Genomic DNA, 121896 nt, shown 5'->3' with positions numbered 1-121896 from the left:
ACCTGCCTCGTAACACTTACCTCCGTCCAACAGGAGATCAATACACGTCTGAATGCTACATCATTAAGCCTCCGTGAGATATTGATCAGGACGATGCTGACTTTGGCCTCAAGAGTGCTGAGTGGCACTCTACAGCCACAAGGTGTCTCACCACTGCTCCTGTGGTCATTCAGCATCTCTCTGAATGGACACTGGGCTTCTCCATCAGCTGGAAAATAAGAATCAGAAAAGTTTAACTATTTATTGTAATCACATAAGCAGGACAGACATTGCCGGAGCTTTCTATGTGGCCCTGCATGTACAAGTGTTGTTGCTCTAAATGGAGAGGTCAAACCGCCCTGTGGCACCAACCCTGAATAGCACAAAGCAGGTTGTATCGTTTAATCAAAAGCTGGCCTGACCTCAACACTAACACATATTTTTCTAAGCTGCCTGTGCGGGGAAGTTACAACAATGAGCTGTACACAGGCCCAAAGTTCCTGCAAATCCTACTGTAGAACAGGCAGTATAAACAGACGTTTCCTCCAGCTTTAAGTGTGCCAGCGCCGTAAACCTCAGTGGTCAGCTGTAGGCAGCCAGAAATCAGAAAGTGAATGTCAACTCATTAAATATTCCTGTTGATTCAAAGCATGCCAGGGGAACAACAAGTGCTTTATGATCTGTAGATATCACAAACAGACCAAAAGTTTATTTTTTAAATTGTTGATTTATTTTTGTCCATTTGAAACACTTACTCATGTACAGGACAAGTAAGGAGATTTAAGGTACCATTTTGACAGGGGGCACCAAAGAGAAAGAACATCACTGTAGCTTTAACACCCCCCTCAGGACCAGTTCCTGCTGAAGCCCTCAGTGGACATACAGTACTGTGCAGAACTTTTAAGCATGTTTGGGGCAAAAATTAAGGCTGCAATAAGGCGTAGATGTGGCGAGTAGGCTGCCTTATGGCACCATCCGGTGGGAAGGGGGATTAACACAACCTGGCTGTGCTCTGGATGTTTTTGTATGTTAACAGGAGCACAGGAAAAATTATCTGTTGAAAAAATAACAGTGTCCACACCTTTAGGGTGGAGTAAGTGGTGAGTAAGCATGGCCACCGTGGCCCATAGTAGGGTTGCCATGAGCCAAGCTTGACTCTAATCCCCCTCTCCATTCCTTAGGGCCCTAAATTCCTAAAACATATGTACATGACTGTATTTTACTTAACTACATTTACCTGTGATTACAAGTACACTTTGGTTGTTTTAATGGGATCCCAACACACTTATTTCATCATCTTAGTACAGCAATGTTGGTTTTATCATGATGAGTTAATTTCTCAAGATCTAGAGAAAACTCATTTTACTGAAAAAATACACTATCCTGAGGTAGAGTATTATTCAAGTAAAGATTCTGAGGAAATGTGTTAAATTTACTGGTTATTCCTGGAAAACTGTGCAAATTAATGATGCATGTCCTCTTGGGGCTTCCACAGACTAAATCTAAAAATGGCTCTTTATTCTTATCAAGTGTGTCTTTCTTCTTTTAACTATTTTGTGAAATCACAAACTTTCCCTTTGTGAAGTATTTCTTTGTGAACATGCAGGACTCAGCAGATGTGCTCTTGGCTTTAAATGCACATTCTGGTTCCGCATTTAGTTTTTGCAAATCACCCCACTGCTTGATGCAACATATGCTTAATCTTATGGCCCTACCCAAACCACAGCCATCCAATCACAAACGCCAATCCCTGAGTTTCATCAGCTCTCCGTGTTTTCCAGCCTGCCTGTGTCTCGTCCCACTCGCACTCTCTGTCAGAGCGCGGCGTTGACAGCCACTGGCCACTGAGCAGCCCACTCTGTCGGGGTTTGTGTGTCCATGCAAGACTGCTGAAGAAGAAGCTCTGACTCTCCTTTTCTTTTATTTACAAAAGAAACTAAACAGAAAAGCCTGTGCACCGCGACTAAAGCACAACAAGTGAACCCAACAGCTTCTCAAGTCATTTTCTAGACTCATCACTGTCTCTCAGCTCCCTGCACAATGTCTGGAGAGGACGCACCTGCCCAGCAGCAAAACGCCGTGGACCAGAAGCAGGAAACCAAACCCGCTGAGGAGCCCAAAGCTGAGCCGCCCAAGGCGGACTCTGCTCCTGCTGCAGCCGCCGAGGCAGCAGCCACCCCCGCGGCGACCACCGAGAAGGTCCCTGAGGAGGAGACGTTCACGTACCGCGCCCTGGTGCTCACCGGCCACGGCGGCTATGACAAAGTCAAGCTGCAGGTGAAGAAAGGGAAGCCCGCGGTGAAGGCTGGTGAGGTCCTGGTTCGGGTCAAGGCATGCGGGCTAAACTTCGCCGATCTGATGGCTCGACAGGGGCTGTACGACCGGATGCCATCCCCGCCGGTCACCCCGGGGATGGAGTGCTCCGGGCTGGTGGAGGCTGTGGGGGAAGAAGTGACGGACAGAAAAGTAAGCACACATGGCTCTCTGACACTTTTCACTTCATTTGAGTGTGTGTTTCATTGTTTAAGTCTTGAATTATTGTCTGGTTCGATTTTGGTGCTGAAGTGCTACATCTGGATATGGGCGTGTCAGGCTGTGCTCGCTGCTCGGGGAGTGCTAGAGCTGATGTATCAGCCAGTTAAATGACTTCATTAATTCAATACCGACTGGTTATTTTGATATGTCAATAAAATTTCAGCAGGCTAAAAAATAATCAGATAAAATATTGAAACATTTTAGCTGTCATGGAGGATGGTCCATTCATTCACTCATGCATAAAGAAGCAGCACTTGTTGTCTCCAAGTGAAGAGAAATAAGCCTTTTATTCTGTGTTAATGTGTTTTATGTTTGAGAAAGGAGCACGTTGGTATGTTAGAGACGAGCTGAATAGAATCAGCATTAGCAGCAGGCGTCACCCCTCTTGTCTCCCATGCTGTCAAACATTTCTGTCTGTGCCAGCCACTTTAGGATCAAAAAATAGTCCCTAAGATGAAGAGGCGGCCACTGCCCATTCTTGAGTGCTCTAAATGTAAGGACTTAAGTGACACTTGCAAGATCTTCTGGATGCTTTCCACTCTTGCAGCATCTACGCCGCTCTGCGCTTTGATGTGTGCCAACCGAGGCGCGAGGGGCTGCGTCAAGTTAGCTAAAATAAGACCGGAAGAGAGAGTTTTCCGCCTTCGACGTTAAAGCAGTGACTAGAGTTGGAAAATACACATGGGAAACCAAAAGGAAAATATTGTTGTGGTGATACATTTTTTTTATTTTGTTTCCAAGTTATTTGATTTTTTAAAAACCGAGTAGGATTTCACCCTTTCTAGAAGTTAAATTTTTACCCTGTTTCCTGATTGCAAAGGAACTGAAATGACAATGAGTTAGGTGCTTTTCAAAATAAAGGGTTTTATTTTGAAAGGAAAGGCTTGTTTCACCGCTTCCAATGTGGTTAACTTAACACCGGTAGCTGAAACCGAAGTCACCGACGCCTTTTGTTACCGGGAGCGACGGTGGCGCACAGATTCACCGAGCGGAAAGGGCGAGGCAGCATCTGACAGCATGATGTGCGAAACGGATCATCACGCGCCCTCTTTGTCAACACGCACTGCCTCTGTTGTATTAAGAAGACATGCAGCCATCAATATGTCACCATGAAAGTTTACACAATCAAAAAGCCATTTAAAGAGCTGTCTTTTATGTCCAACCACAGTGTTTGAAGTAGTGAGAAGAATTATTGTCACTTTTCTTTCTTCCTATTGCATGATGAGTCACAGTCTATACGTCTGCCTCCTGGATGCGTGGCATCAGCATGTTAACGCCTTTTGAGAGGCAGTTAAACAACAAAGGCAAAATGTTACACATCAGCCAGCAATGATTCACACTGTTGTAACAGCACCGCATTTTCTCACACCAGCCCTGTTAATATGTGTGCTTAACACCACGCTGATCAGAATCTGTGGGATGCAGAAGCCGAGTCAGTACATCTGGCTGGGAGTGGCACATATGTCTGTGAGGCATGAATCCATATGGATGGGGGATAAAATGCAGAGTAATGAGACTATGATTGGTGACAGGTCAGCCAATCAGAGGAGCCTGTGTTGACTTTACAGCTTTTTTTCCACATTGTCAGTAATGTAGATTGGATTTAAAGGTCAGGCACACATCTTATCATCAAGGCTGCACTCCCACATCCCCTCTCGGTCCTTAGCTTATAGAATTAAGAGCCAATCTTGCTAATGGATGGAGATGTCTGAAATGTTTTGGCAGCAGAGAAGGGAATGTGCTGACCCTGATGGCACTGAATTTTTTGGCACTGCAGCTCTGTCTGCACCTAAAACCCACAATCACACAGATACACAACATGTGCATGCAACCACACAGTAACGGGTGTGCCTTTGAGTTTATTCCCCAAATGTTGCACCCTAAGCTACAAACACAATCATGACATGTTATTAAATAATGCAACAAAAACATGAGTGCCTAAGTGATGTTTGATTGATTTTTATCTCACGGCTTTGGGTTCTCTTGGTTAAATGATTTTGCCATCCTTTTCTCATTTATCCTCTTGAATTGCATCCAGTTGCTGCTGCAATACCAGCATGCCTTGTGGGGGCAATAGATTTGAATGCTACAGTGTCCTCACCCCAGATGACCTCAGAGGGAATGCAGGGGAGAAGAGTTTCAGTGAGTAAGCAAAGGCAAAGCAAAGGAAGATGGGAAATATTACACCCAAGCTCCCTTGTTACCAAACGTCAGCACTTTTTTAATATCCAAAGTTTCTTTTTTATTTTATTGTCATCCTCTGTGATTTTTGGTCCTATTTGACCCATATGTTCTCAATTACCTCCCTCTGGCCCACATTGTCAGTCTGGTATTTCCTCCATCCCTCTTTCTCATTTACTATCTATCCTTCCTCCTCGTGAATAATCTCTTAAATCTTCATTCTGCTATCAGTTGATGCCTCTATCCTGCTGCCCTCACCACCACAGTAAGCCAAAAGCAGAAATAAGACCCCTGTTGGTTGCAAAAGTCTTAAAGATTTAAGTGGAGCTGCTTTAGAAGCAAAAAAGAGAACAATAAAAGTGATATTTTGTGGGCATGATGGTCTAATTTGCATAATCAGGTGCAGGCAAGTGGAAAAGGTTGCATGTAACATGCATGAGAGCAGGGCGTGGCCTTGATTCGACCATATAAACCATGTTAAATCTCAATAACACCTCTGCTCTCTCTGGGAGATATTATGTTTCCTTTTGATCATATTCACAGGAGTCATGCAGCTTATGTGGGCGTTAACCTTCATCAGGAACACTGTATCAGAAATTTTCTTTGCCCTTTGGTTCTTTTTTTGCTGAGATCATGAAATGCCAAAGCCACAAAGGAGCTGACTTGGAGGCCAGCATAGTCTAAAATTGAATCACCATCTGATTAAGTCCATTCATATACAGCTAACTGGAAGTGTCTTTGTTCATCAGGGTCCCCCTCCCTCCTCCTGTACCACACTCCTGACCCCGACTGTGACTACATTTCAGCAGCAGCATGAAAGCAGCGAGAGGAAACGCAAGATGTGCGCGTTTGTGTGTCAAACAGCAAAGATGTTGTAACAGAACTGTCACAAGGCTCGCTTTGCTTGCTCGCTCGGCCTTGAATGTGTTATTCTGTGACTGTCAGTAGCTCACATGCTTTAACGTGGGCGCAGAAGAATAGCTGCAGATGCATTTGAATACATGTGAGTCATATTTGTGTGTGTTTCCTGTAGCCTGAACTCCCCCGTCTATCGATTTGTGCCACTCTGTAGTCCCAATTACAGCAGCGAGGGCGATGAGTTTGAAGAGTCAAAAAAAGGGGGGAATCAGGGAGTGCGAGCAACAAAAGGGAGAAAAAGTGGTGGAAAAGTAAACGTTTGAAAATAAACCAAATGACCGGGCCTCAGACTGAAAGATGCGGCTATGAAAAGAGAAAGAGAGAGAGAGAGGGAGATCTCTCTAATTGGAGTGGATAGACAGCGAGGCGCATGGCTCCCTCCAGACCATTAGAGAGGTCCGGGTGGAGCGGGTTTGTTCCCAGGAGGAGAGAGAGCTTGTCTTATGCTCAGCCATGGGGAAGAATCTGGCAGGGTCTCTGATGAGTGAAGAGAGGCCAGGGGAGAAGATGGGCCCCATTGTCCTGTCTCGCTGATGATCAGGAAGAAGAAGAGGAGATGCAGGACACTCCTCAGAAAAGAGAAAGAAAGAGGACAGCAAGTCTGAGTGAGGAAACAGGGGAGGAAAGGCCTAGACAGGATGAGACTGGAAGAAGGGGGAAGGAAGATGTTCGGAGGAAAAAGAGCCAGGAAGTGAAAGAGAAGGAAGGGAAGAGAAAAAGTGAGAAGAATGGAAACCTGGCGGGAGGGGAGAGCTGCATCGATAGGGGAGGAAGAAAACAGGAAGAGAGTTATAATGCTGTCGTTGACTCTGTTTCCTGTGTCCCTTGAGCCAGCTCTTCTGATTGGTTCGTGAGGGTTAAGTTTAGATTGAGGCTGCTGTTTTTGATTGAGACAGTTGTGAATCGAAGGATCCTGCTTTGATAAGGTACACAGAGAACATGAAGATAGAGAATGTGGTGAGCAGCACGTAGAACGACGCCTGTGGCTTCTTGCAGAGCCTCCATCCTTAAAAGAGTCAACACAGTTCCTTCACTCACTCGACTGTGTGTCCCTATTTTCTCACATTCTTAAATAGTCAATCCTTCCAGGTTTGGTGGCTGCATGTTTGTTGTAAGCAAACAAAAAACCACAATCATACTACGCCTGCTGCACATCTCGCATCATTCCGCTAGCGCCAAAGAAGCCGTTGAGCTGCAGATGGCAGGAAGCACCAGGATCTCACTGTTAAACCTCCTGGGGTACAAAGCTGCCTGTTGATCCTGTTAAAGCTAAAGAAATCAGATGTAGTTAAGTCTTAAAAGTTGAACTCTTACTCTACTTTTTAATGCTAGTATTGTGAATAGTATTGACCCGTAGACATGCCACTGTCTTCAGAAACAGAGTTTAACCTTTATGGTTTATTTTTACTCTAGCCATTGTCTATATAAAGGGTGATTGCAAAACATTGCTCATCACTTTCCACTTCCCCTCTTTAGTGACATAAGGTCTGTCTTTTCCAGACATAACCTAATAGGTCTGTCATTTAAAGCTCCCAGAGAAATTTGTGGTTTGTGTTGATTTTGGTGCCCCCTGTGGACAAATGGTGCATTCCAGCTGAGCAGTCCAGTTTGATTCAGTATAGTTTGGCATGTAATAATCCAAACAGATGAGGATTTTTTTGTTACCTTGGCGTGTTTCGACTGCTAACTTCCTGCGGTCTTCTTCAGAAGAATCACATGATGTTGCTGGGATTCGCCGTATCAGCTAATTGTATGAAGGTATACGGTCTCGAATGACAAGATGACCATGCCCCATGCTCCCAGTTCCCTGTCCTATGGGCCTGTTTCTGAATCTTGATGGCTTTCCTGATATAGCAGTTGTACTTTTTGCTCTCCAGGCGATTAAGCTTGGCATTTTACCAGTCCTAAATGTGATTTTCCCTTTGCAGTGGTCTGATGTGGCTGATTTTAAGTTCTCCTGTTCAGCTTTTTCTTTGATGGATCATGTGCACTTTCCAGATGTTTCCCCTTTCACTTTCTTTGTGATGTTCCTTCTTTCTTGTGCCGAAACATCTTCCTATTTGTCCTAAGTTTTGTCACAAGATGAGCAGGGTATCTCATTAATGGCATCACATTTATTGTCTTCAGAGTATACCGGTGACTGTTGTAGTTTTGTAAACACAACAACCCAAATTGCATTAGATTGCAGTCCCTAGAAAATGTATTCATCCCCTTTGATGTTTACTCTGTTGTTGATTTTATAAATCAGTCATGGTCAATATAATTTGGCTTTTCATGACACAACAATTTACAAAAAACTCTTTAATGTCAAAGTGAAATCAGATTTCTACAAATTGATATAAGTTAAATAAAAATATGTAAGGTAAAATAAGTGACAGCATAAATATTTACCCTCTTCAAGTCAGTGTTTAGTAGATGCACCTTTGGCTGTAATCACAGCACTGAGTCTGTGTGGATAGGTCTCACTCAGACTTGCAGATCTGGACACTGCAATTTGACTCCATTCTTTGCAAAACTGCTCAAGCTATGTCAGGTTGCACATGGATACGATGTGGACAGCCGTTTTCAAAATCAGCCAAAAATTTTCTATTGGATTGAGGTATTGACTTTGACTCAGATACTCCAGAAGATTCAATCTATATCTTTAACCCATTTCTTTATAGCTTTTGCTGTATGCTTTGGTTCAGTGTCTTGCTGAAAAATAAATCTTCACCCCAGCTGTAGTTCTCTTGCAGACAGGATAAGATTTTCATCCAGGATTTTCATATATTTTGCAGCATTTATTGTACCCCCTACTTTTACAAGCCCTCCAGGGCTGGCTGCTGAGAAGCATCCCAACAGCATGATGCTGTCACCACCATGCTTCCCAGTGGGGTTGGTGTGTTTGTGGTGATCTCCCATCTCAGCAGCTGAACTCTTGTAACTCCTTCAAAGTAGTCATAGGTGTCTTGGTGGCCTCTCTTTCTAGTCTCCTTCTTGCACGGTCACTCATTTTGTGAGGACGGCCTGATCTAGGCAGATTAACACATGTGCCATATTCTTTCCATTTCTTAATGATGGATTTAACTGAACTCCAGGGGATTTTCAGTGCCTTGGGAATTTTTTCTATCCATCCCCTGACTCATACTTTTCAGTAACCTTTTTTCTTAGTCGCTTTAAGTGTTCTTTTGTCTTCATGGTGTAATGGTAGCCATAAATACTGATTAACCAGTAACTGGACCTTCCAGACACAGCTGTCTTTGTGCTACAATCACTTGAGACATATTCACTGCACTCAGGTGATCCCTATTTTACCAGTTCTGAAACTTCTAGCACCATTGGCTGAACCTTTGTTTAATTATGTATTTATGCAGTCACTTATTTCAAATGACACATTTTTATTTAATAGACATTACTTTGTAGAAATCTGTTTTCACTTTGACATTAAGGAGCTTTTAGTATTTTTTTGTCAGCAAAACAAAATTATTGGTTATTGACAATGACAGATTTATAAAGTCAATAAAGTCGTAAAACATCCAATATTTTTTATAGGCACTGTATGGGGCGACTAAACCTGAATGAGGTTAGCTGATACCCTATGTCACAGCAACATCACAGGACTCTTCTAAAGAAGAATGCAGGAAATTAGCAGTCAAAACATGAGTGTATGAAAAAAACTACTTAGGTGTGAAAATTACTGCACAGAAAGGAAATGTTTTTTACAGCAAACCCTGATCTTGATTGAGTTTCCACAGCCAATGTCATTGCAGTAGCACTTGTAGTGAATCTGACGCTTTCTGTTATGACAAAATGAGTAAGAAACACTGTTCAGCTCTATACAAAGTATAATATGTTTAGTGTTCGCTATTATTTTAACTGTCACACTGGAAGTTTTGGAGTGTTTCGACCAATCAACAGACTACAGTTAATATAGCTCCACTCTCTCAGATGGGATATGTACCCTTGGTACCCCAGCAGAAGGGTCCTAAAAATGGGAAGCTACAGATCCGTCATTTTTGTATCTTTGGTGGAATCACAGCTTAAGTGGTACCTCTTATCTCTTTGTTGACTTTGTCCTCCACATGAGCTAAAATCTTACCCTCGTTTATAACTGTCAAATATATGACTTACTGAGAATCTTTGGCCTAGAAAATGTGCACAGGGCTTTATGGCATCATGCCTGACACCTACCCTGCGGCAGCCATTGCAATCATTTATTGTGACTATATATAAATAATCAATCCCCATGCCGATGGTCTCGTTTGCTTTTATAGGTCATATAGAGACATCTGTTTTAGTTTCAGTCTGTTTCATTAGCAGCTAAAACTTCCTCGCAAGAGCTTTAAGCTCCAATGCATTAACTCTATCAATCAATATTACATTATTATTACACATCATAAGAATTGATTAGATACTAGTGCATATTTAGCAATTGTTGGTAATTATTTGAATAGATATATTTTAAAAACAAATGGTAGAAATAGAAACTGTTAATTTTGATCAGAATTCACAATTTAAACTAGCATTACTAAACAAAACAAAAAAAGCTTCGATTTGATCATACATTTGCCCTTACTAATACATTTTGTTATGTTGCAGCTTCATGAGACCCTTTGCAACAACACTTGAAATTTAGCTCAGATTCCTCCCATTTCTACTGATCATATCTGAGATGTTTCCACACCTTGATTTGAGTTCACCCGTGGTAAATTAAATTGACTGGACATGATTTGGAAAGCCTCACACCTCTCTTTAGAAGGCCCAACAACTGACAACGCATACAAAATCCAAGCCATGAAATCAAAAGAACTGCCTGCAGATCTCAGAGACAGAATTGTTGCAAGCCACAGAAGTTTGATCCAACCAGGACTCCTCCCAGAGCTGGTTGCCCAGCCAACCTGAGTAGTATCTCCTTAGTAGGAGAAGTGATCAAGATGACTGAGCTCCAGAGATCCTGTGTGGAGATGGTACAAAGTTCCAGGAGGACAACCCTCACTGCAGCCCTCCACCTATCTAGGCTCAACGGCAGAGCTGCTAGACGTAAGCCTCTCCTCAGTGCAAAACACATGAAAGCCCACATGAAGTTAGCAAAATAAAGCACCTTATGGCCTCTTAGACTGTAAGGAACCAAGATTTAACTGTTTGGCCTCAATTATAAACATTATGCTGTGAGGAAACCAGGCATCGCACAGCATCTGCCCAATACCATCCCAACAGTGAAGCATGGTGGTGGCAGCATCATGCTGTGGGGGTGTTTTTCAGCAGCAGGGACTGGGGGACTGGACAGGGTTGAAGGAAAGATGAATGGAGCAAAGTACAGAGATATCCTCAATGAAAATCTCAGCCTGGGCTGAAGGTTCACCTTCCAACATGACCATGACTCTAAGCAAATGGCCAAGACAACACAGGAGTCGCTTAGGGACAACTCTGTGAATGTCCTAGAGGGGCTCAGCCAGATCCCTGGCATGAACCCTATTGAATGTGTGGATAGACCTAAAAATGGCCATCCACCGACAGCCCCCCTCCAACCTGACTGAGCTTGAGAGGATTTGCAAAGATGAATGGCAGAAAATCCCCAAATCCAGGTGTGCAATGCTTGTTGCTTCATATTAAAGACTCACGTCTGTAATTGTTGCCAAAGGCGCTTCAACCAAGTACTGAGTCAAGGGTCTGAATACTTATGTCAGTGTGATATATCAGTTTTTCTTTTTAATACATTTTCAAAAAAGTTCTGTTATAAATAAAAGTCAAAAAAGGTCCTAATCTCAACATATTTTGCTGCTGAGTAGCATCACGATGTCTCCTTGCATGAAGTCCAGTGTTAGTGGTGGAGTTGACTGATTTCTTCTGCTAAGGCTGATGAAATGATGGCACTGATGGAAATGCAAAAACAAGATGGTGATGGGGATACAGAGGAGCTTACATACAATGAACTAGAAGCAGATAGGGGTGGGAAAGTTTTATCAAAAAGACTGTGGGAATATTATTTTCCAATAAAGGCAGTGAGACAGATTACTTTAGAATACATAAAAATATAATCCATCTATCTCACTATTTTAGTGAGGAAAAAGATTTAATATATCCCAACGCATGTACCCGTGCATACCAAAAATACCAGGATGTCTAACTTTATCATGCTGTATTTTTGCAGTGCACAAGTTACAACAGCCTTTTTGGGTAATATGGCCTACAATCCTTTGCAGACAGAACTATAGATCACCTTTAAGGCATGGAGAGGACGCTGCCAGATGAGCTATGGACTGAGAATGACACATGATGAGAGTTTAAGTGCAACATTATGACAAAGTCTAAGGTGTTTACATGCAAAGTACATACTATTTAAGGCTATGTGTAAAAGAAAAATTGTCTAATTTCTAAGTCAGAGTGAGTGTTTTCTAATCATAAATAGTATGGAAGGATGGATGCTGGAACACATCCAGTCACAGCAGGAAATGAGCAGCAGGATGACTGACTGAGTGCAGAATTGTATGAGAAATAAACAAGACTCGAATGCAAAATATACTTCTCTAGTGTATGCTTTTGCTAGGGCTCCATTAGTTTATGCAGTTAACCTTTTAATAGATGTCAAGTCTCTTTGTTATTCCACTCGCTTGCTCAGACACTTGGATGCAGCTTGTTGTTCAGAAGTTGCTGATTAACGAGTGACTGGGCCTGGAAAGGATTCATATTTCACTGGGTTATGACACTAATGTCATAGAATATCACTGTACCAGGGCAGCATTCAAGTTAAACTATTCAAACATGTCTTAGGATAGCAAATGCCTTGTAAAATGTTGAAACCTTTACCAGTAGGACAGTCTCTCTGTAACAGTATGTTCCAGTTTGAATCCAGTCCTTCACTGGTATCAGGAAGTCCTGATTTTCTGGATCAGCATAATCCTAATTCTACTTAGAAGTTTTGAACAACAAAAACTGGAGGTTTTGTGCCGACCAAGGTCGGATTAACTGATATTGTTTGTGTTTCTTTCTTCTCTGGAGCAAGCTTGTTTTGAGATTTGATTCAGTTCAATTATTTCAGTTTTACCAAACCTGAAGAAGAGATGCATGGCTAAAATCAACTGTGTTACACAGTAAAATAGATCCACTGTCCTCATTTGAGGTCATCTTTTTTTTAAACTGCTCATTGATGAGTTACAATGTTTAGTTATTTTACTTACAAGGTTCTACTAATCCGAAATAAGTAGGTGGTAACAAAAATGCATAACAAATTAAAGCTCAGGTCTCAGAAGGATAAGTAGCAGTCCTTGACGTAACGTCCTGTCCATCACAGTTGTTCCAGACGAGCCCCCATATGTCACAAACAGGCTCAAGTAAGTTACAAAGAAAGAAGTCACACATGAAACAAGTTTTAAAGAAAGTTAACTGATCAAAAATTAAAGTTTAGAAATCATTATTATGTAAGTGGATTGCAAACAAAACCAAATCAGCAGGTGGAGGCCTGGGAGGGAGAGAGGAGAGAGATGTTAGAGTGGAAGCCACTGACAAACAGTTTACTGATCACTTTACTGATGTCCTTCCTGACTCTGCCTATTGGCTGCTGAAGCAGGACGCTAAACCATCCGAATACATGCAGGTAGAGAAAGCATGAGTTATTCAAATGACCACTAATCAAGTTGCCACAAAGGCATGGTTGCCCCTCTGTTGGGATCGCTGCTTTAGGTTGTGTTAAATTACAGTTACTGGAAATATGTACAGACAATCAGGCATTATCTTTCCTCTCACCCTGTACCTCCTCCCGTCATCTCTTCCAGGTGGGTGATAAGGTGATGGTGCTGAACCGCTTCGGCCTGTGGCAGGAAGTGGCCGTGGTACCTGCCAGCCACACCTTCCTAATCCCAGAGGGCATGAGCTTCGAGGAGGCGGCCGCGCTCCCCGTGAACTACATCACCGCCTACATGATGCTGTTTGACTTCGGCAACCTGCGGCCCAATCAGAGCGTCCTGATCCATGCTGCTGCAGGTAAGACACCAGATACAGAGACATGAATGAAGCTTACATGCACATACAGGAGAGCAAAATATTCCCCATTTTATTTTATGACAGTCTTTTTTCATGAATTGATGGAACAAGAACATTTAAACTGTTGAATTCATTATGAATTAATATGTAAATAATTCATGTACAAGCTAAAACACGCATTATTTAACCTAATTTGCTGTAGTTTCTATGAAAAATATCAGCAACTCAAGAGTGAAATTAGGATTTCTGTTGTAATCCTGCAGCAGAAAACCACATTTAATCAGTTTTGTTTCATTCCAGCGCTAATCCATGCTAAAAGCTTAAATGTTCAAGCCTTTTGTGAAGCTCAACGCTTTAAAATTTGTCGCAGAGGCTTGACACAAAAAGATTCAAAGCTTGTTTTTTGGCAAAGAGGCAAATGCCCTTGAATGTTTACAGTAGAAGAATTCCTCCTGCCCTGCGCCTCCTGTTTATGCATTTTATTTTCTGTATGAATTATGACTCCTGAAAGTTCCTCAGTTCATTAGTATGAGACACAGCTCAGGCTTTCTCACCAGCACTTCCACTACAGCACCTGCCACCTGCACTGCAGGGTCAGAGATCAGTGTGAGTGGGAGCGAGAAAGCTATGGATGCAGGGAGTTAAAGCACCTGTTTTGGGGTGTGATGTATTCTGTTTTCTGTTTTCTCTATCAGGGCAGCTGGAGGGAACCGGGAGTGCATTAGCCAAAAGAAATAGCTCCCTTTCGCCGTTTCTCCCTTGCTATCTGTCGGCATGTAGCTTTCACTTCTCTCGTTCCCACTCTTTCGGCGCCAAGGGAGTCAGAATGCAATCCCTCACATCCAGGACAATGTGCGGGAGGAAGTGAAGTAAGAGCATAATGGAACCTGAGCCTGTTTTCTCTCTGGGAGACAAAAAAATGACACAGAGCTCTAGGGAAACAGCTCATCCAGGTGGATGTTTCCCTTAGCCCTGAAACAATGCAGCAGACCATTCGTAAGATTAGCATTAAACTATGCAGCTTCCCTGGAGATAAAAGGCAGCTAACACTGTCATAGTTGTGGGATCATTGGTCTGCAGAGGAATCCAAACTGTTTGTGTTCATCATATCATCCAGCTGATGTCACACATGTTGTTTTCAGCGGGCTATAAGAGGAATCAAAGTGTGGAAGCGTGGTGGAAGAGACACATTTCCTTGCTGGTTTGGTCGAGGTGGCGTCTCTGGTTTCTGGTGGTGGGCTGCCAGTGTTGGCTCGCCGGCTGTCCGGACATCAGGATTGTAAAAGCACATTACTGAGGCTCTGACAAAAACATTTGCTCAACAGTCTGCTTCACTGCACTCACTCAGCCATTCACTGCATGTGTAAATCATTACCAGTCGCTGCTCCGCTGAGATTCCTAAAGCTTTTTATGTTAGCATTAGCATATTAGCATATTTGTATGTTGTGGAAAAGGTGTTACCAGTGTGAGAGATGTGCACGTGCTTTGAAAGGCTGGGAAGCTGTTTGTGTTCCTGATGTTTTCTCATTAGAAGGATCAAATGTGTTGACTGTTAACTGAGATTATGATCCTGTACTCCAAGTATATTAAGATGGACAGAGCAACAGCTGCTTTGGACTAAAGCCAAATATTTAGTGTCCCCAGGCTGACTGGCCGTAGAAGCCTAAAGAGCCTAAGCCCTGTCTCCTTAGTGTTAACAGATGGGCAAGAACCAACATGATTTAATTTTGCCAAATCCTGATTCTGTTCAGCGAACTTTTCTCATGTGGATATACAGCGCTGTGCAGAACTTTAAGGCATGCTTTGGAGAAAAATTGAGGCTGAAACAAGGCCTGTAATGGCAAGTAAACTCACCTGAGGGCACCATCGAGTGAAAAGGAGGATTGACACAACCCTAGCTGTGCTCTGGATGTCCTTGCATTTTACCAGTGGCATGGGGAATGTTTCTGTTGAATAAAACAACAAAGTCCACACTGCTGGGGTGGAGTAAGGGGTGGATGTGGTGAGTAATCACAGCCTAGTGTACCCTCTGGGCTGGTAGTAGGGTTGTCATGAGCCCTTGGTCCCTGTGGATGTTCCAAGGGCCCAAAACCCACCACTAGTCTCAGGGACTATCACCAGGGGTGAAAAGGCCTGGACAAAATGGACTGCTGGAGGTATTTATCTTGAATTCAGACTTTACCCCATACAAGTACACCTATGCCAGTATTTTCATTAACATTAAGTCTGAGTACTGTTATAGTGATAGTAATAATAGAAATAATAATAATAACAATTTATTTATAAAGCATTTTAAAGGGCTGTATATAGATTTAAAAGAATAGAAGTAAAAAATAATAATACAAGAGTTGAATGTCACCCATGAGCAGTTTGCTATTAAACTGATATTACAGTAGCATTAGTGTGATGATGAGGGTCAATGCAAAACTGTAACTTATCTTATCTTATTCAGCATATTTTAATATTTTATCTACATTATTTCATTAAATTTACTGAACTCATCAGTAATTTTCTTACTATAACCATTTTATATGACATTTAGGCCTTTTTTTTAATATGAAAAATATAATTATAATAGCAGAGATTATTTTAAAGTAATCGCTTGCTTATTATGCACTTCTACTTAGTAGGGATGATGTGCCCACCATACTCACCTCTGACCACAAAGTACTCAGTCAGAAAAGGGAAACCACACCATTAGATACATCTCTGCCACTTACTGCTGAGCTATGTGATAGTTTGGGGAGGAAATTTTTGATAGCTCTACATATGAAGGGCGGCGAAGGATTGGTGTCTCCATTAATGGCATTCGACCTGTTTTGAGGGGCCGGTTTGAGCAAAAAATACCAGGGCTGAATTTTCTTCTCTGTCCAGCCCTGTACACTGGATAACTTACATTTTCTGATGAAAAACAGTATCCTGTTCCCTGGTCATACATACCACTCTTTGTAAATCTTTAGAAACTTCAGTAAAAACTGTTTTTCTTAGTATGACACCTACCGGATCAGCAATGGTTACAAGCAGTAAAACAACCACATAGAAGTTATCAGTCTTGTTGTTAATAGTCACAAATGTTAATGCAAGTTGTAAAGAGACATCCATGTCAATTTCATGGTGTTTCAGTGCCAAGTAAAAATTCCACACTGGAGCTTTAAGACATCAAAATTCAATATGTTTGTCTGGTAAAAATGATGTTTCCTCCTTTTTCTATCATTATTTTTTTTTCTTCAGTATCATTTTAAGATCATCTTGGTTTTTACAGTGATGGTAAAAAAGGAAAGCAAAAAGACAGCATTTTCAGGGATTTTTTTTTCCAATTTCTCACATCTTATTTTTGGCTTACTGCCCAGATAAGTGCATTTATAAAACCTGAAGATTGCATATAAAGGTTGTGTTTTATCTGTTTTCCTCCCATTAATATAGTAGACTTTAAGAAGTAAAATACACAAGAAAAAGTCTAACATAGATATATTTATGTTTTCAATTGAGTTTATTATCTGAATAACCCCTGACCCCTTTAGTTTAAGTTAATCTAAAGTTTTTTCCATCCTCAGTCATGCAGATGAAAGGTCTGACAGTAGGAAGTATTCATATCATTGCATAGTAGCTGTTTTTTGGCTGCACTACATGACATACGAATGTGTGAAACCACCATGCATAATGTAGCAAAAATTCCTTCTTTAAATTTTCCAAGACTCTAGTCAAAATCTATTCTAAGTAACACATCTGATTACAGAGCTTTCATTGTGTTCAGATTGTGAAATGGTAATTAAAATAGGCTGTTACTGTTTCACCCCACCCACAGCCCCAGTGAACATTAATGAAACCACACCCAGCATTACTGTGTGGACACACTGTCTGTTTCAGAAGTCTGTGATTGCACATGAAGCCGTACATCCCTCGAAAAAGTAGAGATGTTATGTGTTAGACATGCCTACACACCTTCTGCATTCCTGCTGGATCAGTTTATGTTGTGTGTGAAGATAAAATAGTAAGCTTTTCATCTCAGGAGTGGGAGTCAGTGGTACAGACGACAGACAGTCGCAGGGTCATGATTTAAGGCCTTTTTAGATCAAATGTTTTGTAGCCGCAGAAGACTCTGTGTTCAAGAAGACGTGGTGCATATTATTAATCTTTTCATCAAAGCATCTCTTCAGGAAATGCTTCAGGGACTTCATCATCACCGGTTGACCTGTTTATTCTACTCTAAAATATAATCAACCAACTTAATCATATTTGGAAAAACACCGTCTTCCTTTCAATTACTGTTGGGTGACTTTTACCCCAAAGCCTCTGAAATATCTACTTAACAGATCGTTCATCCTAATAATTGAATGTTATTCATCTAAAAGCCTCAACAGGTGGTGAGATTTCTAAGAATTCCACAGTGGTTCTTCGCCCTGTGATTCTGTGACTAATGTAAAACATAGCTCTCTTTTCTCTTTAGTCAAACAAATGCTGTGAACAATTAAATCAAAATTATTCTGAATAAAAAACATTTTCTACATTTTTAAACTCTTGATTTAACCTTTACTTTGTGATTTAACCTTTACGTTGTGTCTTTGCCAGCTTCCCTGATCAGCCAATCAGGTAGACAAATATGTACGTATGTGCTGGTGTATGTGAAACAGTGAAAATACTGATAGTTCTTTGGTTGGAGCACAATCATGTACCTCATAACCCCACTTCTAAACAGTGAACTGTCTCTTCAAGAGCCACGTCAGATATTTCTAAGAGTAGACCAACATCCCACCTAGGCTGAATGGCGGTAAATAAGTGGTAGTAACATAATCTGCTGTTATGCTGCATTTGTGCTTAGAAACATTTTAAACCATACTTTGCAATATTTTATTCATTCTCAAGTGACGGCAAAGTGCAAAAGGAGAGCTCTTTGGTTCCAGGTGCAACTATAGAGGAGTAAAGTGGTAAAATGTTGGACCAGTGCTGAGTTCCTCTTCACACCTTTACTAATGAATTAACAGTGTTTTAAAAGTTATGATCCAGCTTATTTAACATGGCTGAAATACAAACATAAGTGATGTGATGTGAGCTTGTAACAGCTCTGGTCACAACATGGGCTGATTTTCTTGAGAAGGGGCTGGCTGCAGACCGCAGCGCTCAGACTTTATTCATCATCAAAGTCTGGTTGTTAACATAAAAGTTAAATGTCAAAAAGCTGCCTTGCGAAACCTACTTATAAAATTTTGAATTAAAGTAGATAGTGTTGCTAAAGTAGTTACAGCTAAGCAACAAAAGCAGCTACATAAGCTACAAGATAATATCTATGTAGCTATGCTAGCTTTAGCTATGCTTCCTAAAAGTCAAACTGCTAAAGAACTTATGTGATCATGTTAACTACATCGCTAGCGTTTCTATGTTAGCTTTAGCTAAAGCTAACATGGCTAAAAAGTTACCCTGTTGGAGTAGCTACCACAGGTCTATTTATAATTTAATACTAGATTAGACCTCTTACCTTATATTTATTTATTTATTTATGAAATGTTTGCAGTGTGGTTATTTCATGAATGAAACTGCCAGACTTTGTTAATGAATAAAGTGGAATTTAAGGCGCTTGTGTTCTGACAGAGTCGACATCTGTGACAGTGACCGTCAGAGATGTACATTCTGCAGCCACGCTGTCTTGGGTTTTTTTTTACTTACTTTTGGTATCCTACCTTTACCTTAACCCTTACCCTAACCTTAACTCAGAATTTTAGGACAACTTTATTTTGAAATTTTTGAGGTGTAGTTGTCTACTAGAGGGGGGGGCTGAGAGCTGCAGTCGGCAGCCAGACTATCTTGCATTTGTCCAGTTTGATACAGAGTCTGAAGAGACGATCATATTCACCTGTAACATTGTTTACCTTATAATGTTACAATTAGGGATGCACAGTAATATCAATATGATATCAGTATCAATAGCATCAATACATCTTAGCTTATACAGTTAATGATCTGTATCATATATTGAGACTACTTGGTTTTTATGTTTGCAACTTTTTGTGACAGCAACGAGACAAGATTTATTCCAGAGATGGTCGACAGCAGCGAGACAAAATACACTACAGTAAAGTTTTACTGCAGTACAAAGCCAATGACAACAGGGGTTTGATTCCCGTGACATCCCCCAGTGATGATAATCTGACCACTGAGTGGTGTTTGAAGTCACATTTGAGTATCAGCGCGGCTCGTCTGGAAGCATGTCAAAGGTGATGCAAAAATAGAACCAGGTACAGGTAAAATTTAATGATAGGGGTTGAGTCGAGTCAGTACCACAGGGTGGAAAAGCAGGATTAGTACATAGAGTATAAACATGATACTAAACTAAAAGTGCTATTGATTAGTATTTGTTCTATATCATTTTTGTATCAGCGTCCAATTTTGGTATTTTTGTTTTTAACTAAAATCTTTAACTGCGAAGATGAAAGATAAGTTGAAAACTTTCTAGCACTGGTTGATCATAATCAGGTTGTTGCTCTTAATTAATGCTGAAAAATGACACCTGTATAAGACAAAACCACATGTTGAACTCTGTTCAAAGGGACTATGCTGGAGCATGATGGGTAGATTCATTCGTTTGTCATCATTTCCTCTAAAGTACAGTAAAGCAGAAGGCCTGACTGGTACTTAGCTTAAAACAAGGCCAGTGTGCATCTGTGTGGAGAAGCGAACAGTCCTCAGCTGCCTCTCTCATGGCTCCGCTCCTGTCTTCTCATTCCAAACAATAGCTTGTTGTATTTCCTCCCATCGTGCCTCCCTTCCCCGCCATGCCGCACATCTGCATCCTCCGTTTTCCTCCGTCCTGCTCGTTCTCCTCGTCCTCCTCCCCTCCTGGCCCTCGCTGACCTCCACTCCATCTGCGTGAGCCCCCCCACGTCCCTCCTTCACCACTCCTCATCATTGGGTAACGTACGCTAGTTTCTCCTTGTTTTCCCCGAGGACTTGGGGCGTGGGGGGAGAGTTTGGTGACATTTGGATGTATCTCGTGGGTCTTCCTCTGTGTCCTGGCCAACATCCTTTCCTCTGACCTCTCCCTGAACTGGTCCAAATGTTTATGAACCCGAGCCAGACCCCCACCACCACCACACCCACTCCACACATTCCTGCATACATATGGGGCTCCTCTGCGTCCAGTGATGACGTCCATTTTGGTTTTATTTATGAGTGCTCCTGTGACTGCAGGCCAACATCAAGTGTCATCCATTGTGTTGCAGATGTGGAATTTATAATATGGATTAGGTGGAGCTATGGGAGCCCTTTGTGATCAATTCATCTCATGTGAGTGCTTCAGATGTGTCAGGATTGTACAGCATTTCCACCAACGTTCAACAAAGCAGCAACCAATTTATTTAGGCATGCAGACATGGTCAAGACAATGTGCTACGGTCCAAACAGAATCAGAATGAGGAGGACAGGTGATGGAAGTGACCCTAAATGTGCCATCATTGTTGGTGGTCTGGCTGGCTTTTATTATACCAATTTCTGACCCTACCCTTCAGATGTCACAGTAGAAATTGAGACTCATCTGCCCAGGCAATGCTTTTCCGATCTGCTATCAACTTCTGTGAATCATAACCTCTGTTTCTTGCTCTTAGCTGACAGGAATGGTGCTCGTTTTGGTCTGCTGCTCTTTTAACCCATTTGCCTCAAGCATTCAGAGATGCTCTCCTGCACACCTTGGCTATAAGGACTGGTTATTTGAGGTATTGTTGCCTATCTGCTCTATCTGCTATCAGCTCAAACCAGCCGGGTCATTCCTGTCTGACTTCTGCCATCAACAAGGTACACTCAATGACTTCAGACATAGTACCCTTGCACAAGACTATATCACCCCTGCAAGATATTTCAACGGTCAACTGTAAGTGATATTTTTGAAAGCTGAAGCTGTTTCTCAGGGTTTGGCTTGGACCCCTTGTCTCCAGTGACGGGCCTTCTTAATGCTTCAGCATACCAAGATGTTTTGGACAGTGCTATGCTTCCAACTTTGTGGCAACAGTTTGGGAAAGGCCCTTTTCTATTCTAGCTTGACTGTGCCCCAGTGCAGAAAGCAAGGATTATAAAGACATGGTTTGATGAGTTCGGTGTAAAAGAACTTGACCTGGCCTGCACAGAGCCATGACCTCAAACCCATCGAGCACCTTTGAAATGAACTGGAATGAAGAGCCAGGCCTTCTCGTCCAACATCAGTGCCCGACCTCATAGAAGCTCTACAGAATGAATAGGCACAAATTCCCAGAAAAACACACCAAAATTTTGTGGTAAGCCTGTAAAGCCAGAGTGGAGGCTGTTATAGCTGCAAAAAGGGGGACCATCTCTATATTAAAATACATATCCCTGTTGGTGTAATGGTCAGGTGGCTGAGTAATTTTGTCCATATATAGTGTATTTTGGCCCAGAGAACTACTGCTCACTGTTAAGTTTCCTTTTTTCAGACTACTCTCTGTAAACCTTGGAGAAGGTTGTGGTGAAAAATCCAGCAGATTATCAGTTTGTTAAAACTCAACCAGTCTGTCTGGCACGAACAACCATGGCACGTTCAAAGCCACTGAAATCATCATCAAGGCTCTGGTAAAAACAAGATGCTTCTTTTTTTTTGCAATCAGAAAGAAATTGCAGCAAAAATAATTCCCCATTGAATCAGAGGGTTATTGGGGTTTTTTTATCCACTCCATGTGTATGCTGTTACAAACTGATCTCATTAGAACAAACCTGTTTGAATAAATGTTGAATTAGTTTATCAGGTTTTTACAAATGGGAGATCAGTTGACTGCAATTATATTTCATTAATGTGCTTATTCATCACTTCTATTCGCTAAAAACACCCATAAAATACTCTAAAGCTTCTCTGTGGAAAAACACTACCATCGTGGTAGAAATAAAAGAACTTAGTGTTATATGAGAAGAGAAATACAAGTGGGAAGATGTGACTCTTTGGGAGGAGATTGGGAATCTGATCTGGGTCTGATCCAAACTCTGTTAAATTTTCAGAAACATAAACATGTTCTGTGAATATCGAAGCAGAGCTATGTTAAGCCTGGTTGAGACATATTTAGGTTATATGTTAATCTTTTTTATCTGCTGATTTGATCATTGGCATAAAAATCAAACAGTTTCAGCAATTTAGAGGTTAATTCCTCCAAGGAAATTACCATTTACAAAGGAAGCACAGATGGCTACCAAAAGGACAAAATTTCATTGCAATTAAGTTTTTTTCCCTTCCTGCTAAACATATAGTGCTAACATAAACCTCAGACATGATGTTACCTTGTGCTTCATTCATTTGGTTTCGTAAGAGCGCTATGTGACATAATCTTGTGCCATTTTTTTCACTTGGGTTGCCTTTTGGATGTTTTTCATTACATTGAGTGGCTTGGCTCTACTTAAGGTACAACCGAGCTACTGTTTGAGGACGTGTCTTGAATAGCTGCGCTTCAGCAAGCATTTTTTTGTTGAGCCATCGTTGTTTCTTCAGTTAATTCTTCTTCTTCTATTGGTAATCTGGCAGGTATTTCTAAGTTTAAATACGTCTGCGAGGTCCCCCCAAATGATGATGAACCGCTGTGACATCACTACAGCGCGTTTGGAGGAGGGGCAGGTGCGCTTGGGCCCTGCTCCATGCAGAGCAGGACCATTCTGGGCACAGCTTGGTTTGGATTGGTGCAACTGAAAGTCACAGCGGAAAAGCCCCAATGGTTTGCAAAGTATGACACCAAACTCTCCACCTGATTTTTAAATTAAACTCACCACTAACATTACCAGCAAAGCAATTTAAGCTAATATACAGGACTCATAGTAGATCTGTTGTAGTCACTTCTCATGTCCAGTGCAACGTACAGTGAGTAAAGCCCTTGAAGAGAAGGCCCCCATCTGTAGGCCACTTACAGAATGTCATTTCCCACTTTGCCATCCCTGTTTCTCGCTCTACATATTCCTGTCCTCCTCATAAGTACATAAGAAGCCCAAAAGTGATCTCAAAAAGTTAGACATTCTATATTCTCTTATGTATGTAGCTGCAAATATTTTGCACTGATTGGTTTTTTAATTATCTTTTAAATCAGTGACTCCCACCCCGGGGTTTTGCAAACCGTAGGGGGATGCCCAAGATCCCTAGGGGGGTCATGAGACCCTGTCTGCTCTGACGTTGTCAAAATTAGATGTGCATATCCATATCCATACAGGGCTGACCTCCTCTAGGACAGCAGCCACCACACATGGGCCACGCCAACATGCCCATTACGGTTGTTGAAACCAGCAACATTTCCTATCTTTTATTGCTTTGAATATGTTATTGCGTGTAAATAACAGTGCTAAAGATGGGAAGCACTTTAGCTTTAACTGCTATATGTGTATAACTCGTATGAGGAAGGTTCTTTTCAGGCTTGTACCTTCTCTCCATTAAAATCCCTTTAGATGTATAATACTGGTGCTTATCACAGGTGTAACAGGTAGCAGGATCTCTCGGTCTTGTTCAGTTATTAGCTCATCCTGGTATAGATTTTCAGTCGATTGCAGAAGGGCAATCATTCATTTTTATTAGCTGGATTATTGCAAGAAATTTGTGAGCAACTATACTGTGAGGAACTATGGATTTTTATGCACTTTATTTCTCTCAGGACTCCCGCTGAGATTATTGTTCTCATCCATTTTTCATAAGCTAACAAAGCAAGCCTTAGCTCAAGTGTACTTACATCTCTCACTTTTATAGATCCATTGTCCCTGGGAGCTATGGTGAAATGCTTTCCTGTCTTCTCCTCCTCCCCAGTCTGTCTTCTCAGGAGGTCTTACCCTACTTTAGTGAATGCTAATTCAGTCTGACCACCGAGCGCGAGTCTGGGCTTCGCGGTTGAACCGTCTCTGTGTTCCCCGGGCCTGGCATCGCCAGCGGCAGATCAGCTGCACTGATAGGAGAGGGAAACCAGGGCAACCTCCAGCCTCACCCACCAATCACATCGCTCTCATTGCTGCAGTCGTTGACAAGTGACCCCAGCCACCCCACCCTTAACCACCACAAACAGTCACAGGTGTATGTGAAACACCTGTTTGTGTGCATGTGTTAACCTTCAGAAATGCAGGGAAGTCAGTTTTGCAAATGCATATGGGCTTAAAATGAAAGTTTTGTGCAAAACTGTTGATGCATTTTTCTCTGTGTTGTGTTTGCAGAGTGAGAATTCTTCTCAGGAAATCACAGGGACCACCTTCACACAACAACAGAGGATGTTTTTTTTTTTCCATTCACTCACCCAGTAACTAAAAATGGGCTTCCTCTGCGCTGCATGCGAGAAATTTTCTATCAGAAAGAGCACATTAAAGTGCTCTCCAAGCCCACAGTGCGCACACACACACACACACACACACACACACACACAGAGTCATCCCAGAAAAACACCAGGGTTACATAATCCAGAGTAATACCTCAGGAGTACACGTTCACAAACTGGAAACCACAGCTCCTATCAGTTTTACAGGAGTCAGATCAGAACCCAGCTGCAATAAAATGTTCATTATTTGGTTGGATTTCAGTTTGTTGGTGTTGTAACGAAACCACTGGAAGTCAGGGTGAAAAAGAGATGCCTTGGTCCGCATTTGTGTTTCATTCTTTGTCAGCCACTGTGACCGCAAGCTAATGATAGGTTAGGAAAGTCCTTGAGGAAATGTGGAAATAAATTCAGAGGAAATCGCATGAGAAAACAGCACAGAACTCAGAGACATGGGATGAGTCTCTGTGGGGTCGACAGTGGAAATAAACTTAGCACAACAAGAAAGAAAATTTGTGTTTGGTAGATTATTTCTTTGTTGTAAAGATGCTTCTTGGCAATAAATCTTATACCATTGGAAAGCCTGCTTATTTCACTTTTAAATGGTGCCACATTTGTAAGGAACATGCAGCTGTGGGATGAGCAGCAGAGCTGAGTATGTGGGTTGCACCTATGAAAATTTTGACAAATCTTTTCTGCCAATGCCAAACAGCTTATTTTGCCATTGACTCTTGTTTGGTGTTTGGTGGATTGGATGATTGAAGTTTGAAGAAACAAGTCATATTGGCATGTTAACAATTTATTTATTTAACGAACAGGAGCCTTGGTAGCGTGTGGAAGAACCATACACGTGGATGTGTTGGTCACTCTGGCATGAACCGCACACAACCAAGCTGATCCCACAAGTGTTCAATGGGGTTGAGGTCAGGACTGCTTGCAGGCCATTCCATCCTCTCCAATCCCAAATTCTGGAGGTAGTCTCTGATAAACCCCGCTCTTTGGGGGCGAGCGTTGTCATCATGGAGGATAGAGTTCGGTCCCAGACTGTGGAGATATGGGATTGCAACTGGTTGTAGAATCTCATCTCAATATCTCTGCATTAATTTTGCCTCCAATGATGACAAGCCTTGTTTTTTCAGTGAGGGAGATGCCGCCCCACACCATCACACTGCCTTCACCAAAAGATGTTACTCTATCTGTGCAGCAATAAGCATAGCATTCTCCACGTCTCCTACACATTTGGGCCATATCATCCTAAAACCTTGACTGCAAATCTATAGAAGACAGCCTATGGTACCTAAGTGCTGACAGGTGAGGAAACAGTCTTCTTGGGGTGTCATCTTCTTAGGACACCCACTTCACAGCCTGTCTCTGACATCCCCCGTTATATTGAACTTGGCCTTCAGTTTGGAGATGGTGTTAGGGCTCACTCCAAACAATGCTGCAACTTGGTTTTGCGGAACACCAGCTTGAAGTTGCCCTATCACACAGGTCCTATCCAGATCAGTCAAACATGGCATGCCAATTCTTGGAGCAGACACCAACTGACCACTGTAGCAGGGCCCGTGCCAATCAAGCACCTGATTGGCAGTACCTGGGGGTACCAGAAGCTCAAAACAAGAGTCAATAGCAACAGCAAAATAAGCTGTTTGACATTGGCAGAGAAGATTTGTCAAAATTTTCATGGGTGCAACCCACATACTCAGCTCTGCTGCTCATCCCACAAATGCATGTTCCTTACAAATGTGGCACCCTTGAAAAGAGAAATAAACAGTCTTTCCTCAGCTCTGCAAGGTCTCATTTCGAAAACTTAACATTTTCAGGCCCCTTAAACGTTGTTGTCTTGCAAATGAACAGCCAAAGCACCACAAAAGACGACATTTTTCTTATATCATTGTAAAGTAAATGTTGCCTCAGAGATTTACCATGCAGGATAAGACAGCCGTGTTGTCCGTCACACTGTTGTCTTTTAAATGTTGTTTTATGTTCCGCTGTCCTCGCTGACCCCTGCTGTTCAACTCTGGGTGTGGAGCAGTAACAGGGGCCTTAGTGTCAGTCTGGAATCCGCTGTGTTTTGGGGAAAAATTCCTCTTCGCTCCTCGCAGTCAGTGTCGTTGAAGCCAAGTCCAATTTGTGCCAAAATCGAGTAAAGAAGGATTCAAGGGAAGACAAAACCCCTCTGTGTATCGTGTTGCTGAAGGGAGAAAAACAAGATAGAAAGGTGCATGATTCCTGGTGCTTTCTAATTCCTGAGTGTCAACAATTTAGAGGAATTTTGCTAGATATGAGATTGTTATCTGCAGATAGAGTTTGCTCAAGCTGTTTTCTTGATGGTTTTGCACCCACCAGGAGAGATGATGAATCAGGCCCATAGAGGTAGATATAGATGGAGAAAACTTACATCAGGAAACCAAGGAAACAAAGTAGTGGGTCAAACAGAGGTTAATATTTTAATCTGTGTGCGTATTTGTGAAGATTAGCTGATACCAGCGGCTATTCAGGACTGTACAAGGTTGCAGCCAGCTTCTCATTGCTTTGTGATCTGTGTATGGATGTATAGATGTGTGTGTTTGGGTATAAGTCTGTAAGAAGTTGTTGGCACAGCTTGGCAGTCTTGTGATATGAGATCAGGAGTTTGTTCTTGAGGGAATTTAGAAACAGGTACCTTTTACTGCACTGGGAAACCTTTTTTTTTTCTGAGATTACATTTTTGCACATGATTAAATTTACAGATTGTACAGATATCCAGCGATCATTAAAAGATAAAATAATTATTTGTTGCAGAAGTTTTTGTATACTTCCTGACTTTATATATCAGACAAATCAGGGGGAATCTCTTTGTTTATGACTGAGTCTAGTTACATATTAATAAGGAGCGTCTGGCTGTAAGTGTGCCGGGTTAATGGATGCTCTTGGATATATTTTCACATCTGTATGTGAGGGTTGCAGCACCATTAAGTAAAAGCAGCTTTTAACCTTGGCTCAGACAATACATATTCATCACTTACTCATGTTTTAGCTTCCATTCTGCCTCACTTAAACAAGCATTCATGCATTTGGATAAAAGTCCATGTCTGAAAGGCAAAAACATGCACTTCCACCCCTCAAATTGCCCTTAAAAATAAAAAGAGCCACTTTCTCATTAAGAGGAAGCACCAACCCAGGCTTTCAAACATAAACCAACGACAGCATGAGACTGTCCTTCTGTTTGAATCTCTTTATGCCCAAAGGAAGAGCAGTCAATGAAACAAAATGGCTCCCTTTGCTCAGTCATTGCCGGCAATTTGGCCCAGGTTTCCTTGGCAACGCAAACTTGGTTTCTCAGTGAGGACGAGAAGAGATGGAGCTGTTATGATGCAGCAGCAACAATGCTCACATCCAGCAGCAACACGCAGCCTTGATTTTGTTTTTATCTCATTAGTCCTGTCCTCAGTGTCAGCAGGCAGGATGGAAGTCAGGCAGGGTGCTTCATCATCTTAGCTGGTTTCAAAAAAATCTGATGTTATGGGAAGTGGAAGGGTAATACTCAAGTTGTTTCCTTACATTTTTTTACAAGGCTCTCAGATTATTTCAATGGGAAGCAAAAAGCCCTGAAATCATCCTTTTGTATAATTAAACTGACTGATTTTGGTCTGATATTAAAACTGAGAATCATTTGGCATTAACTGTGTTACTACATTAACTTTTCCTTCTGTCAGTACCAGTGCTGGTGATGCTTCTGCCTTTAACTGCAAGACGTTACAGAGGAAATTGCCATTCGACGGTTCAGTGGCTCAGAAAAAAACAAATCCAACAATTAAGATAAAACCACAAAAGGTTACCCTGTGTCATTGAGTACAGTGTTTTTACTGTACCAAAGATAAAAGAGATGATACTTCTGATATCATGTGAGACAGCGATGAAGAAACTTACTAAAATAACTGTACCATTCATCCTGCTACTTTAGATGTGCAAAAATGACTTTAAGAGGTGCAAAGCTATCCAAAAAAATCAAAGGAAAAATGAATGAGTTTAAAATGTCACCTTTATCTTTAGCTTGATTACAGCATAAATCAAGGATGAATTCTTCTGTGAAGCTACAAACAGAGAAGCTTTTAAGGCGTCTAAAATGTAGGCAGTTTGGAGATTTTATGTGTCATTTTTTTCTCTCTCTATTTCTTTTAGGATATATGTCTGGGCTTTTAAGACTTTTAGAGTGGGGTCTGGCTACGGGCCATAGATACGTCTGCTGCAAGACCCCTTGGTAAGGTTTGGGTAAGGGTTAAGATGAGGGTAGGATACCAAAAGTTAGAATTTAAAAACCCGACCTGCAAAACCTGATTACAAAATGTTAAATAAAGCTGAGTAAACACTAATTTCAGGAAAAAAACTTGCACTTCATTAAAAAATTCTAGCATGTAGCTCGGTTAGCTGTGTAAGCTACGCTAATAACAGGGCTATGTAGCAAAGGTAACTAAAGCTAAAGCTCACAAAGCTAATGATACCTATACTTTTTAAGCTGCAAAGCTAATGTAGCTACATAGCTACCTTATGTGAGCTTTAGCTTTGCAGCTAAAGCTCATGTTGCTAAAGCTAACTTAGGTACATTGGCTTACATAATAACATTAACTGCGTAGCTAGTGTAGCTATGTTAGCTTTAGCAAAAGCTAACAAAGTTAAAGCGAGCCACAGTTCACGTATCTACTTCAGAATGGGTCTATACATAATTTATTATGTATAGATGTTATTTATGAAATGTTACTCAGTCTGCAATGTTAGCAATGTAGCTATTTCATGAATGCAACTGTCAGACATTGTTTATGAATAAAGTTGAGTTTTAAAAACAAATCTTGAGCTGGAGATACATTGTACTGGCAAATTAAGGCACCTCCATTCTGATAGAGACGACATCTTACAGCAACAGTCTGCAAGGGGGGGGGTCTGAGATCCACAGTCTGCAGCCAGACTTTTTCTGATTTTACAGTAGGTAGAGTTGGAAACTGGAGAGAGAGAGTGAACACCTGTACCCCTGTACTTGAGGTGTGCAGACATAGCCACATACCATCAGTGCCCTGTACTTTTATCTTTAAAAGGATATTATCATCGTGTTTTGTTTTTTTTCAGCTTCAGGTGGTCACTAAAGAAACTGCAGGGTATGCCTTCAATTTTCAGCACCAGAGGTTGTTGCTTCATTTTGATGTGATAGAACCAGAAATGTTGTAGATAAAAAAATCTAACATTAAGAGATATGACTCTGCTTTCTTCAAGCTTAATCAAAGTGCCTTTCTCATTCCTTACTACCTGATAGTGTTTGGGATTGTATGCATAGGGTTTATCATACATTTTATTCAAATATGTCCAAGCACAGCAGCTGTAGCATTGCAGTAAATGCAGGTGTTTCTTTGTTCTCTTGTATCAGATAAGATGTGCTCTGTACTCGGTCAGACTCAGATGACCTTTATGGAAACCTTTCAGTTCAAGTCCTTAAGTCCGCCTGCATTTCAGAGTAGCCCCTGCTTATCAGTAACCTATTACTTCTTGTTCCGGCTGTCTGCGCAAATATTGGCTGAGGCATTTGCCACAACTATGTGCACAATTTGAAATACAGTGAACACAAACAGAGATATGGGAAACATCCACTGAAGCACATGGTCTCACAGCACTCTGACCATGTAGCCAATTTTGTTCTCTGCTGGCGCAGTCAGAAGGAGCTGTGTTATTGTCATTTAAGATAGAATGTCTCCTTTCCCAACAAAACAGATCCCTCGGCTACATTTTTGTGTCCTGTGGAATTTTAGAAAGGTTGTCTAGAATACGGGAACCAAAAAATGTAGATGTGCTACGATAGCTACTTTCTCTAAAATTGGATTTTTGTGTCTGTTGATCCGTGTGTGGGTATCTGTTCTCCTAAGGCCAATCAGGATAATGTGATTGTATTTAATTCGCTCTGTACATACCCTAGAGCCAAACATTGACTGCCTGTTATTGACTGCCTTGTTTTGGACAACAAATAATGGAAATCACATTTACCTGCCATGGAAAATTGCGTGTAATGGGAATTTTTGGAGGCCTTCAATGCCTGTTCTGTTCAGCTGAATTTCACAATCAGCTAAGCTTGACTCCCTCAGCAGAAGAAAACATAAAAGTGTCTGTATAGTAACTCATGCTGTCTTTCTCCAGGTGGAGTTGGCATCGCTGCCACTCAGCTGTGCAAGACGGTGAAGGACGTGACTGTGTTTGGCACAGCATCAGCCAGCAAGCATGAGACCATCAGCCAGGGCGGGGTTACGCATCCCATTGACTACCGCACCAAGGACTACGTGGAGGAAGTCCGTAAGATCAGCCCCAAAGGTGAGAAATTCAGTCATCTCCACTAGAACAAAAGCGATGAAACAGGAGTCAGCTGTGTGATGGAATTGATATTTGTAATGTAGATATACAGAGATATGCATTTATAACTGATCAGTTTTAAAAACTTCAGGCTGATCTGTTTTCTATCACTGATATCACTTGAATTTACTGACACAATAAACAGGACAAGAGACAAGGTGGGGTCGAAAAGGCAAGTCATTTGATACAGTCCAAGTTTGGTTGACAAAGGCAGAAATAAATAAACGGCAGGAGTAAGCAACGGCAGTGTCAAAAAAAAAAAACAAGATCAAAATCATACACTGAATCCAGGCTTGCCCACAGAATTGGCTTCCTCTTGACAAACCCAGAGAATGATCCTTCCCCGGTGGTGATTTATTGATGATATCAATGCATGTGTGTTAGATCAGTAGTATTGGTGCTAGCCTCATGGCTAACGGTTACCTCATTTTGAAGCAGAAAGTGTGTCCAGGGTTCTGATGTTTATGATTACCACTTTTTAACTGCCTTTCATCACTGTTTTTGAACATTTTTGCCACTTTTTAATTGCTTTTCACAATTGTCCATTCATTTTTGCATTTTTGTGACCCATTTTGCCACTACGTAACCCCTTTTTACAACTTTATCACTTTTTAACCCCTTTTTACTACTTTATCTGGCTATTTTTTGTTTTTTTGCCACTTTTGACCCATATTTTCATTTTTTGCCATTTTTTGCCAGTTTAATAATTTTTTTGTAACACTGTTAAACTGCTTTTCACATATTTTCACTCATTTTTGCATTTTTGTAATCCATTCTTGCCTCTTTTGAGCTTTTTTCACCACATTCTTTTAACAGAAGAGCAATTTTTTCATTTCTGTAAGCAATCTTTGCCCCTTCTTAACCCATTTTTACTTCTTTATCACTTTTTAACCCCTTTTCACTATTTTATCTGCCTATTTTTAACTATTCTTGCCACTTTTGAACCATCTTTTCCTGTTTTTAGCCTGTTTAACACATTTTTGCTGCTGTTCACAATTTCCGGCCCATTTTTGCATTTTTATGACCCATTATTGCCTCTTTTGACCTCTTGTCACAACTTATTTTCACTATTTTTACCACTTTAACCCTTTTTTGTATTATTTCATTATTTTTCCCTCAAAGATGTCTTAGTTCCTGCTACTTTATATTTCGGCATCCTGATGTTTGTGTACATCAGGGCTCAGCTATGAAGTCTGATAATACATTCCTAATGGTTTACTTCAGTGTTTCCGTCTGCATTGTCAACATTAAAAATAAAAAGATAATTCTGTTTAAGGAAAGAGGTTTCCATTTTTAAAAAAGGCTAGATTTGTACTATAGAAGGGTTTTGATAAGAGGGTTTTTTTTAAATTCAGGTTAGATTTAAGATATGGTTATCACATCTTAACGTAGACCATGATTTTGCTGATCTCCATGGCCCCCCATTTGGCTGGGCCCTTATGGGTGTCCTTGTACAGGGTTATAAAAATTTGAAGGAATTGTAAATTAATATTCAAGATTTAGTGTGCAGTTATTGTTTTTCTCCTCTTAGCCCACATAGGATTTTCAAATTAAAGGAAAAATTATAGCCATGAGGTGGTTCATTGTAACCTTATTGAATATCAAAAGTGTTATTTACTCTAAGCTTTGAGTAAATCTTGTGATTTTTTATTTTCTGCAGCCTTGTGATGGAAATGTAACCGTTTCAGACATTAGAAAGACTTTCAACACAATGGAAACCCAGCAGGAGGACTTAGTGTGACATCAGAGGAAAAATGGCCACCTTGTAAATATGCTGAACACAGTCTGACAGTAGCTCTTGTTAATTAGTTTTGTACAATGAGCAGTGAGATTATAAATTTTCATGCTCTTTTTTTCTTATGACACAATTGTCAGCAGAGTTGGCTGCCATGTTTGCTAGACTGACAGCATGTGTGGAGACATTTTTCCCATCAGGCAGTGACTGATTGCTTTTCCTGATCCTCCTTCTTCTGTGTTTCCAGCAGGATGAGCAGTGTTTTTATGCTTTACATCTATAGTCCCTCTCCATCCTCTTTGTGACATGGAGCGAAACAGACAGACGTTTCAGAGACAGATAGGACAAGCCGGAGCTGACACTTTGGACAGAATGTATCTAATTAGAAGGCCAGATCAATGTGAAGCCCTGCTTGCTACCTTTCCCCTCCGTCTTGGGCTTTCTGTTAATTCATCTGTGCTGCGATCATGGCAGGGTCCTGCTGTGAGCCTCTTGCAATCAATAGAGGCAGGGTCTAACGGAGCAAGTACAGGGAGCCCAATTTGAGGAGTCCCCTCTGGCACAAAGGAACATCATTAAGTCTGAGGCTGCATGGCCAGACATTAATAAGCGGTAGAGAAAGCTTCATAGTGAGGTCGCCATGCGCTGCAATCTGTCCCAGTTTGGTTTGTTATTCTCTCCACCCAGGAAAGAATGACAGACAGACATTTTATCCCTCCTGTTTTATCAGTGACAGGAATGAGAAAACAATAAACTGAACGGAACTAACCCCACACTCCTCCTCTCCATTCTTGGCATGCGTACAGGTTCTTCTGAGTGTAAACATGGCACATCTTGGCTGCACTTACTACTCCTAGTGAACTCTGGCTTGCAGAGGGGGCTGCTGAGGAGACTTGGCAGGCTTCTCTATCTTAATCCAGACCTGTAATCTGTGTCCCCCTCTTCTTTCTCCTGTCTCAGGCATGGACATAATCCTGGACCCTCTTGGAGGATCGGACACCCATAAGGCCTACAACCTGCTCAAGCCTATGGGAAAACTCATCACCTACGGTAAGCCTCTCTCTACAACAGCTGGAAAAGAGAAATTTAATCCAAAAAGATTTTGAGAAAATGCTAAATCTGGAATAACATTTGACAATTTCACTGATCACAGCAGTTTTCCACATGAAATTTCCAGATTCAGAACCACTTTTATGAGCTGAAGCCAAATAAAAATGAAGCCTCAACCTCCACAATGAAAAAATTGGCTCCTAGGCTGTATGAATCTCTCCAACTAAGCTTTGCATGACTGTTCAATTTTAAACCAGAGCCTCTTATGTAATTTCTAAAAGCCAAACTTGGTTTATCAAGCTTGCTGGCAGCACTGCACGGCACAATAGGACACTCAAAGGTCACCTTATGGTTTGATTTTTTAAAAATATATGTTTCCTTCCCTTTTAGATGTAGAATGACATTTATATTTATTATTAATTTGATATTTCCTCTCTGTACATATATCTATTTTTGGATTTTTTTTTTTTTTTTTAGAAAACATAGCTGTATCTTCAGTCATTTTAACAGAGCATGATATCGAGTTCCCATCATGCCGCTGGATAAAGCGTCTTCCTGGTAGGCCGTGTGACCTCTCAGCAGAGGTTCATGTCCTCAGTATGCTGCATGTCATCCGTGGGAAGGCCTTTTACACTCGCTCTGCTGCGATGCCAATCTGGTACCAGCATGCATGGGACAGTGGGCGGGGTCGGCATCCATGGAGAACAGGGCCTCGCCTTTGCATGCAGCACAAAAACTCCCCTACCCAGCATGGTGCCCCCGACCCTCGCCCATTTACCCTCTTCTCTCTCTCTCTACTGCCCCCATCAAGCCAACCTCGCCCCGCCCTTCCAGTCCCTGTGTGCTGCCTGCTCCTCTTCCAGTTTATCAGAAGTATGCACAGTAGAACAATGGGTGTTTTATCCACATGAAAACCTGGAATGTGTCTGAATGTAGCAAGCTGGGTCCCTCTTTTCTCTCACAGCGTGCTTTGTGTCCCCTGGTTCCCCCGAGAGAGACACAGAGAGAGCGGGAGGATGTGTGAGCACAGAGAGATGGGATTGAGAGAGGATGTAGTGACAGTGGGAGCTGAAGTGAGAAAGAGGTGTACAGGGTGAACCATGTGGGCGAGAGTGTAGTTGTACATGGAAAGCAAGGGTAAAAGAAAAAATGACACAAGGCACCTGAAGGGATTGATTTGACATGTTGCTACAAGATAAACCATGCATTTTTTTTCAATTGATGTTTTTTCCCCATCTCCTCCTCTCTCAGGTGCAGCTAACATGCTCGCAGGCCAGAAGAAGAACCTCCTGGCTGTGGCCAAGAACTGGTACCATCAGTTCTCCATCCACACACTCAGTTTGATCCAGGGCAACAAGTCAGTGTGCGGCTTCCACCTGGGCTACTTGGATGGAGAGATGGAGCTCATCAGCCAGGCCATGAACACCATCCTGGATCTGTACAAGGAGGGCAAAGTCAAGCCCCGCATTGACTCAACCTGGCACCTGGAGCAGGTTTGTGTCTCACTGAGGCTCTAAACCATGATTAGCAGTTGTCTGTTATGTAGCTTGTGCCTGGTTAGTGACTGGGTTGTAAGAAGAAGTCCGTTGTCAAGTTTTAAAGGATAGTGCAAAGGTGGAAACCGTCCTCTTCTGTACATCAGGTAGATGCTTCAAGGAAGTCCATAGAAAATAGACAATGGACGCCACAAATGGCCCACTTGTGCAATGATCATTTGCTTGAGAAGTTAAAATGGAACCAGTTTACCAAGTTTTTCATAGGTTTTGCTTCTAGATCAAAAATTTTAATAAGTCATATCTGCAGCCCTGGTATTGCCCAAGGGTTAGACACTTTACAAAGAAAAGTAGTCTAGACAGGTCTAGACTGCACTCTTCATTTATTATTTCTAAAGACCCAATATTAATCCACCATGAGCACAGAACTTAGAAACATTTTAGCAAAGAGGAGGAATCCCTCTTAGCCTTGCAGAAACCTGCCCACGGGGGATTGCGGACAGGTCAGGGGCACATATTTTTGTCAGAAAACCCTGAAAAAGGGATTTTTGCATAATATGTCCCCTTTAAACTTTCATCTATTGTTGTCTCCATTGCTGTGTTGACTGTCAGAACTTCTCCACCTCCGCACTGGCTCTACCACACATGTGCATTCTGCAACTTGCTCCCATGTAGGACTCATTTTGTAGGAAAAGGACTGTCAATAAATCAAACCAATACTGTGGATGTATTGCAGTGAGGATGTGTCCATGTACACATGATTTACTGTGAGATCAGTATATCTCCAGCACATTAGCTGCTTACTAGCTTGTTAGCAGGTCAAGATCTAGGTAAAAGGTCCAGTAATAACGAAATGAAACTAGCTGAAGGGTGGAGATGTTTCTACACCTTGATTGGAGTCCACCTTTGGTAAATTTAATTCATTTGACATGATTTTGAAAGGCACCCACCTCTCTCCTAGGGCCTCACAGCCAACAATACACATCAGAACAAAAACCAAGCCATGAGGTCAAAGGAACTGCCTGTAGAGCTCAGAGACAGGACTTTTGCAAGGCACAGGTCTGGGGAGGCTACAAAAAAAAATCTGCTGCACTGAAGTTTCCCAAGAGCACAGTAGCCACCATAATTCTCAAATGGAAGAAGTGTGGCACAATAAGGACTCTTCCAAGAGCTGGTTGCTCAGCCAAACTCAGCAACTGGGAGGAAATGCCATGGTAAAAGAGGTGACCAAGAACCAGATGGTCACTCTGACTGAGCTCCAGAGATCCTGTGTGGAGATGGGACAAAGTTCCAAAGGGATAACCATCACTGCAACCCTCCACTGATCTGGGCTTTATGGCAGCGTGGCTAGATGGTTCAAGGTTCACTTTATTATCCCTGTAAAGGGCAATTTGTTTCGCAGCCAGCAGTCAAGACATACATCCAGATCAATCATAAAAGCAGCATAAATGGCACAATAAATAGAAGCACAAGAGGCAGTGTGCAATACAACAATAACACATAATAAGAAATAACACAGGCTTCAGCTAACCATTTAGAAAGCTGATGGCAGCAGGGACAAAAGAGTTTTTAAGCCTATTTGTCCTGCATGCCGGCAGGCTGAATCTGCCACCGGATGGTAGCAGCTTAAACTCAGAAAATAAGGATGGCTGTGATGAGCCTGGGCCTTTTTGAGGATCCTAACTTTGAACAATTGAGTTTGGTCAGTAAGGGTCGAACCTGAAATTTTAGGATGTACACCAGTCAACAAAATCAGACACAACAGGACTGGGGTCAGGATCATCAGTGCTGGGAAGGGACACAATAACGGGATCGTCCGCAAACTTAATGATCTGACAGTTGTCATAGTGGCTCTAACACTCATTAGTGTACAAAACAAATTAAAGAGGTAAGAGAACATACCCTTGAGATGATCCAGTGGAGGACAAAAGAGTATCTGACAAGATGCCATCCACTCTCACAAGCTGAAATCTACAAGTTAAAAAATCAGTCAGCCAACATATCACACCTGAGTTTAAGTAGTGAATGCTCTCCAATCTGGCTGCTAAGATATGAGGCTGTATACAGTTTAAAGCTGAGGAAAAGTCGCAAAAACAAATTGAGCGAATGTTTTTACACCCTCAAGATGTGTCAGGACTAGGTTTAACAAGGTCCCAATGGCATCTTCGACACCCCTACCTGATTTATATATGCAAATTGAAAGGAGTCCAGATTTGCCTCCACAGTTTTAAGAATTTCATCTTTTACAATTTTTTCAAAAGACTTCATCACAAGAGAAGTGAGGGCTACTGGTCAGAAGTCACTGGGTGGCTTCGGTGCATTATTTTTGGGCACTGGAACAATTATTGAGTCTTTCCCAATAACAGGGGCCTTGTGGAGGTGAAGTGACCTTTCAAAGATGAAACAAAAGACACCTGCTCTTTTGCAAAATTTTTAAAAATACGGCCTCCGATGCTGTTGGGGTCAGAACATTTCCTTTCTTTGAAAGGGTCCTGAGTATCAAAACGATAAAAAAAAAAAAAAGATTCAATTTATTGGAGAGCATCAAATCAGGCTTTCCATAATGGGAGACTGTGCATCTCTTGGACTGTGAACCCATCATAGATTTGACACCTTCCCATGCCAGATATGATTTACCAGAAATAAACATCCCTTCTACTTTATCCTTATATTGATGCTTTGCGAGCTTAAGTTCAGTTTTAACTTGTTTCTGTAGCTCTCTGTACTGAGTGATATCACTCTGCTTGAAACTAATATTACGCTGAATAATTGTGTTCTTCACGGATTTGGAGACCCAAGCCTTATTATTTGGATAGAAATTGATTTGCGGGTTATAACCAGATCTTTACAGAAGGTGATCTAAGATAACAGTATCAGTTAATTCATCAAGATCAGTGGAAACATTTTTAAATAAGTCCCAATCAGTGCAAAAGAAACAATCCTGGAGGATCTGGGTCGATTCCTCCGACCAGACCAGAACCAATCTTCGTTCAGCCTTGTTCCTCTTCAGGACAGGTTTGTAAGACGGAACCAAATAAACAACGCTGTGGTCGGATATGCTGAGAAGGGCTCTCCAAAAGGCTTTATAAGTGTCTTTAATGGAACCGTAATACAGGTCCAGAGTTTTTGTGAGATGCGTTGGACAAGTCACATACTGGTAAAAATTACTCAAAGACCTCCCAGGTTTACTATGGTTAAAATCCCCCATGACAAGGTTTGGTGCATCCAGTGCAAACCCTTGTAGCCGCTGCACGGTATTGACTATAGCCTGGATGGCTATGTCAACATTAGCCTTCAGCTGGATATAAACAACAGTCACAAACAGTTGAAGGAATTCCCTGGGCAAGTAACAGGACCGAAGGGATACAGACATGAGTTCGATATCCAGAGTGCAAAGTTTTTCCCTGACAACCACTGTTTTATACCAGTTTGATTAATGTAAAGACATAAGCTTCCACCAAGTGATTTACTGGTCACTGGAGTCCCTGTCCAGGCGTAGGGGCCCCCCGAAGCCGTCGATTTCCAGATCGGAGTCGAGGTCCTGTTCTTTGAGCCAGGTTTCCATCAGGGTAATGAGACATGCGCTTGTACTTATACTCCCGATGGAAGCCTTTCCTCAGTACAAAACACATGAAAGCCCACTTGGAGACTACAGAAATGAACCTGAAGAACTCAGATTGAAATAAGTTAGATTTTCTGGGCTCAGGAAACTAATATTGAACTGTTTGGCTTCAGTTAAGTTAGGAGGAAACAAGGCACCACTCATCGCCTGCCCAATACATCCATCCCAGCAGTGAAGCATGGTGGTGGCAGCATCATGCTGTGGAGGTGTTTCTCAGCAGCAGGGACTGGGAGACTAGTCAGGATTGAGGGAAAACCGAGTGAAGCAAAGTACAGCGATATCCAGGAGTTTGCAAAAAAAAAAACTCCATCTTAAAGCCAAATGGGATTTTTATGTGTTTTACACTGAAGAGAGGCTTCTGTGTAGCCACTCTGCCATAAAGTCCAGATCGGTGGAGGACTGTTGTGACTTAATTGTGCATGTTAATAGACTGAGTGGTCTATTGGCTTTTCAAATTTAACTCAAATGATCAGAAAGTCAAAGGGCCTGCCATAACAGATGCCACTAACTTACACCATGTAAGAGAATAAAAGAGGATACTTCAGTGCTTTTGGCTATAAAACACAAGGAGTTGCGTGTTTTGATGTACCTATTCAATTTTGTTGCTGCTGTGTTTCACCAACTTTTTAAACACTCTGGTGTTTGTAATTTGAAGCTTAATTTTCTCATCCTTTTTGTAAAAGAACGGGAGGGCTTAATCCTACTAGCCCATCTGTACCCTGCTGCAGCCAATCAGAATGAAGTATTAACCCAGACAATGGTATATCTGGCAATCTGTTATATCAATGCAATTACTTTAAAAGGCATATTTGATGATTAACTCCAGCCAAAAACAGACTTTTTATCATCTGTATATTATTCCTTTACCCCCTCTGTTGAATAGTATCTAAGTATAACGGCATTATAATTTTAAGAAATATTCTTTATATTCCACCTCTTTGTATTGTTGTTGTTTTCTCTTGTAACTTCAGCATAAACCAGGTCACATATGTAGATTTTTGATGTTGTGTAACCAAAAGCATCTCTGTGCTCCTCGGTCTGGATGTGTCCAGATGATTCATCATGACATTTGTACATTTACACCTGAATTACACTCATCTGTACGCCATGTGCTTACATCCCTGGTCACCCAGTAGTCATGTCACAGACAGGTAGGAGTGTTCTTGTATGATATTTGTAGTGAGATCTGCAGGAGCTGGGTGTGGCTCGCTCTTCATCAGGCGAAGTTTGTCCACAAGACGCTCTGTGTCTCCTCCGGCATCAGTCACTCAGCCAGACAGAGTCAGCTTGTTGCTGACAAAATGAACACTGAAAACAGATCTGAATAGAGAGAGTGTGAGAAACACAGAGAGGGAAAGCGGGAGTCAGAGCCTGACATCTTCTGTTGTCAAAGTCAGAGCTGGTCATTTTTTTTTTTTTTTTTTTTTTTTGGCCTGAGAGAAACACCCGCTGTCTCTCTCCTCCATGTGACGCTCTTTCTCTCCCTCTCCATCTGTCTGCTCTTTTTATCCCTCTCTTTTTCTCTCCATCTTTAGGTTGCTGAGTCCCTCTCTGGCTCTCTCCATCTTGCATGTATTCTCTCCTTCTCCCTCTGCACAGTGTATCTTTTTTGCTTTTTCTCTCTTGTTGCTATGGTGACATCCTTTAGTCGGAGTGTGTGTCTGTCTCAGGGAGGGGCCCTGACGTATAAAAAAAAGAGAGACGGATGGAAGAAAGAGGTAGATCTCAGGGTGTGTTATCTTTGAACACAGAGGAAAATCTTTTTTTTTTTAGTAATTAGCTGGATTAATGTTGGATTATGGGAGTTAAAATGCCACACCCAGACTCCATCCATCACAGCTCTTCCTCCATTATTGCTCCTCTCTCTGCTCCCATAATCAATAAACATGCTCGGTGATATTGATATATGGAAATTAGCATTATCCTTCCATCCTGTGGTTATCCTGTGCATCATTATCTATATCTGCGCTAATGCCCCAGAGGATCATGGTCTTGTCTGTGACCACAAATAGCACACACTCCAGTCTGTGCTGCCGGGAGGAGGGGGGCAGAGGTTGACGGGTGGAGATGGTAGAGTGGTCACTCTCCCTCTCCGACTTTCATTCAAGATGATTCTTTCACTGAGGTGTTTTCCACCAGTTGCTCTCTCTTTACCCTCCACCTCCCGCCTCCACTTCAAACTCCCACAACCCCCCCCTCCCGCGTGTCGGAGTCGTCAGGGCCACGTTTCAGCCAGGCTTCACGTTGCTAGGAGATGGCCCTGTTGCCGTGGCATTGGTCGTTAGGTGGTCTGCCTGCTTCTCACGCAGAGAGAAGGGGAGGAGGGGGAGCCGATGGAGGCTGGAGCAGACAGTGGACAGAGAGCAGTGGTCAAGAGTGGGTGGGGCTGGTCTGGCTGGGAGTCCCTTCTCTTAGTTATGATGATGATTGAGGTTGATGGGAACAAATTGGAACAGAAATCACTGCAAAATGAAGACTTTCTTTTGTCCATCTCCATGAAACATTTGGCTGATGCTACAATCCTTTGAAGTCATTTTTCCCTTTTTAATCCACACTCAGTCCCATCATGACAAAGTAAAAACAGAATTTTAGAAATGTTGCAAATTTATAAAATATAAAAAGTATGCAGACCCTTTACTCATTTTCTCATTGAAGCACCTTCAGCAGCAATTACAGCCTCCAGGCTTTTTGAATATGGCACAAAAAGATTTGCACACCTGCATTTGGGAATTTTTCTGCCATTCTTCTTTGCAAATCCCCTCAAGCTCAGCCAGGGAGGATGGGGGGTCAATGCACAGCCATTTTCAGGTCTTTTTGAAGATTTTTGATAGGGTTCAAGTCAGGGCCATTCTAGGACAATCACAGTTGTCCATAAGCCACTACTGTGTTGACTTTGCCCAGTCTGAGGTCCTGATCACTGCAAAACAGGTTTTAATTGAGGTTGTCTTGTTACTTTGCTCCATTCAGCTTTCCCTCAACTGGTTCCCTGTCCCTGCTGCTGAAAAACACCCCCACAGCATGATGCTGCCACCAGCATGGTTCACTGTTAGGATGGTACTGAGCAGGTGATAAGTGGGGCCATGACTTTTAGAATTGAGGCCAAACAGTTCAATCTTGGCTTCATCAGCCTAAAGACTTTTGTTTTTTTTCAGTCTGAGGTTCGTTCGGGTGCTTTTTTGCAAACTCAAAGCAGTTTTTCATGTGTTTTCCTCTCATTGAGGAGGCTTCCTCTTCCTCTGAACTCCTTTCCTCAATTTTCAGACACCAGATACTTGTGAAAAATATGGTTCTAATGACCCAAACGATTAAGATTTCAGTAATTTGTGAAAATTTTACCAAACTACAGCATCACAAGATTCTCTGTGTTCCCCATTTAAGTGTAAATGAAGTCTTTACAGCTTTCATTAAACTGAATCTCTGTGTAACTTACTGTTTACAGTTAAACTGTGACTAACAGAACCAGATGAATGCATGCTAATGAACCAGAACTGACTGTGTTTATCATGCAGGATTGCTCTATACCCTTGTGTTGCTAAGTGGATGGTAAAAATGTGTGCAAACGAAAAGGAAATCTTGTCTGGAAGTTGTTTATCTCTTACCACAACTAGATGTAGTGAGTCAATGATCGCCGATGGCTTAAGAAGTTTCAGTGATGACAAACTGAGACCCAAATTTCCAAAAAGAGTTAACCACTCTGATTTATTGAATGAAAAATGGTGCACTTTGGGCTTAAGACACAGAAAACAGCATCAGTGCATCAGCATCACAAGACAACAGTACAAACATTGTCTTTTAAGCAGTCAACACTTTTCTTTCATAAGCATTGTTTCATTTAAAAATGCTGACAAAATACTTAAGTTAAATAAAATAAATAAAATAAAATAAGTTTTGTCCCCTTTCTGTCCCCAAATTGCTCAAAACATATTTCATACGTTCAGTGTCCTTTTTCATGTGGGTTTTCCATATGAAACTGGCTGCATAAAAACAATTTCTATCTCTTTTCTTCTCTCTTTTATTAAATTTTTTTTTTTTCTTTAATGCACAAGATAATAAAAAGACATTGGACAAGACCATAACATAATAAATACATAAATAAAAAATACACATTGACACAGACAAAAAATAAAACAAATCAAAACAACGTAGACAATAGTGAGGAGGGGGGGTGGGGGTATGTTCACAGTCTAGAAACCCAGGACTCCACACTAGGGCTGCACAATAAATTGTAACTGAGTCATAATTGCAGCCCTTCATGATCTCTTTTCTTCTTAAATGATAAATAGAATTAGGCTTTTATAGCACTTTTCTAGTCATCTGACTACTCAAAGCTTCCCAACAACCTTCTGAATACAGGATAACTAACTTTACCTACTGAGCCACAGTCACCCCAAGCAGCAATGGTGCATTTTTGCCACCAACTGTATTAGAGTGTTGATAAACTGCATGTGTACAGTACTGTAGGAAACATTTCCTTAAAAATAAAAGTTCAGCACATTTTTTTTTAATTTCCCAGGCACAGATCCACGACCCACGTAAAACAGTTCCACAACCCTCTTTTGGGTTAAGACACGCCAGTCGACAACCAAAGGGTAAAGCACAGTTTTTTCCCAGTTCGGTGTCTCTGACTGACAGTGCAAGTCTGTGTCCACTGGGTCTGTTTCTGAGGCAGAGTACGACGTAGCTCAGCACAGAGCAGGTGGATCATAAGATCACATGGTCAAACAGGAATGGAAAACAAATACAATGCTTCAATTCGCCTGTCCAAGGTTGATTTTTGTTCATTTGCTTCCTGTTTGACATAATGTTGAATAAACAATCAGCAGTCTATACCAGGTGTTTTATTTTGAAAGCCATGTGCGTGCCTTCTTGTTTGGGTCGATCTGCTCCATGTTGGTTGACACATGCCGGAAGCGGCTCCTTGAAAAATGTAGATTCACCTGTATCTTCTGGCACACATCAGAGATGTGCGCCAGAAGATACGAAAATGTGCCAGAACATTTTCAATTAAGTAGATGCCATTTCCTGTATTCTAGTGCATTTTAACACCATATTAGCACCAGATTATCCAAACTGGTTCTGTGAGATATAGTTTTGGCTCAATATAGATCAAAAAAGGGCCTAACATAAAAGTCATTGCAACAGTAATGTTTCATAATATTTCTTGGTCCTAATGGTTTCCTGGAGTTTAGAGTTTTTTCTTCACCGAAGAGGGCAGTTTAGTGTGTTTTGCCAATGAGGAGGGTACTTGAACATGCCTTTTTGCCACCCAAGTGAGCAGTTTATCATTTTTTAACCAGCCAAGGGGGCAGTTAAGTGTGTTTTGCTACCCAGGAGGGCACTTTGGCATGAGTTTTGCCTCCAAAGAGGGCACTTTAGCAAGCATTTTTGCTCCCGAGAGGGCACTTTAGCGTGTGTTTTGGCTCCAAAGATGGCACTTTATTACATGTTTTGCCTTCCAAGTGGGCCCATTAACACGCATTTTGGCTCCCAAGAGGGCACTTTAGTGCGTGTTTTTCAGCAATTCGGCCTGGGGTCTGTCTGCCCCTGCCATCCCCTGTGCACACCACTGCATCTTTTTGCGTAGAACACAGAGTTTGGTGTTCCCTTCCAACATTTGCATTGAAAAGTCATCAGGAAAGGATCTCTCTGAGCTGGTATAAAGAGTAAAACTGAACACTCATATTGCACATATGGGTGTGCAAGTTCGGCCTAAGGGCAGATCTGAAAAAACTGAAAAGCTCTCCATCAGTAATGAGCTTTGATGGCCATGTATAATTGATCAGTTTATCTGCAGGGGACTCATACTGGTGAGAAAGGAGTGATTACAACAAAAATAATCAATTTAAAGGTGATTTTCTGTTACATCACAGACATAACTTCATTTTTTAAAACTCTGACATAATAATTAACTGAGGGCATGATTCACAAGAATAGCTCATAACAACCAGAGCATTTGACTGTGTTCAAAGTGCATACATTTTGATAAATAAAGAGTTTTATGACATGCTTTTCCTTTCATTTATCATCCCTGTCATTTTTTTGTGCATGCTGTCGCTCCAACACATTCATTTCCCCTCAAAGATTATTAAAGTCTCATCCAGACAAATGTAGTTTCTCATATACTGAATATTACTGTGATATTTCCAGAGTCTGTGAAATTTGTGCCCAGTCTGTGATATCAAAATAGAAGATTAAAGTCACAGAAGGAGAGAGGTCTTCAATAAATATGGATGCAGTGCCTATAAAAAGTATTCATCCTTTTGGATGTTTTACCCTTTTATTGATTTTATAAATCAAACATGGTCAATATAATTTGGATTTTTTCAAATACAAATATGTGGGGTAAAATAATGACTGCATAAATACCCACCCCCTTTAAAGTGACTGGCCTAATTCAACAGAGGTCCAGCCAATGGGTGCTAGTAGTCTCATAGCTAGTGAAACAGGGCTCACCTGAATAAGGTGACTGTGTCTCAAGTGATTGTAGTATAAAGACATCTGTGTCTGGAAGGTACGGTCACTGGTTAATCAGTATTCCTGGCTACCATTACACCATGAAGACAAAGAATGCTCCAAGCAACTCAGAGAAAAGGTTATTGAAAAGTATAAGTCAGGGGGTGGATACCATCTGTCTAGATCAGGCCGTCCTCACAAACTGAGTGATTGTGCAAGAAGGAGACTAGTGAGAGAGATCAGCAAGATGCCTGTGACTACTCTGGAGTTACAAGCTTCAGTAGCTGAGCAACTGTTCCCTGAGTTATTCACCAGTCAGAACTTTATGGGAGAGTCGCAAAGAGAAAGCCACTGTTGAAGAAAACTCAGATTACTAGGGTTTTCAAAAAAGAATGTAGGAGACTCCATGGTCAAGTGGAAGAAAGTTCTTTGGTCCATGAGACAAGACACTATGTTTGGTGGACACTGCACATCACCACAAATACACCATCTCCATTGTGAAGCACCGCAGTGGTAGCATCATGCTGTGGGGGCGCTTCTCGGCAGCTAGCCCTGGCCCAGACCTCAATCCGGGAGAGACTTTGTGGCTGGACTTGAAAAAAGTTGTTCATGCCCGATCCCTTAGCAGTCAGACAGAGCTTCAGTAGTTTTGCAAAGAAGAATTGAGTAAAGTTGCAGTGTCCAGATGTGCAAGCCTGATTGAGATATATCCACACAGACTCAGTGCTGTAATTGCAGCCAAAGGTGCATCTACTAAATACTGACTTGAAGGGGGTAAATATTTATGCAGTAACTTATTTTACATTACATATTTGATTTGAATAGTCTTTGTCCTTGTATCATACATCTTGACTTCTGTAACTCCTTTTTCTTTATTTTCCCCTTTAAGGTGGGAGACGCCATGAGAAAGATGCAGGAGAGGAACAACATCGGCAAAGTTATCCTCACCACAGAGCCCATGCCGGAGGAGGAGAAGAAGGAGGAGCCTAAGAAGGAAGACAAGAAAGAGGACAAGAAGAAGGAGGACAAGAAGAAGGAGGACAAGAAGAAGGACGATGCCAAGAAGGAGGAGAAGAAGGATGACAAGAAGAAGGAGGAGCCCAAGAAGGAGGAAAAGAAGGAGGAAGAGAAGAAAGAAGAGGCCAAGAAGGAGGAGAAGTGAGGGAGAAGGGAGGGGAGAAAGTCGAGCAGACCAGCAGGGAGTTTGTTCTTTTGGAGGAGGGGGTGTGGTGTCGGGGAGGGTGGGGGAGGCATGGGGTGGGAGTGGGAGGGGGTAGGTAAGGATGGGAGTTAGAAAGCTAGATTACAATCTTATCAAACCACTGTCGATTTTTCATCTCTCCACCTCCCCCCTTAGCCTTACCCTCATGAGTCCTCTATGGCAGTAATTACTCCGGCCAAGCTTCGCCCACTCCTCACCGCCATTCTCCGTCCTATTTATCGCCTTTATCCAAAATAGAAATAATTGTTATTACTTGCAACTGCTTCAGCTCATCCTCCTGAAAATTGATCACCTATAGGGACTGGTGGGAGCCCCAGAGGATTGTGGGTACAGGCCAGGCCTCGGATGAATTACTGTTTCTTTGACAACCCTGCTCCCACTCCGGCCCCACCATCACCCCTCGACTCCCACTGTGCTAAATTGTTCTGCTCTGACTTCCACCTGCCACCTCCTCTTTTTTCCCCCCTTTCCTCCCCCCCACTGTGCTGAGTCCACCTCCCACTCCCACCCACACCGCCCACCCCCGGGCCGGACCCACAGACAGGCACAAAGAGCGGCGGCTAAAATGGAGAACCACACCCACCCACACGCTGCTCTCTTAGTGTCCAACACTCGGTTATGTCACTTAAAGGATGAGTCAGAGATGCCTGTGATTGGCTGGTGCCTCCTGCCTCTCCTCCCTTGAGATATTTACATCATGTTTTAAATCATGACGTTAGCTCAAATAAAGTCTCAATGCTACATGGCTAACTTTGTTAGCTTTGGGAAACAGCCTCATAATGTGTTCCCATCAGATTTCCCTGCAGTTTTGCCCTTGCCTGAATATGAATCTCCCTCATAATGAGCCTTTCTGTGCAGCGCTGAATAGGGAGGCAGAAATCATTGCTCAGCTTCCTTCTCCTTAGTTACAGATTTTTCTAGCTGACCAACTGTTGGCAAGAAGTGTGCGGTGCCAATTAAGAGAGAATTTGTTTCTGTTCAAACAAGCCACACACATACAAACATAGCCACACTGAATTTGATGAAAGGGGCACTGTCATGCAGGGACAGTGAAGCATCTGAAACGAGCAAGTTGAGAAGGTGAATGCCGCTCTTTTCTTCGTCTTCATCTTCTTCCTCCTGGAGGCATTTGTGGCATTCTACTCCTTTCACAGCGACCCCAGGGCCTGTCGATCTCCCTGACCTGAGAGATTCAATTCAAGCTGGCGTCCGTACTTTGCCTCCCCTCCTCTCCTCTACCGAGTTCACCCTTCTCTTTCCATTTCCCTCTCTATGGTAGGCATAGCAACAGGCGTCAGGCTCGTCAGAGGAGGTACTGTGGCCTGCTTCTCTGACTCCCTCTCCCTGCATCTCCCTTTCCTGCCTCCCTATGCCTGCATTTGTCGAGGAGTTGCAGAATTCATAAAGGGTTTCTGCTGAAGGAAGGTAGTGATGTGTTGTTCATGAACGAGTCAGATTTTTTAAAGTGAAGAACAGGATCCAGACCTGTTTTAAGGCTGTTTTTTGAGGGAACAGGGGTGATCTTTTTTCCACCATACTTCAAGGCTTGATGGTTCAACGTCAGTGTCTCAAACCAGGGGTGTCTTACGAGCCACCAAATGAGCAGGCCTATGTAATTTTCAGTAACTAAAAAAAGCGTAAGATTAAAGCACAAATATCAATCAAATGTCAAATCATTGTTAGATTTAGCTGATCTAAGCCAAACTGGTACCAAATGAAGAGCCATTTGGGATCCAAAAGAGCCGGATCTTCATTTTGAGCTGAGCCAAATGATCCGGATCACCCAAAAGAGCCACAATTCCCATCACTAGAGGAAGCAGTTAGTCTGTTTTAAGAAAAAGTCCAGTCTAGTAATGCCAGTATGTGCTTGTTGAACAGAGCACAGCTCCCCCTAATGTCCAGTATGAGTGGTGTAATATCCTTTCAATACAGCCCCCAGTTTTTCATCACAAATCGAGGATATTAACTTTAAACCTTACATCAAATCTGATATTTATCTATCAACCCACCCACCTACTTGCTTGCCCACCTACCTGTCTGTGAGCCCGGCCGCATTGTTCAGACTCAGATGGGGACTAGTGACTTTGTAAAAAACAAAAAAAAAATTGAAGAAAAAAAACAGAAAAAAGTTGTTGTGTTAGCATGAGTGGCCTCCCTCATGTGCTGTGTGGTGTGCCATTGTGTGTGAAGATGTGTGCGTCCTCAGGTCGTCTGTCAGGTTTTAAAAAGCACCCACCCTGACCCGACCCCTCCTCACAGTGCCCCGCTACAGTATTATGTAGCTCCAACCCCACCCCCCTCGCCCCCCGTCCCATCTCTCCTCCTGTCTGATAAAGAGGCCTACGTTACGAGGACAGTTGGTATTAGTATTTTGCACTCTGCTCGCTGATCTTAATGCACTTACGAGCATGGCAGTCGCACTCCAGTCCCACGCAGGCTTTGATTCTGCTCCAGGTTTGCAGCCCTGTTTCCCATCATGCACTCCCAAGTGTATCTGCTGAAGCCTCACTGAAAGCACAGGTGGCACACACATAAAAACACACGTACTCACATCCCTGCTCGGCCAACTTCTCCTGGGTGGCAGCTAAAATCAAAGCATTCATCCATCCTTTACGGCTGGAGATAAAACATGGAGTGGAAAAGGGGCTGGAGTGCGAGTGCCACGCTGGTGTGGGGAGTGACTGTGTCCTGTCAGCCTCTGGTTAGTGTTCTGTTCTAATCTGCTGGGCTCCCTTTGTGAACCTGTGGACGGTGCTTCTGTTTCCGAGTGCCATGTGAGAAACAAACGCTTCAGTAAAGAAAAAAAAAGATGTTTTACTTAATATGTTATTTTAATTTTACCTTTATATTTCCTTTTGTTTGTTTTTTATCCAAGGGTTTAAAGTTCAAAGCTCATGCTCTTTATGTGGGGACCTGCCAGCCTGCACTCCTTTAAATGTGATTTTCTGTTGGTCCAAACCATGTGTGCCAAAATTGTTTGTATATTCCTCTGTCAATGCTTTGAATATTAACAGTGCATAAAAAATATGATGACAGTTCTGTTTTTGGATGCATTTCCATCAACCTGAAAGAAAAATTAAAACAAAAAAATGTTGTCAATGGGTGCTGATGGACATTTTGTTGCAGTTTACAAACAAGTTGTAGTTGTGGATTGGTTGCAGTCTTGCTAAACCATAGGCCTGCACTGTGCCTCTCTCTCTCTTTGCACGCAGCTAACCTCAACCCGAGGCACCTCGCTCCTTATATCAACCCTTTTCACTGTGTTTACCAGCTCTCACATCATATCAACAGCAACAGGTTGAATCCTCAAAAGTGTTTACAATCATAGTATTAGTATCACAGGAAAAATGAACAAGACTGTGATGCAAAAATCCTCCAAAAGACACAGATTTGCCAAATTCCTCCAATTATAAAGTCCATGCTATTCCTCTCTATGGGTTTCCCTTTTCAGTTCCAGCTATCACAAGTGAGGAAGCAGATGTTTTCACACAGCTGTGCAGGGATGCCAATACTGTAACGCAGCTACACAAAACCCAAGCTTATTGGCCAATCAAAGCTCACACCAGATCTGCCCCTGATGCAACGTTTCTGGTTTACAGCTGATCTCGGTTCACTCCAGGATTATTCGAGACGTTCCTCTTTTCCCGTGCTGCATTCACAGAGCCTCTTGGCCGCTGCAACAGTTACAGTCCAGCAGCAGCCGGCCTCTTATGTCACCTTCTTCTCTCTCCATACACATTCATTCAAATCAAACATTGCTTTGACATCTGGAATTTTAGATTGCATGCATGTGGAAAACAGATTATGTATTTTCTCTTTCTCACTACATTTCCCTTGGAGCTATAAGATGCCTTTAAGATGAACTCAATCAGTTTGCTGGATGGCTTTAAGCACTACTATCATGGTAAAGCTGCAGCAAAAGTCATCTGTAAGTGGTTTCGAAGTCATTCCAGACACTTATGCAAGAGTACTTAGCAACTCAAAGAGATGCACAGGAGAAAACAGTGTGTAAGTAACAACAAAAAAGCTGAATCTTTGCCGTTTTTGATTTAAACTCATGGTTGTAGGCTTGAAGAAAGCTCTAAGACAATGAGCGTCTCCGATAGCTCCTCTTCTGTCTTGTCTTGTCTTGTACAGCTGATGTTCCTCACAGGCACCCACCGTTTAGCTTTGAGGTGAATTTTGTTTTATATGGTTTCTCAGGTCATTCCAAACAGCAGTTTTCTTCATGTAAGACACGCCATTCTGTTTCACTGCACAAGCTGTCACACCAACTTTCCTGCGCACCTTCCATGTTTTAATGCAAGCTTTAGTATTCTGAGTCCATGGATAATGTCCAAATTCAGAGCCACTGTGTTCACTCATCCACACTGAGAACCCAAACAACCACATCGTCTTGCAGCTATGGTTTTTATTTTCAAAGCAGCAACATCACAGAGATGCTACGAGAGTACAACCTGGCTGGGCTTGTCATGTAAAGTAGTCAGATGCATGTTTAGTCAACCTGAAGTTAGAGCATATGTTTCTGTACAGCTTGCCGTCTCTTTCCACGATAGTCAAGTAGTCATGTAGTGGTGTGGTGTGAGGGAGGGAAACACCCTTCCAGTCGTGTAAAGTTGCCAACTGAAGCCAATCCACTGCCCCCCTCTGTGCCACCTGTCCTCACTTTCAGCATCGGCACGGTCATGATACACCTTAACCTATCTCTGGGAATGCTTCAGACGCTCATCCATCCCTCCACACACCTCCTGCTAGAGTTCAGTCACCACTGGTAATTTTCTACACGGCATACCCAACAGGTTGATTTCCAAGCTAGTTCTCCTTCTTTGTGTTTTTATTTTCCTGGTTGCAAACACTCTTGTCTCAACTTTGTTTTTTAAACCCTTTGAATTGATGCTGCTTCTGTGCTTGACTCTGGGTTTACTGCGTGGTGCCATGTTGTCCACATGGCCTCTAGAGCTTGTAATGCTTCAGTGTGTAATGTTACCATATGCCTTACATGTTTTCCAGGACTAATAAAAAAAGCATAACAAAAAGTTTGGAGATGCGATTTGATTTATTTATATACCTAGTCTGAAAAAATGGAGATGTAAAAGCTTTTAAAACTAATTTATTTCACTTCCCAACACTTTCCCAACACTTTACAAAAACTTCCTGTTTCCCTTGATCTAGGTCATCCTTAACACCTCAGAGAAGAGTATGTTTATCTATACAGAATAACGAACAGTATACAGAATATTACTAGACAAATTTACACAACAAAGAATCAAAAATAGCTGTATTTTAAGTAAAAAAAACTTTTATAAAACAATATATACAACATTAGACTTCAATATTCAAGTTGTTCCATTATAACCTGGTAATTCTTACCATACAGATACTGATCAAAAGGTTGCAACTCCAAAAACAATTAACATACAGTATATAAAACAACTTAAAAACTCCGTCTCGGGTTGATTCTACTCTGAAGACTTCACAGATGTCTCTTCAATCCCTTTGGAGGTCAACACCGCAGACAAACGAGTCAAGTAAGAGGAATCTGGGTAACCGCTGCTGAGACAGACAAAAAAACACACATGGTTTATGTTGCCTTTTAATCCTGCATGTCTTAGGGTGGTTTCACATTAGGGTCTGGATTCAAGCAGACTTGACCTCTAAGTCAGTTTTATTTGATTAATGTAAACACAACCAACTGTGCCAAAATCACTACAACAATGCCAACATTTCTCTCATGTTTGACCATGACAGATCAGCGTTTGTGTAACAGATCACATATTGTGGCAAATTACAAATTTCTTCTTTAAATTAGCAGTTAGGTGTGCTAAATGCCAGTCATACATTGATATGTCACAAAAGATAAACATCTGACAATAACAATGGTTCATGCAAAAAATTATTTGCCATTAGCCAATATTTGTTATAAGGGTCAGTACCGATGCTGCTGGATCTGTGCATCCCTAGTACAGGCAGTTCTAACAATGCAGTCTGGCTGCAGACCATTCATCTCTGACAGCCACTTTCACAGACTGTTTCATCCGAGACCATAAATCTGAGAATGAAAGTAAATGCCAAAATGTTCTAAATACAAACAAATTACCCTAACCTAAAACCTAACCCTAACCTAAATTGGTTAGGGTTAGGTTTAAGGTAACCTTTAGGATACCAAAGTTAAAGGTAAAAAACTGACCTGCTAAACCAGATTACAAAATTTTTAGAAAAGCCAAGTAAACAAAAGAAATCTCATCCTCCATCCTTCATTGTCTGTGTAAGCTATGTAGTTACAATAGCAAGCTAATGTAGCTAAAGCTGAGCTCATTAAGCATATCTACATAGCTAATTTAGCTTTAGCTATGTTTGCTTAAGCTAACGCTGCTAAAGCTATGTTATATAAATATAAGGAGTTCAGTAGCTAATTTAACTATGAACTAAAGCTAACTCACAAGCAGCTATATAAACTATGCAGATGTTATCTACATAGCTATGTTAGCTTAAGTTACGTCTTCTAAAGCTCACACTGCTTAAGCTAAACTTAGCTATAATGTCTCACGTAATAACATTTGTTACATACATACTGATTTTCTTTTTTTTTTATCCAAAACTGCCAATACATTGTACTAGCAAATTATGGCACCTCCTCTCTGAGATATGCAAGGCTCAGATAAATGGTCTGTCAGTGGCTGTCAGAAAAGAATGGTCTGCAGCCAGTCCCCTTTAAATTTTAGCCATTTTTGTCATGTTTGCACAGCAAGCAAGCAATTACCTGGTTGCTTCTTCTTGATTCCCCTCTGCTGATTTGCAAACCAACTATGTGCATACCACTACCTATTGTATCAGAATGTGTAAATATACAGGAGTATTTCAGCATGGAACTATGTTACTGATGTGAATAATACTAAAGCAGCTGCAATGGTCCTTTGATGTAACACTCAGTGGAGAAATATTGTTTTAATGCCTTGCTGTTTTGAAAGTTCCAAGTTCTTAAATCAATTAAATACTATGGGCTAAAAATGTATCGCTTTCAAATTTTATACTGTTAATCAACAGAATGAAATGAACATCGAAAATCAAGAGGGTAATCTAATTTTAATCAAAATGGTAGCTAACATTAGCTGGTGTCAAATGGTAAGCTAACTGGTTATGAAATGGGCTGTTTTGTTTTGAATAACGGTTCAATATACCCAGTGCTTTAAATGGAAAAAAAATAAGTGCCGGTACTCTCTTCTAACACAATCCCAGAACTAATTTTGGTGATATGGAGCAAAAAACATATCTTAGTAGTAACTTAGCTGAATGGCAATACATGTTTTATATTTGAATTAATTTAATCTACAAAGAAATAACAAAAACAGTCACCTCTAAGTCAAATCCACAAGGATCAAATGTCCCGGTGTCACTTTTATGAACAGCAAGCTGATCATTGTCAACATGAACATGAAAAATTAATAAAAATAAACTACGTTTGTGGGTAAGACACAATTAAACAATAAAGCTCCTTAAATAAAATAAGAAAAATGAAATGCTATTTCCCCACTAGACACAACATTGAAATAGATGATTTTGTGGTCAGTAAGCCTATTAGTGTAAGTGATTCATAGTCCTAGCATTCCTGACTCTCTCTTCATGATTCCCTACACCCTCCACTGTCCTATCCTCTCCAAATAAAGGCAACAAGCCCTTAAATAGATCTTTAAAAAACATGAAATAACAATATGAAAAACAAAACCAAAATATACTGTACATAAAAAGTAAAAAGGCTCTTTGATAAAATAGAAATATCAAATGCAGTGAGTTTAATCGTTGTTCTTTGTAACCAAATGTAGAGATTAATCAGCCCCTATCCTCACTGACACCCTAAGTCTCTGCTCCGTCTGTGAGCTGACTTTGCCAATGAGTCAGCTGTTCTTTAAGTAAAACTACAGCCCTTAATCCTTTCACCAACAGTCTGTTCGGTCATTTTGAATACTGTTATTGAATATTATTAGCGTTGATATCTCGTTCAGCGGCAGTACGAACAGGTGTCAGCGGAGCACCAAGCTCCTTGGTAGAGGAGGCGCTGCGCTTGTGCGCTGTGTCACTGTCCAGGAGAGGTGAACAATTTAATCTCTGGTTTCCTTTCAACAATGGCAGGTGAGTTCACCTGAATTCGCGTACAGATAAAAATGTCACGGTACACAGCGGGACGAGCGCCGTGTGCAACATAATGCATGTATTTACATACTGTCATGAATCATCCATTAAAGCTGTCAGCTGTGGAGAGGACAGGAGAGCCTACCGGCAAACTGATGAGAAGTGACCGTTTGCTGGAAGAAGTCCCGGTATGCCAAAGGGCAAAATTTAGAAGTGCCGGCACTGCGTACCGCTGCATACCGTCCCATTTAAAGCACTGAATATACCTCTCAATTTCCACCGTCCATTGTCTTTTCAGTAGGTGATAAATCTGTTAGAAGTATCATAGGCTAATCAAGTTTTATATGGGGGGCGGGGTAACTATAAACAACCTTGAACTCAGCAGCATGATGTCACAACAGATTAGCCTTCCACCCTCAGAAGAAAATGTCAGCTGTGCAAATTCCCCTACTCACCTTAATCTGCCTCCATGTACGGAGGTCTTGTGTGGGATGCAGTCCCAGATGACCTTGGCACCCGTAGCTTTCTCTGCTACTGTGAAGGTGAGTCCTTTCCTGAAGGCTTTCTGGAGTCTTGGCAGCAGCTTCCTTGTCTCCTCGCAGTCAGGAAAGAAAGCTTCGAATACCCCTCCTTTAAAGGGTTTTCCTGGAGAAGGGTGTCTCTCCTGATAGGAAAGCAAAGCGCACAACCAAAAAGAATGTGTAAGCTAGCCCATTACCTCTCATAAAAGTAAAATCAAGTAAAAGAATTTTAAAATCATAAAGAACTGCACCCTCTTATATTTATTTGTAGCATTTCTAAGTGGTTTAAGTCAGGATAAGTGATGGCTTATACTGAACAGATAATATTTCAGGGTTTTTTTTCTTCTTCCAACAAAAAAAGCTAAACCAGCACTATTACGTGACAAGCCTCAATCAGATAAATCTAGAATAAGCCTCTTACCCCTTGGATACCATCAGGAATGATGTAAATGATCTTGATCGCTGTGTCTCTCTTATGACCTGGGAGGCTGAGGTGTATTTTGGATGTTTCCATTTTGCCCTGAGAACCCAACGGTGTCTGCTCTGCTTTATGGCAAACCTTACACTGTGAATGTACTGCATCCAGGCACTCTGAGCAGAAGGTAGCTCCACATTTGGTTTTTTTCATCAGCTTGTCGCTTCTCCCACACAGACAGATGCATTCTGGTCCTCCTGTGGCCAACCTGGATTCCTCTGGGGTGTCGTGGAACTCAAATTGGCTCTGTTGTGTACTGTCCTTTTGGGTGTTTTTTTCTCTGTTATCCTTTACAGTGCTGGTTGTTGACCCTTCACCATTTAAATGACTCGCACTCCTCTCATTTCCTGTTTTAACCTCCATCTCTGTTGTAGTTACAACCTTCAATTTTTCCTTGATGACAGGATCTTTTTTCACTGATACTTGGGTGATCGACCCATTTGTGAGCTCCGTCTCTTGGAGATAACTTCTATGGTTTGCTGTCCTTTCTTGACGACTATCTGTCACATCAGCTGGGCTTGTTTGGCTCTCTAACATTGCTTGAGGACTACTGTAACTCTGCAGTCCAGCTCCAAGGCCCTCATTTGTTTGTAAAAATGTAGATGGATACCAGCTGGAGGCAGAGGTGCTACTTGAGTCATCTGGACTTGGGGCCAAAACTCCAGAGAACACCTCTAGCAGTGAAGCCTTCACTTCAGAACATAACTTTTTGGGACCGCAGAGAAATAAACTGCTACTTAAAATGTGGAAGGTTACCTTCTTGAACTGGCTACGAGCCTCAGCACAGCAAGCCAATAGGTTCTCATCAGAGTTGTCAGTAATGCCCAGCTCTGACAGTTTCAGCTCCTGCAGGGAAAAGTCCACACCAACTGAATCAAGCAGCTTCTGTAAACCCTGCTGACATGACGTCACTTTAGCCCAGCTTGCCCCTCTTAAGATGACGGTCACATCGGTACCACCCCTTGAGCTGGTCTCTTTCGCCTGGACATCAGAGGTGAGGTCGTCCACTCGTGTGCTGTAGACTTCTTTTATGTGCTGCCACATTATGGAGGAAAGTGTAATCTCTGCAGTGTAGACTTCTTGTTTGAGACTACCTGGTTGGTTGCTAAAGCTAGATGACCTGCCTCTGGTCTTACCAGGGTCCTCTTGACTCTTCTGTCCCACAATCTGAGCCTTCTGCTGAGGCGTTCCAGAGAAACTACTTGCCCGCCTTAGACTGGATCCAGACCCTGCAGGTGGACGTGAAGAACTTCCTCCGCTTAGTGGCGTTGTAATACTCTTGGGTTGAGTATCGGTTGAATGTGAGTTTGGGGGTGTTTTGTTCCTAGCAGGACTCAAAGCATTTCCATTATTGAACAAGATGTCCCCTCCTGTGTTTTGGGCTTGTGCTCTAGGGACTCCTTCACCTGGAACATCTGAGAAAACATTACGCCCTAAAACTGGCCCGACATGTGCTTGTTTATTTGGCGACGAGAGACCTCGTAAGCTAAAGTCAGTTGGTCGACTGCTTAAGGCACCTATTCCTGAATCCTTAAATCGAGCTGCTAGTTTATACTTCCTGGCTCCTTCATCTTTTCTATCATCTTCTTCTGATCTCAGCAGATAGCTCAACCGATCATCCACTGGATCTACACCAGAGGACGAAATGGCAGGAAGCATATGTGTACCAGCATGAGTCGAAGTACCTGGTGAATCATAAGGAGAATGTCGAAGAAGGCTGGATAAGTCTTCTTTTTCTTCTCCATGGTCTAGGAGAAGAAACTGCTTGGCCTCAGACACATCACTACTGCTCCCAATAATGTAAATGTTTTGCGCATCTTCATTGAGAAGAAGCTTTGGAAGTCTGACACTTAAATTTTCCACTGCCCTCTGCAGACCTCCTCTTGGGGACAGGATGTTTTTAGGGAGCTGGGCTCTACGTATTTTGGTCTCATTCTCTTGGTAAAGCCAACTTATTGCCTTTTTTGCCAGCTTCATGCGCTCCTGACCTCGACCGTCTTCGTCCCCTCCTGTCTCAAGCTGCAGAAACAGAGTAGTCAAGCCCTGGTTGGTCACATCCACCACTTCCACACTGTAGTTTCTGAGGATCTTCTGGTATTCCTTTTGGCAATGTTTCTTCAGATACTGGAACATGTCTGCATCAACTATGAGAGAGAAGTCCTCTGGTGTGGTGGGATGCTCACCCTCGGGATCTGCCCAGCTGTAGCCACCAAGTGTCGGATGTCCATAAGAGGCTGGGTTGTACTCATTAGGAGGTCTGACTCTGCGATCTTTCTCTTTCTGTATTCGTTGTTTATTAGGTTTCTTGCCGTGATCTTCTAAGTCCTGAATGTTTGGCTTATGCGTTGTCTGAGGAGTGAAGGAGCTGCTTGTTGCAGGTTGATCAGAATGATTTGTTTCCACTGGCTGAAAGCCTCCAGGTGGGCCAAGCAGCTGCACCAAAGCAGCTTGGACTTTGGAGTAAGCCCCCCGCAATGTGTACAACTCCTTAGTGGCATGGCAGCTTATCTTGACATCAGGATGGCTCTTCTGAATGCTTGTCAGTGCAATCAATCCCCCAGGAAGCTGACTGTAATTGACAGTTGCTGATAAACTTAGGATGACCTGTGATGCCAAAAGGAGAAAAAATTGATTTAGGTCTAAATTCATCATTTGTTGACATATTTCCCAGCATTTTAGATAAACATACCTTGTCTGGATCAGGACATTCCCAATGCTCAGTTACAGTCACTTTGTGCCTCTTCCCGTCCACTTCCAAAATGTGTCGGCTGTGTTGAATCACTCTCTGTGCCACTGTGTAAGAAGGATCACCAGAGGGAAATCAATCTTAGTCTGTGAGGAATCCTGACTAAGCTCTTTCACTGCTGGCTACTCCATTGACTTGCATGCCAGCAATCCCTCTGAATGTAAATCAGTAGTGACAACCAACAGAGTGCAAAATGTTACTACTACTTTGCAAAATTAAAGCAGAAAGTTGAAGAAGCATCTGCAGCAATGTGGAGATTATTATCTTAAAGTCATTTCTAGAACAACTATCCAAAAATATTTTCACACCAGCCTGTCTCTGTATTAGAGTCATTAAGTATTCATCAAAATCCCCTTCCCTAATTTCATATGCAGAGGCATGCACACGGCGACTCTACTGACCTCCACTGTCCTCAAAGGTGATAAGGGCACACTCGGATGTTGCCTTGACGATGCTGACAGACTCTACTTCCCCGCCTCCGTTTCTTCTTCTCAGGAAGTGGATTAAAAGCTTGTCTTTCAGCCTGTCATCCTCAATGTCTGTCGGCAGACCACTCACCCTCACAGTCCGGGCCCGCTCTGCCATCTGCTGGGAGAAACACAAACACTGCTGTGAGGAAAACTCACAATACACAGTTCAGCACACACAGTACAGCACATGTCCAGATCTGTGAGTGTGAAAAGCAATGTAATGATAACAAACCGATAAACCACAGCACCTCTCTAGGAAGCATTTAATATTGAAGTTTCAGGCCACAATTCAAAGACCCCACCCTTGGAAATAGGACAGGGGACGTAGTTGATGATTTAACACCACCTATTGGGGGTTACTAAGCAATTACATCAACATCACTAAAAAATGTGACTTTCAGATACCTTAACAACTACAGTTTGCACAGCAAAAACTGGCAGAAAAAGTGGGAAAAAAAAGTCACAAAATAGGCATTAGATGGAGTGAAAAGCAGTTAAAATAAGAAACAAAAATGTGTTATAAGTGGCAAGAATTGGTAACAGAGTCAAAATGGGTTACAAGTTTGAAAAAAGTTGTAAAAATGGGCAGAAACAGTAATCAAATTTCACACGCTTTTCAGTCCTAAAATGAGGTAACTGCTAGCATAGACACTAGTAGCAAAGCTAATGATCCAACACACATGTACTGATATCTTAAATAAATTACAACTGGGGAGGGCCCATTCATGGGGTTCGATTACCCAAGCCCTCAGTAGGGAGGGGCCCTTGGGAAGCCTGCAATGAAAAGTGTGTTCTTATTTATTTTTTCTTAGTAATTGGTGTCATTATTGAACCAAAAGCAACTAAATGAATTGGCTAACAGAATGAAATTTCTATAAAATAATAAAATTAAATACTCGGGGGACCCTGCACCACCCTAAAAATGTCCAAATGGTATAGTCCAGCATTGCATAATAATACAAGTAAATTTGATTTAAAAATTACACAAAAGAAACAACCAAATTAAAGAAATATATGTCATATTTATCTTTTAACTGTTCAAAGGACATGAAAGTATCATTAATATAACGGTGATCAAGATATCAAGATATTCAATACCTATACCATGTCAGAAATTGAAGATTTTTATTGGTATGTTTATTTTCCCATAAGGGGATTTTAGTAGAAATGTTATTTTTCACCCCTATTATTTTAGGAATTTAATGTCATGTTCGTACTTGATTGAGAGTTGTTTTCAGTTTTGACTGTCTTTTTTGTTCTTCATAAATCAAATCCCTTCCGACCTTTTCATCAATGTCATACATTTTAATTTCAGTCGATCCATTTTATAATCCAATGAACAAAATACATTTTTCACCATGTGTATGAAATGTTTAAAGAAAATGTCTGCTTTTATGTCAAAATTCCCTTGTGCAAAAGGAAAGAGGGAAAGAGTGGGAAAAACTGAAATCAGTAACACAAACTTGTGACGTATTATGAAGTTGACGCCCCCTTGTTCCTTTTCCTCATTAGTTTGCCCCTCTGACGTTGGCAGCTATTTACCAAACACATTAACGACCCCAAATTCTGCATGTCTTTGTAAACTACATGTCCTACGCAAACACATTACATGGCAACTATGTTATTTCGCTTAATCGTCTTGTATGGCCAGCCCTGCAGGCATCTACAATGTATAAAACAGCAAAAACTGACTTTGTGGCGTTACAGGATGTCAATAAACTATTCGTAGAAGTGAGAGAGACAGCCACATTGCAGAGATCAGTGACAAGGAAGTAGAGAAAAAAATCAGACCCATCTTAACTAACAATCTGCATCACGTATAATCGACCTACGTCCTCTTTGTGTGAGACGCTGCAACCAGCGGTCACAATAAAGCTTTAAAATGATAGGAGTCGTAATAAACACTGACCTTACTAATCCTTTGGTGGGTTTGACGCGATCATACAGAGTCCGTCACACTCCCCAAGCCGAGGAGGAAAAGTGAAACTATGAATTACAGTGTGATTCGTCGTATCTACGCGAGAGGGCGGCCTCGTGCCGTGCCTTTGCAAATAAAAAGCATAACCCACAGTAACCTTCCAGTCAGACCAGTAGTGAACAGAGTGCTGTTCGCGCGCGTTTGTTGAATGTTGTTGCCCCAGCTGCTGGAGCCAGGTTTTCTGCTATCTTTTCTATTAGGCTATTGAATGCATAAACACTAACCCTTGAATGACTCCGCCATCATCCCTAACGCTGAAGGCCAAACGAAGCAAAAATATCGATAAATTCTCAAAACTGTCTACAAAGTGTCCACAACGACTTTTTTCCCCAGCCTTATTTATCTCTGAAAGCAAGAAAACACAAACCATTAACTAACCCCCCCCCCCATCTATGTGGAAGGCCCAAAGTAGATGACTGCAACTAAGTAGTGTTTTTGGGTACTTGTGCTTTGTTTAGTACATTTTGAAATCAGTACTTCTACTGAAGTAAGAATACTTTTACTTGAGTACAATACTCTTGTGCTACTGACTGCAGTAGCACATAGAGAGAATGATTTCACATCACATCCAGAAACAGCAAGTTTTAAGAGTTGATTTTTAACTCCCTCAGTATAATTTTTAACTAAATTGTCTTGATCGTTGGAGTTATTTGACAGCGTTGATCTGCCACTGTTATTTTAAATCTGTAAATAGTTATTTTACTTAAGCCCTACTCACTGCTATTTCAAATCTGGGGGAATGTGTGAGTAATTTTTCCTCACATGCCCTTGGGCAGAGTGTTTAGAAGAGTTTTACATGTGTTTAGTTGTGTTTGGATGTTAGCTGTTGTACAGTGATCCCTGTTGGATTTCTCTTCATGTTTCTGGTGGATCGTTGTTTTTGATGTGAGACACATTTGCACTATGAGTAAAGTTATCCACTGAGTAAGAGTTTCCGCCTGTGACTTTGGGTGGTCCAAAATGACACATAGTGGTATTCTTCATCAGTATGCTTTGCCTTGCAATAAGGTTCAGGGGTAATTTAATCTCTGTTATTGTAAAATATTTAAGAATTTAAACCTGTACTGTGTATATATAGTATGGACGAAGACCATTTTTAAAGAGTTAAATTTAAATATGAGTTTGATTAATACAATTATGATTGCTGTGTATTTGACTTTATTATAGAGGTGTGACTTTACCTGAACAATCTGGTTGGAGATCTATATTTTTGTGATATTCAGCCAGAGTAACTGTACTTTTACTTAAGTAGGCTACAGTAGTCGTGTACTTTTCCACCTTTGCTGTATACAGACTGCTAAATAGCTGAAGTTTGTCCATCAGTCGGGACAAGCTGACTTACCTTAGGTTGAAATATTCTCTTTGTTTTTGAGGAAACTAACTCAGGGATTTCTTTGCAACTGCCGTTGTTATCCATAATTTGGCTAATGCAACATTGCAGGAATTTCGGACTAGTAATGGATGAGACTTTAAAACTCCTAACCCCTTTTGTTAAATGTCTAATGTAAAGGCATTAATTAAAGGAAGATATGAAAGTACAGTCGAGCTTACTTCACCTTTAAGCGAAAAATCAACGCGTCTGTTGTCTGTACTCCAGTCAGCTCTTTAATCAATGCGTGGCAGTACCTACCATCCTTGCCTCAACCAACCACTCACTTCCAAGCCGTAGAAGAAGAGATATGTCCTTGGCCCAATCAGAAGCTACGTCGCAACGTGCGCCGCGCATGCGCCGTAGAGCAGATATTTCATGTGTTGTACGTCGTGCTCGGTGGAGGTCACAGACGTCTGCGTAATATTGAGGTGAGTGGAACATGTAGTGAGTTTTTTGCCACTTAAAGTATCTTATCGTGCAGCCAAATGTGCGCATAGCTGCTGTTAAACTGAAGTGGAGGTGTATTTGTATGTATTAATGACGGTGTGTTAAAGCGTTGAGTGGGGCGAGCACGAGCAGACACTTTAGATGGTACAGCTAGAAATAACATGCGAGCAGACACCCGGCGTGTCATTCTCACTCTACCCATACATGCTTAATTCCTTTATTACACGTGGCTTCAATAATTTACGTGTAGTATTGTACATGTGGAATTTCATATCGGCGGTTTTGTTGACTTAGCTTGCCAGCTGTTTCAGTTCACATTTAGTTAGCTTCAAAGCTAATGCTAACCAGTGAGCTATGCTAGCTTCACTCCCTCAGCCTTGGCATCTCTCAGAGCCCAAGGCCAACGCCAATTATTACGGAGTGGAAGGGATTTAGACGTCCTTAGCGCCACCAGTAACACTAAAATGGTTTACTTTTATCGGACTAATGCTGATTATGTGAGCTGATTGCGTCATCCTTTCTCCTGTCTTTAGATTGCTGTCATGGCCAAGCTGTTTGAGTCTATTGGGAAATTGGGACTGGCCCTTGCCATTGGCGGAGGTGTAGTTAACTCTGCGCTTTTCAATGGTGGGTAATCTACTGGATACAAAACATTATATGGCTCAAGTATTGTGATGGTAATGTTTAATCTTGACCACCTAAATTGAACCTCACTGTTTAAGTGATGGTGTCTGCTTGTTTTACATAGGAGCAGCTATTCCTGTGACAATACAAAACAAACAAAAATCCCGTACAAACATACACCATCATACAGAAATCTGGATAACACAATACAATCACAAAACTACATACAAATGACAAAACCCTGACCAAAACACAAAGCATACACATTTACACATGTTCATGGATGTGCAGTATAGTCCAGAGCTAGAGGTTAATCTGAACATGCACATTAGTATATACAACAGCAAATATGAACAGTGTGTAAAAGCTTCATCATTCAGCGTGCAAATATCTGTTGAATGTGCTCCCAATACGGTTGTTATTGTAAACTGACTGTAAATAATCAAAGCAAAAATATAAAAATTATTTTAGTTAACTGAAACTAAATTAAAACCTAAGCTTTACATTAAAAGGAAAACTAAAACTCAATGCTGTGCTAAATAAATTAAATACAGTTAGAGACAAAATCTACTCAGCAGGTAAAATCACCTTATTTAATTGAAGATGATTATACAATGATAAATTTAAGTCTTGATTTGTATATATACATCAAACTGAATAAATGAAATGAAAAGTGAAGATATCTTTTGGATCTAACAAACTAAAAGTATTTTTGTTGAATAAAAACTAATCTAAACTAACAGACCAGCAGTAAAACAGTTTTAAAACTAAACTGAAATTCAAAACAAAAGGTAAAAACTAAATAAAATCTAAAACTATTTTAGCCTAAGTTCCCAACAATGGTGCTGGTGATCATAGAATAAGTAGTTGTTATTTTTTTGTTTGTTTGTTTGTTTTTTATTTTGTTTTTTCCGTTTTTTTTTTTGTTTTGTTTTGTTTTGTTTTTTGTTTTTTCATTTTGAAAGTTGTTATATTTTTATGTTTTATTTTAATGCAAATAGTATATCACTGTTTGATGTAAAAACTGATGTCAATGATTCTGTGCCTTCCTGAGTTTATAAATGAAAATACCTACTTATTCACTGGTTGTTTTTAAAGCAAAAGTGTTGCATCATCAACAGACATAATGGCAAATCTTGATTGTCATTTATGAAATCCGTGTGAAGTGCTTGAAAACTTAATTCTTTAAAGAACTCAGTTAGACGAAGGAAATGGGCAGAAAAAAATAGCCATCACAAGGGGAAATGTCACCAATAAAGACAAACTTTCATCACATTTGTTTAACATTCAGACATATATTTTATATGTTTAATTTCTGAAGGCCAATTACAAAACAGAAATCTTCAGGTTACAATGTTTGCCAATTTTGGATGAAATGTTTTGTCAAATGCTTTTTTGATTGATTTTCTAGCTGCTGGTCTATGGTGTGTCTTAGATTTTTTTGATGTTGTGTACATTTCAACATTTTAAATGACTTCACTTTTGAGGGAAAAATGGGAGGCTTATAGGAGCAGTGTTTGCAAGCTGTTATACCTTACAGACCTCTGACACTCTTAACTCTCTTCTTGCTGCAGTTGATGCAGGGCACCGGGCTGTGATATTCGACCGGTTTAGAGGAGTGCAAGATGCTGTTGTTGGGGAAGGGACTCATTTTCTTATTCCCTGGGTTCAGAAACCTATCATCTTCGATTGCCGTTCCCGTCCACGCAACGTGCCTGTCATCACAGGCAGTAAAGGTAGTTACGTTTAAAATTGCCCTATTCTTCTCTTACTGTTTTTTCACATGTAAAATCTTTGTGTCTCCTAGAGGCCAGGCAGTTGAACTGGCTCTCTGAGGGCGCTATTAATATACTGGAAGTGCCATGTTTCTTTTATGAGATGAGAATAAATAGGAGTGGTTGACGTCTAAATATAAGTGTTTATGTTTTTACACATTTCTCAATAAACTGCTCACATAATTTGAAATGTTGAAGGAAATTTTTGATTTACTAACGTGACGTAAGTGCGTTAAGATTTGTTTTTTATCATTGTTTTGCAGATCTGCAGAATGTAAACATCACATTGCGAATCCTCTTCCGGCCGATGACTGGCCAACTACCACGCATCTTCACCAGTATTGGCGAGGACTATGATGAAAGGGTGCTGCCATCCATCACCACAGAGGTCTTAAAGGCTGTAGTGGTGAGTATCAGTCAGCAGGAGTTGAGGCACATTAGTGCCTATAAGCTGATGATTTTACTCATGAGCCCCTGTGTCTCACTTTTTCACAGGCACGTTTTGATGCTGGTGAGCTCATCACCCAGAGAGAGCTTGTGTCCAGGCAGGTTAGCGAGGATCTTACAGAAAGAGCCTCTACCTTTGGTCTTATCTTGGATGACGTTTCACTGGTATGACCCCTGCTATCAAATTTTGTTGCAATGATTATGTTGCCCCTTTAGAAAGATAACCCATTGTAACAAATGTATTTGTGTTCTTGCAGACACACTTGACTTTTGGCAAAGAGTTCACAGAAGCTGTTGAGATGAAGCAGGTGGCTCAGCAGGAGGCTGAGAGGGCCCGTTTCATTGTAGAAAAGGTATTTTAACATGTCATCATATTATAGCCTTACCCGCTCCATTTAAAATGTGTGGACTATATGAGTAAAGAATTGTGAAAATAGTCAGCCTAATAATCTCATTTTATGCTTTTAGGCAGAGCAACAGAAGCAGGCAGCCATCATCTCAGCAGAGGGTGATTCCCAGGCTGCTTTGCTCATTGCCAACTCCCTGATGGAAGCTGGTGATGGTCTGGTAGAGCTGCGTAAGCTTGAGGCAGCCGAGGACATCGCTTTCCAGCTCTCACGCTCCCGTAATGTCACTTACCTGCCTTCAGGACAGGGCACGTTGCTACAGTTGCCGCAGTGATAAGGTTTGACCTCATGTCCAGCCCACTCTCGCTGTCACCAGCCTTCGCAGGCTCAGAAAGGGTTGGTTGGATGGTTTAATAAAGGACTCCCAACTTATCACACATTCTTTACACTCTTTCTCTAACCATCATTGGACTGGGCTCTGCTGACAGCGGCATTGGTGGGAGACAAAGTGAGAGGTCTATATGGAAGCATATGTGAAGTCCACCATGTGTGAGAAAGTGGAGGGTAATATATATAAATATATAGTTCTTTGTATGAAATGAATTGACAATGCAGTAAATTCTCTTGAGATATGTCTTTGCTTCATTGTTTCAGAATCACAGCACTGCATGTGATAAAATCTGAGAGATTTTTCATCAAATGAGAATCATTAAGATAAGATGTTTGTCAGCAATGTCGATAACACTCATCACTGTTATGTATGGGTGGTAAAGTTTTGACCAAAATGTGTATCTATGTATATCGGCCCTTGATGATGACTCCTTTGGATTCACTGAGATGACTAATTCATTTGACTTAAATTCTCTGAGTGTTCACATTGAAAAGAAGGATTCAATTTCTGGATTATCTGCTCTCTAGCTAATTATTCTTTCTTTGTATGTTACAACCCCAAATCAATAGGAATGTGCCTGTCCGTAGAGGATGTTCCTTCATTCTTTACAGTTGTTGCTGTGTCTTTAGTCTGTTTGGAGCAAAGTGTATGTATCAGAAAAGGCCTGGCTCAATAATAAAATTGTCTTTCTAACTTCCAGTGGTCCTTTTTTTAGGCTTCAGAAGTGATTGGGCATAATTTTCTCTTGAGTGTTATTACAGTCACCACCTGGGGGTGCAGCACTACTGCATTCCCTTTTTGGATTTTCGATGAAAGGCAGTCAATGACATGGCTCATTGTTGCTACATTTTAGTAGCCTGAATATGTGGCTACATGCATGTGTTAAATGGACTTTGATTGCTTTTAATTTTCTGCTAAAGTTTCCAGTTAATAAAACTAGCAACATGAAATCATTAAAATTGTTTTGATAAGAGGGTATATTTTGTTTAAGGATTACTCTTTTTTTTCCCCACAATTTTGTTTATTAAATTTTGTACACAAAGAGGTAATAGGTTCACAGTAGGATTACTCTATGTACTTTATAAAGATACACCTTAATAACCCTTATCCTTTGTTGTTAAATAGATCCGATGTACACTTTGGAAGATGTTTTTTATTTGGATCCTAATTAGTCACTACCACAGTAGCAACTACTCTTTCTAAGGTCCACACAGGCAAACACTAAAAATTAATGTCAGTTACAATGATAAAAGTACGAACAGGATAAACATACAGTTGTTAAAATCATAATTTAAACATGAATAATGATGACAATACAATCACAGCTGCAAAGGCACCAACATGATCAAGATAAACCAACTGGCAATCAAAATGGTAATCTCTCGTTAGCTCATTAGATGTAAGAATATAGTCTGAATGTTGTTTCCCTTTACAACCATTAGTGCAGTAACTTCCCAAATGACAGTTGTTCACCAAATTTTAATGAGACTTGTGTCCATTTCCCCCCAAAAATACGGAAGCGGATTAGGGCCCTTTTGATGGAGAAAATAATTTTGGGCAAATCGAGATTAAAGTTGAAACACAATTTCGAGATTAAAGTCAAATTAACGAGAAAAAAAGTCGAAATTTTGAGAATAAAGTTGAAACACAATTTCGAGATTAAAGTTGAAATGACAAGAAAAAAGTCGAAACTTGTCTTTACTAACAGCGGATCATGGACGCTGTGTGTTTATGTATCAATGAGAGAATCTCTTTATTGTGAAATCCAGTAATACGGTATAATTTCACGTATTCATTGAGGCATTTTGTAGAGACAGTCATTCTCTGTTATTGTCTTAAATACTCATACATCAACAGGAGACAACAGCTCTCGTCTTCCTCTCCGTCTGATCACCTGTTGTCTATCCCACCACAACAAACACTTGATCAGTGTTTGTTGTGGTGGGATAGGCAACATCAATATAAATAAATCTACTGACATATCTGAAAGGAAGCATGGAGGCGCTGCATGAAAGCAGCAATAAAAACATGTTTTTTTTTTTATTTCTAAATTCCATACACAAATGTAATGTACATCGTGGACATGGCGTTTTGCAGGTAACATTTTCTGTATCAGACAATAACAAGAGTTTCCAATACAACACGTGACAAAGTGTTCCATTTTGCCTCTTTTTAAATTTTGTAATCAGCAGCAGCCTCTGATCATCAAAAGGGCTGATCAGTCTCCCTTCGCTCTCCCATTACGTAACGAGGTTGAGTCTGTCACCTGTGCGTCTCTGCAGGTGATCAGACGGAGAACATGAGGAAGAGAGACACGAGCGGTGCTGTGCTCCTGTTGATGTATATTTAAGACAATAACGGAGAATCGTGCTTGTCTCTACAGTATGCCTTATACCTCGATAGATATGTTTAATTATACTTTATTATTGGATTTAAAAATAAAGAGATTCTCTCACTGATACATAAACGCACAGCGTATATGAAGCGCTGTTAGTAAAAACGAGTTTCGACCTTTTTTTCTCGTCATTTCGACTTTAATCTTGAAATCGTGTTTCAACTTTATTCTCAAAATTTCGAGTTTTTTCCTCGTCATTTCGACTTTCATCTAGACTTGTCCAAAATTATTTTCTACTTCGAAAATGGCCCTAATCCGCTTCCGTACCCACCAAAAGATCGTCATAACAAAATAGGAATATTTAATTTAAACATGATACTTTCATTTATGATCCGTGACACAGTCATGGTTGTTTCTTTAAAGATATAATGGTCCTCGGTGTGTTCTCATTATTATTTCATCAATCAAGGATTTCAGCTCAGCGCGTGCGCGCGCCGTTCCTGTCTGGTTTGGAAGGGAGACATAAAAAAAAAAAAAATCCAGACCCAGACACGCTGCCGCGCGCTTGCCCAGACGGCGGCCTGAATGCCTGGGATGAGCGCGGGACGGCAGTGGTACGCGCGAGAGCTTGGCCGGGCCACGTAGCGGGGCTGAAGACACCGGTGAGCATGTTTCTCCTCAGTCTTTATCGCACATCAACATTGAATCTTCCACATTTTGCACAAAAGCATCGCTGTTGTTGTCATTGCTAAATGCACATCCGCGATTATAAAGGCAGAGCGAGCGAGAGAAGTGCGCGTGCAACCCTGAATCTGTGCAACTCTGATTGCACAAACGCAAGAGGGAGGTCGCTCTCGACGGAGGTAAGCAAGCAAACCGACTACAGTATGTCGCTGTATGGTTTTAATTTATACAATTACGTGAATGACAAGCATCATGGCTGCTGAGGAAAGCCCGAGCAGGTCACCGGCTGCCGGTAGACGGGGCTACCGTGAGAATTGTCCGTGAGCTCAGCTAGCACTGACTTTGTGACAGTGTCGAGTTGAGTGGGTTTGTCTGCACGGCAGTCACAGTTCTGATAACAAAAACCGGGCTTTACAACATGCGCTAGGAGAAAGATGTACCGATAGCCGTGCGTAACATCGACTTGTCTTATAGCTCCACGAGGGTCAAAAAACTGTCACACTTCCCACTTCAAAGTGCAGCATCGAAATTAAGTGTAACATTAATGCTACACATCTGACGTTGATGCTATCTGTAAGCTAACTAGCCCTAATCTGGGCGGTTTTCTGTTTTTTAAAAAAAGTGAAAGTGCTTTATCTTTTGTTAGCCAATGCATGTCAACAAAGGCGAACCGGACTGGTATATTTTGTGCAATGTAACATGATTTTCTATGTTTTCCCACTAGTTTTAGGAACCTTAACCGCTCTTAAATATGTAATGGCTGCACTGTGAGCTAATGTAGCTAAGCTAGCTTGTCATGTGTGTGCAGGTTATTACCTATGGAGTGTGAGGCTAGCTTGCTAAGTAGCCTAAGTTGGCTAGGCCTGCTGTGTTACTGCTGTTTGGTTTACAATGTTGCCTTTTTGGTTTAACCCCTTCTTCGCTTCACACACGGTGCAGCCCTTACTCATTATGTGTTTAAAATGCTGGCCATATGGAAAGTCGTTATCCATAAAATAACGACTGTTTCAGGTGATATAAGCCAAAACATTTTAAAAATATTGATGTCGCACTTAGCCACGTTTGCAAGAAATAGTTAGCTTGTTGTACCTGACACTTATGATCATATTTCATTTATATGTCAGTATTTACCTTGTGCAAATTAAACGCAAAACTACGCTGAAATGTCCTAAACCTATTTGGGATACAGGTCCAGTGCACGTAGTTGAGCTATGGTGATATTCCAAAGTCAAAAAGCTGCAACCACACTGCAGGTAAAAGTGAACCAAATCTTGTTTTTGTGGGCCACCTTCATATTTGAATCCAAATCAGATACATGCTGGTTCTTCTTTAGTTCATCCTTAGTCTGCCTGGACATGTTTGCCATCAGAGGATCATCACATTTGACAAACTCAGAGTAAGCTATCACATTAGAAAATATAAAGAATTCTGAAAATATGCTAGACAAAAATCATCACAGGTGCTGAAAAAATTGCCGAGTTAAATTCAGTCTGAATGCACAAACAAGGGTTATTGTATCATCTTTAGTGCACAGTAAATCTGAAATTAATACTCATTTCATAAATTAATTATCATAACAATTATATATCATCCCTTCGAAACCATATAGGAGGGCCCAGTTTGGCCTATTTTTAAATCATCTTTCTTCATAGCATTCTGTGTGTGATGCCTCTGTGATTGTTCTCTTCCTCATGTGGGTCAGCTCAGGACCATTGCCCAGTTCACACCAGAGTCTGATAATGCCATAATTAAAAGTCATATGGACGGACAGTAAAAAGAAGCTGAATTTAGCACTAAAGTATTGCTGTGTGAATGCAGCCAAAGTCTGATGCCAATAAAGAATCTTGGTATGAGAGAACTAGAGGCTGAGATACTTGTCTACCATTTCTATGATACCTTGACAGATTTATAGCTGACCAAAACCACCAGGTACTGCTCTATGACCTGATTATGAGCTTTAAGGCCAAATACCTACAGAGGCATGGAGCACCCCCGCAGCGCACCACACAGTGAGCTGTTTAAGGTCTTATGAGTTTGGACAGAGTGAGGAATGTGAACCCTCACACGGTCCTCCATGAGCTGCAAAGGGGAAAAGCTCATTAAAGTTTGGACTTGAGAGGCAGAATGGATTTGAGGAGCACTGCTGCACAATAAGAGGTAAACATGACACATTCTGACCACTTTTGAGGGGCTCATCTCCTTTGCTCTTGTAATTCTTGCTGCTTTAATTGTGTGCTGCATTTGTGGTAAAGCTCCCATCCTGTCACTCAAATCTTAAGCCAAGATGCATCTATGTGGTATACGTCTGGCTTTGCAGCTAACCCTATATTCATAGAACTCTACTTCCTCATCATGCCTCTTCAGCTTAATTGAGGAAGCCTATAAATTGGGTATTGAAGTACTTTGATTTCTTGGCAAGTTCTGCAAAGCATTAGTAATGCTTTGGATTACTTAAATGGGCTGACAGAGAGGGTCATTTTTTCAAAGTTCATCTTTGAAAGCTATCTAAGCCCAATACCAGTCAGAAATGATCATGATTTCTGTAGGTTTGACCACCAGATCTGACAAGGTTAGGGTGTAGACTAATTAGCAGCGATACTGAGAAGACTGCGCTTTAGTTTTTTTCCCACATCAAAAGACTGTCGTTTCACTCTGAGTGAAACTCTGAAATGACTCATCATTGAAAATGATAAGCGGGTGGAAGGATTTTACTCAATATGGGTTACATAACCACAGTGTGTGTTTATTTGTTCAAGTGCAGTTTTTGACAGTGTCAGCAGTAGATGTAGAACTTTTGATTAGTTTTACAATGAGACAAGCAAACACAGTACATCCTTAATATTAGGAGTTTTCAAACTTAAATGTTTGGTAAATTAAGCACCCACTGCATGCTTAGTCAGGTTCAGGCAGAAGCAATTTATATTCCTCTGTCATTCAGACACGGGATAATCTATTAGGCTTTGTGTTTAAGACAGCCATGTGAGTTTGGTTGCTCTGTCAGTGCAGAGCTCACCTTTCCCTGGTCTTAATGCTCTCAGAGCTTCTGTCCAGTTCTCAGAAAGGATCAGTCTGCATTCACTGGAAGACAGGTGTGTCTTTGCACGCAGATTGTCCAATTCTGCATAAATTGTTACTTCTGATTTGCAAAATCAGTGCTTGTGTGCAGCTTTTAGTAACTGCTTTAGTATGCATATTAAGCTGTCCTGCAAGACGCAGGTATAGAAAGGAGAATTAGTTCAGTGGTCACAGAAAGCAACTTTATCAGGATCATTAGAAGAGAGCTTAAGACTGAAAAATTAATATCAAAGATTTTTAAAAAGGGGGCTTTTTGGTAGTTGTGGTTGCAGTTTCCAAATCTCATGGAGAGTTTGATCCCTCCTTTACACTGTCTCGCTGCTTTATCCGATGCTCTTAGAAACCCTTCATGTTACACATCTGTAAATTAAAAACAAGAACAAAGTACTTTTCCCGGGTCTGGTGGGATGTTGTTAAAATTTGTAAGTCCCTCTTGGCCTATTTATACTTGCTCTGTTGATGCTGGTGAAGTGGTTTGTGTCAAAACTGAGATAGCATAAGAAATTAGCAAAGGTTAAGATGATAGGATGTTTGTCACCTCCAAGAAAAGAAATGTGTTGTTTGTTTCTTGCTTAGGGAGGTTTTCTAGTTAACAAACCGCCCTGTTGCCTTCTCATTATGAGGAGAAGGGTGTGAGGTTGTTTGAGGTCGACTGAGTGTCAACCATGTACAAGTCGGCATTGAAAGTTAAAAACATACATAAAAATGGGTCCCGAAGAAAGATTTTTGTTGTTGTTTTTTTTCTTTAATTTGCATAAACATGATGATATTACTGCAGCTTCCAAACTGCACAGGCTGCCATGTAAGGTTGAAATACAGTTTCCTGTGGTTAGATTGCAATACACGCTCCTGAGCTGTGGTTACACTATGCTCTCCAACAGTCAATGAGAGGTGTGAGTGCAAGATAGTGTGTGCTGTTTAGAAAATAGACAATCTTTTGTTCAGTCAGTTTTCTGTGTAGGATTCTGCAAAGTTCCTAAATCATTGAAATTAATTTATCAAGCTTGACTAGAATAGATTTGACATGCTCATAATACTTCCACATAAAGCTTGGTTGAAGTATGCTCTTTTAAAAAATCTGTCATGTTTTGACACCCTAGAAAGCAAACTATGCTTGCTATATCTCTTATAGTGAGGTGTTTCAGTTGTGGCCAGGACATATTTACAATACTTGCTTGTAATCCACAAACATTCATTTGTGAGCACTGTGGTTTTGACTCCTACACACTGCACTGAAACAGTTGTGGGCAAATGTGCTGCTCAGTGTTGAAAGCACGACAATATGGCTTTAGTTTCGGTTCAAGGTCTCTCGAGACGACGGAAGAGCACCTCCTTTTATCTCATCTTCATATTTCTTCTCTCATAGGTGATGCACTGTAAATGGCTCTCCAACCAACATACAGAAGTCCTCCTGGCATTCGTCTCACCTCTGCCATTCAGCTCGTCTTTACCTGCTCTGCAATTTGAAGACTCCGGCGCTCTGCAGGGGAGCAGTTTTAAGAGAAAGTGAATCTGTCAGTCGCCTGCATCTCACTTAATAACTCGAGACATTTATCTTCAAATGTTCAGCATCAAAGACACTTGAGCTTTGGATTTTGCTGTCTGATATTTGAGCATATGGAACAAAACTTGGAGCAGATTGTATGTCTTTCCAACTGCATTTCCTACCCTGGACAACATGGATGCTCTTTTTGAATCAGGTTGACTCTTGGTTACCTCATCCCCTCCTTCCTGCCTCTTCATTCGAAGGAGGGCGGGGGATTGTTGTGGCATCCCCTGCCCCTCCTGATAGAGTAGGTTAGTCTGCTATAAAGTCTTTTCCTTGGTCTTGTGTTTCATGAAATCCTGCAAGAGCCTTAAGGAAGAGGTTTCCATCCCCAGCCTCGGCGGGATGTCACAGGAGGACGCACGCAGGGTTCCGGTGTCCCAGCCCTACTTTCACCCTCCTAACCCAGATCTGGACCTAACAAGCAAGCTTTACAAGAGGGAGGTTGGTGGGAAGCCTTATTCTGTGTTAGTGGACAATAAAATGGCAGCAAAGCCATCCGTGGGAGATCAGAACATTGGTCAGCTGCCTTCTCCACATGTGACTCCACAGCAACATCAGCAGTATTTCAGAGAAGGAGGAGCAGGGCAGGAGGTCCCCTTGGGGACACAATTGTCCCAGGCTGGAAACGACGGCACTTCTGATGACTCGGATGATGACGAAGATGAGGAGGAAGAGGAGGGGGAGGATGAGGACAAGGACGGGGAGGAGGAGGGCTTCAAACGGGAGCAGATCATCGTCGAGGTAAACCTGAACAACCAGACGCTTCATGTTTCCAAGGGCGACAACAAAACAGAAACAGCAGCAGACGACTCTGACAGAGGCGGCAGCGACGATGAGGATGATGAGGATGAGGAAGAGGAGGAGGAAGAAGAGGAGGAGGAAGAAGAAGACAGCCCTGATGAAGAAGAGGAAGAAGATGACGAGGAAGATGAGATGGAGAGTCGAAGAACGAGGTCAAAACGAGTCTGTCGGGGAGCTAGCAGCACAGCAGCGCCAAGCCAGCCACGGAGGAAAAGCCTCAGAACTTCTCTGAGCGCAGCCTCTGGAGGAATGACCACCAGAGGGCGGAGGAAGCGCATGGAGCCTCCAAAGAGCAAGCGTAGGTCAGCCAGATCAGCCCCATCGTCTGCTGGCATCACGGCAACCGGAGGACGAGCAGAGGTGGAGGAGAAGGAGCTGCTGGCGTGTGAGAAGTGTCCCCGAGTGTTTAACACACGCTGGTACCTGGAGAAGCACATGAACGTCACACACAGACGGATGCAGATCTGCGACAAGTGTGGCAAGAAGTTTGTCCTGGAGAGTGAGCTGGCCTTACACCAGCAGACCGACTGTGAGAAGAACATCCAGGTAAAGAGAACTTCTATTCCTCCAACATATTTCTGTAGAGATCAGTGCTGCACAATTTGTTAATGATGTCCAACTGTGATTATGTTACATAATACTACAATTTGGGATTGTAATTATTATTGTAATTACCATATAATATATAGATGATACAATCAGTCTGCTTGCTTGGTTTGAAGGAAAATGCAGAGGATGATGACAGTTTTTAGTATTTAGTGGCAGAATAAAATTACAAGTCCTGGAGTTTTAAGTTCTGCTACTACTGCTTTAAAATAACTTAATTTTGAAAAAAAAAATTCCCTTCTTTGAAAATAAACGCACTTCTACAAAGTGTAAATGCTGTGGCAATACTGGAAACTCAAAACCTTTCCAGTACTTTGTTATACAAAGATTATTGCAGCCTTTCATATGTTATGTATTTGCACAGCCTGACATCGTGATTGCATTTCCAGTTAGTCTAACTGTGCAGCACTGGGACTATTTTAATTAATACTTATTTTATTAGTAGTGAAGTGCACCTCCACATACTGTGTTTATGAAATTGGTAGCTAAGCTGTCTGAAAGAAATCATTTTCTTATACCCTATAAGTACAGTCAATATCTTAATTTCAACTGTTTTTCTAATGAGATAATAGTGCAAATAAGTTTTTGTGCAGAACAGTTTGAACAGTGGGATCTCTTTGAGTGACTTTAGCCAAAATATTGATTTATAACTAATAGGTTTTTTCCACCAAGCGGTCCAGCTCAGTTCGTTGCGGAACGGCATGCATTTTTTTGTGTTTCCATAGAGCAAAATTTGGAAAGGGTCCCAAAAAACCGACCCGTACCGTCCCACTTTTCGGCACCCTTCCGTAGGGGTGCCAATCTTACCTATCTGTACCAAAAAGGCGGAGCTACACACACAACAATAGGGGCTGCACTGACGTCACGTCAGCGTGCAACTCAGCTGCTCGCCTCAGGGCTGCAAACACGGAAGTCTGCGCTGTGAGAAGTGGGCGAAAACGGGAGAAAAATGGACTAATATCTAGCTAAATGGGAAATATTTGGACTGGACGGAGATCCAAACTGTTTCCTAGTCTATGGATATTGGTATCTGGCCACAAATCAAGTTTCCTGACGTTTATCTGGACCTGATTTTAAGAACACAAAGCAGACCCCAAAGGCTCACATCAGCCTGATCCATCTGTGATGGATGAGAAACTAAATTAATGCTGAAGTTTTAGAACAGTTGATTCTCATCTATTACTAGTTATGAATCTACTTCTTATGTTAGGTAACCTGTGAAAACATCGCTCTGTGGTTGCTGAACGTGTTTGTAAAACTTCAGGCAGCAGACTATTTTAAAACGAGATCAGGGCATCCCGGATTTCTGTCCTAATCTAGCTTGATTTTAACACCAGCTGAACTTTTACTTTATTTTTAATGTGGCGAATTCTCACAGTACAGCTCTAAACTTTCATATTTTGTCATATAAACTGTTCTAGAGTAGATATATTTGCATATTAATGTAGCGTTACGACTCAAACCGTCTCTGTACTGTATTCCATCAGCTGAGGATCTGTACTGACAGCTGTTAACATCATTAAAATGTAGTTTTTTTTTTAAAGCACTTTCAGCTGAAATAAAGCTGTTTACTGCTTATTCCCTACTGATTTCTGTCACTCATACTTTCTGTAACTCTGCGGCTTGACCAGCAGACTCGCGCTGTCTGTGACATGCACCAAGTGAGAGCGCTGGTGTCTGTGGAAACGCAAATTATTTTGGGGTTTAGCGTAATAAACCATACCAAACCGTGCTGAATCAGATCAGACCCCCTGTTGGAAACACGGCTATACAAGGCTTGTTGATGTGGCCTAAAATTTATCTCACTTTTTCCACTTTATTGTAATAGCATTATATCCTGGTATTGTAAAACAAAATAAAAAGAGATAATGCGTTTAAGTTAATAATAATTCTGGCATAAAAACAAGCCTGTGATGACTCACTCAACCCATGTCTGTGCATAAAATCTCAGAAAAATTGTTTTAGTCTCTCTGTGTTCAAGTTTTTGTAACTGCACTGGTGGTTTCAAGTCTCATTTCTGTCCTGCTGAGATGTTTCACATTACAACTGAAAATGCCACATTTCCTGATGTGGGTGTTCACTATTACAGCACTCAAGAAAAGAAAAAAACTATTTAACTTAAGAAAAGGCATGCTTATCACTGATTTAACTTGGCTTTGGCAGAGGGGCCGTGAGTGTACAGACTTACCATGTTTACAGCTGCTTCTCTGACCTTGTTTAATACCACAGACTAGTGGTGGGCAGTAATCTGGTATCAGCACGGCCGCTGGTAAAATTTCTGCCATGAAATGAATTTTTGCAATACTGCCATCACTGTTTAAATAGGTGTGTTTAGTTAAAGTGTCCATGTGAGGCATAACTGATGCTACCACTAGCTTAGCATAGTGATGGAAAACAGGTCAGTCTGATTGCAGTCAGCAGTAAGTTTTGCTCTAGCCTGGTAAATAACTGAACATCATCTACTCATGCCACTGTACTTAATTCAGCATACAGTAAACATGTTAAACCTTTGTTTTTTTCCTCTCCAAGTTTGAGATCTGTAATAAAATCAAAACGGCAGCTATGTTCACTCTGCAGAGCGTATCTGTTGGTCTGTCAGGGGCTTTAACAGCAGCTGAGGCTTGAATGCCTTAAATTTTCTTTATGCTAGATGTGGGCTCAATATGGATTTCACTTCCCTAAAACTGAAACAGCGTGACACATCATTAACACCCTGGGGTAATGTAGTTGCTTTGAATGTCTTGATTTAGCCCCTTTTGGGTTTTGCTTGATTTGCATCTGCACTTGAAAAATTTCTTTCCCATCCTTTGTAGCTGGTAACACCCACTGAAACCTTCTCCAACTGTGAAAAACAAGTTTTCGAGTAAATAATTCAGTTAAATGAAGAGGAAATAATACAGTTATGAGGCAGCTTACCTGTTTAAGAGACAGGATATTTCTCACATTATTGTAGTCTAAATTTTACTGACATGGTTTTTCTGCAATTCAGTTCACTCCTAAATTATAGCTTCTAACCTCACCACGTCTGTATGTCAGTAATATTAATAACAAGTCAGAATGAGTCAGTCATTATGATAACTGAGAGCATGATGCAAATATATGTGGCCCTTGTTAGATTAATCTTAAGTAGATTCTTCTACCTTTTTAGCAAATAAAATGCATATTACCTAGTAACATGGTTTATAGAAAATGTATATGAATAAAATTAGGAGTGTAAGATAAAATTCTTGGTTTTCTCAGTAGTGGTCATTCGACTTCGACTCTTGTTTAAACTTTAAATTGAAGATAGGCCAGACGACAGTGAGGTTATTTCTGAAATGTTGTCACAGGCGGACTTCTGAATTTCTCTGTGATAAAACTTCTAGCCTCTACAAAGATAAAACCCAAAGAAGATCTTGGGGTCAATGACAGCTCTTTCTTTCTAGATCTTTGCTGGTTCAGTGATAGAAGAGAGAGACTGAAAAAACAACACTCACATGATAGCTCAGACAGCGTTTGCTAGGAGGCATGGGGGAGAAAGCAAAACAAAATAATTGACTCTTTAAAAGGATGAGCGCAATTAGACTTTCTGGGCATCACTTTAAGCTCCATGTTTTGGTATTTATTCAGGCCTGCCTCTCCCTATACACAGGGTTTGTGTTTGTATGATAAATGCCACCAAGGTTATGAACATATAACATTTACAACACATAATTTTTACCTTGCCATTACGCTGCAATAAACTAACATTAAAATGTAAGAAATACAACATGGCCTCTATTTTTTCTCTCTCTCTAATGGCATCAAAGCGCTTCGGTCTTTGAACTGTCATCAGATTTCCTGCTGAAATTCAGGAAATTTGATCTATTACAAATTTCCCCCACTAGAGGGAGCTCTAGTACAATGAAAGAAATTTGGTTCACACCTTGTGGCCTCAATGTTAAGATGTGCTAAATATTTTTCAGCAATAAGACTCACAATCTTAATGTATTTTTCTCTTTTTCTTTTATCATTTAGTGTGTCTCCTGCAACAAGTCTTTTAAGAAGCTGTGGTCACTGCACGAGCATATTAAGATTGTGCATGGCTATGCGGAAAAGAAGTTCTCATGTGAAATCTGTGAGAAGAAGTTCTACACTATGGCTCATGTCCGAAAGCACATGGTCGGTAAGTCGGGTCCTTTTTTAACAGTTTTTACTGTCATCTGATCTGTCATCAGTACTGCAGAAAATGGCAACAAAAGCATGATAATGTACTATGTTATAGGTATTTTTATTTGAACGAGCTGTCTCATTCCCTTTTCCATCTCCTTTCCTTAACCCAGCACACACAAAGGACATGCCATTTACCTGTGAGACTTGTGGGAAATCGTTTAAACGCAGCATGTCTCTAAAAGTTCACTCACTCCAGCATTCTGGAGAGAAACCTTTCCGCTGTGAGGTAAGTTTCCCTACAATAAACCTCTGTCCCTATAACTGGTTAATGCAATTCATATTAGTGTTAATAGCTGTGTAGTCCACATCTAGAGTGACCTCTCATAATCAGATTTTAGCTGTTAGCTCACAATGATTATATTTGTCCAGACTAAAGCTAGTATTACAATGACAAAAAGCTTGTTTGTACTTGACTGTACTGCTTGATAACTGGATTGTCTCTCAGGGGATATATGATTTAGAAAGGCAAACCTTTCATCAACGTCAGTGATGTTGATGTTTAATAAACAGATTTATCATCCGGCAGTCATACAGTGGTGTCTATTATTTGGCTTGTGTTACCTAACAGGTTAAAGTTCAAGGAAGCTTGTTTGTTCTTCTTTGCATTTTTTTTAAACCAGGCTTTCATTTGCTCCTTGGCTTGACGAATTTGATGCCATTTTACACTGATGACATAAGATTGACCCTTCTTGGTGCACTGCTTCTAGGATACTTCGAGTTTTCTAAGTAGCCTCGATTCCTCTGGGCGCCGGATTCACTGAGAATGGATTTCTGTCACACATGGCTTCAAAAACTGCACATCCATTACTCTACTTTCTGCTCTGTCTCAGGGTCAAATTCACAAAGCCTAGAGTGCTAATGATATTCAGGCCCAAACGTGACTACAGTCTTCTCTTGCTCTGTGCGGTTTGCACTTGCTTTGCATCTGAATGTAGAGAGAAGCTATCTGCTCCTTTACTCTGTTAGGAGCTGTGCTATCATGCTGAGCACAGTTTAGTCCACATAATGAGGATGAACTGGGAGAGAAAGGGGAGACTTTTAAGCTTACACGGTGTGGCCTAGTTTTGGCAAATACGAGTTTTACCATTTTAAACTAATCTTTCACACCAAGGAAGCTAGGACAACTCATAAGAAAAAAGTACGCTTGTTTCCTGGATATTTTACAGATCCTGACCTTTCCACATCTAGATGAAGTGTTGAGTCTATAACAGCCCTGGACTGATAAAGCCCCTGGTTACTTGAGTTCAAGATTCACTTTGTTGCATACAAAATAAGAAACTAAATACTGTTTTCCATCAGCTTCAGGCCCAGGGTTCCTGCTGATCCTTGAAGTCTTAGATTGGACTGTTGAAATTTAAGGCCATAAAAAGCCTTGAAAAGTCTATTTTTTACTTTAAATTTTAGAGGGCTGGGTTGACAAACATGACATATCTAATTTTTGTTTCCTAGCTAAATTGATTTGAGTTTGATCTCTTTTTTTGCATTTATGCATTCAGAATTTGAGATTTATGAAAGAAATAGCTTTCTCTTTCTGTTATTAAAGTCCCTGTAAAGTTAAATCCAAACTTTGTGTCTCAACACAAAATATATGTTGGAATAAGGTTGCTGTAATTATGTGAGAACACTGAGATCTGCGTGTGACTTAATTTTTTATTTTGACAATTAGAAAGTTGTTCACCTCTTTCCTTGCTGGGTTTTATGTGAGCAGATCACCAGCCTTGAAAAGGAATAACCCCGCCCCCTAACACTACAATGATATCTATCTCAGAGCAGTTCATCTCCGTACAGTCTGTTATCAAAGTTACTGCCTTTGCTGAAATTTAACAGCCAGCAATTTTTTTTGTTTATTGTGAGGTTAATTTCCCAAATCTATCAACCATGGTGGCCTGTGGGTCATTAAAAATCATCATAGCAGAGTGATGGTACCAGAAACAGTAATCCCCAACCTGTCTCTGCTCCAGCACAGAGCCAGACATCTACGCTCTGATCAGAAGCTTTTTTTTTTTTATTTAAGATTGTATTTCTCATGAGTGGGTGTGGCTTCAGCTCATGTAACTGACATATCCACACCATCCTAGAGCAGACTTTACTTCCTTATTCTCCATGATTTCGAGGCTTTATTTTATAAAATAAGAATTGTTTTTCATGACAGAAATTTGGCCTGTTGGTTCAAAACACATCGACCTGTCATACAGTACACCTAAAATGAAGCTTTTTTAAATCCCTTTATGGGGCTTTAATCAATAGTTTTGTTTTCTAATTGAATTTTTACAACCAAAAGTTTCATAGATATTCATTAGAATGCAGGTAATAAATTATTAAATGCTCAAAATATCCTCTGGAGGACCCCATACCCCCTTCTGATTTAATATTACTCTCTGTGATTATATATGCCTTATATAAAGTCCAGTTGTTTAACCTCCAGGTTACCAACTTACCCACCTAAATCTTTATACAGCGACCTTTATTTTGACAGTTCCTCTCTGGAAAAAAAAAATTAGTCTCCTTTTCAGTTGTTAAAACTTAAGAATCAGCCCAGCATACCTGTTAAACTATATCGTACATATAAGTATATGGTGCATTGATACAATAGCAGCATTAAATGTTCCAGGAATTATCAGATTTGGGGTTTTGTGACTAGAAAACATATTTGTCCTATACCACTGACTTTTCATACTGCATAAAATCAGAAATTTTAGTCCTCATTTTTCTCAGTTAAGGTCTTTAAAAGTCTTGATGTTTTAACAGAGTGTAGGAACCCTAATGTGCATTGAATACAGTAATAAATACTTAAAAGGAGAAATGGACAATCTCTCAAATGAAGCTAAAAACAATCATTCTTACAATAGTCATGTCAAAGAATATTTACAGATTGTATTAATGGATAGTTTTAGATTATTTTTATGTGGTATAGATGCAGAATTGCTGTTGTGATCACTGGAAAGTTCGCTTTAAATACTGCAGCACAGCAACTTTCATCAAACACTTATTTTTCTAACCTAAGAGTTGAAATATACTTGAGGACGTGACAATCGTGGCTGCTACACATCCAAAGCTTTGGGTTGGTGCGTGTGTCAACCATGTAGCAGCACAATTGCAAAGTAAAGTATGTGCATGTGTGGTAGAGGCAGTTTAGAGGTGTGACAGTCAACACCTTAGCAAAGGCAAGATTTTAAAAGACAAACTGAGAAACCAAGACAACATTTCTCTTCATCTCATGATGTCTTATTGTCACATAGAAACAAACATGTCTATCAAACCAGCTGGGGAAGATAATTTGTTTTAGAAGTTGACATTTAAACCTGTAAAAATAATAATGAATAGGATTGGTGTTACAGTTCAGAAAGTGACCATGTAAACTGGTGACTTTCAGCTGAGTGCATCCGTGGCTATTTGTATTAGTTTAGTTTTTTATTAAATACATATCTGATGAAGATATGTTAACATAATAAAAAATATTAAGATTAAAAAGGATAAACAAAGAGGCATTTGCAAGATCTCCACTTCCATGAACACAGTTGGCTGAGAGTCACCAGTTACCAAGGTCAACAATTAAACTGATACACCGGGTTGCGTCCAATGGAGTGTGAATCTCATTTAATTTTGTTTTCCTAAATAGCTCAATTAATGGGTAGAAAGTGAGATAAAGTCAACTTTATTTATTTGCATACCTAAACAACCAAGATTGGTCAAAGTTCATAGAATAAAAGATAAAACATGAATAATATTTAAATGGTAAAATAAATTGAAATAGATTATTAAAAAAAGGTAAAAGTAAACATAGTCAGAGCACAGACTGTTCTTTTTTTTTTTTAAATTTAACCCTGCGTGTGCATTTTGTGGATAAGATTGAGTCTTTTTGACTAATTTGCACTGGTTTAGCAGGTGCAAAAGCCTGTCGGTCCCTTTTGTGAGTGAAAGTTTTCTCTGCAGGCATCGTTTCATTTATTTTCCTCATTAAACAGCCTTGAAGACTCAATTCATTTCAGATTGTTTGTAATGTTGACATACTGAATTATTGCCAGTATTAATTCTGTATCATAAGACAAACTCTTAATTATCATTTCGTCATGTAATTGCTTGCCTTTTGATCATTTATTTTAAGCTTTAAACTGATTGGCTGTTTCTGAAATAACTGAAGGTTACTGTTGATGGTTTTGTGCTTCCATGCTGTAAAAAGAGCCTCAAGATATTTTCCCTCACGTCTTTAACCAGAAGAGTGTCTCTCAGACGTGGGAGCCTCCTCCTGTGGTGTGAAAATACATCGGACAGTTATGTCATCAGCACTCAGCAGACGAGCTTCAGCCAGACCATGTCAAAAATTAACAAACCACACATTTTGTATATAAATGTAGAACTAAACTCTCAATGTTTCACAGCTTTTGAAATCTCTTATAAAAGCATTTTGTGTGGGAAGATTTTAACGATTATTTCAGACTAAAAGGATTGGTTACAGTTTATCTTATACATGTTGTGACTGGTTAAATCAAGGGAAGTTGACAGATTGAGGGGGGTAACTCCCACCCAAGATCTTTTAATGTAAAGCTCAAATGGACGGCTCTCTGGGAACATGTGTGTATGGGTGGAGCTGCTTTAATGAAATGTTTTCAGTCCTCTAACCCTGTAACATATGATTACATGCTTTTTTAAGAGTGTATTTTATGTGTAGGCCATTCTTCTGGTTTTGGAGTCTTTTATGGATTTCAGTGAGGGAGGGGAAATAACCACAGGCTTTTATTTATCCAGGTGGTGTCAGGGAGATCACTAATATCTCACTGTAAGAAAAGACCTGAAAGCAAATGTGTTGTGCCTTTACATACACTACCAACCAGAATATCGTTAGCCGTCTGCTTGAATGTTATGCCTTACATGTATAGAACAGGTTCATAAGAACCTTCTCCAAGATGAGAACAAGCTGATGTCTTGGCGCTAATGATGACTTTGTTCTCAGTTTCAGCAGAAGTGAAATATTTAAATCTAAACAGATGTCAATGCACTACCCCCTATACATGCCTAACCAGTTCCACTGACCTGCTTTACTTTCTGTAAAGGATTGAAAAGTAGGTCATTTGAAGTCGCTGTCTACAGCAATTATGTGTGCTTTTTTTTTTTAACTCTCAAAAGAAACCGGATTGTTTCAAATCCTGAAAGTTGGAAAACACAGAAAGAGGCACAAAGTGACATATCCTGACGTGCTGCATGTATGTTATGTGTTTCTGCTGCAGAACTGTGACGAGCGATTCCAATACAAGTACCAGCTGCGCTCCCACATGAGCATTCACATCGGACACAAGCAGTTCATGTGCCAATGGTGTGGCAAAGACTTCAACATGAAACAGTATTTTGATGAGCACATGAAAACGCATACAGGTGAGAAATATCGAGTCATGTTTGTGAAATGCATAAGTATGCTTTGAGTATGTGTACTGAACCCAACTCTAGTTTTCAGGCTATTGTTCCAGTCCTGTTTATTTTCCTGCTTGGGAAACACCTCACAATTAACCATCATGGATTGATCAACACCTAAGAGCATCTTTCTACTTAGAAATCAGAAATCAAAATAAGTGAAACCTGTACGCTAGACTCAGAAAATGGTATACTCTGTACTAGTATGAGTGGAGTTAGGACTTAAAGTGAATAACGTTATTGATTTAAAGTTGTGCGGCCAACTTACCTGAAAGTGAGAAAGTGACATAACTGAAGGTGAGCATTGAAAGAGAAATGAATCAGAGTCTTTGATTTATATATTGTCTGAAAAAGGGAAAATCACTACACTCACTCAGCAGAGCCTTACTATGTCTCGCCTTTTTGGCACCAGCCATCCCTTCTTTCTCTGCACATCTCCTTTCCAGGATCTACATTTAAATATCACAGTCTTGCTATAGTGAATAACAAAGAAGATTGGGATAAGTGTACTGTGCCTGATCTTCCCATTCCTTTGGTTACATGTAAATAAGGACATAAAACCCTCCTAACGGACTCCTTGTTGTTCATTTCCAACCTGAGTTGAGTCCAAATGGTGTTTTTTACCAGAACAAAGCCTTACATTTTCACTTTAGAAAAGATGAGACTTATTTCCAAAAGATTAGAAATAAAAACTCTGCCTAAAATGGCTCCTGGGTTGGTCCAGCGAGGCGTTCACCATGCACTGACTATAAAAAGAAAGCCATGGGATGTTTCAACCTTAACATTACAGCGCAAAGAGCAGGAAGCCCTTGCCCAGATTTTGTAATGATGGGGACGTTCTACATCAAAGAGGGCTTTGCATACATTGTGGCTTATAATGACTACCCCGACACATGCTGTATTCTATCCCTCTGATTTTCTGTTCCCACTGCATTGCTATTTCTAAAACCAAACTGAGCAGTGCAGCCTGCACGTCCTTCACCGTTCTCTCCAGCCCTGCCTGTCGTGGGTGGACACACTACTTTGTCGGCCCTCACAGTTCTATTTGTGAGGTGTAATTACACGAATTTCCTTGGATAGGAGGAACTAGTTTAGCCTCCTACAGTAGGAGACACACCCAGCACTGCTCTATAATAGACGCAGACGTGTTTAAAGCAAACTCCAAACGTTTGGTTCACCGTACAGAGATCTTTCATGATCTGTAGTGAGTAAAGAGCAACAGTTAAAGAAGACAAGCACGCTGAGTGTCACCTTTTGATATTCAGTTTGTTTGGTGCATCTTCACATGTAACATCCCAGAACGAGGCATTTACAGAGCCCTTCAGCAGCCTGTTAATAGACGCCTGTGTGGGTGGTAGCAGGCACATTCAGTGGCTCCATGGAGGGAGGTTAATGAGAGCGGCATTCCTACAGAGCTGCTGTTGTTCACTTTCACATCTCTTCTCCTCAAAGTGTGAATTGTAATAGCTTCCTGTGGAGTGGGTGGGTTGACAGCAGAGACTCTCAATACAAGATGGCAACTTATTAGCATTTTTAAAAGAGAGCTATTGCTCTCTGTGGAGAGAAATGGTTAGAGGGAGAAAGTTAACTTTGTCATTTTGTGAGTGGCTGATGATTTAAAATCGCTTTTGCTAGAAAAGGATGTGACTGATGCATCAGAACCTTTTCTCTGTGAAGCTTTCATGTTGTTGTGAGTAGAAACATGTTTTTCCCCCACTCATCAGTCTGTCTTTGAATCTGTGCAGGAGAGAAGCCTTTCATTTGTGAGATTTGTGGGAAGAGCTTCACCAGCCGGCCTAACATGAAGCGCCACCGTCGCACCCACACCGGCGAGAAGCCGTACCCCTGCGAGGTGTGTGGCCAGCGCTTCCGCTTCTCCAACATGCTGAAAGCACACAAAGAGAAGTGTTTCCGGGTCACCAGCCCTGTCGTTCTGCAGACCAGCGGCCCCCCTGTGCCTGTCCGCATCTTTGCCAACACCTTCACCTCCCCTTCCTCTGGCCCCGGCCCCTCGGCCACCACCCCAGCCACCACCTCAGCACCTCTGGGCCTCAGCCAGACAGGAGCATCCATACCTCCACGAGGCCCTGTGGGGCACACCTTCTCCCACGTTCAGCTCCACTCAACCCCCTCTCACCACCACCCACTGCCCCAGACACCCCAGCAACACCTCCCAAACGCACCCCAACACGCCACGCCCCACCCCCACCACCACCTGGCTGTGCCCCCAGTGTCCCACCTGCCCCCGCCCCCAGCTCTCTTTAAGAGTGAGCCCTTAAACCACTGTGGGCACGAAGACAGCAGCTACCTGCACCACATGGCCCCCCCTGACAAAGGCCCCGGGGCCCCGCAGCACCACTGAACGGTGCTCCGGCTCACCTCGCCTTGATCCTCTCGTTCTCTTTGTCCTGCCTCAGTATCTCAGTCTGGTCGGGTGCTCCTTTCGAACAGGTTTAAACCATTCAATCTAAACCTGCACATCAGTGTGGTTTAGACTTCCACACGCTTGGACTTAAATACTCTGTTCAACTGACAAAGATTCAACAACCTCTAGATTATTTTTGGTGTACATTTTCTTAGAAAGTCTACTCAAGATGACCTCTGTGTGAGCTCTGTGTTGTACATCCACAGGTGTAAAGTTTCTTGTATTCGCCGAAAGCTGCTGATGGAAGTTAATGTATGTATTTCCTGGGCTTCAAAGATCAGTGTCATTGAACTTTCCTCTTCATGTCAAGTCGACTCATGGTCGAACACTGGTCCGGACTCTTGCTTTGTGTGCGGGTCCTCCCCATAGCAATACTCAACCTGTCCTCCTCTCTGTACAGCAGAGCCCAGGCCCCCTGACACAAATGTTTAATGAATGTTGGAACTGGTTCAACATGAACCTTTTGTCTGTCCTAAGGCCAAGGCTAGGGCTTTCTTTCTGCAAGAGAGGCAAAAGCAGTAGTGCCAGAGGTTACAGTAAGGGTGGGGTGGAGAGGGGAGGGGGTGGGCTTGTCATGATATCAGAATTTTAAGCTTGGATTTGATTCTAGTGAAAATCTAACAATATTAATACCTGTTTTGATACCATGACAACACAAATAGAAGGCAATTTCTTGTTTTAGTTACCAAAAACTGCAGGCAAAATCCTGCGCTGTCTAAAATTCACAAATTCAGTGAAATATTTGTGCAATTTAGACTGTGTTCTCTCTTGCTTTTGATAGCCTTCAGTTAGAAATATGGCTGAAGTTATTTAAAGGCTTCAGTACTTTAGTATCAGATTATTACTGTATTGAAGTATCGAAGATTCTGACAACCTTAGAGGGTGGTATTTTTTAAAGGAACTTGGACAAAAGGTTTGGTAAATGTCTGAATCTAGAAACTCTGGGTTCATCTCATGGTTCTCAACGGTGCTTTCCATTCCAGTACAAAAAAAATAGTTCTTAATTTTGCTTTTCCATTTGATTTTCAGATGTGTATTAGTACAAAATAGCAATGTATTGTGTTATACAGAACACGTCTTGCCAGCCTGGCTTTTCTACAGCGGCTTTGAGATTTGATCTGATGTTTTACGATGAAGATACTCAAGTTATGCAGGATATGCTGACACTCATCCTCACATTCACTCAAGCACACACACACGAAAGACGAAGACCACACGGTCACTGGCTCACTCGCTGTGACCGGTGCAACCTCAGCTCTCAGTACTGTTGGTTAACAGATGCTTTTAGATGACTGTCAAATACTGCCACTGTGAGGGGCCCGACTCATAGCCCCATCAGGATTTACCCCCACCTCCCTTTGGCTGCTGTCCAAATGATACGGGTTACCATGTTAAAGGTCATTTAACACGCTCAGTAAACACACCTGGGACCTTTTTCATCACAGTTCTTAACAGGACAATATGCATATTCCTCTCAGCCTATATTCCAGTTTGGTGTATTTTTTCTTAAATCATACTGACATACTGATCCATACAGGCAAACACGTCTAAACCTGTCGAATGTTGCCTACGCAGAAATGAGTCATTCATGTTTATTTTTTAATGATAATTTGCTCAGTTTTAAGCTAATGAATGGTTCTGCAGTGTAGATATACTGTTAGCACATGATAGGAAATGTCAGGATAAAAGGCAGTGATACAACTTTTAATACCTTGAATTTCATGTATAGATAAGCAAATATGTGATCAAGTCAGCGCTAGAGTTACATTATTAATGTAAGAGCCGATGGTGTGAATGTTTTTTTGTTTAAAGGAAGCAGAGATGGCTATGATGCGTGTTTAGTTGTAGCATTGACAATTGTGAGTGCGTGAGAGAATGAGTGCATGCATTAGCCTCTACCAGTATGTGTGTCTGGTCGTCCCCAGTGCTCTTGTACCAAAAGCTGCTTTTACACAGTGTGCCCCGTATATACGCGTATTATTTAGGGATATCTGAGGCTGACAATAGCAGTAAATTCAACACCATCCTCTTTGTACCACTCAGTCTGAAGTGGTTACACTCACTAGTTTAGGATGCCCCTCTTCTTTATTTGAGACCTGCAATTATCCTGCCATTTCTGCTGGTCTTTACACCGCTACATTATCTGCTTCACCCTGCACCCCCCTTGGTTTCACTGCTGTGCTTCAGCATTTTGCAGTATGAATCTTTTGTCTCATATTTTTTCTTTGATTTTAAAGCCTTTTTCATTTGTGTGTATTCTCTGCACTTTACTGCTGCGTAGGAGAGGCGCAGGGAAAAGGAGGGACTGACAATGCATTGTGGAACAGAGTGCAGTTACAGCTGCATGGGAAAAAAGATGGAGGCAATTACCTTGAGTGGATGTTTTTAGGCAAGGAAAGGAGGAGAATCCCGGTTGGAAGTGGGTAGTGTGGAGTGAACCAGAGCAAATGATGGACATTTCTTTAAGTTAAATGATGAACACCTTAGTTTCAGTGTGGGCACTCGCCCTAAAAGTGAAAGTCTTTGCTTTGGCGACTTTACACTAGCCCCTCCAAACTGTCTGATATCCATTCTTCTGTTATCTTCATTCATGGAGCTCTTCTCTATCACGTCCTGTTTGCCGAAAGATTCTCCTCCTCCTTTCTTTGTTATATAGAATGCACTTTCTACTAAAATCCTTGGCTAGTTAGGATAAAATAACATTGTATGTTCTTTAAAGATGTTTTAAAAAATCAATATACTTTTTCCCCTTTGTATTTTTAACCACTTAATGTAGCATTGTGTATTTTATTATTGTATCTGGTACAAAATGTGCAGCTTTATAATGTCCTGGTTTGTCCTTTTTTGTATGTTATCTGGAGAGTGGGGAGAGGTGGAAAAAGTTGGGCCTTTTTTGATAATGTACATTTAACTGACTGCTAACTTTGAAAGTAAAAACAAGTAGCCATGATTATCACAGATGTGTCTTTTTTATCTTCACTTGTAAAGTTTAAGATTTAGATATAAAAACACAGGCAGGTGATTACATGAGATACATAAGAAAATAACTGAAAGAGGGTGATGTAGTTTGGTTTCACTCACCTTTCATGCCAAGTTCTAGCTGAGTGCTGTTGTTTTTCTGTTTGGGGTTCACTGGGTTCACCTGTAACCAAACAGCGTCTGCTGGCTGCACATGAAGAGCACAAAAGTCAGCTGCTGTGCCGTCACTGCACTTAAATGACAAGGGAAGTTTTAGATCCCCTTTTGTGACTGCTTCCTTCTCTCTTGATGTGCAAGAGCAAAGAAAATAACTTATGCAAGTCCTTTTTAAATAAATTCTGATTGTCTAGCAGTTGATCAGAGAGTTTTGCAGTTGGCTAAGCGGTATGTGCGGTCATTGCTCTTTTCTGTCCATAACCTTTGGCACAGATTCTCATGTTAGGTAATGCCCAGCCTCACTCTTAATGTAAAACCAGATCATTTTAGGTCAACCATATTTTAAAGCTCCTGTGAGGAGTTTGAAAAAGTGGCAAAATTAGCTGATATTAAGTTACAGAGAGGCAAAATGGTATAATTGCAAATAAAGGTGATGAAAAAGATGCTAAAAAGTGGTAAAATCAGTGAGAAAATGGGTTGAAATTGGCACAAATAAGTAATTTAGTTATCAGAAATGAAGCATGCTAGCACCAATGGTACTGATCCGACACACATGCATTGATAACGTCAATAAATTTACAACTAAGGGGGTGCACATTCTGTGGGTGGGAAGGTCTGAGAGTGGCTACTAGTGGCGGGTGCTGGCATTACAGTTTAGATGGAGCTATAGACCAGTCTTGTCAGTCTGGCAGGGGTTGACAGTACTTTTTAACCAATTTTCCTCCCTTGTAAGGTCATAACCATGCATGTAAAGAAAGCTGAGAGCTCAACTATTGTTACTAGATGTGCAAGCTCAATTCAGCAAAAAAAAAGGTGGTACAAGAAAAGCAACACAGGTGCACAGAAACTGAATGTTGTGGACTTTGTCTAATGAAATGGAAACGATTTCAGTATTTGTGAGTCCAAAAGTGTACTGCAGCTCATATACTGGGGTGATTTAAGAGAAACTGGAAAAACTTCGTCCAGACATGACAAAGTCAAAGTTCCAGACAGGAGCTTTAATATTAAACTGAAAAGATATTTCAGTTTTGTGTGAAGAAATTTATTGAAACATCTGGCTCTAGTACAAACTGCATTTGTAGTTTGCCTCCTCCAAAGCCACATCACGACTAAACTGTTTGTAGAAATCCTCCTAAAACGCTGCATGCCCTCTATCTCCATCTTTTTAAGAGGCCCTGCAATGAGTCACGTAATCCTGTAAGGTATCCGAGCGAGAAAAAGTGCGAGTGACTCACTGATGGTGAGTGGGTGGTCAGGTAGCGAGGCTCACTTCACCAGCACTGGAGATAATAACACACTTGTCTGTGCATCTGCATTCATCCCATTTGGGTTTGAAAATAGTCCGCCACCCCAGCTGTTAGTCATTACGCCTGGTGGGGTTGAGGAGGGAGGAGGCTGTGTCTGTCAGCAGGGAGATAAGGAGAGGAGGGCTTCACGCTGTTGTTCTTTTTTTTTTTCCAGAGGGAGCGTTCACTGCTCTGGTTGTTGCTGCTCACTTCATTAATTTCTGTGTTTATGATGTTTGATGTAGAGAATTGCAGCGAAACAAGCAGCTGACATCCCTCTCTGGAGCTCAGGTTTCACTGTAGTTAAAGCTCCTATGAAAACACTCAGTTTGTGTCAGATTTGGCAACCCCTGTGGACAAAGCTGAACCTGGCTGATTTTGTACTTCTTAAAGAATAATCTCATCTGGTTGTCTTTTTCATGTGAATTTTTGTTGTAGAAAGTATTGACAAAGGTTTTTTTCTGCAGCAAGGAATTGACTTTCAAGCTGTCACACTTGCACAAAGCCAAATTTCTGTGAAAACAGCCTGTTTCACTCTGACTTTAATGGCACTTTTCTGCTAGGCCCTTAGAAAATTTTTCACTTGAAATCAGGTGAGCTGATGGAGGTACTGGGCGAGGATTATTTAGTGAAATTCAGGGAAAATAAGCGGTAGGGCGTGGTGGCTTTTGTGTCCTAAGACTGGCGTGTGATCGTTGACTGTGTGAACAACTGGCACAGTTTCTGTCCGGAAGTGAAACTGCTTCATTATATTTCTGTTTGCTAGAATGTAGTTCTTCTGCTCTTTTTGGGGACTTTATTTTAGTGGGCCCTAATTACCTGGTAATTTTATAGTAATAAGTCGTAAATATCTAGTTTCTCAAGAATTGCCTTGTATTTGAGTTTTAATTTGACCGAGTAATAAACTTTAAAATATGGTAATATTAAGGAAGTATTTACCTTATAATGAATAAATGATAAGCAATTTGTGTAATATTATGGCAATCCTCTGGTAATTAGGTGATTATTTTACTCTAACTCTAAATTGACTTGAAAATTACTCAGAATGGACTCACTCTTATAAACCAAAATAAATAAAATAATGAAATCAGGCATCTGATGTAGAAATGTACCATCTTATTTCTAAGAAATTACTTACTAAAATATCACCTCATTTCCAGAGAACTGGCACAACATAACCAGGTTTAAGGGTTAAACACCACCCAGTTAACAGAGAATTGGGGCAGTATTATGTGGAATAATTAACACAATATTACAGTAAATATTTCCTTAATATTACAGAGGTTTTACTCTGTAAAATACAAACTTATCCCTAGGCAATTGCTACTGTATTCTTGAGAAATGACTAGATAATTAAACATATTTCTCTAACATGACTAGGTAATTACCACTGAAGTAAAGTGCTACCATTTTTGATACTGTGAACATGCTGAACTATATATTGTTGAAATAAAGGCTAAACTCATAACATCAATAAGTTGCCTGGGTTCCACTTCCACAAAGTCTACTGCTTTAAGGTGCTTATGTGAATAAACTTTTTACTAAGATTTTCAGGGTAGTTTGCCTGAAATTGTCTTGAAATTTCAAGGAGCACATATGTGAAACTGGCTGATTTTAAAGCTTGTATCCTGTCCTGACTTTGGCGCCCCCTATAGACAAAGCTAAACCTGTTATTTGTTGTATTTTACTTAGCAAGTGCAATTTGTGCTTTTTAACAAACCTTTAATCAACTCATTATTTTTTTGTCTCTTGGTGTAAATGTGAAACTAAAGCTTTTCCCACTGCTAATCTGACACCTACCCCACATAAACAGGAGTTTCAGGTATTACAAACATCTTTAGGGAAATTATTCTTTTTCTGATGATTTAGTTTGCTTTTGGAGGTCATAAAGAGACATCAGTGTTAAAATCAGTCTGTTTCATAACCAGCTTAAAATTCCTCACAGGAGCTTTAAATACTGGGAAATCCTCCACGTTTGATCTGAATTATTAAATCTTTGATTTGTTCTATAATCAGACTTCATATTATTGAGGTCATCCTGAAAGCACACCTTGTTTTGAAACTGACCCAAATTCTTATCAGCCTGTTGATGGAGGGAATCTTTGACTGTATGGCCGTTGCTCTAATAATAGGCTCAAAACTGTATGTGAAACACATTTTAAACTCTTGTGGTCTATTGTATCACACCATGGGACATATTTGACTAATCTTGATTAATACTCAGGATTATGCTCCTGTGACTGGATACAACTTGGCACCATGTATAATGTTTCCTTGCTTCTAACTCAAATTTGCAGATCTTTTCTTGGCTGTTAGTGTTTATTCTTCTCATTTGTAAATCTTTCCAGTGCATTTTTATGAATACATTTTGTGTATGAGCTATAACAGCCTGGAAACATACATTAATAACGTGTAAAAACACAGACAGAACAAATACTGACACATCCACTTTGCTAACAAACACAGCCCTGTGGGTATTCAGGAAACAGAGCAGTTCCTGTCTGTTTTTCTGTCTTGTTTTTCTTTCTCCCCCTTTCTTTCCTTGAAAGTAGCCTAACTGCCATGCACGCGCTTAGTGGGCTGTTATTAAAGGGGCGGACTAGTAGGCGCGGTCACGTGTGAGATGGCTCTGGTGGTTTGGACTGTCACATAAAAGTGCGCGTCCCACCGGCAAACCGGCGAATTTCTGCTTCTACTCCCAGTGAGACCGGACCGGATTGGAACCAGCGGCAGAGCAACAGTAATACCTTTTTTCTTTGTTTTTGTAAGACTCTCAGTTTCGAAAGAGTTGCAGTTTTACCGCACATGAGCTTATTGCTGCTGTTTGTTTTGATATTGGTGTAGGTTAGTGCAGATAAGAGAGGCGAGCTGACAAGTTCAAACGGAGCTCGTGACATAGCCGTAGAATTACTGTTTTCCCTGAAATTTCAAGTAGCCCATGTCTCTGTTGTAATGTTTGTTTAACGTGACTGTTATTCTGTGAGATTCTTTCTTGTTGAAAACTGCATTGTTTCTCTTCCCATGCAGACAAAAACCACCCGCTCAGCCTGAGGGCGCCTCGCGGGAAAACACGTGAGCTCGGCGGACATCCACCTCTGACATCGCCTCCACTCACAGGTATGCAGACAGAAACTTGTTTAGGCTACACTTGAGTAAAAGATAAAGGACTGCCCTGCTTTGCTCGTGCACATTTGCTATCCTCAGTGTGCTGGCTTGCTTGCAGGATCTGCATGTAGCCCATTTTACATTAATGTAGAATGCAAATAATCCAATTTGCCTCCTAATTCTCTCTCTTGCTGCAGCAGGATAACCCCACAATTCCCTCCTCCCTTTTTAGCTTTGCAGAAAGTCAGGTCAGAGATTTGCAGATGTGCTGCACAGCTGCTGGCTGCAATAATCTCAAAATTTTAGAACCTATCATGGTTATTTTATCAATGTGTTATCTTACAAGTTTTTAATTCTTTTTACCCTATTTTTTACCCTATTCGTATATTATGTCACCCAGAAATCCATCCCCAGTAGCCTCCATCTCGTGGCCTGCCTCTCATGGGGTGTGAAGTGGAGATTTGATGCCACTTGGCAACAGTTTATAAGAAGTGTGTGGCATAAATCAGTCATGGGGGATTCGATCTTCAATTGCTGTTATGTCCCACCCCACCCCCCAGGCGACAGAGAGCCCCCCAGGACCAGGCGTGCAGAGATCATGGCCTCCATCTCCAACGACAAGCGCTTCCTCATCTTCTTCGATTTCGATGAGACGATCGTGGATGAAACCAGCGATGACATTGTGGTCCAGGCAGCTCCCGGGCAGTACCTCCCCGGCTGGCTGAAGGACACATACCAGCCCGGCCGTTACAACGAGTACATGCAGCGCGTGCTGGCCTACCTGGCTGAGCAGGGCGTCACGGAGAGCGACATCCGCAACGTCATGGAGAAGATGCCGGCCACCCCTGGCATGATCACCCTCTTCCAGTTCCTCCGCACGCGGCCCCAGCAGGACTTTGAGGTGGTGCTTGTGTCCGACGCCAACACCTTCTTCATCGAGTCGTGGCTCCGGCGCGCGGGGGCCCGCCAACTCTTCCACCGGATCTTCACCAACCCGGCCACCTTCAACAAAGACGGCAGGCTCGTGATGCGGCCATTCCACTCCCACGACTGCCCACGATGCCCTGACAACATGTGCAAACAGGTGGTGGTGAGGGACTACGTGGCCCGCAGGACGCAGGAGAGAGGCCGGCCGTACCAGAGGGTCTTCTACGTGGGTGATGGAGCCAACGACTTCTGCCCTGCACACTCCCTTGGGCCCCGGGACGTGGCTTTCCCGAGGAGGGACTTCCCCATGCACCGACTGATTACAGAGATCCACGAGGCCATGCCCGGGGAGTTCAAGGCGGTCACGGTCCCGTGGGTGAACGCGGAGGAGGTGGTGCAGAGGTTAAGGAGGCACGTTGTAGAATAGAGGTGTCACACATAGAGACAGAGGAGGTGGAAATGGGGCTAAGTGACACTCTTAGTCAGATTCTCAGGTAAAATAGCCCCAAATAAAAACCTTCAAGGCAATAAAATAGTCATATTACCTGCACGTGCCTTCAGCTTCTCACGTTTTAGTCCAGAGGTCAGAGGCCAGTTTACCTTCAGCAGGTTAATGATTATGCACCACCTGAATCAATCAGCCCTAGCTATGCTTTGATATAAATTAATGCTTATATGTACGCTTATATATCTTTGTAAGTTCGGAGTTTTAGAGGCTTTAATTTGTATAACTAACATCCTAAACGGGTCTTGGGTTGCTTCTAGAATAGCAGGGAAACCAATCTGAGTACTTCAAGAGCAATATTTAGAAAGCTATGGACAGTTCTCCTTACCAGATGACTTATAACCTAAGTGTGTTTTTCTACAAACTGCACTTTAAGACTATGAAAAATGAAACTGTATTCTCATTAATGAAATCAGACTTACATTAGCATCTGATGTCAAAGGGCATTCAACAAATCAACGATATTTTAATCGATTAGAATCTCAGTTTGTGTCTGATGTATGTCATGAGTGTGTTGGTGTGTTCACTTGTCTGTTGTGTCGTTATTGTGTAGGCCAAGCCTACTGAAGAACATACAAACACCAGCAGGAATAAAGCCATCAACTGAAACACTGCCTGTGTCTGAATTTATCATCAAACCTTATCACTTTTATATGATTGATTCAAAATCAATAACTTTAATGTTTTTTAATGGAATAAACACTGGTTTTAGTTTGTTGATTAATACTATTAATGAATGAACAATACCCCATAAGCTCTTGTAGTATGGCTTTGATGACTCAATAATAAAGTGAATGTTTAGTGCCCTCTAGTGGCCAAGATACATAACTACAGCCACCTTGATTTTTTTTTCTTTTTTTTTTCTTTTTTTTTTTTTTGTTTTTTTGCTTTTCACTTTGAAAATGTGTTAACTATGAAACACAGGCATGACATCCATAGGCAGAGTAAGGGATGGCTTAAAGGGCTTAAGCCCTGAGTGTTTTCTCAAAAGACCTTGATCTTTGCCCTGGATCAAAACAAAAAAATCAGATATCTGCTGACATTCATGATGGTTTATTGTGGAAGTAATAGACAGTAGCAAATGAAACATGAAAATTTTGTTATTGTATCTACACTGACCCAATTTATAACTTAACATTGGGACATTTTTCTAAATGAAAATTATGGCACATTGGTTTCACAATACTGAAGAACAATATCGAATGATGCTCACACTAAAGGATATTTTTAGGTGGAACTGGATGATTTCTGTCTTGGTCTTTGGTTTGGTTTGATGGCATTAAAAAAATCTACATTTGTGTTTAGGATGGTGTGAAAATAGTGACTATACCTAAGTTTGGGCTACAACACGTTCAGTACATTTCACTCCCCCGCAATAACATTTGGTGGAACTGGTGCACATTTTTATGCTTTTTTTTTTTTTTTTTTTCTTTAAATCAAGACAACTATAATCAGAATTCATTGATTCAAGACTTTTTCTGTTAAATAATACACTGTAGTTAAAAAAGATATATGGATAAATACATCAGTGAATGAAAGTCATGATTTTATTGTGTGACAACTCAAGGGTCCAAGATACTGATGTAGATTGACAGTTGTTCTTGGCGTATGCCACTGACCCAAGGACCAAGGATGGATAACAGGCTGCCAAGGGGCAACATGTCACCCATAAGTTGTGTGAAATAGCAATAAACTAACAACACGAGGAAAAAATTACAAAATTTTTAATGAAAATTTTAAATATAAACATTTCTCTCTGATAAAATGAATGGAAAACTCACAACTAAAAATCTTTGGCAAAAATAATCCAGGTCCAGGCACTCAAGATGGTTGAAAAATTTAAAAGGCCTTTAATTCATAGGGCTAGAAACATTAGAAATACACCAATGTGTATCGGCTTGTGCCTTCCTGGTGTAGTGACACACTCAGACATACAGAATAATACTGTCTTTCATATTTTTAAAACCATCTTGGAAGCCCAGACCTTGTATTAATTATGCCAAAGTTTTTTGGTCATAAGTTTTCCATTCCTTTTATGAAGTTTTCATTTCATGAGCACTGATGGTTTGAGGGACTCCAGAAGCTTTTCAGTCCACTTCATGTATTTCTCTTGTAATGTATTATTATTGGTTTAGTTTACTGAAATGAACTAGAAATAATTTCCTATATTTTTCTTTGTACATGTTTTTCATATGCACTTGTAAAAAAATGAAAGATCTAACTGGAATATTTCAAAATAAATAATTTTCTTGTTTACTGCATTGAAACGTGGTTTGAAATTGATTAAATTCTGCGTCTATCTCATTAAATTGACAACTTATTTTTGCATTTTGGTTTTGAAAAAATAATTTTGGTTAAATAAAAGCAGCCTTTCCTCTCTCTGAATTATCAGTAATCCGACAATCTGTAACAATCTGGCACTTCTTTTGCATCAACAATTAAATTATTGGGGTACTCCTTGCAGTGGTGGCAGTAGAGAGTAGACTGATGAATGCTCACCGTCTTCATAGCAGTAGAAGAAGAAGAACCGGAAGTTGTATGCCATGCGCATGGCGGTGAATGGGAAATATTTATTATTTGAGTAAATACCCAACTTTTTTTAGTTGTTTCGGAATATATATTTCATTTTGTATAATAACAGAACACAGGTGAGTAGGTTTTTCAGTCTCTATAGATTAACCAGATAAGCTATGTAGCTCATAACGCTAGTTTAACAACGACGTAACTGAAACGTCGCTATGAAGTCATTCATTTCAGCAAGTTAGCGCTGTAGCATGTTACTATTTAACTTTTCATATCATCCTCGCCGTGGATGCTATTAAAGGTTAATCTTAGATAAAGCTGTAGGCATTTTCTTCCCGACAGTATTGTTATCTTTAATGAACACCCAAATGTTGGCGTTTGTAACGCTTATGCAAACATAACAAAGGTTAGCTTGAGCTTTTTTAAATTTACTGCATCAGTTTTTGTTGTTGGTAAGTACTTTTGTTCACTTATTACAAGTCTAAATAATGCACACTATGCTGGTTAAATTGTGTTTGGTTGCATGGTCAGTAATTAGAAATAAAGAAACATGTCTGCTTGTTGTAAAACAACGCAGGTTGTTCAGAAATCGAGAAAAAGTGTGAAAACGCTGATTTACATAAACTATTGCATTACTGTTAAAAACAGAAAAAGATAATACGGCTTTAAAATCACATCTGGGAACATCTTGAAACCTTGCATTTTAGTTGAACTCTAAAAGTAGAGTATTCACTAAGTACAGAGTATTCATTAACATATTTTACCCCTTCTAGTTCTCTACAAAATGGAGGCTGATCTGTATGATGAGTTTGGTAACTACATTGGTCCGGAGCTGGACTCTGATGACGATGATGATGACCTGGATGCAGAGGACAGAGATGTCGATGAGGTATCCTCATATAGCAAAGTCTGAGCAATCAATATAAGCTCGTACTGTTAGATGCCTTATGTGGTCTGTGCGTACATGTCACAGCAACAGCTCTCTCCTTGTGCAGGGTGATGATGATGACGATGATGAACCCGCTGATGCTGACGACGATGTCCCGGGTATGGAGGTGGTCCTGCACGAGGACAAGAAGTACTATCCAACAGCAGAAGAGGTTTATGGTCCTGAAGTGGAAACTATTGTGCAAGAGGAGGACACACAGCCTCTTACAGGTAGACACAAAGGAATAAGTGGCCTGAATATGTAGAGCTGCATTCTTTCTCATACTTAAATTGGTGTTTAAAGTCATGCTGGTGAGCTAAATGCCAAAAACCGTGTTTTCTGTCCACTGTAGAGCCTATCATCAAGCCAGTGAAAAACAGGCAGTTCACTCTTATGGAGCAGGAATTACCAGCCACTGTTTATGATATGGAGTAAGTCACCTGCATTTCATCTTGACTTATTGCCTTATATGCCCGAAGATGGAAAAGCCAACCCGAGCTGTAACCAATACGTCACTGAAATTGATCATGTGATTTTGTTATAGAGCTACACAAGAAGTCATATTCTTGTTGTCATTGTGATATGAAAATTGCCCAAAATAAAGCCAAAAAAAGATGGTGTGATTAATAATGGTAAAGGAGAAAAGGCATATTTTGTGCACATGCCACTCAGCATGAAGACATTTGACCAGTTTGATGAAGTATGTGAATCCTCATGTCTTTCACACAGATTAAGGAGGAAGAAAAGAGAGAGGAAATAAACATGATTTATAGACCTTTCTTCTTCTCCTCTTTATTTTTTTTATTTATTTATTTTTTAAGATTTTTGAGAGATTACATTGAACCTACAGGGTTTTGTGACATGAGCAAAAAACGGTATGGCACGGGTACTGTATTGCCACAGCTAATAAGCACACAGCAGTATTTCTTTGTCCAATGCACATCATGCTCTCCTCCCAAATGCTCAGTGTTATATGTAAGTGCCATGCTGTTTAGTGTCACAGTTTTTCTCATACAGTATAGACCTTCTTTCCAGCTCACATCAGTAATTCCTATAATTATTCAATGTTGTCAAAGTGCTAATACCCCTTCTGTCTCCTCGCAGATTCCTTGCTGATCTGATGGACAGCCCTGAGCTGATCCGTAACGTCACCCTGTGTGGTCACCTTCACCATGGCAAGGTTAGCATCTACCTTCTGGCTTCTGCCAGCTGCTTCTGTGGCATTTATCCACATTAACATATGGTCCTTAGCTGGAAAAAATATAAGTTTGTAACACACTGAATGACTCCTGTGTATCTAAATTTTTACTTTTTGTACTCTACATAGACCTGTTTTGTGGACTGCCTGATTGAACAGACACACCCAGAAATCAGGAAGAGAGATGATGTTGATGTGAGTGTTATATATAACTTAGGAGCATCTCTTTAATTTATTTAACCAAATCTGTTCTTGGAATCACAAACTCAATTTTGTTTGGTTTTTCAGCTCCGATACACAGACATCCTCTTCACAGAACAAGAGGTGAGTGGTTTGTTGGAACTGTGTCATTATGTATGCTGTTTTGCACCCTAAAATCCGATGGATTGGCATGAATCAGAATAGTAAGGTTTTAGAAACTGAATGATAAGATTAAGACAATACGGCTCCATTTAAAAATAAAAGAAGGGAAGTTGAATGACCGTTTGTACTTTTAATTTTAAGGGATTACACTTTAAAAGGTGATCTCTGCTTTATGTTTTCCACAGAGAGGAGTCGGCATCAAAAGTACTCCTGTCACAATGGTCCTGCCAGACTCTAGAGGCAAATCCTACCTTTTCAACATCATGGATACACCAGGTATTACATCTTGACCTGCTGACTTGTTTACTGATTGTTTTTTTGTTTTGCACAATAAGTGATGTGAAATATTGCCTCCCTCTCTAAGGCCACGTGAACTTCTCTGACGAGGTCACATCCAGCATCCGCATCTCAGACGGTGTTGTCCTCTTCATCGATGCAGCTGAAGGAGTGAGTTTTTTCCTTCCAACTCCCTGTCCTGCACTCTCTCTGCATCATTTGTAGCTCAGTTGGCTTCACTGGATCTTTGTTTTCCTCTGTCTAGGTGATGCTGAACACTGAGCGTCTGATCAAACATGCGGTTCAGGAGCGTATGGCCATCACCATCTGTATCAACAAGGTGGACCGGCTTATTGTGGAGCTCAAACTGCCTCCCACAGATGCTTATTATAAACTTCGTCACATTGTGGATGAGGTCAATGGTTTGCTCAGGTAACACAGGAAACCCATTATTTGAAATGCTGTAAGAAAATTGCATATGTTGCAGTTAGTTGATGTTTAATAGAGAGTAGTTTGAATTTTAGAATGGGAGGAAGAGTTGCATTTTTAGCCATACTGTCTTCTTTTTAATGATTTTCTTCTCTTATCTCAGCACATACTCCACTGATGAGAACCTGGTGGTTTCTCCTCTGCTTGGAAACGTCTGCTTCGCCAGCTCTCAGTACAGCATCTGTTTCACTCTCGGCTCCTTTGCAAAGATTTACGCTGACACCTATGGTAAGCCGTGGACAAGCTCATCCTTTTTTAATACTTAATGCAGTTTGTAATACGTAAAAGTAATTCCTCTCTTTGTGTGTGTAGGTGACATCAACTATAATGAGTTTGCCAAGAGGCTCTGGGGAGACATTTACTTCAACCCCAAAACGTAAGTAATAGTTGGGATTTCAGCATCATATTAACATTTGTTACTTAGCTATCCTCCATGTTTTATAACATTCCTATTGTTTCTGTTATTTCCTTCTCTTCCATTCAGCCGCAAGTTCACAAAGAAAGCTCCCAGCAGTAATTCTCAGCGCAGCTTTGTGGAATTTGTCCTAGAGCCTCTCTACAAGATCCTCTCTCAGGTTGGTATACTGTGCATAACTGATGAAAATGTGAAACAAATGGGGCTATCAAAATAACGCCTTAACCTAAATTAATTAATTACACAAAAGATAAAGTGTAAAAAAAGTTAAATGTAGCTTTGAAAACTGAAAATGTCTTTGAAAGTCAGAAAAGTCACAGCATTTTGTTAAATGCTATTTTGTCCAGCTGAGAGATCAACACTGTTGGGGACTGGTTATTAAGGCAGTCTGCTTCACTGTCTCCTTCTTGCCTCTACTGAAACACACAGACATTGGCACTCTCTCACCCACACAGACTTACTGCGATATGTCCAAACTTTGAATGAATATTTGAATACTAATGTTATAGTGCCATCTTTCCCATTTAGTATCAGTCCACTTCTGCTGCTGTTTTCAAGCTTGTAAAGAGTTCCAGTGCCATTCAGAACTTTTTCTTTCTGATTGTTTGGCTACATCAGTGATAAGAAGAAGCCTCCATATGTTGCTAACACAAAAAAGGTGTAACTTTGGAGACTAAAGCATGTTCACATGATATTAGTATTACCTGTGGATCTTTATTAACTTGTGAATTTTCCCCTGACGTCAGTGTGTGATGCGGTGCATTTACACGGGATAAGCTAAATCTGCAGGTGAAGATTCATTCATGTGTCTAACACATACTGTTACCTAAAGTTTCCAATAGGCAACATGTGCTAAAAGGTTTTTTCTGGGCTATACATTGAATTTATGGCTAAAGAATACTGATTTAAGATCAGGTACTTGCAGAGTAAGTAGCAGTACACACACGCACATTTGGACAGTAGAGTTTAAATGATAACTTAAGTTAGTCAACTAAAAAAAAAAAATTTTTGCAAAATTAAAGAAAACTAAGCTAGCTTTTTTAAACAAAACATTAACAGCAGAAAATTTGGATCAAAACTAAACTAAAAATGGAAAAAAAGTGAAAACAAAGTAGAATTAGAAATTTTAAAAAATCCCACACTGTTACCACCTTTAAACCTTGATACAGACCTGCCTTTTTTAAGGAACTTAAGGAATTTGGGATAGATCAAGGAAGAAAACTCAGAAAAAAGCAACTTTTGGATCGAAATGAAAATAAGAGAGCAGTAAAGAGGTAGATGTGTGGGAACACAAGGCAGTGGTTTAGCCAAAGTTTGCTGAAAAGGACAATGAAGCAGAAAAACGGATGCATAAACTATGGACCCTGATTAATTTCTAATTAGTGTTTTAATGCTGGCAGCCCTAATGACAACACTGCATGGCAGCCTTAACAGATGTTTGTTGGCCTCAGAGTGTAATGATTTTAAATCGTCTTGGTTTCTAGGTGGTTGGGGATTGTGACACGTCTCTCCCCAGAGTTCTGGACGAGCTGGGGATCCACCTGACCAAAGAGGAACTGAAGCTGAACATCAGACCTTTACTGAGGCTGGTCTGCAACCGCTTCTTCGGGGAGTTCACCGGTATGAACCCAAGTCTTTTTATCCACCTTGTTTCTAAAATTTGTACCACGTTTTTCATGTTTTTTCTACCACATATTGATCACTGTGTTTATGTCTTTATAATAACAGTACAGAGTCTCTTAGAGGCACCTTGAGTGTCTTTTCTTAATGTAACTATGATGAAGTCTAACTGAATAAGAGGAGAAATGCTTATTCTTTGTTAAATATTTAAAGTTAAGCATGACTCTCTTCTCTGCAGGCTTTGTGGACATGTGTGTTCAACACATCCCGTCACCTCAAGAGGGTGCTAGGACCAAGATAGAGCACACATACACAGGAGGTTTAGACTCAGACCTGGGAGAGGCCATGGCAGAGTGTGATCCTGATGTAAGTGTGATAGAAGTTGAATAGTTTGTGTTTATAGATGGGTACATCCACCGTATATTAGCAGATTACAGCAGTCTGCTCCAGCTGATCATAAAGAATGAAGCTAACTAGCTGTGTGAATTAGTTTATAATAAACAGTGTGTTAAAAGCCAACTTTAAACAATGCTGGCTTTAATCACAGTTTCCAGGTGACATTTAGAAGTCTTCCCTCTTCTTCCTTAAGCCTTATTATATAATTTTCAGAAGAAAGGTTACATTCCAGCGGTAAGACTTTCCTGCCCTAATTTCTGTCCCTCTCTTATCGTTCCTTCCCGCTCACCTCACATCTCCTGCCTCAGGGTCCTTTGATGTGCCACACCACTAAGATGTACAGCACTGAGGATGGGGTTCAGTTCCATGCTTTTGGCAGGGTGCTGAGTGGGACCATTCAGGCGGGCCAGCCTGTCAAGGTTTTGGGAGAAAACTACACCCTTGAAGACGAAGAAGACTCCCAGGTCTGCACTGTGGGTCGACTATGGATATCTGTCGCCAGGTGAGCTGCGGGGCTTTGGTCTCCAAAGTTGTTCAAGTCAGAAATTAATCTCTGCATGTTTTAAAACTAACTTTTCTATCAACTTTTTAGATACCAAATTGAAGTGAACAGAGTTCCCGCTGGCAACTGGGTTCTTATCGAAGGTTGTGACCAGCCGATTGTGAAAACGGCCACAATCACTGAGCCCAGAGGAAATGAGGAGGTGAGACATAACACTAGTAACATCTTTAAAATGTTAAATGAGAGATACTAAAAGTCAAATTTTGCATTTTCTCCCACAGGCTCAAATTTTCAGACCACTTAAGTTCAACACAGCTTCAGTCATAAAGATCGCAGTGGAGCCTGTCAACCCTTCAGAGCTGCCCAAGATGTTGGACGGCCTGAGGAAGGTCAACAAGAGTTATCCCTCTCTAACCACAAAAGTAAGTTACCGCAAGAGAACTGTTGTACGATTGTTGGCTGCTCCCTTGTGCACAGCAGCCCCCCCACTCTGACAGCTCTCTGTTAGATTTCTACAGAATCCAGTTTGTTTATGTGATTATACTCCAACCTGTGTGTTTAGTAAAGTCAAAGCTGGTCAACTGAAATTACTCCCACTCACAGATGAATCGACTGATCACTGAAATTGTAATGGAGGCTTTTATAATCTGTACGTGCTTGTCTTTCAGGTGGAGGAGTCTGGTGAGCATGTCATTCTGGGTACAGGAGAACTCTACCTGGACTGTGTCATGCACGACCTGCGCAAGATGTACTCAGAGATCGACATTAAAGTAAGTTACCTTACTGTTGGATTTGTTAATAGACAAATTTTCGGAGCTGTCTCTGACTGAGGATTTAACACAATAGCGTCTGATTGGTCAGATTTTGCTTACAGTCCACTCCTGAATTAACTCTCCTTTCTTTTCTGCTATTGATTCATTTAAATCACGTAACCATTATATTTGTCTATTAGACTTCAATTAAGAGTTTTTTCTATTGTTGGACTTGATCAGTCTTTTTTCTGACTCATTGCATCTGCATTGTGGGGACCTTATAACAACATCACACATGCCCATTTACATTACAGAAGGTTCATAATGAGGGATCTGTGTTACTTGTTTAAAGTGGCCAGCCATATTACTTGTTGTAATCGTGGTAAGACAAAGAATAATGTTTATTTGAAGGAACATGCATAAGACTGACAAAGAGGCTTTATGAATGTTGAATGATGTAATTTAGTCAGTTACCTTTAGTGTAAAGTTGATATTGTTTGATGCTCTAGCTAGCTGTTTTAGCCGGGCATAAAGTCTTGAAACAATAGGGGAGAGTGGACTAAGATCCAGTTTTTATTTATGTGGCTTTCCAGGAAAGAAATAAAAGCTACAGGGCAACCAGACAGAGTACAAGGTACACAGAAAACTTCCACTCTTGATTTGGGATGTCCAGTGGTGTAGCGGTATGTGTAGAAGTGGGTATGCTCTTAATTTATTGCATTAGAGGTGACATAACTGACAACATTCATAAAGCCCTCCTCATGTGAATGATCGGTGTCATGTCATGATTATGACAGTGTTGTGTCAGTCTTATGCATACCCCTTAAATAAAATGTTGTTGACAAGGCTAGGTTTTAGAATCAGCTTTCACTTGTTGAAAATTCTCACACACTTTTGAAGCGTTTCCCCAGAACATTGTGAGCCATTGTGAAACTTAGAAGATTTAAAGGTCATCTGAGATGCTGCTGCTCCAATGGCTCTACAAAGGGGGATGGTTAACCTTGTATTTATACGAGCAAGGAAGGAGAGTAAGAGCGCGCAAGTTGTTTTCTTATTTTCAGAATTGCATTGCATTGAAGGTACAAATAAGCTGACAATTATACCTAGATAGGCTATGGGTCATGATCATAAGGAGAAAACAGACAGAGCTATGTAAATATAGACATTTAACATCCCTCTATTGCTGGGATGAAACAACGATTCTTGATTCATAAGAAGGTTTTTGATTGGCAGTTGAATGAGGCGCCTCTTGAAGGAACTTTGTAACATTCAACTGAAAACTATTAACATATTTTCCTCCCTTAAATATTTATTGACTAATATATGCAGTGGTTATAAACGGTATAGTAAAGTTTGCATTCTGCAGGTTTTTACCTCTATATTTCTATGTATATCATTGTAATGTTTTTTAAAACTTCCTACAAACTTCTTTGTAGCTAAAATAGCAATGTTTAAAGCCATCACACATGAGTTCTTTAGCTCTTCTGTATAATTTTAATGTTGGTTTTCTCCTGCAGGTTGCTGATCCAGTTGTGACTTTCTGTGAAACTGTTGTGGAAACATCATCACTAAAGTGCTTTGCTGAAACGCCAAACAAAAAGTGAGTACCAGACATCATATTTTGAATCTCTTGGATCATGTACAGGGTCAAAAAGCATCCCCAGCTTTAATGTTGTAAGCGTCAAAAGTTTCTTCTCAGTTATGAATTTTAAGTGAAAGTTTCTGATTTCTGGCTTGAACTGTTTCTTTGATTTTTGTTTTCTTGTCAGGGAGTTAAATTTATGCACAGTTAGAAGACATATCAGAGGTTTTCCCCTCTGGCTGAATATCCCAGACAAAGTGGCTGACAGCTGTGTGATGTGATTGACAGGAACAAGATTACCATGATCGCAGAGCCACTGGAGAAGGGGCTGGCTGAAGACATCGAGAACGAAGTGGTGCAGATCACGTGGAACAGGTATGACGATGAAAATATGACCATCACACGAGAACGTATAGAACTCTAATTGATCTCTTAATTAACTGAAATGATATAATGGCCCCTCTCCATTATTCACTCTGATAAGCGGGCTGCCTTATTAATTTCTCTGTATTTCAGAGCCAGGCAGACTCATCATTCATTCTCATGTTCCTGCAGGTTTGCAGGGATAAATGAGCAGCCATGTAAGACTTAGGATTGGTTATTTAATTAAACGCTGCTTTTGAAGAAGGTAGGGAGATATAGAGAGGCCCAGGGCTGAAATCATCACTTACTGCAGTTACTGGATTTGTGGATTTATTTCTGTTAAATCAATAGGTGTGTCGCCCAATTTAAAGGTGTGTGCTCCCTAAAGTTTCTTTCATCAATTTCAATTTTGAGGTTAGTCATGGAAGCGACAAGCTGGTGCTGCAATTTTATAACACTGCTTCTAATCAGACTGTCTTTTTCAAATTTATTTCTATTTTAAATTATTTTTCTTCTTAAGTTATGCAGACTTTTAGAGCTGTGGAGTTACAGGACAAATTTAGAAAGTCATAGACCAGATGACCCACTTTGACCTCTTCAGACAGACATAACTAACAGATTTCTCCTTCACCTTATATGTTTAAAACAAACTTATGAAATATAGGAGCAGCGTTCCCTGCTGACGTCGTTCCTCATATAGAAATTAAGAAATAGCCGTCCAGGATTTAAGTTAAGGACAGCCTTCTGTACATTGTGTTCGTTAAAACCCTCTTCTGTATATTGATCAGTCCACTTACAGTAATTGAATCATGCACTAAAAGCATGCATGAATTTTCCCGTCCCTGTGACGCACCATGCACGCCATGAGTGTGTGTTTCGCTCCAGAATGACTTCCTGTCAGTCCTCAGCTCATCCGTTGAGGCCATCTGGACCCAGCGGTGCCAGCAAGGAGCAGCGGTGCCAGAGAAGTGACATACTTCACACACCATTAAACCAAACCTTAGCTACACTCCTTCTCTTCCATTAACCCCCGTGCCCCCTCGATCGACCAATCTCCTTAATGTTCTACCTGACATAATGTGCAGAAGTCTTTTCAACCAGTGGCTGCTCTCTCTCATCATGACAGGAAGAAGCTGGGAGAGTTCTTCCAGACCAAATATGACTGGGATCTGCTGGCTGCCAGGTCCATCTGGGCCTTCGGGCCAGACACGACAGGACCCAACATCCTAGTAGACGACACACTGCCCTCTGAGGTGAGTTTGCACCAGCCAGGCAGCATAACAGCCATGGAGGGTGAAAGCTCAAATCTATAGCCAACAACATCATTTGATTATACTCTTGATTAAAATACCAAATTCTGGTCATTTTTTGTTGCTAAAACGGTTATAATAAAGTGATCTTCCAATACTCATGTTGCTGATTTGTGTCTTTGAGCACAAGCCCCTTTAAATTTTGTTTTTCAAAGGGGTTAAATCATGGAAATCCCTGTTTTTAGTTTTTTTCCAACATATATTTGGGTATCTGGAGTATCTACAGACTTCCAACATGTAAAACAAGCCAAGCAAGTCCTTTGTTTGTTGTCATCCAATGTCTTAAAAAAACACAAAATGTGACAGTTTCTTCAGAATCTGTGCTCATTATGTCACAAAGGGAGTCATTATAATAATACACGCCCCTCATCAGGAAAATTCGAACTCAAACCGGCCCCTCACAACAGGTGGAATAAGATGGAACTGGACACACCATTCCTTGTTCCTTTGCCTCCTTAAGACATAGAGCAACAAACATTTTTTTATCCAAACTCTGACTCTAATGGTGTGTTTTCACACCATTCTGACCAACAACCTTATGGTCAGAGTGAGACACATCATCCCTACTAAAACAGAAGAACATAAAATATGACCTAATGTGAAAAAAGGCCTGTGTGAATGGGCCTTTAGCAGATGTGATTGGACCAGTAAACTGTCCAGATTTCGATATCCATCCTTATTCCAACCTGCTCAGAGGATTCTAGCCTCAGTATAGGGGATGTAACTGTTAAGGCATTAGTGACACCCTTTTAAATGCTTTTAATTGATTAAGTAAACATCTTTTGAATTCTTTCTTTTTCATTATTATACAAAAGTCCAATTCAGCTTTCATTGTCAAATGAAGCTTCTTTTGAAATACCGTTAATAACAAAAGTAGTATAAGACCTTCAAATATTCAATTTACAAACACAAAAAGCTGATAATCCTATCAAACAAAATGGTATTTTTGTTGTGATTAATCACTTTGCTTAATTGCTTCTTCTTAGCAGCTGAGCTACACATATCTTTGAATCTTTAATTATTAAGACTAATTAAAGTACTAATAATTTACTAACACCAAACAGAGCCATTGTTGCATGGTCAAACTATGTGTGTCAGTTTTAAAGCATTTCTATCTGCTGTGTCAAAATTATGATGTAAAAGTTTGAATTTCCACTCTTATTCAAAGGCAGTGCACTTGTTTTAATGCTTCTTAATCAGATTATACTAGGCTACTGAAGACTCATAACTGTGCTTAACCATACTGGACACTGTGTTTCTGTTCCTAACTCAAATTTTTAAATTTCCTCTCTGTAGGTTGACAAGGCTTTGCTGGGCTCGGTCAAAGACAGCATCGTTCAGGGCTTCCAGTGGGGAACGAGGGAGGGACCCCTGTGTGATGAGCGTAAGTTAAAAATATGTCTCTCACTTTAAAACATGTATTTTTAGGGCTTTTCCACATAAGGCATGTATGTACAGTCCAAGCATGATTCCTCCCTCCCCTTTACCCCATATTTCCTCATCATCTTTCACATTAGTAACATTATTTTGCACCTGAGCACCAATAAAGTTGGGGGCAGTATGCACGTAGGGGTTTGAAAAATCTGCCAAGAAGAAGATGGAAAGAAAGAAGTGATATTCTTTAATGTCCCATGCAGACAATGGTCCAAAAACAACACTCTTTCTACTTCCACATCAACCTCACTTTTATTCATCTTACTGCAGCCGTTGGATCTGAATTCCCTCAGAAAAGTTAAATCAGTGTTTCTTTACCATTAATCACTCTTTGTCCCTTCTTCTTAGCCATCAGAAACGTGAAGTTTAAGATCCTGGATGCCGTCATTGCTCAGGAGCCACTCCACAGAGGAGGAGGTCAGGTCATCCCTACAGCCAGGAGAGTGGTGTACTCTGCTTTCCTCATGGTGAGATCATAACCCCTTTTCCCCTCACTCCATCTTCTCCTCCTCTCCACCATTACTTCCTCCAGACTTTTCTTTTTATCCTCACTTTCTTTAATGCTCCATTAACGTGATTACAGTTTGGGATTTCGCTGACGTGTGTTCTTTCTAATTGTGATGTGATAACATTCGTCTCATTTTTGGCTTCTGTCCTCGTCTCCTCTGGCTCTGTCTCTGCTCTCGTCATAAATCTTAGGTCAGATGGGCATAAACAGGCCGCACAGTGTCTTCAGTCCTGTCATTTGTCTAATATTTAGTCTTTGTCTTACAGGCTACTCCCAGGCTGATGGAGCCTTATTATTTTGTGGAGGTCCAGGCTCCAGCTGATTGTGTGTCTGCGGTTTATACAGTACTGGCTCGAAGGAGGTGGGCATATTTGTGTTATTAAGTCGGGCAGGATTTTCACATTTCCTTAAACTCAACATGAATGCAGTGGCTGTTTTTAAAACGCAGAAAAAAAATGTAATCCTGTCCTTGTCATCTCTCAGAGGTCATGTCACACAGGATGCCCCTATTCCGGGCTCTCCTCTCTACACCATCAAGGCTTTTATCCCAGCAATCGACTCCTTCGGCTTTGAGACAGACCTGCGCACACACACACAGGGACAGGCCTTCGCTTTGTCTGTGTTCCACCACTGGCAGGTAAACAAGGCTGTTATCCTTCATACTCAAGCCAGATTTCAATCAAAACTTTCACCAAATTTCCAAAAATACTCCCAATATAGTGTGAGAATTGAAGCAGCGCATACTATTATGAAAATACAGGAAGATATTAAAATGAATACAGTTGGTATCATTAACTCTCATCTTTTGTGTTATCGGAGCGTTGCTCAACATGTGGAGACTTTTAGTTAATTGGGTAGATTAATTCAAATTAAAGCTTAAATAGTAGAAACAATAGAGATGTGATGTTGTTTTTTGCTTTATCTTTGTTTTATCATTTTAAAGTTTTAGCCATTGTTTTGCCTCAAAGTTATATTTTTGCCTTCAGCTGAAATTTCTTTGATCTCTTTATAAAGCAGAAGCTTTAGTGGATGTATAAACGGGATATTTCCTCCTAAAAAAAGTTCACTAAAAGTGATCAGTTGCCCACTTGTTATGACTGACTCTGGAAGATCTTATTTTTTTTCAGTGTTACTGCACTTAGATATATTTCTATCTGAAAAGCAAGAACGAGGCATTTTGTAAGGAGTTAGAATATTGACAAAAAGTATTCGCACAAATGAGATAAATTAACAAGAATTTAGAAGAACTGTAGTTACTGTGTGATGCACACAACAACTGCAGCAGTGGTGTGCAAAGATGCTGAGCCATTATGTCGTTATGTGGGGAAATACAACTCTTTCCATGCAAATTTGCCTAATTGCATTGTCTGGTACAGCTGATGGTAGTGCTCATGCTGCATTTTTTTCCAGAGATCAGGAAACAATTCCACTTCTGTATGACTTAAAAATAAATGATGTGAAGATAAGGTTGGTACATTTTACTTTGACATTACTGTTACTAAGCCATAACCAAGGGATTCAGGCTGAGACTTCCAGCTGCTCTTTCATCGATGTTTGGTATCTTTAGGCATGACAACGCTGTGAGTGTTATGGTTGTTTTCTCCTTCATTCAGGGAGGAAACTTTGTCAAGCTGGTGCTCAAGCGAACACATTAATATCCTAATTTCATGCACTGCCTCTTATTCTGAATATTTTGCATGGATTGTCAGAATGTGTGCAGGATTGGACACACCTGTTGTGGGTGTGGGCGGGAGTGGGTGGCATGCGCTGCATTTAGCAGATGCTGTTGTTTTTCCATCACTTTTCAGTGTAAGACTCCTAGTATGCCAACTTTCTCTCTCACATTTGACTGTGAAAACAGATCACAATTTATCTAACAGCATTATAGTAATGAGACACAGTTGATAACAGTGGAATATCATATCTGTCCATGCCATATCTTTTGGCTGATGGCCAATACTGACCAATATTGATGTTAGCCTGATGCATCTCCACATTCCTAATCATACCACTGTGCTTTGACATCCCTAGTACTTGCTGAGTGTATCTTGTCGTATTTTAAAAAAGCCTTTGTAAAATGCATCTTAAATTGACATTAGAACATGAAAAAAATAAGGGAAGAAATACAAAGATGTGTTTTAAGCAAAAGGACTCAATAAAAAGTGGCTTTTTTGTTGATAAATCTGTCAGCTCCATTTCTGATTGGTAACAGGAGAACATTTTAAATTTTGAAACGATAAGAGGAGATGCCACTTTAATTTTTCTGTGTTACATTCACATGTTAGCTGTTGTGTAAAAAAGGCTCCTAGCTCACGTTGACCTGCTTGCATCAGTATGACAAGCACTGTCACTGCTCCTAATTACAACGTTTAAACTAACAGCTCCACACAGATGAATAGAGCAACAAAGTGAACGTTTCTATTGTTAACAAACTTGCATGCAGCAAATGTCACATCCACCAAACAGAGGCAGCTCGTGCAACAAAGTCACCATCCTCGTGCACTTGTCTGCCACTTCACATAAACCACTTCTGATGTGGAGTGTTGAGTCATTAAGTTTTAAGTCTAACATGGCCGTCTGTGTGTCTGCCTGCCTAGTGTGTGACGTGTGTCAGTGTCTGCACTCTGCAGAGCTGTGTCAGGGAAAATTATCTCCACTTGGGAAAGATTAATAGTTTACAGCAAAGCGAGTCGTCTGAAAGAGGAAACTCTGCAAATATTTAACGTGTTTGATCCCACTGACAGATTTGTTACCCCCTTGAGGTAAAAATAGAAGTGTTCAACAAGATGGTAGACATGAATTATTTATTTACACGCTTGTCTAAACGCAGGCAGGAAAGATGTATTACAGCGATAGATCGATCCTTTGGGAGCCAACAGAATAAATGACAACCAGTGTTTACTTTTGTTTTGCAGAAGAACAAATTGTTCAGGCTTGTATTAACTTAAAGTTTTACATTTTTTTTTGTTTTTTTTTTTTTTTTGAGAAAAGAAGTATATTTATGTTTCTGTTGGTTGTTTTTTTAGGACTTTTACATTCAAACCACATAGCAGATTTTGTTTTCCACACAAAAATTCAAGCAAACCCTCAATAGCAGTCCCAAAATCAGATTTACTCTCAGATTTCTGATATTTTTCTGTTCCAGCTGAAATAGACAGTTCTGGTTTGAACTACTGTCATCACTGATGTGGTTTATTTTTGCACATTGCTGCTCCTACAGCATCCTCAAAACAGAAGAAGTCCCCTTTTACTAGTGCAAATAGCCATGCAATTTACATCTGGGCCTTCTATGTCATCCTACCTCAGTGAAACCATCCTGTAATAACGTCATCATGACAACTTACGCTCCCATTGATTACTATGGTGTTCAAAATTTTGAAATCCGAGAAAAACTGAACAGGTTTGCGGATCATCACCAAAATCTAATCGATTCTTCCCTGTCACTATCCCAATATTCCCTGAAAGTTTGGTGAAGATCCGACTTTCCGTTCTTGAGTTATCTTGTACACATACAAACAAAGAAAGATACAGAGCCCTTTATATAACCCCCTGCCGATTTCATCGGCGTGGGTAATAATTTCAGAAACAGGCAAAAAGGTAACCACTGGCAAAATAAGTTAAAAAAAAAGACAAAAGTTGTCAGTAACAAGTGGTGAAATATGATTAAAGAGTGACAACAATTGGTAAAAAGTTGCCAAAATAGGGAAAAAGCAGCAAAAATTGGAATATGCCCCCCCCAATTCTCAGGGGATCAAATCTGTCAAATCAGTTTTGACAAAGTGCTGCTGTGACTAATTCAGAGCTAATCACTACACAAGCAGCCAGTGTACATAAGCATTCACACAAGAAGCCCCCCCCCCCCACCCACCCACCCAACTATCACGGTTATGCCAAAGCATGTCAGCAGAGGAGTGAAAACATCTTTCCCTACGTGAAAAGCTTATAGGGTGATTTTTATTCTTTAACATACAGAAATGTGGCCCAGTTCTGGTGAAACAGAGGCCAAAGTTAAATCTGAGGTATTTACAGCAGTGAAGGCAGCCACTAGAGGGCTTTCAGTCCCACTAAACCCCGCCCATAGCGCAACTCTGTATGTATGGCTCTAGTTAACACAGTGGAGGCAGCCATTAGCGACAGCATTCAGTCAAAGCAAACCCACCTCTGTTATGTTAGGGCACTCAAAGTAGCATCACTCACTCACTCACTCACTCACTCACTTACTCACTTACTCAGTCAGACAGACACGGACACAGCCATCTGTAGGGCTGCCCTCAGCGGGCAGCCAAAAACATAGCCACAAAAAAAATCTACAACAGCCAAGATCATTAAAAATCTCAACATCCTAATAAAGCCTTGACATTAATTTAACTTAAACTGATGTGCTGCTCACTAGTTTCAGAACCATTAGCCCGGCCTACTGACGAATCAGAGCACACGTAAGAGGAAGTAGAGCAGAGCCCATTTGAAGACCATGGAATCCACCCGTAATGCCAAACTCAAAATCTGATTGGTCGATGCCTGACGATCAGCAATGATGTTCTCATGTACTTCAACTGCAGAGGGATTCATCTGAAATTCTGCAGGCCTGTTTTAATTTATAGACGACATGGACAAATCTGATTGGATGAAAATTGTAAATACAATAGGCTGTGCTGAAAGCAGCACAACTGAAGGAATGAGTGTCTTTAAAATTAAGAACAGAAACAATGCTTCAAATCACTTTTAGTATTGATGAAAACATGCATTAAGTATTGAAATATAAGTTTATAAATCTGAGACCACCACCCACTACTGCTTTCCCGCTTCCTCTGTGGTCTAATGTCCTTTCAACCATTTCTCTTAGCTTTAAAAGAAACAGCTCCTGATAGCATATATTGATCCATCTGCCCTAGAAAATAAGAAACAGTACAGTCTCTGAACCTTTGTGTTTTCCTCATTAAATTCAAGAGACCATAACGTCTCCCCTCATTAGTTTGCTTATGCTTGGCCAGTATTGGCATGCTAACAGCACAGCGCTGAGTTACAGTTGTTAGCTGCTCTCATCCATCTGTTGATTGCACCAAAGCCACTCCATTGATTATTTTTTCCCCTTTTCCTCCTGGTTTAATCTTTCCCCGAGGCAAGGAACGTCTCATTCAGTCCACTCCTTTCTGCAGATTTCAGATTCAGCCTTCCTAACAAGTTCTCTCCTCTTCTACCCCTCTTTTCTTTTGCTCTGAATGCATCATCTATCCACGACAATGAGATCACTCTGTGAAGGTCAAACTACGAGCTGCTTAGGATAATGGATTTAGTGAATCATTTTAAAAGCCTGTGAATACTTTCTGCTTCTTCACTCTTGAACCTGCCAACATCTCACTGTTGACTGCACTGGCCACACGCTGAAGGAGTGACTGCGTCGCTCTTTCCATCACGCTGATGGACACTTTCCTGACTCAGGACAAATGCGACAGACCTGCAAACAAATCACATATTTAGTGAAAAGGTCAGAGCTGTTATTAGAAGTGTCTAGTCAGTTTGTTAAAGCTCAAATATGACATGATTTAATAACCTGACACACAAGATGGATTTATTTCACACATCCATCTGGGAAAGCTTCAATAGGAAACGTTTGAGAAAAGGCAGAGGCTTTGAAAAATCCTTGGAGTATGATTGGGTGAATGTTCTGTCTGTCACATCTCTACGGGCCAATCAGAGCAACAAAGCACGTGACGTAGCCGCTAGCAAGCTGTGCGTGCACAGCTACTGAGGAATAACGCAAAACATGGCAACTATAGACATGTAAGTACTCGACTTTTGTCGCTTTTGAAAAGAAAACAACTCACTGCTGTTCTTTGTTCTTCTTTTAACGAAGACCTGTCGCCACGTTCTGATAAAACTGGCGCTTTAGCAGCATCCACTCTATTCTCTTCCTCCGTAACTGCACCAGCTCTTGCTGCTGCTTGTTTACGTCACGACTCTGCTGCACTTTAAAGTACTGCCCCTCGTCGCTTATTGGTCATGTCACTTTCTAACCGGGCCCAAACGGTTCAGATGGGAGCTTTGCAAGATGGATTCGCCAGTGAAAAACAAGGAAACGGGCGTATCCATCTGCTTTGCAAGGTTAATGATTTAATGCTTGGCTAACATGATGGGAGCGTAGCTGCAGCTACCTCCACTTTTCAGGGTTAATTAGATTTCCTTCTCCCCACAGATTGTGCCTGGTGATCCTCTGGACAAGAGTATCGTCATCAGACCTCTTGAGCCTCAGCCTGCTCCTCACCTTGCCCGAGAGTTCATGATCAAGACTCGCAGGCGCAAGGTGAGCCTTTTGACAAAGGGTTTGCGTTTGTACAGGCAGTAAATGTCTAATTTTTCCTGACTGATGTCTTGTTTTTCGCCGTGCAGGGTCTGAGCGAGGATGTGAGCATCAGCAAGTTCTTCGACGATCCTATGTTGTTGGAGCTGGCCAAACAGGATGTGGTGTTAAACTACCCCATGTGAGACTGCAGAGTGTAAAAACAAAGAAACCTCCAATAGTCTCTCATCAGCAAAACCATACCTCACCTTTTTACAAGATTTTGGGGTCAAAAATGGTCAAAGAACCATTTTTTATAGTCAGATTACCTTAAATTTAATCGAAGTCCCCAATGTTTCTTCTAGAAGAAATCCCCCTACCAACAATTTTAAGATCTGAAGAAAATCACTGGATTGCTAAAAATCCCTCGCCCTTGCTGTCACAGGAGAGTCATTGTCTTTTTCTTAAAGAAAAGGGCAGCATTCAAAATTTTCTGAACGTTGTTGTGCTTCATCTTGTATTTTTATTACTTTTGTTGAACATGTACAAATTATTGTTTTTGTAGAATAAGAAAACTTGGAAATTTGTGGTTTTTTGGATGTCATTGTTCCAGTTTAAGTCTGAATAAATCAATTGTTTTATTTCCAGGTGAGATAGTTGATTATTCTTGGAGCATTAAATCCTCACGGTGCCACTACAGTTAAAGGTTTGTGAAGCTGAGATGCAGATCGGCTTAGACTCGTGTTAAATCTGAGCTCCGCTGATACTTTGAGTGATGGGTGTGTCTGTTTGGGTCGAGTGTGGGCGCTGACTGATGGACAGACTGCCGGATCGTTGGAGGCAGGCGGAGAGGAACCAAAGGTCAGGGATCACATATCGGTATAAAAAGTAGGAGGAACGATGCAGTTCGTCAAAGATGACAGATGACACTCAAGCGAAAAACTTCTGCTGAAAATTCGAAGTTTGCGCTTCATCTTTTAAAATCACATGAAGTCTCCAGGGCATCTAGAAAGCCTATTGAAAGACTGGAGTAACTCAACTACATGATTTTATTTAAGAGGAGATTTATACACAAAGATTAGACATTAGCTTAAGGCAAATCTTTTGGTTGACCAGTCACCTGTGCAGATGAATACCTAACAATAAAACAGCTATCATAAATTCTGCTTTACTGATCCTTCTACATTTTACTCGTCGCATTACTGCAAAATATTAGGAACACCTTACAACACGATGCACTCCAGTATGCACCCAGCATCTCTACAATTCAGAAACTTAAATGTGACTACTACTGCCTAAATCAGTGGCTCTCAACTGGTCTAGAGTCAGGACCCACCACAATTTTCCATCTATGACTCATGGACCACATTTATTTAATTTTTGAAAATCATAACAGCGTGTTACTGCTGACAGTGTATTGGAGCCGAAATGTAATGTTCTTGATTTTAAAAAGTCAGAAATTAACCAGAACCAAAACTTTTTTGAGATTATAGAGGAAAAAAATAGTGATTGCATGGAAGATAATCCTAACATTGGACTGAACAATAAAGACATACTTCAAATTCTGGCCCATAATCATTATCTTATCGTTAGCATCTAGACTTAGAAGAGACATTTCTGTAAACTGGGGGTATCTAACCACTGTTTTCAGTTTGGGTTCTTGTAAATGTACATCTTTATAGTCTTCAAATTTTTGAGATATTTGTCCTAACTGTAAAACTTTTGAAATCCAAAAACTCTGAGTTCAGTTCCTTGTAAATTTCTGATTTTATGGTTTCAAAAATGTCAGTGTTTTTTCTCTGAAATGAATCTGCTTTATTTTTTTATTTTATAAATCGGCCCTAATGTGGCCTTGAGATGGAACTAAAGATGTCATAAAACTAAGAAAAGGAGACATTTTCTTCAAAATAAAATGTCATCATAGACTTTTTGCCACCGTTTTCCCCCCAGGCACACATCAGTGACCCACTAGTTGAGAACTAATAACTAAAATATTTAGTTAATCTAATTTAAATAGAATTAATATCTGCTGACCTCTTGACAGAAATGTTTGCTTATTGGCTCTTTTATCTCTTGAAAAATATTTATTCTGGGCTTATTCCCTGCATGTGGCTTGAAATAAATTTAACAAGATTTTTGATTTGAAATTAGGCAAACTCACTTGATTGTTTTTGAAATGTTGATGCATTTGACTTCACTGATTAATGTAAAGTAGATTTATTAATTTTCTTTCTAACAAAAAAATGAAGATTGACACTTCCGATTTGAAGTAGCACCATTGTACTGGAAAGCATTTGACTGAATCAGGTCATCATGTTATGGCTGGCCAGTGAATATTGCTAATATATTTGATAAACTTCACAAAGATGATATAGTTGTTATAAAAACACCTCAGAGCAATAGGAGAACTGCAGCTGAGGTTTAAAAAGTTGTTTACAAGAACAAACTAAAGTGGTGTGTCTTAATAGCAAACCAAGATAACTGCTGCTAATTTAGTCGTTACATAGAGAAAGTAAGAGGAATAACCAGAAGGATTCCAAAAAAACTCAGGCAAAAAAGGACACAAAGATGCACAGTTGACAAAATTACAACAAACTGATTTGACACTGAAAAAATATGAGAAATGTGGCCCCAGAAATAAAGAGAATACAAACTGATATAGAACCACCAGAGAGTGCTCAAAATGATGACAGATTGTGAAAACTTGTATAGTAAAATTAAAAATACACAACCCTAAAAGGATGCAAAACAACATTACAAAATGTTTTAATAGTGAAAATTCATATACATATAAAATAACCATCCATTTTCCTCTGCTTATCTGGGGCTGGGCAATGGTGGCAGCCAGTTAAGCAAGTCAACCCAGACATCCTCTCCACGGTGTTGTTGTCCAGCTCCTCCTGGTGGATTTCAAGGTCTTCCCAAGCCAGACAGGATATGTAATCCTTGCATCCGCCCCAAGGTCTCTTCTTAGTTAGATTAGGACTTCCACAAAGAAGCCACCAGTTAGACATGTCCGGACACCTCCACAAGGTGACTAATAGTTGGACATGCCAAGAACACGTCCACAATGTGGTAACCAGTTACACCTGCCTGGAAGACCCCCATAAGATGGCAACCAGTTAGACATGCCTGGAAGACCTCCATAAGGTGGACCTCAGACATGCCTGGAAGACCTGGAAGGAGATTGAAATATGTAACGTAATATAAACTACTGTACATGGTAGTGACAATTAACATCCAGTCCAATTAAAACAAAAGATGGCAATTAAGAAATAACTTAACTTTCAAGTTGGTTTTTGGTGTTTGGTCAAGTTTGGTGTTCATTGCTGTTTGTTAGGTTTTTGTGTAGAGTGCCCGTGATCCAAACTTTTCTAGGACTGTGTCTCAATGGATGAGTCTGTGAACTCTGAACTAGAAGGTGGGACGTTCAGTCCCTAGGTACTGCACTCACTTAGAATTGCAGCCTTCGCCATCAGTGTGTGAATAGCTATGTGTGAGCTGCAGTGCAAACAACAGGTAGATTACTATACAAGCTCTTTTCCATTTACCTTTTACCATTAGGTAGGAAAAGGCTTTTTTCCCCAGGATTTCCCCCCTTGATGAATAAAGCATTATCTTAAAGCATGGTCATATGTGTGAATGTCAACAGAAGGAGTAAAAATGAAGCATATCTTTACAGCCTGTCTCTACCATGCTTTGTAATCTTTATTTAATGCCATCAGCAGCCTGAGCTCTGTGGAAGATGAAACTGACCATCAGTCCAGCCCACAGGTTGAGCAGTATTTGATCTTGAAGACATACAGCTACTCTCCACTGTGGCCTGATGGGACTGTGGTGTCTCAGCGGCTCAGTCCTTCATAGGTCACCGCTGACAATCATCCAAACCATTCTGGAGGTGTTGGAGATGGGAAAAGGTAAAAAAATAAAGAGAAAAGAAGAGTCAAATATGGCTTGAGCTGCTGTGACATTTGGAGTGAATGTCAATCCTCTCCAGCACCACCCGTTTCTGTTTTTCTCAGCAGACGTGGGTAGATGATGGCGGAGGGAATCTGTGCCCTTTTTAAACGCTTTGAGGAAGAAGAAATGAAGAGATCGGGGACCGGTGGATGAAGAGCAGAAAACAGTGATGACACTCTTCAAGGTATTGTCACACACATACTCTGCAGGGTTTCTATCCTCTCACCTGTGCTCTGCACATGTGTGGTGGAAAGTCGACATCCCTCCATCACTCTCCTCTTGTGCTGGCGTGAGTCGGGGTCGTGCCTCGCCCCGGGTGCTGAGACGGATGGCAGCAGTTCTTGCCAGTCTGAACACAAGGCCCCGGAGCCATCTTAACAATCTGTGGTCCCTGTGCTAAATATAGACAGGAGGCCCAGTAAAGGGCCGGCTCGGGGCGCTCTCCTCTTCAAAGTCAGGCCTTTTTTTTTCTTTATCTT

General features: G+C 40.8%; 6 protein-coding genes across 10 annotated transcripts; 5 read left to right on the top strand and 1 right to left on the bottom strand.

Moving 5' to 3' along the window:
- The first annotated feature begins 1804 nt into the window (after positions 1-1804).
- On the top strand, positions 1805-51791 carry vat1 (vesicle amine transport 1). The gene is made up of 6 exons (XM_041778559.1): positions 1805-2445; positions 13365-13572; positions 30987-31157; positions 33892-33981; positions 35233-35474; positions 46439-51791. Exons 1-6 carry the CDS (start codon positions 2020-2022, stop codon positions 46709-46711), a joined length of 1410 nt encoding a protein of 469 aa, XP_041634493.1. The 5' UTR covers positions 1805-2019; the 3' UTR covers positions 46712-51791.
- Positions 51792-51852: 61 nt separating this feature from the next.
- si:busm1-163l24.3 lies at positions 51853-61107 on the bottom strand. Of its 2 annotated transcripts, none has more exons than XM_041816778.1 (6): positions 61020-61107; positions 59042-59225; positions 58584-58687; positions 55841-58498; positions 55354-55562; positions 51853-52324 (listed from the first exon to the last, which is right to left on the bottom strand). In XM_041816778.1, exons 2-6 carry the CDS (start codon positions 59223-59225, stop codon positions 52231-52233), a joined length of 3249 nt encoding a protein of 1082 aa, XP_041672712.1. In that variant the 5' UTR covers positions 61020-61107; the 3' UTR covers positions 51853-52230. The 2 variants fall into 2 exon arrangements, with proteins under 2 accessions (XP_041672712.1, XP_041672713.1); XM_041816779.1 differs by having other exon boundaries at positions 51853-52321.
- A 1724-nt stretch (positions 61108-62831) lies between these two features.
- On the top strand, positions 62832-67184 carry phb (prohibitin). Its single transcript, XM_041816890.1, has 7 exons — positions 62832-62888; positions 63441-63534; positions 65106-65267; positions 65570-65712; positions 65802-65918; positions 66011-66106; positions 66222-67184. The coding sequence occupies exons 2-7, from the start codon at positions 63450-63452 to the stop codon at positions 66432-66434; spliced, it is 816 nt and encodes a 271-aa protein (XP_041672824.1). The 5' UTR covers positions 62832-62888; positions 63441-63449; the 3' UTR covers positions 66435-67184.
- A 2196-nt stretch (positions 67185-69380) lies between these two features.
- Positions 69381-88094, top strand: znf652 (zinc finger protein 652). 4 transcript variants are annotated; one of them, XM_041816699.1, is made up of 7 exons: positions 69991-70083; positions 71415-71667; positions 73952-75481; positions 79538-79685; positions 79843-79958; positions 84958-85102; positions 86884-88094. In XM_041816699.1, the coding sequence occupies exons 3-7, from the start codon at positions 74423-74425 to the stop codon at positions 87498-87500; spliced, it is 2085 nt and encodes a 694-aa protein (XP_041672633.1). In that variant the 5' UTR covers positions 69991-70083; positions 71415-71667; positions 73952-74422; the 3' UTR covers positions 87501-88094. The 4 variants fall into 4 exon arrangements, with proteins under 4 accessions (XP_041672631.1, XP_041672630.1, XP_041672633.1 ...); XM_041816697.1 differs by lacking the exons at positions 69991-70083; positions 71415-71667 and adding an exon at positions 69381-69488; XM_041816696.1 differs by lacking the exons at positions 69991-70083; positions 71415-71667 and adding an exon at positions 69495-69689.
- A 6512-nt stretch (positions 88095-94606) lies between these two features.
- phospho1 (phosphoethanolamine/phosphocholine phosphatase 1) lies at positions 94607-97284 on the top strand. Its single transcript, XM_041777852.1, has 3 exons — positions 94607-94724; positions 95012-95101; positions 95490-97284. Exon 3 carries the CDS (start codon positions 95601-95603, stop codon positions 96441-96443), a length of 843 nt encoding a protein of 280 aa, XP_041633786.1. The 5' UTR covers positions 94607-94724; positions 95012-95101; positions 95490-95600; the 3' UTR covers positions 96444-97284.
- Positions 97285-99036: 1752 nt separating this feature from the next.
- eftud2 (elongation factor Tu GTP binding domain containing 2) lies at positions 99037-118100 on the top strand. Its single transcript, XM_041778008.1, has 28 exons — positions 99037-99169; positions 99818-99933; positions 100040-100202; positions 100325-100403; positions 101077-101152; positions 101300-101365; positions 101459-101494; positions 101719-101809; positions 101898-101980; positions 102075-102241; positions 102402-102526; positions 102611-102674; positions 102783-102873; positions 104198-104333; positions 104572-104699; positions 105038-105231; positions 105322-105433; positions 105513-105653; positions 105900-106001; positions 107501-107583; positions 107854-107940; positions 109055-109181; positions 110535-110622; positions 111021-111139; positions 111447-111541; positions 111664-111817; positions 117374-117481; positions 117568-118100. The coding sequence occupies exons 2-28, from the start codon at positions 99829-99831 to the stop codon at positions 117661-117663; spliced, it is 2916 nt and encodes a 971-aa protein (XP_041633942.1). The 5' UTR covers positions 99037-99169; positions 99818-99828; the 3' UTR covers positions 117664-118100.
- Positions 118101-121896: the final 3796 nt, after the last annotated feature.

This window comes from Cheilinus undulatus, linkage group 21, assembly GCF_018320785.1.
Source record: "Cheilinus undulatus linkage group 21, ASM1832078v1, whole genome shotgun sequence".
Taxonomy (NCBI): domain Eukaryota; kingdom Metazoa; phylum Chordata; class Actinopteri; order Labriformes; family Labridae; genus Cheilinus; species Cheilinus undulatus.
Note: the sequence above shows the minus strand (reverse complement) of the source record. Positions and strands in the feature narration are given on the sequence as shown.

What these genes read in the sequence shown, in the direction of transcription:
- si:busm1-163l24.3 (XM_041816778.1), bottom strand. Translation starts at nt 59,225, where the DNA reads ATGGCAGAGCGGGCCCGGACTGTGAGGGTGAGTGGTCTGCCGACAGAC. An exon ending in CACCTTTGAGGACAGTGGAG is followed by an intron (nt 58,688 to 59,041) that starts GTCAGTAGAGTC and finishes CTTCTTACACAG; the next exon opens with TGGCACAGAGAGTGATTCAA. An exon ending in AATGTCCTGATCCAGACAAG is followed by an intron (nt 58,499 to 58,583) that starts GTATGTTTATCT and finishes TTGGCATCACAG; the next exon opens with GTCATCCTAAGTTTATCAGC.
- phospho1 (XM_041777852.1), top strand. Translation starts at nt 95,601, where the DNA reads ATGGGGGATTCGATCTTCAATTGCTGTTATGTCCCACCCCACCCCCCA.
- eftud2 (XM_041778008.1), top strand. Translation starts at nt 99,829, where the DNA reads ATGGAGGCTGATCTGTATGATGAGTTTGGTAACTACATTGGTCCGGAG. An exon ending in GAGGTCAATGGTTTGCTCAG is followed by an intron (nt 102,242 to 102,401) that starts GTAACACAGGAA and finishes CTCTTATCTCAG; the next exon opens with CACATACTCCACTGATGAGA. An exon ending in CTTCTTCGGGGAGTTCACCG is followed by an intron (nt 104,334 to 104,571) that starts GTATGAACCCAA and finishes TCTTCTCTGCAG; the next exon opens with GCTTTGTGGACATGTGTGTT.
- vat1 (XM_041778559.1), top strand. Translation starts at nt 2,020, where the DNA reads ATGTCTGGAGAGGACGCACCTGCCCAGCAGCAAAACGCCGTGGACCAG. An exon ending in GGGAAAACTCATCACCTACG is followed by an intron (nt 33,982 to 35,232) that starts GTAAGCCTCTCT and finishes CTCCTCTCTCAG; the next exon opens with GTGCAGCTAACATGCTCGCA. An exon ending in CAACCTGGCACCTGGAGCAG is followed by an intron (nt 35,475 to 46,438) that starts GTTTGTGTCTCA and finishes TTCCCCTTTAAG; the next exon opens with GTGGGAGACGCCATGAGAAA.
- phb (XM_041816890.1), top strand. Translation starts at nt 63,450, where the DNA reads ATGGCCAAGCTGTTTGAGTCTATTGGGAAATTGGGACTGGCCCTTGCC. An exon ending in TGTCATCACAGGCAGTAAAG is followed by an intron (nt 65,268 to 65,569) that starts GTAGTTACGTTT and finishes ATTGTTTTGCAG; the next exon opens with ATCTGCAGAATGTAAACATC. An exon ending in AGGTCTTAAAGGCTGTAGTG is followed by an intron (nt 65,713 to 65,801) that starts GTGAGTATCAGT and finishes ACTTTTTCACAG; the next exon opens with GCACGTTTTGATGCTGGTGA.
- znf652 (XM_041816697.1), top strand. Translation starts at nt 74,423, where the DNA reads ATGAAATCCTGCAAGAGCCTTAAGGAAGAGGTTTCCATCCCCAGCCTC. An exon ending in TGTCCGAAAGCACATGGTCG is followed by an intron (nt 79,686 to 79,842) that starts GTAAGTCGGGTC and finishes TCCTTAACCCAG; the next exon opens with CACACACAAAGGACATGCCA. An exon ending in GCACATGAAAACGCATACAG is followed by an intron (nt 85,103 to 86,883) that starts GTGAGAAATATC and finishes GAATCTGTGCAG; the next exon opens with GAGAGAAGCCTTTCATTTGT.